The sequence below is a fragment of the Astatotilapia calliptera genome, chromosome 1 (assembly GCF_900246225.1).
Source record: "Astatotilapia calliptera chromosome 1, fAstCal1.2, whole genome shotgun sequence".
Lineage (NCBI taxonomy): Eukaryota > Metazoa > Chordata > Actinopteri > Cichliformes > Cichlidae > Astatotilapia > Astatotilapia calliptera.
In genome coordinates, this window is record NC_039302.1 from 34910221 (window position 1) to 35054399 (window position 144179).

The 144179-nt window shown below is 39.5% G+C and overlaps 1 protein-coding gene and 1 long non-coding RNA gene across 6 annotated transcripts; one reads left to right on the top strand and one right to left on the bottom strand.

Moving 5' to 3' along the window:
• The first annotated feature begins 23347 nt into the window (after nt 1–23347).
• Nucleotides 23348–102909, top strand: LOC113026716 (MTSS1-like protein). 5 transcript variants are annotated; one of them, XM_026175804.1, is made up of 16 exons: nt 23348–23899; nt 44247–44308; nt 45056–45129; nt 74975–75059; nt 75884–75975; nt 77012–77086; nt 79575–79583; nt 81553–81710; nt 82808–82915; nt 83005–83102; nt 85676–85952; nt 86269–86343; nt 89071–89226; nt 89679–89861; nt 92123–92288; nt 92826–102909. In XM_026175804.1, the coding sequence occupies exons 1-16, from the start codon at nt 23813–23815 to the stop codon at nt 93692–93694; spliced, it is 2574 nt and encodes an 857-aa protein (XP_026031589.1). In that variant the 5' UTR covers nt 23348–23812; the 3' UTR covers nt 93695–102909. The 5 variants fall into 5 exon arrangements, with proteins under 5 accessions (XP_026031589.1, XP_026031608.1, XP_026031599.1 ...); XM_026175823.1 differs by having other exon boundaries at nt 85805–85952; XM_026175814.1 differs by lacking the exon at nt 79575–79583.
• LOC113026738 (uncharacterized) lies at nt 67979–68886 on the bottom strand. The gene is made up of 2 exons (XR_003272947.1): nt 68268–68886; nt 67979–68118 (listed from the first exon to the last, which is right to left on the bottom strand). It is a non-coding gene; the product is annotated as an uncharacterized LOC113026738 (long non-coding RNA).
• Nucleotides 102910–144179: the final 41270 nt, after the last annotated feature.

Genomic DNA, 144179 nt, shown 5'->3' on the forward strand with positions numbered 1-144179 from the left:
ACTAACTAATTAACAAACAAACAAACAAACAAACAAACAACAGTATATAAAATCAAAACAGATAAAATCAGAACAGTAGATAAAATCAGTAGTTAAATGTAAGTTTTGAAATTTAAGCTTAAAGTGTGGATTTGGTGCTTTATTCAAATGCAGCTGAGAACAGGTGAGTCTTCAACCTGGATTTAAATAAACTGAGTGTTTCAGCTGATCTGAGGCTTTCTGGGAGTTTGTTCCAGATATAAGGAGCATAAAAGCTGAATGCAGCTTCTCCGTGTCTGGTTCTGACTCTGGGAACTGATAAAAGACCGGATCCAGATGACCTGAGGGATCTGGATGGTTCATACTGGGTCAGGAGGTCATTGATGTATTTTGTTCCTAAACCATTCAGAGCTTTATAGGCCAGCATCAGAACTTTAAAGTCTATCCTCTGACGGACAGGCAGCCAGTGTAAGGACCTCAGAGCTGGACTGATGTGGTCCACTTTTTTGGTCTTAGTGAGGACTCGAGCAGCAGAGTTCTGAATGAGCTGTAGTTGTCTGACTGATTTTTTAGGTAGACCTGTAAAGATGCTGTTACAGTAATCAAGCCTACTAAAGATGAATGCATGGACTAGTTTTTCCAGGTCCTGTTGAGACATCAGATCTTTTATCCTTGATATATTCTTGAGGTGATAGTAAGCTGACTTTGTTATTGTCTTAATGTGTTTTTCTAAGTTTAGGTCTGCATCCATCACTACACCCAAATTTCTCGCCTGGTTTGTGGTTTTTAGATGTATAGATTGAAGTTCTCTGGTGACCTGTAATCGTTTTTCTTTGGCGCCAAAGACTATTACCTCAGTTTTGTTTTTGTTTAGCTGGAGAAAATTGTGGCACAACCAGTCATTGATTTCCTCAATGCATTTACCAAGAGCCTGTACAGGGCCTCGGTCTCCTGGTGACATTGTGATATATATTTGTGTGTCATCTGCATAGCTGTGATAGTTTATTTTGTTGTTGTTTATAATCTGTGCCAGTGGGAGCATGTAGATGTTAAACAGAAGGGGTCCCAAGATGGAACCTTGGGGAACTCCACATGTGATACTTGTCTGCTCAGATGTGAAGTTACCTATTGATACAAAGTATTTCCTGTTTTCTACGTATGTTTTGAACCAGTTTAGTACAGTTCCTGAAAGACCTGTCCAGTTCTCCAGTCGTTTGAGTAATATGTTGTGGTCAACTGTATCAAATGCTGCACTGAGATCCAGTAAAACTAGGACTGACATTTTTCCACTGTCTGTATTCAGACATATGTCATTAAACACTTTGGTCAGAGCGGTTTCAGTGCTGTGGTTCTGTCTAAAACCTGACTGGAAGGCATCGTAGCAGTTATTCTGTTTTAAGAAGTAACTGAGCTGTTGAGAAACTGCTTTTTCAATGATCTTACTTAAAAACGGGAGATTTGAGATCGGCCTGTAGTTGTTCATTTGTGTCTTGTCAAGATTGTCCTTTTTCAGTATAGGTTTGATTACAGCAGTTTTTAGTGATTCTGGAAACACACCTGATAATAAAGAAAAGTTGACGATCTGTAACAGGTCTGACTCTAAAGTCTTTGAGACCTTTTTGAAAAAACTTGTTGGCAGGACATCTAAACAGCAGGAGGAGGAGTTCAGTTGACCTAAGATGTCCTCCAGGTCTTTGCTGTTAATAGGTTGAAACTGTTTCATGGTGTTTAAACAGTTTTTTGGTGGACACAGTACATATCCTGGATCTGCTGTTGATGTACCAATTGCTTGTCTAATTTTTTGGATTTTTTCAGTGAAGAATTTGGCAAAGTCATTGCAGGCCATGGTCGAATGAAGTTCAGCTGCCACTGGCACAGGAGGGTTTGTTAGCCTGTCAACTGTAGAAAATAAGACCCGAGCATTATGGCTGTTTTTAGTGATGATGTCAGAGAAGTAGGACCTCCTTGCATTCCTCAGTTGTAAATTATAATTGTGAAGTTTCTCTTTATAAATGTCATAATGAACCTGGAGGTTTGTTTTTCTCCATCTGCGCTCAGCTTTCCTACACTCTCTTTTTTCTTTTTTCACCAGTGTGGAGTTTCTCCATGGAGACTTTTTCCTTCCAGAGATAACCTTCACCTTAATGGGAGCAATAGTGTCCATTACATTTAACATGTTAGCATTGAAGCTATTGACGAGCTCATTGACTGACCCTCTGGGCAGGTCAGGTGTTAATGGGAAGACCTGGTTAAAAATTGCACTACTGTCTTCAGTTATGCACCGTTTTGTGATCACTGTTGTTGATATATTTGTGTGGGCTGAGATTTTACTTTCAAAGAAAACACAGTAATGATCAGACACAGTAACCTTTGAAATGCTCAGGCCTTTGGAGATCAGTAGGTCAAGAGTGTGTCCTCTATTATGTGTGGCCTCTGTTACATGCTGAGTCAGCCCAAAGTTGCCCAGAGTGTTACTCAGGTCTTTAGTCCCTTTGTCCTGAGGGTTGTCCACATGAATGTTAAAATCCCCAGCAATAATTACACAGTCAAAATCAACACAGATCACAGACAGCAGTTCACTGAGGTCATTAAAAAAGTCTGTGCAGTATTTGGGAGGCCTGTAAACATTAAGAAACACAACTTTGGATGGGGCCTTCAGCTGTAAAGCCACATATTCAAAAGACTGAAAACTTCCAGGAGATAGCTGCTTACATTGAAATGATTCATTAAATAAGACAGCAACCCCTCCTCCTCTCCTGCTCGCCCTGACCTCACTGATAAAACTGTAGTTAGGAGGGGTCGTCTCGATGAGAACAGCTCCACTGTTACTTTGGTCCAACCAAGTTTCAGTTAAAAACATAAAATCAAGGCTGTGCTCAGTGATTAAATCATTAATTAAAAATGTTTTCCCAGCTAGAGATCTAATGTTTAATAAAGCCAACTTAAGTGTTTTAGAGGTATTACTTGTCCCCTCGTGTTTGGGAGCAGTCTGTGGCACACAAGGTATGTTTACTATGTTTAAAGATCTTTTAGAGTGTAGCTCTCTGTGTTTTGACCAGGCCACATGTCTCCTGTCACCTAAAAGTACAGAAATTTTAAAACCTTCTAGTAAACAGGGTCCCAGCTTCTCCTGGGAAAAGTCATCACTGCCATAATCCTCACAGCCCGGACCCTTCACACATCACGCATCAGACTGCGGAGACAGGGCATGAAGAGGAACTAAGGGGGGCGAGGCTGGGCAATGTGACTTCGATTGCTCTGTTGAGGGTGGGGCTCGATGGCGAACCTTTGGCCGCTCTGGTGGGGGGTTTATGGGGGACAAAAAGGGATTGGGACGGGGGGTAGATCTGAGCCCAGCATTGACCCGCTCCATCATCTCCTCAGTGAATTTCAGGTGTGGGGAGGAGGGAGAAAGGGAGGGGGAGGAGGGTGATGGCCTGTCAGGGGTTTGGGGGACTGGGGAAGGTCGTGGTCCCTTGTCCTGGTCGTTGGTGTTGTTGAGAGAGTTGGAGGCAAATAGGGACCCCTCTTCTTGCCTTAGATGTCTCTCCTTTCTGAGGCTCTTCCTCAGATGCCATGGATGTCTCTCCTTTCTGAGGCTCTTCCCGGGTGGGGGCAAATGGAGCTCCTCCTCAAGGTTTCTGCTGGGCTTTGTCTGTTCTTGGAGTACTGTTTGTTCCTCTTTATGAGATAACTCCTTGTTTATCTCAGCCTTGGCACCAAGCACGGATGGATGACGTATGGAATAAAACAAGTTGGAGGTGAACAGTTTCACCCCTGACTTGTTAAAATTAAATCCATTTGCTTTGAACAGATGCCTGCGTTCCCAAAAAATATTAAAGTTGTCGATAAAGTGCACTGAGTGGTCAGCACATGCTGATATAAGCCATTTATTCAGTGTAAACAACCTGCTGAATCTCTCGTCTCCTCCTCTGACCGGCGGTACAGGTCCACTGATGAATACAGCTGCATTCAGAGAGTTTACAGTATTTAATAATCCAGTAAAGTCCCGTTTCAGAACCTCCGACTGTTGTTTGGACACATCGTTTGACCCTGTATGCAGAACAATGTTTGTCACAGTTGGATATTCATCTGCAATTTGAAGAATTCTCTCCTTCAGGTTGTTGACCATATCCTTAGAAAAGCAGAGGACTTTAGTGTTCTTACCGCACATCCTTTGTACATCCTTTACGGCAGAGTCACCCACAATCAGAGTTTCAGGCCTAGCCTTTAGCTTTTCCTGTGGCCTTTCACTTTTCAACAGATTTTCAGACCTTATTTCGCTGCTTTTAGATGGATGGTTGTCCGATATAGATCCAGGGTCCTTTGATAGTGGAGCAAATCTGTTCTGCAGTTTCACATTCAGTTGTTTTGGAGGTTTGTTGTTAACCTTCCTATTCACGGTTGTCCAGTCCTGTTTCCTCCCGTATACAGGGGTAGAAGAGCTTCTCTGTCTCGTAGGAAGTGAAGGCCAGTCGGTTTCAGAGATTTCAGCTCGCTGTGCCCTGCCTGTGATACGTCCTCCCCCTTCCAGGAGACATGATTTATGTCTTGGTTTTGCACCAAGACAGTCTAAGGGGGGATTATCACTTGAGGATTTATAATAATGCACAGAGTCTACTTTCTTGGTCATGTTATCTGTGCTCCTTAGCTGTGTACTAGCTTGCTCATCGCCATTGTTTTGAATCAAAGGCAAGGTTGTTTCATTTCCACACAGTCCATTTACCTCCACGTTTACTTCTAAGCGATGAATTTTTGTCTCCAGTACTGCAATCTTCTGCAGGAGGCTGTGGTAGTCATCTGTGGAGAGGGAAGGCATCTTGTTGCTAGTTAGCCTAGCGGTTAGCACCTTTCCAGGCTATTGAGGCTGCTCGGTGCCCAGACGCTGTAATCAGGCTTCAGCTGTGTCTAGGCCACAGACACACGGAGCGCTGAGGATAAGGTAACCATAAAATGTTGCTGTTTCTGTTAAGAACACTCTAGTCCTAATGATCTACAAGTGTCCAGAAGTTATCGCAGGTAAGCTCACATGGAAAAAAGGGAAAAAATCAGCGTAAAAATCAATAAAAATCAATATAAGAAGCAAAGCATTCAAGAGCAAAGAGATGAAGCGTGAGCAAAGAGATGAAGCATATATTAAACAAATATGTAAGACTGCTTTCTTCCATTTGTGCAACATCTCTGAAATTAGAAATATCCTGTTTCAGAGTGACGCTGAAAAACTAGTTCATGCATTTATTACGTCTAGGCTGGACTACTGTAATTCATTATTATCAGGAAGTCCTAAAAACTCAATTAAAAGCCTTTAGTTAATCCAAAATGTTGCAGCAAGAGTACTGACAGGGACTAGAAAGAGAGAGCATATTTCTCCTGTTTTGGCTTCCCTTCACTGGCTTCCTGTTAAATCCAGAATTGAATTCAAAATCCTGCTCCTCACATACAAGGTCTTAAATAATCAGGCCCCATCTTATCTTAATGACCTTGTAGTACCATATCACCCTATTAGAGTACTTCGCTCTCACACTGCAGGCTTACTTGTTGTTCCTAGAGTATTTAAAAGTAGGATGGGAGGCAGAGCCTTCAGTTTTCAGGCCCCTCTTCTATGGAACCAGCTTCCAGTTTGGATTCAGGATTCAACATTCATGTATGCATGTACATAACCCAGCCACTAGATGGCAGAACTCAGCTGTTACATACATAAATATTACAGAAAACATATACCAGTGCTATATAAACTCCAACTAAACACAGAGACACATCAGTCTGAGTTCAGAATGCATTCAGAACTGCCACCGAGTGTATTCATACATGCACCTTATTGTCAGTGCTGTGGAGGGGACTCTTAACAGGACTAAATCTTTGGGATATCTCAAAGAGCGTCTAACTTTCCCATATGAGTCTTTATTGCTAACATAAAATTCAGTGGTCTACCTCCCCCTATATGGCCAAGTGGTATTAGAGGTATGAGTTGTTGCTGTTCTTTTTCCCAGTCAGCCAGCTACAGCAGCTGTAACCTATATTAAACATCTGAGGTCTACTAACCTTCCAAAAAGCAGGCCCCATCTTCTGAATATCAAAATAGGTTTGTTTGTTTTTTTTGAATAACCGGTATGTCTCATGTAAGCCCCTAGATCTGATGTTTTTGCAACTAGAATCATAAGTGTTCCTCAGGGAAATAATGGGAAAAAACAATGATTTACTTTTAGATATTGTTGTATAAAGATGCTACATGATCGCATCATTTAACTGCCCACTGTTAACTGTTTGGATCATTTTTGAACAGGACTTAACACAATGTAAATCCTAGATCTGATTTCAGAATGTGAAAACTAATATAAGCAAACACAATGATAGTAACAGTAATTATTAAAAGCTGCAGAACAGGAGAGTCCTGGTTATTTGTCTATCTACTTTTGCAATCTGAACAGCTGATGAGGGGCATTTTCTGATCTGAACCCGAGCTGTGTTTTGTTATTGGACTTCTGTGCAAATCACAGTTTGTTCGAACACCTTGTTCGAACATAAGAGTGTCCCTAAGTGCACGTGGCACCAGGAAGCTCTAGGCCGCAGGTCGATGATTGATTTTGTAATCGTATCACCAGACCTGTGACCATATGTTCTGGACACTGGGGTAAAGAGAGGGGCTGAGCTGTCAACTGATCACCACCTGGTGGTGAGTTGGATCAGGTGGCGGGGGAGGACGCTGGACAGACCTGGTGCACCTAAACGTGTAGTGAGGGTGTGCTGGGAACGCCTAGCAGAGGCCCCAGTCCGCGAGATCTTCAATGCACACCTCTGGCAGAGCTTCAACAGCATTCCGAGGGAGACTGGGGACATTGAGTCTGAATGGACCATATTCAGCATCTCCATTGCCGAAGCTGCTGCATTGAGCGGCGGCCGCAAGGTGGTTGGTGCCTGTCGTGGTGGTAATCCCCGAACCAAATGGTGGACACCAGAGGTGAAAGGAGACACCAGGCTGAAGAAGGAGTCCTATCGGGCTTGGTTAGCCTGTGGGACTTTGGAGGAAGCTGACAGGTACCGACAGGCCAAGCGGAATGCGGCTCGGGCAGTGGCTGAAGCAAAAACTCAGGTGTGGGAGGAGTTTGGAGAGGCCATGGAAAAAGACTTTTGGACTGCCTCGAAGACATTCTGGCAAACCGTCAGGCGTCTCAGGAGGGGAAAGCGGTGCTCCACCTGTGTATAGTGCTGGCGGAGTGCTGCTGACTTCGACTGAGAAAATTGTCGGGCGGTGTAAGGAATACTTCGAGAACCTCCTTAATCTCACTGACATGTCTTCCGAGGAGGAAGCAGAGTCTGGGGATGAGGGGGATGACCTGCCAATTTCTGGGGGCGAGGTCACTGAGGCAGTTAAACAACTCCTTGGTGGCAGAGCCCCTGGTGTGGATGAGGTCCGCCCCGAGTTCCTGAAGGCTCTGAACGTTGTAGGGCTGTCCCTACAATGTTGCGTGGCGATCCGGAGCAGTACCCCTGGACTGGCAGACTGGGGTGGTGGTCCCCATCTTTAAGAAGGGGGACCGGAGGGTGTGTTCCAACAACTGGAAAGGAGAGTTCGTCCGCTAGTCGAACCTCGGATACACGAGGAACACTGCTGTTTTCGCCCTGGTCGCAGAACACTGGACCAGCTCTTTATCCTCTCAAGGATACTTGAGGGCGCATGGGAGTTTGCCCAATCAGTCCACATGTGTTTTGTGGACTTGGAGAAGGCATTCAACCGTGTCCCTTGTGGTGTCCTATGGGAGGTGCTGCTGGAGTATGGGGTGCCTGCCTGCTATGGGCCATTCGATCCCTATACAACCGTTGCAAGAGCTTGGTTCGCATTGCCGGCAATAAGTCGGACTCATTCCCGGTGGGTTATGGGCTCTGCCAGGGCTGCCCTTTGTCACCGATTCTGTTCATAATTTTTATGGACAGGATTTCTAGGCGCAGCCAAGTGGCGGAGGGCTTTCACTTGGCCTCAGAATCTCGTCTCTGCTTTTCGCAGATGATGTGGTTCTCTTGGCTTCATTGGGTGATGGCCTCCAGCTCGCACTGGAACGGTTCGCAGCCGAGTGTGAAGCAGCGGGAATGAGAATCAGCACCTCCAAATCTGAGGCCATGGTTCTCAGCCGGAAACGGGTAGAGTCCCCACTCCGGGTCAGGGATGAGTTCCTGCCCCAAGTGGAGGAGTTCAAGTATCTTGGGGTCTTGTTTGCGAGTTATGGTGAAAGGGAGCTGGAGATTGATAGATGGATTGGTGCTCCGGCCGCAGTGATGCAGACGCTGCACCGGTCCAAAGCTCTCAATTTACAGGTCGATCTACGTCCCTACCCTCACCTATGGCCACAAGCTGTGGGTAGTGACCGAAAGAACGAGATCGCCGATACAAGCGGCGGAAATGAGCTTCTTCCGAAGGGTGGCTGGCCTCTCCCTTAGCGATAGGGTGAGAAGTTCAGCCATCCGGGAGGGGCTCAGGGTAGAGCCGCTGCTCCTCCACATCGAAAGGAGCCAGCTGAGGTGGTTTGGACATCTGACAAGGATGTCTCCTGGGCGCTTCTTGGGTGAGGTGTTCCGGGCATGTCCCACCGGGTGGGGGGGGGGGGCAGACCCAGGACACACTGGAGCGATTATATCTCTCGGTTGGCCTGGGAACGCTTTGGTGTTCCCCCGGATAAGCTAGAGGAGGTGGATGGGGAGAGGGAGGTCTGGGATCCTCTGCTTAGGCTGCTGCCCCCTCGACCCGGCCCCTGATAAAGCGGAGGAAGATGGATGGATGTTAGAGATTCCAGCAGTGCATCACCCTGTCCATGCAATCAGCACCAAACACAGATCTTCTGAAGCTATTTAATAACAATAAATAGATGGGGCTGCCTGGGCATGAAGTCACTCTACACGTTCAAACACAAGGTTGTAAGTTTATTTTGCAGTGTTTGGAGGACTAGAAGATAAAAGAACTCAGTCCTGATTTTGACTCTTCTGCAAGTGCCTCCCTGATGAAAAGCTCTGTTTCTTGTGTTAACGTCTCAAATAACCCCCATCTTTCTCCTTTTCTTCAGTTTCGTTTAGTGGTCTCTAATACTTGCTTCCGTTTCATGTAATTCCTCCCTTATCTCCCTCTGCGATTTCCCACATGTTTGTTTTTCACCAGTTTTCTGTTTCTGTAGTCCTTATTCTCTTTCTGTCTTTCCTCTCCTCTCTTCTATACTCTTTGATCAGGTGCCTTGTTGCTATGCTGTATCCAGACAGTGTGATGTATCTGGGCCAAGCAGCAGTCAACAAAACTTCACAATGGCTGTCTCTGAGAGAAAGAAAAGGTTTTGTGCTGTTGGTACCTTTTGTTACCTTGTGAAAGGTGAAATTTGATGTAAAAATGTGTCAGTCTGCTCTCAGGGAGTTCAGTCATTGAATACTTTTGGTTTTCTGTTTTTGGATTCCTGTGGAAATTTCACATTGTTTCATAAGGAACAAGATATATTAGTAGGCCAGGATCACATATTAATGAAACCCAGTCAGTTAAAATTACAGCTGTTGTTCTTGTTATATCTTTTTTTCCTGCTTCTTTTTTTATTTTTCTTTATATTTGTTGTTCATGGCTGTTGTTTACTTTTCATTGACTTCTGCCTGCTCCACTCTGTGTGTAATGAGAGGCTCGCACATAAAGGCTTTGTGAGGACATTCACTGTCATTAATGTATTTCGAAACCTGTTAGGTGTCAAACCCTCATAACCTAAAATTGCCCATTATTGTATATCATTTGTTTTGTATTACTTTAATAACTGGGAATGTTTTAATCCATGTGTTAAATGGACCAGAGATGCATATGCACACACATTAATCTCCTCCTTCTGATTGCCTGGATGTGATGCAGGCTCATCAGCTGGGTAGACCATTAAGATGAAATGTGTGGCACATGTTTTTTAACAATGTCCTTATCTGGGTCTAGATTTTACTTTTGTGACATTCAAGCCTCTGTTCCCTTTATGATTCATGGATTATTCAAACTGAAAAGGTTAATATGAATATGAAAGTGCATGGAGGAAGGTCTGTGCTCTGTTTCTGCGTGTTTGCGTGATTATTATAAAAAGAACTACTGGCAGTGGTGGCGTGGCACATAAGGTGCATGGGTGCTGGGCCTGGGGGTGGGGTGGGGGTTTGTCTCATTGCCTGACATGTTTTACTCTAATCGGATCCCCTGGGAGAGTGCATGTGTGGGTCTATATGCCTGTATAATGTTCTGAATTTATGAATATTGTTTATACGTGTGCCACTCTCGATCGTGCATACTCTGTGTACAACTGTGTGCTCGCTGTGAGTGTGCCAGTGTCTTCTGCATGTGAGGCCCATGCTGCATCATAGACACAGTGCAACATAGCTCTTAAATTATTTACAAATAAATGAAAGTGAAAAATTAATGAGAGCAGATTCTTTCTTCTGTTTGTCCTCCTCCTTACCCCCACCCCTGTCCTGATATAAATATCCTCACGCCCTCCAATCTCCTGCTTAGTCTCACTATCATTGTCATTAGCACAAAAATTCAATACTCAGCTTATTCTTATTACTGTATATCTGCAAAAAATGTACATACAAATTAATTTCAGAATGACTTTAAGCTATGTGTCTCCATCCATTCATCCATTTTCTTATGAGTTAATCATATGAAAGTTCACAGGGACAGCCTGTCCCATTGTCTCAGTATTGCTCTTTGCTAATAATTTAAATAATATAATGTATCCACAATACATTGTCTCGTGTACTTTAGCTTAAATCTGTCGTATCGTATAGGAAAATTGATAAAGCCTGCATAGGTAAAAGCACTATCCTGATATATTTAGAGCCTCTGTTGGTAGTTTCAAGTAGTTTCATGATGTTCAATAGAAAACCAGTTAGAATAAAAAAGAAGGCTATGGCAGGGTATTCTTCACCATCTGATTAACAAGTTGCTAACCTATGAGTGTACAGGGTCCCTTAATTCCTTGGTTATATATCTAATCCTTGCTAGTGGAGACCAGTTACAAAAAATCAAGATGGCTGTGGTGAAAATGGACAGCTTGAGGTGACAAATGGACTATATCACGGTAGCTACATCTGTCTTTCATATACTTACAGATCAATTTTTGACCAGGTCAAGGTCACGGTTTGATTCAGAGATGGCAGTGTAAGCAGAGAAGCCCAGACCTTTTACATACATGCATTTTCAGCACTCAGAAGATGCTGCAGTGAGGATTTCCTTCATTCTCCTGTCCAGCTGACTACTAAAAGTCTAATGAATTTTAATAATTACAAGTCTTCTCTGGAAAAGCATAGTGGCCTGTTTCTCAGTGTAGTATTGTTGTCATTCTTATTTTTCACTTCTCTGACAAATGAACTTTTATTTATTTATTTATTTACTTATTTTTTTATTTATTTTTTTATTATTTAGACTAAAAGTTTGTTTAAGACCATTAATACAAGCTTTAATTCAAGGTTAGGCTTCATTTGTAACAGGAACAAAATCATGATGTGACCTGAAATTCACATATATTTGTGACAAATCAGTTTTACAAAACAATATAATTACTTGTAAATACCACTTTGCAATGAAGTAGAGAAAAACAGAGATTTAAGTAATTTTGTTAAATAAATGTTACTTTTGTATTTCATGCTAATGTACGTAACATGTCCGTATAATAAACATGTAGATGTAATGAAACAAACCCAAAGAGCATCCCATGGGGCCCGAAGAAAGCAGCCCAGATGGGCTTCGTGAGGAGTCACTTCACAATAATTTATTTACAGAAATTCCAACACTGATGACGTCTGATGACAGATTCTGATGTTTGTGAAAAAATAGGTCACATCAACACAGATGATTTGCTGTTTAAATTTATCAAATCACACCGGGAGCTTAATTTGTGTTGGGTTACTGAAGGGACATTCAGTGAGTGCAGCATGTTTTTTAACCTCAGCTGGCTCAGTAATGCAAGCAGAAAAGTCAAATGTTTAAGGAGACCATGCTGTCCATGCCCAAGAGATAATGTGGGAGCAGAGCTAAGTGCATTCCCTGGTTTGTCAAAAATACAACCCAAGAAGAATCAGCCTGTCCTTCATCCAAATTCTTAAACACGTTTTTTTAAGATAGCAATTAATTAGTCTATAACAAAGCCAAGACAGAGACGGACAGCCCAACACAGTCATATGCAAGATACCAACGACATTGAATATGCTGCCAATTTACTGTGTTGAGCAAACTGGAGTACGTGAGAAGAAGAAAAAAGGAAAGGTGATGGCCTCTTGAGGCTGACTCTAAAGGGAATGAATCCCCATAGAATCAGTGTAGCAGAAATAAACATGTTTACAGCCTGGTACAAAAAACTGTTTTGGTCTCTGGAGCTAACTGTCACCTTTGCAACAACAAGTCTTGCAAATGATAATGTAAGCTGTTTGTGCCTAGCCTAAAATATGACTTCGAGCCTTTCCATAACGAGCGCCCCCTACAGGTGACCGGAGACAATGCAACACAATATGAGGTGGTTTCACAAAGGCATGATAATTTATGATTAACATTTTATTAACAAAGTATCTTAAAATGAACATCACTCAGGCGCATCACTCAGCAGGTACAGATAAAGACAATGGCCATCTTGTTAAAAGGAAACGCCCCCAAATGCTGAGAGCAGTCATGGAACCAAACGTTGGATGTTCAGCTCGCCTCATCACCTGCAGCCAGCTGAAAATAAAAGTAAGTTTGTACCAATAAAAAGTAGTTGCCTACATGGAATTTTGAAGAATAAAGTAATTCTTGCAAAATATTATCAATCTTTTGAGCTCCACAGCCAGTAAAAGTGCACTCCTGCCTTCAGTGCATCTGAAGTAATGTGCTGATTGTATTTGAAACTGTGAGTCATCATGTTTGTGTCTAACTGTTAGCTCCACTGAGTAAAATCTTGAGGAACAAGTCACTACATTTTTAATGACTATACAGTTAACCGATTTAACAAAGAACTGAAACACAACAGTCACTTGCCAGGAAAAGGTATGGAGAGCGAAAGACGCCTGATTGTGTTGCTGCAGAAGTCTTGGCAGAAGAAAACACAAGGTGCATGGATTTTAATTATAACCCTCTATTTGGAGTTTGCAATGGTTTAAAATCAAGGAAGTGGCCACTCTGATAGCTGTGGAAGATAACTGCCAGCTCTGAACGTGACCTCTTTACTTAATATTTCTGTTTCTGTGTTTTATCCTGGTGATATTTGTGATCTTGAATTTTGGATCACGTCTCATTATTAGTGAGCCCAGTACTTTTTTTTCTTTTTCTGTTCATGCACCTCATGTTCATATTCTGTGAGCCTTTCCTTTAGAACATCTTGATTTTCAAAATTGCCAAAAATACTTCCAACTTCCTTCATGTCAACATAAACAACTGCAACATTAAAATACTTGGATTTGAACCTAAATTTATTGACTGTACGGTCAAATTCTGTGAATCCACTGAAAACATGAATTTACATTCTTTACATTTCCCCTCTCTTGATTAAATCTTTATGATGCTGAGCTCATGTGTGCCTGCATGATCGCACAATGTCGGCACCATGTTAATTTTGTAAATAGTAAAATCAGTGTTCAACCCTTCTTGTTGTTAAAATGTGAAAATGTGATCATGCTTAACTGTTTGCATACATCTGCACAGGCTTGTGGCAGATACTGCCTCTGTATGACAACATGTGTGTTCTTCAGAGACTGTTGTGTGTGTGTGTGTGTGTGTGTGTGTGTGTGTGTGTGTGTGTGTGTGTGTGTGTGTGTGTGTGTGTGTGTGTTTCTGCGAGCATATTGTTCATGTGTCTATGTGCATCTGTGTGCGTGTATTACTGCATATTGTGACGTATGCGTGTGTGTTTAGTCTGTGAGATGCGTCAGTAACTGGGGCAGAACTGATTGTTGCTGATGGCTGAAGGCAAGAGCAGACCTACATTCTGCTCTGCCATACAGAGGAGGAGGAGGAGGAGGAGGAGGGTGATAAAAATTGGGGTCTTTTCTGTGCTCCTCTCCCTCCATTATCCCCTCTCCTAATATATCTCCCATGCTTCTCCTTGCCCTCTCCTCTACATTCCCTACATTTTTTTTCCTTTTGCCTGGTGTGACACTTGACAGTCATATGGTCTTACTCAGCACACTGAGAGGAAGTGATAGAGGAGGGAATAGAAGCGAAAGAAGGTCATGAGATAAAGGGTACAACATCTGCAGATGGGTCCAGAAAGAAAACATCACGACATCGATTTGTTTTCCAATATATAAGGATTACAAGAAGAGACACAATGCTCTAAATGGAGATTCAGAAACACTTGATATGCAAAACTAAAAATTAAGCATTTCAAATAAATAATACGGTGCACACTCCCAGAAATAGGGGTGCAGTAAAAGTCAATAGTGTTTCTACAGAAATGTGCCTCCTAGGGCAAATTATTCAGCCTAAAGGCAGCTGTGTACTGATTTTAGAGCTAAAAAGAACTGGCAGCACATCTTCATGATTTCAAATAAAACTAAACAAAAATGAAAATTCCTTTTTATGAAATATAAACTATTTGATTTTTTTGTTTGAATGATTGGGTTTGAGGGGATTTGATGTCCTTGTGCCTAGTGGAATTTCTTTGTTTGCCAATGAAAACAAAAGGCAAAAGATCCAACTAAACAGTCACAAATACAAAATAAACTGACTCACTGACTCGAAGACAAACAGACAGAACTACTACCTACAATGTGGGAGAACACGACAGTGAACAGAGGGAAATGCAAACAATATACACACAAGGAGGATAACGAGGGAACAGCCCACAGATGGGAACACAGCTGACACTGATGAGACAGGAGAAGCAAAACTGAACACAGCACACAAACACAAGACTATCAAAATAAAACAGGAAGAACAAACACTGAGACCATGACTAAGACACATGGGCTTGACACTGAGACTGCGGGAGAAAACAGAAAGCAAACATACAACACAGAGGCATGGTAACCGAAACCTGAAGACTGGACAACAAAACTAAGACCAGAAAATACTAAACATAGCAGGAATACAACAACAACAACCAAAACCTGGAACACAAACTAAACGTTAGAATATTAAATGAATCAGAATCACAAAGGTCCAAATGCCACACATTACCCAAAGGCCTTCTGTATTTTATGAGGCTATTTTTGCCTTTGGGGAGCAGTTTACATTCTGCAGTTAAAGTTTATGTTTGGATGTAGGATTGTGGTATTTTTAGCTTGTTTATTCTTAGCTGGACTTTTATATGAGATGCTGGGGACTACAACAGTAAAACTTTACAGGCCTCTAACTATTACCTGGAAGTTTCTTGGAAACAGAGTTGTTTATATGCTAACCCGCAAGACATGTTTTATTTATTTGGGTTTAGTTAAGTTTATGAATTGTTTTTCCTCAAAACAAATGCTCTGTGTAAATTCAGTTTGCAGATAGAGTAACGAACCATGTGACGTAACCATCACAAATCTCCCCCATGTGGAAAGAACCTTGTGAATTTCCTGGGAAAGTAGAATGACAAAACACTGAGAGAGATGAGTGACAATGGCAATATTTGGAAGAAATTTGTGCAGGATTTTAAATAAAAGGGTTGAAAGACATGGCTTTTTACAGTGGAAGTTGGATGTCATTGATTCCCAGCCCATACCTAGAGTCTTCTGACACTGATGCTGAATCAGAGGCCAAACAGAAAGACAGTGACGTGCAGACTGGGATGAAACACTGTGGCATCGGCACAAAAAAAGAGGATTTGAGGTGGAAGCACAGTGACAAGGAGCAGTGACTGGACATCACTGCCAACTCCACAAAGTGGGACAGTGCTGTGGCTGAGGAACAAAGCCTCAACCTCAACAACAATCGCTAAATCTGTACTTGAGAACAGAATAACTCATTGTGACATCTTCAGTCAGTGTCTGATTACCAATTAACTTTGACAGCATTTTCTAACACAGAGACTAAAACCAACTAAACTCAGAAGATGAAATATCAGTTAAGAAAGCACTTGTGATGCTCTGAAAGGCAGTAACTAACAGCATATATCACGTTTTGGCACAGAGAACCTCCACCACATGGTGTACCAAAGGTCTTGTAGCTAATTCTGTTATTATATGTAGACTAATGTGAGTTTCCTCTATCAATATTAATATAGGAAGTCTTGATGCACGCTCAATCATCTAGCTAAATAAATCCCAAAAGGTTGATTCTGTTCAGCTACATCCAGATGAACAGAATCAACCTTTTGGGATTATTATAGAAAGGGGGAAAAAAACTAGAATACCATCAGCAAACAGATCAAATGTTTAAACTAAGACAATTAATTATTTCATCAAAAAATACTGCCTCATTTTGAACTTGACATATTTTATAAAAGATGGAACAGGGGCAACAAAAGGTTGGAGAAGTAAATGCTAAAAGAAACAACTGGATGGAATATTTGAAACTAATTAGATACATTAGCAACAAGTTAGTAACATGAACAGTGTGATCCAGAAGGGTCACGTATTCTCTGGAACAAAGCACACATAAAACGGACTGAGGCAAACTGAATGTCAAATGAGGCAAATTCTGGAATTCACACATCTGGAAAAGCACCATCAGTGCTGAAAGGTATATACAGATTTCAGGGCAATACATGCTCCCATCCAAACAGCATCTTTTTCAGGATCTTCAGTAAGGCAATGCTAAACTGTACAGTCAAAGGAGGTTGGAAAGAAAGAAACTGGACTTCAGAACTAAAGCTTTCTTTCCAAACTTCTTAGACTCCCATGCCCTGCACAGACATCTCTGTGTTTATATTGCATATATTACAACAGTATGGATTCATAGTAGAGGAGCCAGGGTACTAAACTGGCCTGCAGTCCAGAGCTTTCACCAACTAAAAACCTTTAGAGCATCATGAAAAGAAAAATATAAGTGTCCCGACTGCTGAGCAGATGAAACCTGTATCAGACACGAATGAGACAACATTCCTGTCCCCAGAATCCGACAACTACTATCCTCAGTTCCCAGACATTTATAGACTCCTGTTAAAAGAAGAGATGCTACACAGTCGTAAACATGCTTACTTTCTTGAGACGTGTTGCTGCAAATGTTTTCTATGTTTGAATGTGAATAAAATAAGCATTTATGAGATTTTCCAATCATTGCAATATGTTTCATTCACATTTTACATAGCACGACAACTTTTTTTTTGGAATGAATGAATGTTGGATAAATCATTAGGTTGCATATTCACTTCAAACGGAGTCACCAGATGCCAATCTTTAAACCTGTTGAGAACATTTTCTTGCAGTTGGTCAGTAGAAGTTGCTTATAGGAAATAACACCTGTGGGCTAGTGAAGATGTCTTATTTTGTATCAAAAATCTGCTTTCTGTCATTGTATATGTCATTGAAAAATGCTGCAGTGGCAATAATCACAGCTGCATTTCATTCATGTTGTACGAAAACAAAGCAGAAGGTTTCTGTTATCTGTCTTTGAAAGAAATTCCATCTGACAATAAATAACTTTCTTGAAAAGGCGAACAAACACCAGATGACACAAACATGAGTTCACATCTTGCAAGACACTCTTGTGCTGAAAACTCCTTACATCTGCTTTAAGCAGGGCGTGCCAGTTTTGCTCAATTTCTGGTGCTTCCTCACAAAAGAAATGCAGCATCATCTGCTTTTAAGGTCAGCTGACCCCTGACCTCTGACCCTACCCAGGGACATTGCAGATTTTGCTTTGCGTATGCGTGGAGGGGCATCAGTAAAATACATCACCACACAGAAATTCTCACTCCAGATTTCAGTAACAAATGGATCCTTCAATATAAAAATATATTAATCAACAGTAAACAAATCTGATATGCTGGTTTGGGTTTGCTTTGTTTTATTGTTTGATGTGCATCCACAATGGACTAATGTCAAAATGTAAATGTACATGCTTTTAATTAAAATGCTGTAATGTATTTATAAATAAATAAATAAAAAGTAAAATGATAAGTAAAACTATTGCTTCACTCATACATCATTATGAAAGGCCAGTGCTGTATAGCCGTAATCTCCCACATTTAATAGTAATTTAAATCTTTATGCCTATAGTGTTGTCTCATTTAACCTCCAAAAAATGTTTTGGCATGTGTGCCTTTATCAGGGAGTTAAAAAGCTTTCATAGAAACAGCAGCTCGTTTCTGGCAAACCTCCACCTGGGGTGAAAGTGGAAAATTATACAAGTGGGTAAAAATACGGAAATATGGATACCAAAGGGAATCCATATAACCCAGACCAGTGCTGGAGTCCAAAAAGGCCGTCAACAGCCCGCAATCAAAATTTCATAAGCATTCCAATCCATGTATTAGTCCATTCCACTTATTACAAATATTATTGATGTGTTTTCAAAACAACGACACAGTTAATAAAGATGTAAAAATTATTTTTTACGTTGAAACCACACCATTGTTTTTCTTGTGACATTACCAATAAGTTTGATGTGTCACATGGCCCTCTTCCTATTGAAAAAACAAAAGTTGTATCCAAGATGGCCGACTTCTAAATGGCCACCATGGTCACCGCCTATCTTGAGGAGTTTGCCATCTCACATATACTAATGTGCCACAAACAGGACTTTAATATCACCAACCATTCCTATGTTATTACGGTGTATCCATATAAATGGCCCACCCTGTATTTATATAGCACATCTCTTAGGGTAAGTATGGACATCTTGATTGTTTTTACTTCTGTTTTTGTGAATAATCATTTTTATTAATTCTTTTTTTCCCCAGATTATATAAGCTAACTGCCAATAGTTCAAAATGATAGTGCTGGGTGTTTTTCTGAACTGGATGTGACTCAGGCTCTTTTATTAGACATCCACGCCTTTAGTAACAAACATGATCATTATAAACAGCGCCGCTTCCATCACTGGCCCCATGCAGGCTTAGCTTTGTCATATGTGATTCACTGCAGTAACTGAATCATCATTCTCTTTTGAGATCATTGCAACATCCACTGACTAATCTTTTGATTTTAAACCATTTCAAGGACAATAAATATTTAAAACCCATAAATCTATATAAGCTTTACTTTTGAATCCATTGTGTTCTACCAAAAATGCTTAAAGCCCCTGACATGTCCGGTTTCTCTTCATTCTGTAAAAAAGTGTCAACAAGAGTAATAAGAGTAGAAAAAAAGTCTTAATTTCTTATATAGAGAGGGAGCACGTGTGCCCCATACACATTCGGTGAATGCAAGATTTTTTTTTACATGCAGGCTAAAATTCAAGAACCACAAACGTAGCTGAACTAGGATGGAGAATGACAAAACCCAATTAAAAATACAGCGTCCAGCCTGAGGATGAGGGCCCAATCAGTGAGAGGTTGTTGTTTGTGTAGATCAATCAAGCTCTCTCAAGGGAGACAAAGCAACTCCGGAGGGTTTTTGGTAACAATGAGAGGGAGAGTGTTACTGATGATTGTTTAGCTTCCATCAAAAGGAATTTGAAAAGGTAGAGTTAGCTCTAAAGCACCTGTACAGCCACCCCAAGGAACAGAAACAGGCCAGCAATTTAACTAACAGCAAAGTCCTAGAAGCATATTGTTTTGTCTCATTGTTAATGTCTCTACTAGCAGTCAAAGTATTAGTTTAAGGTAACCCTTTCAGTTACAAATGGAGGCTGCAGGCCATCAGAACCAGCACGGTGGAGATGTTTGATGACTGGATGTCAGGTTGATGCCGCGAGCTCTTTGTAGAGTTTGTCGAAACTGTCCTGTGGAGTCTTTGCAGTGTAATGAGGTGGATTCTCTTGGTGGGAGATGTCATTGCCCTCGAGTCAACATGATAGGTGTTTTTCATTTTACCCGTTAGTGGTTTTAATGTTGTGGGAGATTCATGTAGTCATCATCTCTGTTAGTGACCTCTGGCTGTCCTGGACTATTGTGTCCAAAGACATTCAAATACTCACAATGAGGAGCCTCTGCCAGCTGTTTTCCATGACGAGCAAAGAGCCAATAACAGCTACGTGATTTATTAGCAGGTGTTTTGAAAGAATTTTTACTTTTAATATATGAAATGCAGAGAAGATACACTAGTACGGGCTCTTTTTAGGCTTTAAATAAATAAAACTAAATATTATGTTACAACGTGTGTATGAAGCAACACTCCTATCATGAATCTGGTTGAAGGTCTCTAATGTCTTTAATAATATGTATTTTAAGACCTTTAAGCATGACAGTAACAAAAAATAAATAATAAAGCCAAAAACAGGATAAAAGGGGAAAGTGAATCATTGCTGTTATGTGTGCATCACTGTATACCATCAGGACCATCTGGGCCACTGTTAGCAGAGTGCAAGGAATCTTTAAATAGAAATCAGCTCCAGAGTTAGGAATGCAGTAAAACCTTGTCAAACTGTTTTAACCTGTCTGGAATCTGTCACTTTACCATACACAGCTGTTACTACACCCACACTGTTTTCATGACTCTTTGAAGTATGTTTACTTTCTACACTGAGCCGATCATTTTCAGGAAAGGCCTCATGAGAGATAATGAGAACCAAAGGAGAGTTTTTTGCTGCGCTTGAACACATGCTCTTCAGCTTTCGGCAGAGTCCAAGTGAGCGAGTAATGTGTGATGTGTGAAGGAAGACCAGACAGAAGAAGACGCATAAACACACGAGGGGTTACATTAAGACGTAGAAAGCATTGGCTATGTCATATGCATTACATCCTTCAGTCAAGGTCACCAGTGTAGCCATAGAAACACATAGATGCACATATACATAATACACAGGAGTTGCATGGGTGCATTTTCCCTGCACAAAAGGAGGTCTCTAGGAGGATGCTGAACATTTGGCACGAGCTTAGAGCTAAGTGTTTGTGTGTGTGTTCAGAAATTCATCCCTGTGTGCATACCAATGTGTATTACGTCGGCTATCGCTTCCTCTCTATTATTAAATCCCCCTTTTTTACAAGTAGTCTCATTTAAGAGTTGTACACAAAAACAACTGGAGCATACACAGACAGAAAGACAGATCACCTCTTTTCAGAGTTAAAAATACATGCTGTATGAGAAATATATCTACAAGGACTATGGGACAGTGTTACAGAATCATGAAGAGGGCATTTGTATATTCCACCTTAAATATTGTCCATCTGATGATCTGGAATTTTGAGAAGGTTTGTGGTTTCTCTGGTTGTTTAAACTCGACACACAAGGTGTTCCAATAAAAATGGAATATCTTTACACCGCACTCTGAAATCTTCAACTCGTAACAACATTTTTCTGCTTGAAACCAATTCCATCTAGCCTCTCCGTTGTTGTCCCAAGAATTCCTTTGACATGCTTCATCTATAGTCTCAGAATTACCACCCCACTGTGACCTTTGACCTTTAAAGCATCATTCTGGCTGCGTGGCGCATCATGTTACTGTTATGCTGCCTACATATACAGTAGATGGTGAATATGGCTTTCAGAAAGCACAGATTTTCTTTTTTTCTTTATCTGTCCTTTATCTTTACAAAAAAAAACCATTATCAAGAAATGCCTTTATTCAGGAGCTTTTTCCCCCATATCCAGCAAACAACAACCCCCCACTGAAAGGATTTCTGCTCATACTAGAACTGCCTCAGGAAACATTTTTGTAGTTAGTTATGGCTCTGAAAAAATGATGTAACTGTCTACATGAGAGGCACAGTGGTTTAACAGTAGCTACCAAGAACCTTATGACCGCAGTCATCTTTATGCATTTTCTGACTCAAAAAGCATAAATGTGACTCACAGTAATTTGACTACATTAATGAACACTGTCAGAGTTCATTTCATCACTGTAGAACCACACGACTCCTAAATCAGCTTTTATTTTCATACTCTCTCAGAGTTACTACTGCATTCTTTTAACTTTACACTCAGCAGCTTCTATGAAGATTAAAGTGTGAAATGGGGGCGTTTTTTTAAATGCATGCAGATGTGTCATTTGGGTGTTTTATTAAGTGTTTGTAATGTCATGTAACAGTAATCGGCTTTGTATCAAACTGAAATTTTAATATTAACAGCAGTGTAAGTATAAATATTAATCCCCAACTCCCCAACCTACTCGTTTTTCTTTTTTCTTTTTCTTTTTTGGATAGTGATATGGCCAAAAACAGAAAGACCAAAGTTTCAAATAATGAGATAATGATATGTATGTCCAAGTAATCTCCTTGAGCTACAGACTCAAGCTTTAGACTACTCTAAATGCTCATTCAGAGTTATTATTTTTACAGTCATGGATTTGTATGTCAATGAGAGTGAACACCCCTAATATGGTCATGTTAGGTACACAGCCCTGAGTGTGAGCACTGAGACTGAGCTTAACGGAAGGAGGCAAAACTGAAAACAGAAAAATAAAACTATGAAGCTGGAAATGAGAACAATTAAACCAGTTTATTTCAAAATAAAACACATATTATTTATTTATTTAAGTATGCAACACACAATGATGTGCATTATACCATATATAAATTCATCGTTCCCAGTTGTTTCCAGTTTGCTGCATGTCTTTAAACTGTTATTTTTTATGTTCAACAGAAACAGTACAGTCAGTGAAACAGTTGTTTAGTGAGGATATAAGCATAGTCAGGTAGCTTTAACCTCAGTCAAGAGGTTCTGTTTAGTCACTTGAATCATCACAGGTGTTTTCTACCAGTCATCTACATGTGCCCGTGCCAGCACACCTTCCAGACAGAGAGGACACACCACGAACTGTAACCTCTAACAGTTTCCAAACAGCTGTTATGAGAGGGGAAACCTATCCATAAAGATATTTTTGTACCGTAAACTGTAAACCATGGCATGGTATCTAAATAACTGCTTCTTCTTAAGGATCAAAATAAAACAGTGTCAACTTTTATTTTTAATTACTTATTTATGTATTTATTTATTACTCTGAGTAACTGGTATGGAAAATGAAGTGTGTTGGACCTGAAGATGTTTTGCCTCCTGGGTACACCAGTGAACTCATGTCACAAGAGGGTAGCAGGTGGAATTTCAGAAATAGCCACAATGTCAAAAATAACCACTCATACATGTCACTGAATGGTTAGTGGTTTAAACATAAATCAGGTGGTCAGTACGCATTCCTACACACATACACACACTCTGCTAGTATCTAACTCTATCTGACAGTAAGCCCCATGCTGTAGTGTGTGTGTGTGTGTCTACATGCATGTATATGTGCCTGCGTGCGGCCATGTGACACACCGTCCAGGATTGTCCAGCCTCCCCTTTTTGTGACTCGCTCGCACGGATCGTATTACTGGCTGCTCTCCCTGCACCGCTGAGCCCACCGCCTGTGCACCAATCACAGCCTGTCATTATTTTACCTACGAGCACATGCATGCACGAACGCACAGACACAGGCTCTGACACACCACATCCCTGTGCTTCTCCGCTGCGTTCACATGCGTCCCCGCGTTGCGCTGGCTGCGCCAAGATGAGCGTGGTCGCCCCGGTACCATCTCACCGCCTGAGTGGGAGGGAGTGAGAGAGCGCAAGAGAGAGAGAGAAAGAGAGAGAGAGAGAGAGAGAGAGAGAGAGAGATTGTGTGTCTTTCCTCTCTCAAACCCAATCTTACCTTCTCCTGGAAGAGACCGCAACGAAGCCGTTTGTTTCGGCATCGTTCTTTTTTTTCCCACCCCTCCTCCTCCTCCCGTTCTTCCTGCATCCCTCCCGTTATTGTCGGTCTCCCGGTTTTCAGAGACCGGTCGTGATTTTGTGGAAATAATTTTTTTGTATATTTTTCCCTGCTGGGTGTTGGTAGCGCGCAATTGGTGCGCGCTTCTAAAAATTCCGGCGAATGGTGGATTTGGCAAACATGGAGACGGTGGAGAAGGAATGCGGGGCCCTCGGTGGTCTGTTCCAGGCGATTGTCAACGACATGAAGGTAAATGAAAGTTTATTTATAAGAATTTGTTGCCACGGTTAAACACATGTGCTCCCTCTCTGAAAATAGCGGTGTCCTGCAGCCTATTCCCAGCTGGTGCTCTCAGATGGGCTACACGGTTAAAATACCTGAACACACGCCTCTCCTTGAAAGCTAATGCTGATTTGTCTTCTATTTAACAATGAGGTGAATGAATGGATGATGGCAGCCTTTTACTGACAGTGATGCGGCGGCCCGGTGGGTTATTGGTGCGATCCGACCCCCACCGCCTTCCTCACGCCCGGAATATTGGCTGCGCATGCAAACGTCAATCCATTCTTTTATTTTATTTTCATTTATTTTATTTTTTTAATGCAATCCTCAAATCTCAGTCCAACCACAACAACCAGGCACGATCACCGCTGTTTTCTCTCAGTCTGATCAGGTTTATGCATATGGATAATTTTGCAATCAATTTGTGCTAAATGTGAAGACCAGCTGGGTCTTATATCAAAGCCCTGTGGAAGTGCCCATATTAGCCTGGGACTCCATTCATCTCAACGGCTCCGTGGAGTGGCATGTATAATTGGCAAATATAATCAGATGTGTACCCCTGTCGTGACTGACACATTCCCTCACATGCACACGCCTGAATCTTCACCAGGCTGTCCTCAACCTAAGACCTGCAGCGACTGTGTAAGAATAGGTGCGCGCTCGACTGTTGCATGTTAAGCCTCCGTCGTCCTTGCTTTTCTGGTTACTCTGCGTCTCCGTGAGAGTGCAGCGTCATTGATTTTCTGTCAGGCTGATCCAGCGAGAAAACACAAAAGCACGAGAAGCCGCGCAGATACCTACCCCCTCTGTCCGCGTGTCTGTCTGCCCATACCGCGGCCTGCCTGTCAGTCAGTGATTCTGCAGCAACCGTGGAGTGGTTCGGTACCCACCCAAGCTGAATGTGCACCGGTGCTGCTGTAAGATGCTTTGGATGAAATGGTTGGAGATGCAGTCTCGGGTGTATGCCTGCTTGTCAGACGCCCATGCAGCTCTGCATGCTTTTCTGTCTGCCTGTCACCTAATGACACGCACCCTTCTCTGTATGTTCCACTAAAAACCAGTTTACATGCGTGAATGTAAAATACGTAAAGGTTTTTCTGTTGCACATTTCATTGCTATCTGTATGGCTTCACATGCTAGAGGTCACAGCCAATGCAGCACATTCATTGTGTTGTAAGCATAAATTATTGACTTTCTGTTGTGGGTGAGACATGTCGAAGTGACAGAAGGGGATATGATCCCGGATATCAATATCAACCCACGATCAGAGAGTACTTCCAATGGATCAGTTCTATTTAATGTAATTCAAATAATACAGGTGCATGGAGAAATGACATGACTGGCAAAATCCAGTCAATAGTGACTAGAACATTATGGACAATAAAAAAGGAGCATTCCTGTGATTTACTATTAATAGTGTTTAATGATAAAGCAGCAGAAAGAGTAGAATTTTCTGTTTGTAGTGTGCACATCTAAAAGTGATTGATGCCAAGAAGATTGAGAAGGGACTAGAATACCTAGATATCACTTTTTAAAAGTGAAATTCATATTGCAGTTGCACTTGCAGCAAATGCAATCCTCTTTTTTTATTTTGCTTTTAACATGGAGACTGGTCAATATGACTCAGACTAAGAGCAGACTACAGCGAGAGTACCACCATAAATCATGTCTCGTATTTACACTCAGCAATAAGCATGTGCAGAGATCTGTTTACAGTGATTGTAGATCCAGTGACTGAAATTTACACATGGCAGTAATGAAAATATTTAGCTTTGTGTGACGTATGATTAGAAGTTAGCAGTAGCAACAGTATGTATTTATACGTTGGTAATGGTTGAGGAATGTCTACTTAGAGTGTTGTAATTGGATACATATTCAGTGGTGATCATAAATCAGTATTTTCATGTGTCTTTACCAAGGATTTGTCATTTTTTTCTTTTAAGAGCTCATGCTCAAACATATGTGTACAGTACACATTGAGATGGGTTAATCATTGCTCAAAGAATAGGCTTCTCAGTGCATCAGTGTTTCATTTATTATTCATTTATTTTCTAATGCATCTCCCGTGGATGTTAACCGCCTAACTCAGAAAAATGTGGGTCACTAGAAATTGGGCTAAAGCACTCCTGACCTGATATAGTTTGTATGAATTCCTCAACCAGGCATTGAATGAACATTAGTGAAGGGATAAGAATCATTGAGTTATCAGCCCTCAAACTCTTTTTGATTCTACAGGAAACTCTGTCTTTAATCAGTGTTCATAGCTCACCAAGAAAGAAGCCGTTTGTCAAATGTAACAAATTAATAGTTTTTCTTGGAAACAAGCTGGTTTTGACAGCTTTGGTGATTAAATTGATGCATGACTTGTGCGACAAAATAAACACTTCTGAGGAAGCATTTTTAAAATGCCAGTACATGATTTGTGCATAGTACCACAAACATCCACGATTCATATTTAGATTAGATTTGAATTAGTAAAAGACTTGGATACATAATTATATAATAATGTACAGTCATTTGTGAGCTACAATAAAACTGATCGTTATGTTTTAGACATCATATTCTTTAAAATGAAATACAGCACATTTAAAAGAAAAATGTGCTGATTCCTGTACACACACTGTCAAATATTTAAGAATATTCACCATCCCATCTGCATCCATGAACATGTGCACTTTGATCCAAAGGATTTGTATAAATTCGATGTAGTCTACCCTTTCATCCATAGTATTCTAAAATGTTACAAAGCTGTACAACTCCAGGCTTCTATAAATGGTGTTAATTAAAATGCAAATGTAGTGCAAATTAGAAGCCATACTGACATAGCAGTCTGTTTGATTTTTAGATCCTTATCTTTTAATTTAGAAGAAGACTAAGACTAAATTCATCATTCAAGTATTCTCACAACTACTCATGAATTATGAAAACAATTAGAAGATGAAGTGAAAGTAACTGTAAATTGCATACATAAACTGTATATGAACGATGTGCACACCCACCCTGATGTCACTCATTGTTTAGAAACTCCCAGCGAGGTCAGTGTTTTTACTGTTGGTGTCGTGGTGGTTTAAACCTGACACTGTGCTCCATGGATCGCCTACAGCTACAGGTAATGGTCTGCACCAGATCGTCCAAAAATGGTCATGTCACACGCTTGCTGATCAATGCATTTCATGCCTAGAAGAGGCAAACCATGGCAACTACACAATGGAACAGCAGGTCTTTTGCTGTGATACTGGGTTGGCTGATTTTACTGCACTGGCTCCCTATCAGACTTCGAATGTTCACATTAGGTCTCTGCACAGTTAAGCATTATATTAACAAACATTTGCAGCCATATGTCACCAGCAGGCCTTTCAGGTCTTCTGATCAGGGATCGTTATCCATCCCCAAATTTAGACAAAAAACTGAAGGTGACATTTGCAATCACTCTAGAATTCACTTCTCTCCCGTCTATGACCTGTGATCTTCAAAAAGCAGCTTAAGACTCATCTTTTTAAACTGGTATTAGGGTAACATTTCATTCTATTTTATTGGTTATTCTTTTTTATTGGTTTCCTTGTTGGCTTTAAATTGATCTGAAACACCTTATATATATTATCCCACTAATGGATTCCAACTGCACATGACACATGGTAGTCCTTGCTCTGCTCTTTGGGCTCAGTGAGCTTGGAGCAACCTAGAGCAGGTAGAGGATTTCTGAGTGGCTCTCAGCAAATCTCCTGAGCAGAACAAGGATTATCACTGCCAGCTACAGTCCAAGACAGACAAGGGAATCTGAGGCTGAATGTTATGACAGCGACCTTGCCAGTAAGCCAGCTGGTAGAAAAACAACAGGCTCAGGAATGGACCACGGGTAGCTGTGAACAGAGACTGAAACCTCAAAATGTGAATTAGGAGTTTGTGCATCAGTATATCAACTACAAGTGTCATTGTTGTTTTGCATGAATGAAAAATAAAAACTGAAACAAAAGTTAGTGCTTATGTTTAAGAAACACTGAGGTGGTAAATGTCAAGCTCCTAGATATATTTTTATGTATTTATGGGATATTTAGCTATTGAGATTTCTGTTGAGTTGATAAAAAATGAGTTGATAACTTATTTATATCTACAAATCTAAAACACTTGGACATCTGGATTTACGTGTGATATCAGGGTTGATCAGTATACTATACTGCCTCACAAGGTTTCAAGGTTAGTACATCAGATGAGAGAATGTTTGGTCAGGGCTTCTCCCCAAAGTTTGTGCACTCTCTCAAGATGCTGTGTCCTGCCAGTTCACGTTTTTTGTATAATTTTGTTTTCTGCAAGTGGATCTATAAGCCAGTGCCCTTAGGTGTCATTGATGGTTTTCGGTTTGCAAGATTCAACCCCAGCATTCACTGTTTGCCAGCGTCAGCAGAGTGGATTCACGCAGTTTAGAAAGCACTTTTTCTTCCTCATTTCCATCATCTTCCTCTTTCTCCTCTTGCTTCGCCCTTCCTCTTCCAGTACTCAGCAGGTTCTCCACCCGAGGCAGTCAGTCACCCCTCATGCATGTGCACATGTGCAATCTGTATGTGCATCGTATATGTAAGCTGCCTTTGATCTGATGTAGAATTATTGAGGATAACTGTAAATTAATAATGGTGCACAGTGGGAGTTGCAAAGTAGCTCATAATAATAAAACAGCCACAAAGTAATAATGTTCTTATTACTGTGTACAAAAAATATACATGGGAAACGTTCCCATATACTCATACAGCTAATTCTGTGCATATCTCTGTGTGTGTGTGTGTGTGTGTGTGTGTGTGTGTGTGTGTGTGTGTGTGTGTGTGTGTGTGTGTGTGTGTGTTTAAGGGCATTGTGTAGTTGTCAGCAAATGTATATCCCTTGAGGGCCATGTCTCGCCATTTTCAAGTGAATTGTTCACACAGGTTACAGAGGGTCAATCTGATGAGATGAAGACGTCATGTTCATGGTCATCTGATTAAATCAGCCAGTGGATAATGTTTTCTTGACAGTGGCGGGAGGATAGAGTAAAGGAGAATATAATTTTATTGTCAAACTTGCTGTATTTCTGGTATCTGGATACTGCGCTGTGTCGTGCATGTTCAGTTCTTAACATTTTTTCTCCTTTTTATCAGACTTTAAAAATCCTGTGTTGTGCTTTTGTGATTTTTTTTCCCCAGTTAAAATTGGTTTCATTAAATAGTTTTTTTTTCCTTTCCCCCACTGCTGGAAAGACCTTGCTGGCAATCCGGGCATTTATTCCAAGAGTCATCTATGTAACACATTTATGTGATGTTTCAAACAAGTGTTTCTTCAGCTAATAATAATGTTCTAATAATCTTAGCAAGCATAGCACACTGAATATTTGCAAATGCAAAAATGCAGTTGAGTCTTCATGTATTGCCTGCGACGACGTTGTTGGCATTATGGGATGCACATCAAAAATACAAAGTTATGATGCAAGTCATTTATGATCCACTTGCATGTGTGGCAGCAGTGCTTTCATGTAAATGACTGCCCTATAGCTTCACTTATCCTAAATGCTGGCTTTACAGTGACTCTGAACGGCAAGTTAAATTCCACAAAGGAATTGAAAAAGGAGAAAGAGCTATTACTGCCATTAAAATGTTGCTGCTGGGTTGTATCAGAGGATAAGTGGTTAAGACACCATATGCCTACAAAGACCCTCGTTTGATTCAAACAGGGGACCTTTGTTGTATGTCACAGTCTGCCTCAATCAGTGTTTATGTCCTGTTTTTTTCTGTTTAAAGAGAATCCTAAAAATACCAGATGAATTGAGAGTGTTAAATGGACATAGTGCTTGCCTGAGTCCTCATTAACGTGTTGAGCAGGAAAAACAACAACCCCACCAAACCAGCAGATTTGGAAGTAAACTGGTCAGTAGCCTCACAGAGACAGTTCATTGTTGTCCATCCCTTTAAAAGCTGGTGACAATTATGCCCCATGACCCTTGGCCATGCCACAGAACTGAAGACGCTCTGTGGAAGCAAATCATTAGTCCAGTCTGTGGTGCGCTTGTGTTCATGTGGTCCAGGACACTTCCAAATGCAAGGCCTGTTGTTTAGAACAGAGGCCCGGGTTCAACCCAAAGATGGAGGAAAATCGACGGGCAGATTTCTCCACGTAGCTCGTGTATGTCCATGCAGCCTCTGCTACTCACACCAATGAGCTTTTTGCAGCACAGACATCAGCACCAGCATGTTAGCTCATGCTGCAGATGTTTGATGTTATGTTTGATTGTATTGCCTTTCAGTGAATTTCTCACAGATCTTTTGACAATGGGCATCAGTATGACATATGGGTTATCCCATGTCTTAATGACAGACCTGCAACACTAATAAGTCTGTTAACTTGCACAATTAGCAGTTCTGTCCTGGAACAAACAGGCTAAACCTTTTTTTTGTTGTCAGTTCTGGAGGGATACTGCTGGATACTCCAGAAGTGAATTCACATAACTTGCAAATCTACTTTCTTTATGGAAATACATGAAATGCAAATCGAATGATTTATTAGAAGGATTGCTGTATTTCTGTAATCTATCCAAGCTGAGTAAGTTTAGCAGAATTAAGGCAAATAGATACAAATAGATACTTTGTCGTGATACTAGTTTTTCTGTTCTTCCTGTTCTTCACTTTGCTGTGATATTGAGTGTTTAATTCCTGTTTTCATTATGTTAACATTCTTATGCTGAGTTTCAGTTTGGCAATTCTGGTTATGGTTCATGTGTTTATTTTTATTTTTATAATAGTTTTACTTCCCTCAGTGTTTATGAGTTTTATGTTCAATTTAAGTTATTCACAAAAATGTAAATCACATTGTATCTTATTCACATTTTCACATTGATTTAAAATTTTCTTTTCTTTTTTCCTCTGGAATGATTTTATAACAATGGTTTTGAAAAGTTCTATACAAATAAAATATCATTATCATTATTATTATTATTATTATTATTATTATTATTATTATTATTAGTAGTAGTAGTAGTAGTAGTATGTTTTCTTCTCTCTCTCTTTAGTATTTTCTCTTTTCCCTGCGTACTGTTTCTGTTGTTTGCCACACCTTAGTTTGCCCCACCACCTGCATGGTTGCCTTCTGCCCTCTGTGTACATGTAATGTTGCCTTTTTTCAAGGTTCATGTTTGCTTTTTTACTGCTATATGTTGTTCTTTTCATCTTTTCATTCCCTGGCTCCCTCTGTTTATCTTTATTGATTCCTGTTTGTTCCTTGTGTTTTTGGATTTCTGTTTTCAGTTGGAACTTTGTTTACACTGAACCTTTTTGGCTGTAAGTCTTGCTTTTTGATGAAATATTATGCCTCACTTGAAGAGTTTATGACAAACTTGGTTGATTAATGGAAATTTTGATTTTTTTTTTTCTTTCATTGTCCTCATCTGGCAGTTGAGATTGGTTATTATTGCTAACTGACACAGTTCAGGTTTCTGCTAATAACAGTAATAGTAAGAGCACTGTTTAAAAACAGAGAGCATAATTCCAATCCTAATTGCATCTAAAGTTAATAACTTTGGACTTTAATACTGAATCTTAATGGTGTTCAGAGCAACTGCTTTGAATTTGTCAAATTCCATCAACACTGAAGCTGAGAGGCACCAGCAATATCAGTTGTAGTAACTTTTCAGGGGCATCTATTAAATTTTTAAGAGTTGGCTAGGAATTTACTATATACTTTTTGCTATATCCAATAAAATGAAATGACTGTACTCTTACTAAAGCTGCAGTTTTAGAATGTATTGACTTTGATATTCCTAAAATATGTACTTTAGAGAGAATCAGATTTTTAAAGTCGCAAGAAGAAGCAAAAGTTGAGAGCGAGGCTTTGTGTTTCTTTCATTAAAAATAACAAAGAATGAAAACAAGAAAAAAAAACTTACAGTCCATCATATACTTATGTACAAGATGCCAATATTCCAATAGGACACGCAAAGGAGCATCTCCCTCGTTAGAGCTTGTTAAAATCTCAGAGGTCGTTAGGGCCCCGAGGCTCATTAGAGTCGGTAGAGATGAATGGGGAGGACTGGTCTTGGGAGGCGTGGAGGCTACTTGGGAGCCCGCCAAGACAGCTTCACTCAGTGAACCCTTTGTCAGGCCTGTCAAAACCTTTTCATCACAACTCAGCTGTTTACTGTAAAACACGCTGATCATTATGAACAGGCCAGAGGCTGACACAGAGAATAACAATGAACATGGCAAATCAATATTCTCCTGTTCATTTCAAAAAGAAAGTTTTCTTCATGCTCTATATGTCATCATTTCATTTCATAATCACATGTATTTGACAAGCATTTGATTTATACCGGCATTAGTGTGAAGGGCATTAGTGAGCAGGGGCTTTCACACTCACAGTTGCTCTCATCATTTTTTAATATGAAGGGTTACTGTTATGAACGGATAGATTTTAACGGCAACTGCAATCTTTTTCTAAACCTGAACATTTTTAGTGCCTAAACTTAACCAGCAAGTGGAAGATAGAAACGAATCAGGGACATCAGTCAGGAACTCCTGCTGACAAACCTGCAAGCACGTGCCACTATCTGAAACCTCTTTATGCAGACTTTGTATGTGGGATGTCACAACACCAGAAATCTGGTCGAAGGCTCTAAATACCTGAAGAATTACACGATGCTCATTACCCAGCTCAACAGCTAAACAAAATGATCATCAAAACAAAAATAAACTCCTATATTGAAAATACATTTTAAAACATTGATATAGTGGAAGATCAAAATGTTAAATCATATTTTTCAAGGCTACTGCTGATACAGTGCCAAGACTTTAGCATAAGCATTTAATGTTAGCAGGTGTGGCAGCTATCGAATGGTACCATAACTGTGTGTCCCGGTGACATCCCTGCTATCTATGCCGTAGGATGAAAAGGGGTTGGCTTTGCACAGCTTCACTCTATTCACATCTTAGCTAGCCTGAGGTTGTCACTTGGGATAATATTCCAAGGTAGGTTTTCCATCCACCCATCCATCCATCCATCTTCCTCCACTATTAAATTCAGGGTCCTTTCACAACAAGACATATGTGGTATTTCTTGAAAACAGTTAATTGGTAGAATCTATTGTGTTTCGTATCATCAGCTGATATATAGCATTAGCAATATTGAACTGCAATAGTATTACAGTAATGCATTAAAACAAGAATAGCTCAACTAAGTAAAAGGAAACTGAAGTCATAATTTCTTTAATATGTGAAGGTCAGCCAGTCCTTAACTTTTAAGAACATTTAAGTGCAGTTTTGTATTTTGCTCTATTTTGATCTCCACACAGTGGCAATATGGCCCACTAATATAATTAACCATTGATACTGCCATGTGATACAGTGGTAATACATAATATTATGAGGCATTACAATCAAGTTCCACCTCTCATCTCTGTACATGAGGGGAGTGACGATAACAGCTGCACTTAGTCTTAGAAGCCTGATGGGCACACCTTCAGCATCCAGTGACAACCCTTTGACAAGAGCGGAGCAGTGCAGAAAATAATAACCTTCAGCCCAGTAAAGGAAAAGGGAAAAAAAGCCACGAGTTTGGATGATTGATGGCTCCTTGTGAACATGCCATCCAGTGAATGATAATGCACCTCAGTCTCATCTTTTATCACTGTGCAGGGTGTAAAATGTGTGCATCTCTGTGTGCCTTTTATGATTCAGGACTGAATATTTATGCTTAAAGTGTGTGTGAATCATTACTTGGCCTGGAAATTAAGGCTGAAATCCACATCATAAGTCAGTTTTCTTGTTTACTGGCTAGCTGATGATTTTCTCTTTCTTTGATTGGACTTTTTCCCAAATTAATGGACGTGTGGTTCTGACTTGCTGGACTCTTTCCCATAACCTCCTCTGCTTAACTGCATCAACCACCCCAGCTCCACTTTGTATGTCATATAGATTAGTATATACTGTTATTTTTATTTTTAAAAAACTGATTTTGTCATTTTAAGTCATTATAGTGTTGCTACCATAACTAGCAGCAGAAATATATATTAATCAGTGTCATCAATGTAAAACGTCACTTCACTTTTAGATTACCACCTTTCAAAATATGGAGCTGCTGTCCTTGACAAGTGCCAACAGCAGATGTTCTGAACAAGCAAGATGGAAAATAGGACAGGTGACACATCAAATAAATGCAGTCAGACAACATCATGATCTGAAGTATATGTTTGCATATAGCATATAGGTGCTGGTGCAATTGCTGCTACGCTCGGAGTAGTTTTTGCTATTATACTTGTTAATTAGTGCAAATCTAAATTTCCAATTTGACCGTAAATTTCCAATCCCCACCCTAACCAGTCACAACTGAGCCTGGTTCCGCTGGAGATTTCTTCCTGTTAAAGGGGAGTTTTTCCTTCCCACGTTTGCCAGAATCCTTGCTCATAGGCTCTCATCTATTTGTCGGTGTTTCTCTATATTATTGTAACGTCTAGCTTACAATATAAAGCACCTCAAGCAAGCTCTCGTTGTGATATTGGGCTATATAAATAAATGGAATTAAACTGAACTGAACCCTATCTTCTTCTGTAGATTATTGTTAGAGCACTTGATGACACTTCAATAGATACTGACACAGACTGAACACAGATAAGGGCACATTGGCAAGTCTCAACAATCTCAACTAGTAAATCTAAACTTTGGGTTTCAGCATCTTACCAGCTAAACTTTTCTTACTTCTCACAGTTACAATGATTTACTACTAAATGAGGTCAGTTGAGTGTTTTCTATAGTGGTATTTTTGTGTAGTGCAGCATCTCTGCTGTCTAGGGCTAAACCTTGATTACTTGACACTCACAACTGAAAACAGTCATTGATGTGATACTTCTTCGAATGCACAGTTGATGCATTTTAATGTAAATTCCCCAGGGAAGTGTCTGTATGGTCATAAAACACTGGCAGGTATTTGGACGTCCAAACGGAAACCTCTTGCTCAACTTATTATGATGATATCAATGTTACTCAGTCCCATAATAAAGAGACACGTGTGTAGAAATTTAGCATAATATCTTAAATTTGAAATTAATTTTTTTGTGTTTCCTGTTGGGTTGCTTCATGTAGGTGGAAATTCTGTACTGAGGGTTGGACATTGCTAAACTGACACTCAATGCTGAACCAGCGATGGCTTTCTAGTGATTTGGTGGATGTTAGTCAGTTAAAGGAAAAAGATTTATCTGTAGTCACAAATAATACCATGTAACGGTCCTGAAATAGTGTAATGTCATGATCCTGCTAAAGCACCGGTTAAATATTTTTAGCTGTATCCTATTGTAATAATGCTAATATTCTTTGATTCTCGGCTTTCATTCCTATTATGATACACTTGATTGATTATGTGTGTATGTTCATATCTACCCCTGTTTGGCATATTACATGACATTCATCAGTGCAGTGTATGATGCAGACATCCCAGATGTTTCACTCGTAGGGAGTCTGTGATCTCTGGCCTAACAGCAGAGTGACACAACAACACACAGATGGTTTCCTCTTTCCTTCATCACTGTGTTTAGATTGGAATTAGCTGCTGCACTTCATCAATTATGCAGTGAGGCAGCTTCATCATTGCTGCGCTGATTCTTTTTTCTCCAAAACCAACTGCCAGGTGATGTGGTGGAGGATGTGCGTAGTACCGGTTTATTCAGAATGTTTAAAACTGATATTACATACGTGACATTTTCCCCTGTTTAGTTTATCGATTTTTAGTTCAACTACTAGCTTCTCTAACTGAAACCACAAAATGCATATGTCCAGTGCAAATGCACTTCATAGGCAGAGGTGGAAAAAGTACAGACATTCTGTACTTAAATAGAAGTACAGATACTTGTGTTAAAAAATACTTTAAGTACTAAGTAGTAAGTATGTTTTTTTCAGTCGAGTAAGAAAGTAAGAAAGAGTAAGAAAGTAGCTTGTTGAAGGAAAATTCCACCATTCCACCATGCAAAGGTAACTGAACCTTGTACTATATTACTATATTAATAAAATAATATTAGTACACGAGAATAAAAATATGATTCCAATCTTAATTCTAATTCTAATGGATGTGCAGCTGTGAAGGCCTCCACACATGAACAGTAAAATGAGTACAGTCAGGGGTTAAAGTGGAATCTGGCATGTGGAAGAACCCCAAGACTGCAGTCTAGTGAATTCAACAAGATGTCAACAGTTTCACGAGCCATCATGGCTGATTTCCATTTCATACACTAACAGTATGAGGTCTTTATACTAGACAGTACTGTTGATACGTTGAGTGAATTAATCTAAGCATCATCATCTTAAATCTAAATGAGTTTACTTCACTGATGTAAACCCAGACTGGCCATAAGGAACCGCAGCCACTGTGCACGAATAAAAATAAAATAAATTCACATTCAATTCACAACAAGCTAACTTTGTTATGTCCCATACAAACTAACCAGTAATTTAACGCAACATTTAAATAAAAATAAAATAATTAAATAATTAAATGGTTGCACAAAAGCAACCATTGATTTACGCTAAGTATTTATTCATTTAGGCAGCCATTAATTTACTTTACTTTTTACTTTACTTGACTGAACCCTTGAAATTCCTTATAAAGACTGTTCAGCATTTTGAACATCAACTAGCGGTTGTGTCTGTCTGCAGTGGTGTGGCGTGAAGTTGTGTGTTGACTGAAGGATATTGATACTGTTGCAAATGAGTACGTAATCTGATTGTTTTTAGCGCTCATTGGTATCTGAGAAAACCCTAGCAGCAGCTCTACTCTGGAGTCTACTTACTTCTCGTCACTGAGTATTTCCTCTAACAATTGTTTGGAGAAAGCTTTGTCATGATGTCTGGTATCTTATTCTTTTAGTCAGTGCCCACACCTCGTGGTCTTAGGTGACGGTAGATCAACCATTTAATTGATTCTATTGTCTCAGTACTTTTGTTACTCTCCAGCTTCATTCCCAAACTTCAGACTTGGGAGCTAATTCTGAGCCACTTTGTACTCAGGTGCAGTCTAGACTGAGCGGGACATCATCATAACCAGAGGAGTAATCTTCTCAACATGAAAATTTAAATTCTAAAAAGCAAAGTCAGCCACCATCAAATTCAAAGAGTGACTGATATTTTATTGATGATACAATAAACCAAATCTCTGTGAGTTAAAATAATGAAACAGGAAAATATTGTAGTTTTACAGGAATATACAAGGTCTAATTTGCTGGTAAAATTAATATATTAGAAAGGCCCAAATTGGAAAAGACTGTAATGTAACATAATTGAATTCACTGGCCACTAAACTCTATCTAGCCACACTGAGCAGGAACGTGAAGCTTTACCTATGTAACTAAATCCCAGTTAATGCACTGGTACTGTTGACTAAAAGGAGACTAAACACATCACCATTCTTTCTGGAAGAGATATGATATATAACACTCTTTCTGTGGGTTATACATCCATCCCCAACCTTGATAATAGTGAGTTTGATCCTCGTTATGAAAGCAGATGATTATGCATATGGAGCACTGTGAAATTAGCTTCTATTGTTTGATTCTTGCATTTCTCTTTTAAAGTGTGAACTGGCTCAGTGATACGACCAAAAAAAAAAAAAAAAACTCATGCTAATCCTTACATCCCTCTCTGCCTGCCTCCACCCGTTCCCTTTCTCCCTCCGTCTCTCTTGCTGGATTTCCTCTGTTTTTTTGTCTTGCTGTGGGGGAGACAAAGGGAACAAAAGAATGAGAGGAGACAGTAAGCTTCCCGTCCACTATAGTGGAGTGGTGGAGTGGAGCTCTCAATAGAATGCTGGGCAGACTGGATGGACTGGTGCTATGAGAACTAGGCCAGAGGACTGTTGATAGTACCCCAGAGTCTAGAATCAGAACTGGATTAAATGAAGGATTACTAGAAAAAAAAGAGTGAAAAGAAATATATATATTGCTGAAAGATTAAAGCACAGTTTGTCTACCTTTTGATATTTGCACAACTATCAAAAAGTAAGTTTTAATTCAGCTAAAAAAAATAAACAGGAAACTGTATCCATCAAATGTACACCTGAGAATCATATAATCATTCTATGGGTTCATGTCACTTATTGTTCTTGTCCACATTAATGAAATTCAAACCAAATGGCCTTCTTAATGTATCCTGATCATACTGAATTACCAATATGTTTGTTTTGTAGGAACTTCTGTAGCTGGCCACAAATGTCTTTTTCTGCAGCAGGAGTTGTACTTTCAACATCCCCAAGCATACAAGGGTCCACTAGAGTCCAAGTAACATAAATATTGTCATCAGAGAGTGTTCATAAGGCTCTCTGAAGATATACATTCTCCAAGTGGAATAAAAAGTAGTAGCATGTGTGTGTAGTGCCCACAGTTGTCCACAAGGATGATATTATTCTGTTTGTTTGTTTGTTTTTTAAATAAATACAGCTCACCATTTTGATATTTTAGTTATTTAACGTATAGACTCATGCAAAGTCTTGTCAGTCTCGTGCATTTTTTAGAACTTGTCTGTAGATGACACCACGGTCTAAATCCTACTTAACTTGGATTTTTTTTGAGTGATTTTCCAGCATGCAAAGAAAAAGAAGTCAATGGAGGAATCATCAGATTGATGATAAAAAAATAAAGCTCAAACTCTACAGCCCTGAACTTAAAATGTCCAAGAAGGCAAATGTCTACTTTAATTGCATTGAAGATTAAACAGTTTTTATGCTTGGTGATTTCACTATGAGTAAGTGCAGTGTAGCTGACTCCCTGCATGCTCTATCCAGGCAGCACTGTCGCCAAACTGAGTATTTCCAGTAGCCAGAATGCATTTGAACTGGAATGCACTGCGTGTAAGGACGGGAAATTCGGATCATGACCCCAGACGTTGACTTCTAACTCACTGTTTCAATTGCAGCAATTTACTCTGTGTTTAGAAACTCAAAAAGTGATGAGTCCTTGCAAAGATCAGGAGAACTGGCATTATCTCTCCATCCATTTTCCTCCACTAATCCAATCGACGGCCATGAATCTTGCCCTATCAGCTTGGCTAGGCTCTAGTTAAAAAGTGGGTTTCACCATGGACAGGCTAATTAAAAGTATTTCACTTCATAGTATCAATCCACTAAGGCTTTTCTTTTTTGTGTTTTCATGTTCTACCTATGCCTGCGTGGATATTTTCTAGGTGCACTGGCTTTCCTGAGCAGTCCAAATTAAGCAGGTTAAGTTGACAGATGATCCTAAATTAGTTTTGTTGTTTGTTTGGACTGTTGAGCAGCTACAACCCTTTATGTGACAAGAACCGGACAACTTTCCTGTCCCAAAACTTCAGCAACTGGTCCCTTCAGTACTCAAATTTCTACAGACTGTTGTTAAAAGAAGAAAGAATGCTATGCTGTGGTAAACATGGCCATGTACGCACTTTTGGGAAACACTGAAAACATTTGTTTTCTGTGTTCTATTGTGAATAAAATGTTGGTTTATGAGGTTTGCAAACTTGTTTTTACATTTTACACAGTGTCCCAACTTCTTGTAATTTGTATTGTATTAAGAACATACACTTTTGAAGCTCAGACTGGATACTTATATATATGCTTTCGCAACACACATTTACTGTAAAAAGGATTTTTTTAACAAAGGAAAAACACCCAAAACAACTGCTTACCCTGTCCACCACTAACAGTGCTTTCTGATAACTACTAGATGTTCCATGACAATCAGTATAACATGGAAACAGGGATACCGCTAATTAATTAATTGTCACCACTAATTAACTCAAAGCAGATGAACCTTGTTATTCAAAACTGCTAAGGATGGAGAAAAAGGAAAGAAAATAAAACCAATCAATTAAAAAAACATGCAGTTGTTCTTTGAACGTTAATCACCATTAATTTAAAGAAAGCTACACTTTTGTGATTTGGCTTCAACATTTTGCGGTCACATTCATCATCCTGTTCTGTAAGTCCAAAAACAACTGATTGTTTAGCTTCATGAGCAAAATAGACAGATGCAGAAACTGTTGTATGACAGTGATTAGTTAGTTATCACTAAGCTATTTTCAAAGGGTTTCTATTATAATGAATGGTTTTGCTTAGAGTGCAAGTCCACTCTCGATAGAACATGAAATCCAGGCAGCAGCTCAGCAGTCTAACCACATTCGGTTTTGCTACATCCACAAAAAAAGAAGCAATAAAGGAAAAAGGAAGGAAGGGAGGCTATAAAGGAAGAGAGAAAGACAAAGTGTCGAGGTGAAGTGGAGCTTGAAATTTCTGTTATGATATTCTATAAAAGGAACACAAAACCATTCTAATTACATGATTATGCACACGCTCAGCTGATACATGGCCGATCCAATGTCTTTAGAATTTGACCCATTTTTAAACAACTGACTAACATGAGAGGAAGACGGCTGGGATAAAGTTTAGTGGTGCTATGTTTACAATAAATGGATGGCTGTTGTGTCTGTGTATGTGAGCAAGAGGTAATCGTGCATGCCCTGTTGATGTTTTTGTGACACAGGAAGTGGTGATGTAACAGTATACAATCCCAGAGCTTTTTCGCACACTCACTGTCTCCCACTGTCTGTGTCTCCCACACTCTGATGTATTTGCCCCTCGGCCACAGTGATGTTCCAAGTCCCACAATCATCTGAGAGCAGTGGTTATGGTCGCGGTCTTTTAGCTCTCTGGTTGAGACAAACATACACGCAACGACATATTTAGCGAGCAAGAAGCTGTGCAGGCCCAGGGAATTTTAATCTCCTTAAATGCAAAAGTCCACACATGTGTCACTGACCCTGTTTTTGTAAGAATATTTTAAATCTTAGCCTCATAGGTTTTAAGTGTCAACTAAAGAAAAGTACCAATTGTGTAATCACTGGTTTTGTGTGTGTGCAGGCAGCACGGTGGCACGGTGGTTGGCACTGTTGCCGCACAGCAAAAAGGTCCTGAGTTCAATTCCACCATCAGGGGTCTTTCTGTGTGGAGTTTGTGTGGGTTCCTCCGGGTACTCCGGCTGTCTTTGGACAGCATTCCTCCCGCTGTCCAAAGACATGCAGCTTGTGGGTTAATTGGATAATCCAAATTGCCACTAGGTGTGAATGGCTTTCTGTCCCTGTGTGTTGGCCCTGCCACAGACTGGCGACCTGTCCAGGGTGTACCCCACCTCTCGCCCTATGACAGCTGGGTTAGGCTGACCCTGAAAAGGATAAGCGGAAGCGAATGGATGGATGGTTTTGTGTGCTTTTTTTCAAGAAAGATGCCTATTATGCAAAATCTTGATGCTATTTTTGAGTATCCAGTAAATCCAGATTACTTTAGCTGTTGGCTCACCTGATACCTTTCTATGAATTCAATCGTTTTTATTTGTTATTTAGCTAGACTAGCTGTTTAGCCTGTTGTGTCTGACTTAATCAATGTCATATCTTTTGTCACTGATGCCTTCTGGCTCGGTCCTGAAAGTCTGGGTCCCGCTCTCCCCACGTTTCACATGGAAGGGCAGACACATCCCAGAACAAACCAGCAAATATAAAGCTCTACACCTTGAAATAACAATCTTTTCTTAATTTTTTTAAAATAAAAGATGAAATCTCTGTGGCAGTTTCTTTGATCTTTTGTTCTGAGAAAGAGATTTACTATCCATGCTGTTTGATGCTAGCACAAGCTATATTTTGTGGAAATTAATACAAATGAAACAGTTGAATTTTAAATCAGTGGAAAAATGATCAGTGCTAGTCCGACTCTTTTCCCAGTTATTATTACTATTTTTTTTTCTTTCTTTTGGTTTACAAATGTTCAAAGGCCCATAAGGTCCGTTGAACACATTATAAATAATGTAAAATGTTATGGTATGCAAATATAATATTAAAAGGAACTTGTGTTTACTTTACAGGAACACCCAATAGAAATGGACTGGTACTTGTATAAAAAAATGGTAAATGGCCTGTATTTGTATAGCGCTTTTCTAGTCCCTAAGGACCCCAAAGCGCTTTACACAACCTGTCATCCACCCATTCACACACACATTCACACACTGTATAAAAAAGCAATTTAGACTACGATTCATGTTTAGCCATATATTTGTATAGCATTTAATTCCATGCACCTTAAATCCATAGCAAAATTAGAATCAACAATTAAAACAGCATGCATGTCTTTGGATTGCGGGAAGAAGCTGGAGTACCCAAAGAGAACCAACACAGGAATGCTGAAAACATGTAAATGCCACACAGAATGGCCTCGAGACCAAACCCAAAGCCTCCATGCTGCCATCTGAATATTCAGTGCCACTATCCCACAGAGACAGTCTTCATTTAATCTGGAAGCTACTGATCATACCTCATACCTCACAGCAGCATACAGTGTGTGTCCTGCATTTTAAGAAGCTGAAAGCAATCACACGCATCCTTACTCAGTCTTCATACAGTAACTTACCACCAAATTTTTATTGGATTGAAATTGCACAAATATGCTAATAAAGTGAAGGATTCCCCTCGTGTGTATGTATGAGTGTGTGTGCGAGGAGGGGGGCATCGCTTTGGTTTATCTTCCAGCCACACTATTTAAGCTCCTGCAAAGGGAGGGTGCAGGGTTACTGTGTGTGTGTGTGTGTGTGTGTGTGTGTGTGTGTGTGTGTGTGTGTGTGTGTGTGTGTGTGTGTGTGTGTGTATAGAGGGTAGAGGGAGTAGCTTTCAGTACCAAGGGGAAATGGTACTGTGATTTCAGACCAAATTAAGCCACATCAAACAGGCCAGATCAAAGAGTATACAGGCCTTACTGTCTGTGCCAGGCTGACATCACGACAGGATACCCCACCCCCCAGAAACACACAAAAACATCCACTTCCTCCTTCTTTCCTTCACTTTCATTTTTTCATTATACCCTCCATTTCCTCGAGTTTCTATTTTACACTGGCAGATTTCTCATATTTCACTGTTCCTGTAAAGACATTTTTGACCTCATGCTGATATAAATACACCCGCCAACCCCCGGCACGCACAATTTGCAAGCATTTAACAGGGTTATAGGTTAACCTGGATCAAGTATAATGTAATATGTGCTGGGGGTGTGTGATAGAGGAATCATCGAGTCTTAAGAAGTGCTAGGAGGATGGGGGAGTAGCATCCATTAAGACACCGTTTCAGCTTTGAATTGTGTTAACGATCTTGGCTGTTCTAGTCAGACCCTTTGATGCTGCCTGATGCCAGTGGCTGTCAAGTCTTCTCTATATGTGTGTGTGCGCATTTGTGTGTGTCTGTGTGTTGGATAGATGGATTAGATGGCTGCATGAGGAGGAGAGGGGGTTGATGATGAAGGACGGGGTGAAGCGGGGGTGAAAAAGGGATTGGGAGATGCAGAGTACCAATGGAGGAGAGAATGGAATTGGTGTGTGTGTGTGTACATGTTTAGATATCTTTGTGAGGACAGAAAAATGTCATGCTACTATACTTGTGGGGCCTAACAGTCACTTATGGGGACAAAATGCCGTCTGCACGAGTTTGAAGGCATTTTTCAGGCTCAAAATGCAGTTTTAGTATCAAGGTTACAATTAGGTTATGGTTAGGTTTAGGCTGAGGGTTAGGATTCAGATTAGGCATTCATTTTTGATGGCAAGGGTTAAGGTAAACAGCCAGCGAAAGCATTATGTCAATGAGATGTCCTCACTAAGATATGAAAACGTATGTGTGTGTGTCTGTATGGTTTTAACTTGAAAAATGTAGAGCTAAAGGACATCAAAGCATATGAAATGAAAAAGTCTGTAGTGAATTTACAACAAAGACACTTTTCTGTTATCAGAATATTTGTTTATTTTTAATTCATATTGAACATTATTGGTATCAATTTAAACACACGCATGCACAGAAACATATATAAGCAAAATGCAATGCAAAGTCTCAAAAGTACAACTTTTTTTATTCTTCAAAAGCAACTCTTCATGTTAGAATATTATTACTACATCATTATCTTCCCACCCCATATGGAAAAGAAATAGTAAAAACTTATATGTGATTACTCATGAAAGTGGCCACTTTCTCATTACTTTCATATATTGTTTTAGTAAGTATCCAAAACATACAAGTTTCATTATATAATTTTTCAAGGGCTCTTATATCTGTTTTCACTCTTGTATGCTTTTCATACAAGTTTCACACAAGACAGATACAAACTAAGATTTATATTAAATCTTTTCCATATGGGACTTCATGTATCTTTTTTCTTCTGGCATCCTTTTTAACACGTGTATTTTGGTTTGGTAACACATATATGCAGTAAACTTTTGTCATTAAATGATATTTTTCCATTTTAATGTGGATCCCTTTCTTTGTGTTGTCAGTGCTCCTATCCTGTGTGGGAGGACTTCAGCGCCAAGGCCACCAAGCTGCATTCCCAACTCCGGTATGCTCCACTGCACAACACACCACTGCACAGTCGACAGCTTTTGAATTATGAAAATATTAAGAGAATATTTAATGCCAGTTTCAAAACAAGACAGATTAAAGTCGAGAGAATTTGGGATTTTTTTTTTTACCTTCAGTATTTAGGCCTTTAGACTTCATTTAAAGGCATAGACTAAATATGAGAATGCAGTAGCCTGAAAAGTGGGCCTAATATAGGGCATTAAACCAGTTAATATGGGAGTGGATAACTGGGTGTTACAGTTTTAACACACTCTGAGATTTCTTGTAGGACAGTCCTAGCAAAAACTGTGGAAAGGTATATGAGTCCCACATCACAGACATGACTTTTCCACTTGCTTTTGTTCGCAACGCTGTTTCCTTCAAAATATTCACATTCTGTTTTTTCAGACATGCCCACTGTCGCATCCAAAAGATGAATCAGAAATGACAATGAATGAAATTAAAGTGTTCATCTATTTGATATTTTAGTTGTTAAAATGTTTTTATTAGTGAGAGGCCTTAGAGAAATCTTGTACCCTTTTCACTTAAATCTAAACCTCACTTAAAATGAGTTGAGGAAGTTAAGGCTTTAAAACTGACACAGCAGCAGGTATTGTTGGTACAGCTCCATTTTTATATACAGTTTTAAATATAGTCTATGTATAAATTCCATAATACCATAATATCCTAATATCATGTGAAGTCAGGCTGAAGTTTTGTCAAAATGCTTTTTTTCTGTCCATAGAACCACTGTGTTGGCTGCCGTGGCCTTCCTTGATGCCTTTCAGAAGGTGGCAGACATGGCTACCAACACCAGAGGTAGGATAACAACGTGTGTCTGCGGGTTTGTAAGAAAGAAACAGCGACTTGCTTAGAGAACTGTAGGCTCTGTGTCTTCTGTTGTTGCTTTTCTGAAATGCCCTCCACATTGCAGAACTATCAAGAGTATTATTATGTTGTTGAGATATTATCAACCAGCCTTCTAAAGAGCCATCTTACTCATGAAAGTGTTTCCAGTGTCCTCGAGGTAAACTTTGTCCCAAACTTCAAAACAAGTTTACTGCTGTTTACAGAGACAAAAACATGATGGAAGTACCTCAGAGAGGTCAATCAAATCTATTTTTGTAGCAGGATGCATTTTATCAGGCATCCCAATGCAATGGGAAACACCTTTTAAACACTGAGGCAACAGGGGACAAAAAATACGTGCATCAGGATTTTATTGCTGGGAAAGAAAAGAAATGGAAAGTATTGATTATTATTTTTATTCCATGGAGTCTTTTTGAGACACACAAAAATAGTCCTTCATTCTTTCTTGTCAAAGTACTGTAAGAGTTTTTGAGTTATTGAGAAAGTTCTCACAGAGGTAATGTTTGAACATCAGCAACCTGCAGAATAGTTACAGTCCCCAGTACTCCAACTACTGTACCGGAGGAATAACTAAGATTTTTTCCGTATTTTCATATTGGTCATGGTGAATACACATAAAAGCCAGCATCAAGCGTCAGCATCAGTAAACCAACATGTTAATGCTGATTGGTGAGTGAGTAAAGTGTGAGTAATGCCAAATGCAGGGTGCAGAAAAACAGACCAAAATGACTAAAACTCATATCTATAAATGAAAGTGATAAGTTGTTTTTGCGTCAAATGAATCAAGTCGGTCATGTAATAGGTGTGAAATCTTCATAATTCATGAATGACACAACAGTAAGCTCAGTGTGAAGTAGGAAGTAGCTCCAGAAGTATAGCCTCAGATTGTTTTTGTACCCAATGATTTTGGAAGGTGTAGCAAAAAAATTTATTTTAGGGTGAGAAATGCTTGTAAAGCTCACTGGGTGATTGTTGCTGACAGAGGTGCAGAATGATAGTGAAGTTCTCACTTTATGTAGCAAATAAACAGCTTGAATTGTGTGCAATGCGACTACTGCACTTTAAACTTTGTCTAATTGTCATTTTTGCTACAATTCCATGGATCATGTTTCCTAAGAAGAGCTTACAAAAAATGTGCACATTATACACAGCCGGTAAAACCTGTGGGTAATGTGCCAAACAATTGTAACTTTAAACAGCTGTTTGGTTGCTTTCTAGCAAGTTGATTCACATCTTAAATTCCTAAAATGCCCATGATTAATGTTGTTACATTTTTTTTTTCTGCATGGTACTCAGCCAAAAATTCAACTGAGTTTATAGACTTATGGGCTATGGATTGTTTTCTTGTGTGTTTGGCTTGACACTCTTGACACACTTGATATTCTGTGCGTAGGCTTAAAGCTTGGCACAAGTTTTAAGAGAGTGTGGGATGAGAGCTAAGAAGGTCAGACAAACATTCATCGCCCACCGGCAACCACGTGAATAGTACGGTACCACTGAGGAAAGTGAGGAAGATGACCGAGACCGTAATACAGGGAATTTCTCCATCCATGTAGCTTATTAGGTGCAGCTGCCAGACAGTGTATGTGGTGTGTGTCTGCAGCCCCAGGTGGGCTCCTATAGCAGAGGATACAGGAAGATCATGCTGCTTTTACAGGCCAGACAGGAAGTCACCATGCTTTGTCAGCTCATTATATGTGCCACACACACACACACACACACACACACACACACACACGCTGAAATATAACATAAATGGTCCTGTCACAAAGATCCAGACTGTTCATCAGAGGCTCTTTCTACTTTCTATACTGATGAGTCATTCCTGTTAGAGTCCATTTGTCAGACTGCGATACAGATGCGTCTCTTTCTCAGTGTGTGATGTTCTATAATAGATTTGTTAAATGGATGCAGGCAGGAGACGGCACCAATAATGATGCTCTCTGTCTCCCTGCCACTTGCTATATCAATGTGCTACTTATTACAGTGTGTATGAATCAAGCCCAAAGGGTACTGATGATCCTGTGCTCTGCTCTAGTACTGACAGTCCCATTTGGAAGGCTGGATTGGGAATGTTTTCATTATGGCTGTCAAACAAATTTTAAGTGAACTGAAACGCTGCAAAATGTTATCAAGTGAAAAAAAAACAGGCTCCTATTATTCATGGAATATTTCTCAAAGTCTTGACAGCTAATGATTCATGTTATCGTTCACCATCTTGTGAAACTTGCCGTGAACTATTTTAGTTCTTAGAAACAGAAGAAAGAAAAGCCTTATGTGGCAGTTCATTTCGAAAACAAGTTGAAATTTTCATGCGACAGCGTGCAGGACTCCCTACCCAGACCAGCACAATGCGGCTGTTACATTTACAGCTTAATGAAGCCTCCAGTTGAGGACTTGTGAGATGTCAAACCAGGAACTCTCAAGATTTGTTCCTGGGTTTTTTTCTATTCAGATCAAATTTACTTTTGATTTTTCTGTGACTGGAGTTGTACACACAGTTGTTCACTGGCCGTTTCTGCCTGTAGTTGAAGGCTGATGTTTCAGAGACTCAGCAGCCTTATTTAATTAACAAAAGGGTTTTCTGCTGAGTCAGCACGATTTAAAAAGTTTTCTAATGATGAATTAGCCTTTAAATATTCCATCAGGGAACACGTTGTGCCGCTGAAACACACAACTCTGTACATTTTTCTACGCAGTCCCTCATAAAAGATTTCTGATTAATGATCAATTTATTCTCATCTTTCTTCCAAAAACAGGGACGTTTCAAAATGTCCCCAAACCCTTCACCGCTGCTGTACATGCCCCTCAGAGAAGGATCCCCAACTTATCTAACTAATGAAGCTGACATGTATTATTCAAAAGTATTTTATTATTTGTACTGACATGATATTTGATGTATGTTTCTCTCAAGATTAACCCTTTACAGACAAGTCATTTCTAGTGTTATTAGAGGATATTTTTATATACTTTTTATTTAATTTTACATTTTTTATGTTGAAAATCAAGTTCGGTCAAGGTGATCCACTATCAAGTGTCCACTATCGTTTGCGTTCAGTGTGTATAGCTAATGTTAGCATGCTAACACTAGAAGGGGATAGCTATCAGCTATCTGATATCTGTGTGCTACAGAGTCTGCTCACACTAGCATCTAGCTGAAACCTCTATGAGTAAATAATATGTCTGGACACAGTCTGCTGTTAATACCTGATAAACACAAATAACTAAAAAGTATGTGTTTTGGTAGATAGTCTATATTTTCTTTCTTATTAGGGGTTAGATGAGGATTTGGAGAGGAAGACTAACACAGAAATGTGTGCATCTGTAAATGCTAACAGGGTGGCTTTAAAACAAAGCCACGCTCTATTTTTATATGTAAGTGGGAAAAGTCACAAACGCCAGGTAATGAATTTTTCAGTCTCGATCTATGTTTTCTCCTGGGGTCATCTATATTCATTATTTTCTCCTAACAAAATTAAAAGTGGCCACATTAGGTAAGATAAACAGTTTTCTTAGTTTTTGTCATTGTGTGTGTGTGTGTGTGTGTGTGTGTGTGTGTGTGTGTGTGTGTGTGTGTGTGAGAAAGACATTTAACAAGTGGGTGAAATCCAGCAGTAGGAAGTGAACAATTATTTGTGAATTCCCTGGTGTGGGATGAATGGGAGTGCACTTTCAGATGTGCTCTCCACCCCTGTCTTATGGCCCAAACATTCACTTTCCGCAGCGCCCCTGAGGGAAAACTGTGTTTTACATGCGAGTGTGTTTGTGTGTGTGTTTATACAAAGAGATTAAGTGAAGGTTTTCCCAGCAAAACCTATTCCTTTTGTTGTTTTGGCTTTTGTTTAAGTTACAGAGTGGGCTTTTGTAGTTTTTTTTCTTAGTTCACTGGCAAACTCAAAACTTTGAGTGGGTAACATGGGCTCAAAGTTTTAATGCTGGAAAATATATAAAGATATTTTTCAGATGATGGAAATTATCTACAGTAACAGTTTCTACTGTCAATAAAATCTGTATAAAATTGTTGATATGCAGATTCACACCCGTTTGTTTGAATTCTTTTACTGATAATATCTGCCCACTTCTGTCACCACCCTCATATAAAGATGCAAATACAGCGATAATATTTCATGTTTCTTTTTGCAGCATGACATGAGAATTTGACGACTTGTAGAATATTTGTATTATATATTTGTTTATTTTATTTAACCTGTTGTTCTTGAAGAGATCTGGGCTGTGGCTGGAATATTCTATTTATATCATGTGTGGCAAACTTAATATTTTGTTCCATAGCGTTTATTACAGCCATTACAGCCACCTCTTTCATTTCCTGACAGAGGTGGCTGTAAATGAGACAGGATGTCATGATAATCGTAAGTCCCAAAAAAGCCTTTTGTGACTTGTCATCATGTATGAGATTTGTTGTTTTACTCATGTGTTTTATTCATGCAATATTGATGATGATGAAGATGATGATGTTAATGATGCTGAGGCATCTGTATCCACACACACCCTCCCTCATATCTGTCCTCTCTCTGCAATCACAGCAGTAAAACCTGGGTCAGTCCCAGGACTCTCACTATGCATATTTGGCACTGTGTGCAGCAATAAAGAGCCCTGTGTGTGTGTGTGTGTGTGTGTGTGTGTGTGTGTGTGTGTGTGTGTGTGTGTGTGTGTGTGTGTGTGTGTGTGTGTGTGTGTGTGTGTGTGTGTGTGTGTGACAGAGAGAGAAAGGGAAAAAGAGAGGAAGATGATTATCTGATGGTACAGAATGCCTGGTGGTTCTGTTGCCAGGCTCCCTGCCTGCACCCAGATACGTAATGAATATCATAAATCTTTTTAATGCACACCAACACTTGTGTGCACACAATCATGCATATGCCAAGAGCCAAATTTCTCTGTTATTCTTCCGACTTGTACAGTTGCAGTTGGTGGATAAATGAAGAGATTGTGATTTAGAATATATATGATTGGATTTAGAAATACAATATGCCCACAGAACGCAAAAAGTTTTGCACTCTTTATATAGAATATGAACAACAGTGTGTGCAAACAGCAATTTTCATTGTGTTTTTATTGAGCAGTAGCATGTGTCCTACCTCCTGCATATCCATCCAGCACTCGGGTGATACCCTCGCCTAAACCACATAGAATTATTCCAAAAGTGAGAACATGGTTAATGGAGTGTGAGAAAGGACACCTTCAAACAATGTCCTGATATCATCAACTTGTGTTCTGGGAATACAAACACACCGAGAAAATCCAAATAAGCTTACGGTTCTCCTGAAGTTTGTGCACTTTGATGTCTATTATATCGCTGTTCAGTGACTAAAGTCATCAGACAAACCTAAGCACTGTAAACTAGATGGAAACAGAAGAACCTCGGTTGCATGTGTTGGCTCTCAGTTGGTGTAAAACATCATCCAGTGTGGATTGAATGCATACAGTGGCATTACACTGGAACTTTATAGTTTCATGATTTTCTAAAATAAATACGAAAGGAGAAACAAAAGTCAGGTTTATCACAACTGCAGATGGTCGAGAGGAGAGAAAACATGCTGGAAAACTAATTTCTAATGTGTTTATCTGTGTCAGTAAATCCAGAGGAAGTGAGCTGGAGGTCAGGAAGTAATGAAGTTTATGGGAAATGTGGCCTTGATTTTCAGAAAGACTAGCACTATATACCAACAATATGACATGGAGGCTGCCAATTATCCTGGCTGTGGTCTTACATGTTTACAGTAATTTTAACAAGGTAAGGTTTTTAATTGGAGCAGGGTTTATTGGTGCTTAAAAAGTGCTACACAGCACATTTAAAAGGAGACAAAAAGAAGAAGAATGCATGTGCTGCAAATAAAGAATCTTAGATTCAAAGCACAGTGATGCAGTGTGAAGAAATGAAAGATAATTGGTTAAGGAAATGATAGAAACAGTAAAGGATTGTTCTGACCTCAGAGCAATGGAGTTATCACTGCATGAAAACACAGAGGTCCATGCTTGAGAGAGTCGAGTATAGAAAGCAATAAAGGCAGAGAATGGACAGAGGGCTGCTCTGGAGAAATGTGAGGCGGTCTTCAGTGACAGGCCTGTGCTGTCATTATAAATATGACCAAGCTCAGCTAAGACAGTGGCTGAACTTCAGCTTTACCCAGCACTGGTTTTATGTACGTGCGCATCACGTGCTGGGCACAGGCCACAAAGTGCCAGAGTGGCACCAAAACAATATCAGAGCCTGCTGGCGAGTGCAAGAGAACAGTTTTACATTTTGTTACACGGCTGCCATCTTTGAGCTCTGAATCCTGGACTCCATCACCCTCACAGTCTTTATTGTACTCGTGCAAAATCTTATCTTTTACTATAATCATTATTGTGTATATATTTCATATAAATACATACATGATATAACTTCTGTTATTCTTAAATATGGCAACATGTTGCCATTCAGCAATTAAAGATGACGACTTTCTCCAACACCCTTTACACACAATGTCTAACTATTCAGTGGTGCTCGTTTGTAAAGTAGGCTGCTGGAGATGGGCAGGTAAAAATCATATCATATTGTTTCCTTTGGCACCAATGCAGCTAAAATGTAAACATTACGTGAGGATATCTTAACAATAATTTACATGCAGATGCGATGTTACCACAGTAATTAATCAGGCATTTCATCTGCTAATGAGTAACTTTTACTGATATGGAGTCAATTTGTTGTTTTAAGTTGACTATTTACGTTTTTTGTTCTTTACTCTCCTGATGGGATTTACTGAGCTGACTGTCTAAAGAGTCATTCATGTGTGAGGGGGTGGAGATTCATATGTAAGAAACTGGCCTACTGAGACATTTTATTGCAGAAGCGCTATGAATGAAAAACTATGTGCTGCATAATAAAGGAACAGTGTTTATGTCTGTGGGTGTGTGTGGTGGTGGTGATGGTTTTATTGCGGGGGTTAATATTTTTTTATTAATCTCTTAGTAAAAGTATTCAGCACATTCTAGCTGGCAGGGTTCTCCATGCTGGCGTCAGTGACACTCCCTGTGTGTGGGGGGGAGACGTAACCTGCAGATGTGGGGCCACTTAAGTTAATACAGCTACTCAAACGCACACATGCAACTCAGCAAGAGCGGTTTCCCTTATTCAGCTTGGAGCATGGCACCTCCTCCAAGGACCACCTGCTGTTTAATACAAGTGCACAGAGATAAATCCTCTCCTCACACACACACACACACACACACACACTTTTACCTCTACATATGCAGTTCTGACATGCATATATATTAGCTCCTGGGCATGAGTGTAAACATATGTATATTATACCAGTCATGAGCACACAGACATACACAGTGGAAAGAGTATGTTAGTTGTACTCTGCGCTCCAGATACTTTTGATTTTTCATTTCAGTTGCTCGATATTTTTACATTTATAACTCCGGTGCGTGATGCATTCGTGTCTACCCATTTTCTGTCTCTGACTCTAACGTGGATCTACCCTCTCTCTTGAGCCAATCGCAGACAAGTGGGATCACATTTATGAGCTTGGTTGCCAGGCAACAAGGAGGGAGAAAGCAAGCGAGAGAGTGAGTGTGTGAGAAAAAGAGGGACGTGGTGGCAGAGAAAAAATAGCCATGTTGTTGCCAAGAGGAGAGGAGAAATCTGAGAAAGATGGTTTAATTGCCTTTCACAGACAGCATGCCATTCACGGTCAACTGGAGACGCACTGGAGCTGGAAGAGTTCATCATGCAACCAAAATGTTTGAAGCGAGATTTTGTCCTATACATAACCAGGTTAGCATCAGGTTAAGTCAGCTCTTGTCCTTACCTAAACCCCAGAGTGGTACTTAAAAACGGTGTGACATAAAAGCTAGGTGCAATTTAAGTTTGGCTAAATTAGGATAAATTAGTGCCATTGCTGGGATTTAAAGTATTACTGTGTAAAAGGCAGCATGTAGCTTCTTCATGAAGGCACGGCGAGTAAGGAATAAAAGGAGGAAGGTACAGAGAAATAACTGCAATACCTGGAGTTTCTAAAGACACGAGTTTTTACACACGCACAAACACAAAACTAAGCGGGCGTCTAACTAGCATAAAGGTAACATTTAGCTAATACACTTTCTGTTTAGTGTACGCAAACTGTGCAAAAGCGTACTTATCTAAAAGCACAACTTTAAATTTGTCTTGTTTTCCTTTGCTTACGAGGATAATCCTCACGTGTTATGCTAATGTGTATTTTGTATTTGACAAATTTGTGAGATTACCACATGGAGATAGTTTGATACCTTTGATTTATGGTCTCAAAAAAAAAAAAAAAAAAAAGCTATGACACAACGTCACCAAACCTATGTGTTTTTTTAGAATTCAATGATTCGCTTTTACATTGTTATTTTGTAACATGCTATGTCAGCCCTGATCTTACTGTAGGTTTGTTAATGTGTATTGTGTATTTTGTTGTACAGTTATTTTATTTTCAACTTTAATTTATATATTTTATCTTATTCTTCCCAGTTAAATTTACCCTTCATTCTAATTTGTGTTGTACAGTTATTTCATTTTTAACCTTAATTTATATTTTATTCCTTCCTAGTTAAATTTACCCTTTTTAATTTTTCATATTTATTTCCTATCTTATTCATAGCCTTTTCCTTTTTTGTTTTCTTTAGGTCACGAGCAGTTGTCCAAGCATTTCACTACATATCGTACTGTGTATGACTGTGTACGTGACAAATAAAATTTGAATTTGAAATTTGAATTTATGAAATGCTGAACAGAACAAATTTTGGTTGTAGGTAGGGTAAGCCGTTTGCTAGATTGAGGGTCAGTTCATACATCCAAATAAGTGTCTAATTCTGTGCCTAACTACACCGAGATGTTGTAATGATAATTTCTTTCTTTCTTGTTTTCTTTCTTGCTTTCTTTCTTTCTTACCCTCCCCTCCCCCTCTCTCTAAGTAGGCCATGGCTGAGGGGTCTGTTGTTGTGGAGGGCAACAAAACAACATTATTGTTTTTAATTAAGCCTCGGCCACTGTGAATCTATTTCCCTCCCTGCAGCCCCTCCATCGCTCTTCTCTCCCTCCTCACTTAATCCAAATATTGCGTTCCTCCTCACGTTTTCTCTTTTTCCCCCCTTTGCCATCTCTTTCTTCACAACATGTTTCTCCTATCAAATTTTTGTGTTTCTCACAATTCCTGTTCCTCGATTGGCCTTTTCCTTCCCTCCATCGCTCTGTCTGTCTCTGGCAGCTCTCTGTGGACATTTCCTCATGTCACAGTGCAGTATTGTCCCAGAGGTCAACAACACAGGACATGCTCTATTGGACACACAAACACACACACACACACACTGAGACACACATGCAATGTCCTCGCTCAGTAAGCATGGGAAGCTGAGCTCAGTGAGTCTCACTGCTCCAGGGGCCAATCCTGTTTAATCAGTAAAGAGGCTGGGCGGAGGAGCAGTGTGAGTGTGCTTATGTATCTTTGTGTTTTAGGAGTTTTGTCAGGAACAATTTGAAGCACAAGGTTTTCTTTTACATTTACATGCTTCTATTTTCACTTTTAGCATTTAATAACTTTTTTACTAAGTTTCTCAAAATACTGATGCAACTCTTGCAGCAGTTAGAGAAAAGCTAGTATAATGGTGTGTACATGTGTTTGCTGACAGCTATGTGAGAGTTAGGTGTTAATCCTCAGCATTAACGACCATCAGCCAGGCGTGATAACTGGTGTGGCTGGTGCTGGCTCAGCTGCATGCGCGCGCGCGCACACACACACACACACACACACACACACACACACACACACAGAATTACATGTCCAATCTCGACCTGTTATGATCTTAAAGGGATTCTCCCTGATTTTAGCATCACTCATAGTCTGATACAAAGTGAATGTTGCTGTGCAATATGTATTACATGCTGAACAACTTCTTTGTGTTCTGTAATGTTAGGAGGAAGGACTTTATATCTGTGGAATGTTAAACATGCAGCAATCGTTCTATCTTTCACTACAAGAGTTACCAATAAAATTGTGATTTTCTGGGACATAAAATACAAACCCAGACCAGCTTTGCGTCTCCATACTTCCTGCAAACGTCTGGACTGCTGTCAGTGTTGCTTCAATTCTTTTCACTTGCACACCTGCAATTTCACACCATACCTTCTGCAACTAGCAAATTTCAAATTGAGAAACTGGCTTGACTTTTGAGTAGTAATGAAATCTGTATTCAACATTAAATACTTTAGTACAGTTAAACAATTCAATTGATTTTATTTCTGTTCAATGAATCTGCTTTTCTTTACATTATTTTATTTGTCATGTGAGTAACATCTCGTGCCATAATGTTCCCTCATAATGGACGCAGTACCTGTACAGATGCAGGGATATCTACGCCGACTCCTCTCCCATTCATATTTTTTGCATCCCCTTCATCCCCTCTCTCTCTCAGGTCTGCAGCTAGCCCAATGATTGTGTTGCCATGGCAACAGTGGCACACAGATGCCAGTGTGTTATCTTTTGGGGAAAAATCGAACCCCTTATTCTTCTGCATGTTTTCTTTTTATTTTATGAGCAAATGTATTAAAAAAGAACAATAAAAGTAGAAAAAGAAAATAATATGAAGGAGTTATGGCTCGAGGCTCCATGTATAACATGCCATCACTCACTCCCACTTACTGTGACAGTCATGGACCATCATTCTTTTGTTTGTCTCATGTTCTCAGAGCCAGTTCTATACATTATTTTGCTCCTTGGGGGATCAATAATGTGCAGAACAGCAGACGTGCATACATGATGCTCAGACTACATTACCCACAATGCTATATTTAGATCACTGCAGTGCATGACTCAGCAGAGACAAGCCTAACTCTGGTTGTGATGGCATAGCCCTGACTGGTGATTCCACGGTGTCATATGTGCATTTATTATTCATAAATTATAACCATATCTTAGATCCTGTCCTTTGAGGCAATTTTATTAGCTTCAAAGGACATTTCATGGCATGTAAATATAACACACTTTATCCTTTAACTTTTGCTTTACATAATGGAAAACTACTATCTGATGTTATGAAACCCAATGCATAGAAAAGCATAAAATAATAAATGATTTTTATGTTCCTCTTCACATGTGTTTTGGTTTTTCAGGGACAAAGTCAAGAATTAATCAAAAGTTTGCCAAACATTTATAATGATAACAACAGTTAATATGCAATTATAGGCAGTTGCCACACAACTGCACAGCAACCTTTATATTCACGTGTAATTTTTTTGTTTTGTGAGAGAATGTGTTCACTGCATACCAATTAACTCTAAGCACTTCTCCCTGTTGTAAGCCCTGTGTGTCCTCGGCGTGCAAACCAACATGCCAGGAAACCACACTGAGCAGTTTTGTGGAAAATTTGTGAGTTTATCTAAAAATGTGTTTTAAGAGAAAGCAGCCAAAATGGCACAAACACAAACACTGACGCTAAAAGAAAATATGATTTATTTAAGAGTACCAGCAAGTAGCCTTGAAGGATGTTGGTCTTGCACAACTTCCAGATTTGACCTCCTGACCTTATTTGGAAGGAAAATTTCTTGCACTCCATAAAGCATCTCTTGTAAAGAACATGTAACAACAGATTGCAGTATTTAACATGTAGAAGTTCTGGTTTATCCCAGTTTTTTGTAATTCACCAGATTACTAAAATATGTGCATTATTCTTGGGAATAACACATTTTATTGTTTCATTTAGTGACTTTAGACCATATATATATATATACTGTAGCAATATCAGAGTGGCATCAACTTTATTACGGCCAGTTTGTTTTCAAAAATGTTAAAATGTTCCTTTAAAAATACATCACATCACTGAGATAAATATAGAGTGCAGTCCCTTGTTTCAGGGCCATTTTTGGAAATTTTCTGTGTTAAAATTGTAAAAGACAGAAAGGCAGATTAGCTCACCCCACTGGCAACAAATTTCTGTTATTATAAGGGAAAAAACATAACTCTGGACTGGATCCCATGACTCAGTCAAATGCTATTTTAACAATGTATGGATTAGAATACTTGACAGTGACTTCAAGTATGTGGAGAGCACTGTAGTGTTAACCCTCTGTTCTTTGTGTGTGCTCCTTTTTGAACTTTTGTAAATGCGTTGTGAGAAGTTTGAAGAGCAGTGGCCACAGAAATGTTCAGCTGGCCATTTCAATGCATGATACAGGAGAATGCACATATGCACAGACAGCAACAGGGTGAATTTGTGACGGAGATAAGCTTTCCCTTGAACCCAATACTGAGTGGCTTTCTAAGTATTTGCCAGAGCAGTGAGAGCACTTTAAGATCATGTGTCATGTAGCCTCAAGAGGTTAGGAACTGCAGACAGCTTAGAAAACCAGCCACTCAACAGCCGGTGCTGAGGGAAGCACCTCCGCCTACTCTGGCATCAGACAACAGCTTTGTTTAAACTGTTCTTACCAGTGGGTGAGGTGTTCCGATCTGGATTCAGAGTTTTCCTTGTGAAAACCATGTGCTGTAGGATTGATACTCCACCTAAACTGAAACTCAGGTTTGAACATTTACGGTAACAGTAAAAGATATCAGATCAATATCAGGTTGTTAAGATGCACAAATGTACTTTCCATTGATTTTCCTTTTTATTGATCCTAATTAGGTGTCATGTTTCTGTATTCGAGTAAAGTGAATGTGAAACAGCAGTGCTACTGCGTGATTATGTTCTGTTTTTCCCTGACAAGGGACAGGATGGTTTCCAGTGAGGTCATCAACCTTGTAGGTGGAAGGGATCCAAGGTTTTGTGTATAACCGAGTGGGATGGCTGTTTGAATAAACCCGACCACAGACCTGATTTATAGTATTTTTCTGTATGCCAAGTTTTTATTAATGCTGACTTAATGTTGAGGACATTCTTATTTTTCTACATAAGCTATTTAAAGAGTTACATACGTGCATTATGTGTAGTCAAGGATGTAAATGAACTTATCATACAAATAAATAATGCTTAATTATTAGCTTAATTGTTATATTTTATATATTAGTACTCTATATACAGAAAGGATTAATTAACACCAGAGCAAGACTACATCATTTGGCACTGTGCTGAAATAAAGTGCCTAATCCAGTGTTTCTCAAACTCTTTACATCGTTCCCCACATGGCGGGAAGAAATATTTTCACGCCCCATCTAAACAAAACAATGACAGAAAGGCCTAGCTGCAGCTTTATTTAGATCATAAACTCATTCACAATCAATCCTTCAGTAGTTTTTGTTTTAAACAAACAACTTTCATTTCAAACAACTATTTGTAACTTTTGTCACTAGACTGCTTCATTAGTCTGCACCACTTCTTCAAAAAAGCAACAAGTTAAACAGAATGTGAACATTGGAAAAATACATTTCAGTCTTAGTTTTATTTAAAAAAAAAAAGAAATCCAGAAACTTGTGAACAGAGGTGAAAAATATATATTTATTGAGAGTTTAATACTAATTACTCTTAGTGGCTGCAGTGAGCCTGTTTTTGACTGCAGAGCTGTGGTGGGGCGTGGTCTGTGGCGCGGCCGTCGGGTAGGCGGACGCACCTAAACGGCATCCCCATTCATGCCTCGGCGGCTTAAAGCAGAATGAATCAGGTCCTGTTGTTGTTGATGATGTGTGTAGGCTGTAGCCGAAAAGCTGCACCCGCATGTGTATGTCAACTGCCGCAATAAAGAAGTGTACTGAAAAGTGCGGACATGTGCCTAATCAAACAACTTGTTTTTATGGAAATTGTTTAGACGGATATCAAAGAGAAAATCAGCAGAAGACTTGATGATTATTTTTTTTCCCTCTGAATAATTTATCAGGCTTTTTTGCTGTTTAACCTCACTCCATTTAGGAATGTATCAAATCTAATAATGTGCAACTTAACTCAAAGGTGAAAGGCACACGCAGTCACTTTGCTTCCTTCGTCTTTTTGCTGTGTTGGTCTGAAAAGTGAATCGAGTGTCGAAGTGCAGTCTCAATATTCAACTTCATCCATCCATTTGCTTAGCTTCTTATTCATTTTAGAGTTGCAGCTTGCCCAGCTTTTAATCAAGAGGCGGGGTCCACCCTGGAGAGGTCGCCATCACATGTACTGCATACTGTTTATTCAAATACAGAATAATAGCTAAAGCATTCTAGCACACTAGCTAAAAAAGCACCAAGCTTATTCACATCTTCAGTGATATTTCACTTCTGAAAAAATATTAAATTTTTCTACATCTGTGAGAAGAAGGAACCCATGGAGCAGTTCAGATGCTAGAAGGAAGGTCATGGAGGGTATGCTTAAAGCCTGTATTACTTTGAACTTTGCTTTTCTCTTCTTACTGATTGGTAGAGACAGCAGAAAGCCTTTTAAGTTGCATTTTCTTCTTCTTTTCTCGTTGCATTTTTTTCCACTGATTATTGTGTAATGTAGGTTCAAGCTAGCTAACTTGGCCAGTTTCCCTTTCTCTGTTGGTATTTTTAGCATCAGAAACTGTCCTTTGGCAGCATCCCCCCATTTCTGTGTAAAAAAGGCCTATACCCTGTCTGGAGGCCTTTAGTTCAACCCTGTCTTTGTCTCTGGGGAGCGAGTGTGTATCTGTATTTTAGTTCGTATGCTCATGTGTGTCCTTGTGGATATGTGTGTAAGAGAGATTTAAAGCCTCTGTAATCAAAGCCAGAGAATGTGCATGCTTTCCCAGGCCCAGCTGACTCCTCTCTAAACCATTGCACCAGTACACTGGTCTACTGTGCCCTGCATTTTATTGGGTCCAAGGTTGTGGGCTGCGAATTACTGTATACATTTGTGCATGTCTGTTTGTTGAGTAAGGAAGTTGGACTTCCTCTGTGATCATGAAGTGAGCTCTTTGATGCTAAGGTTCTTTGCCAAGTAGTGTCTAATCCTGGAGCAGGGTTGCTTTCTTGCAGGCTGTTCTGAACTCAGGTCAGTTTTTCAAGTTCTCAGGGTCAGTTAATGGAACTTAATTATGCTTCATATTTGACATTTTTTTTCGCATAGAAAGGAGATCAAATGGCAGGGATGGAAACAGATAAAAGAAACTGCAGTTTCAGGTGATGCATGTTAATATATTTCTTTGATAGAAGGGAATTAATGTGCAGCTGGACTACACAGAAATCGCCTATTATTTTGTTTACTTGCTTCTGCACATTCAAACCTGTGTTTTGACCTGTCACGTTGTTTGAATGTGTATTCCCACATGTTAGGAAGCAAGAACTCTGAAAGAGGGGGTTTAATGTGTATTACTGAAAAATTTAGAGGAAGACTAAGACAGAGAGCTGAGATATAGAGATGGAAAAATGTAACCTTTTATTTCTGCAGCAATAATGCACATAGACACATGAGCTGTCTCCTATTCCTTTTAAGCTAAGCTTCTGGCTCTAACCTGTGACCTGTCTTTGTTGAACACAGATGCACTTTGGCTTTGACTTTTATTTATGGCACAGTACATTACTCCCCAGCTGTAGCTGCATTTCTGCAGTTGTGATGCCCTTAAGATTAGTGACATGGATAGCTTTTTCAGCGTATGCATTTCATGCTCCAAGGCAACTATTTTTTGAAGTATAAGTTGATAAACTCTATATGGTTCAACAACTATCCATCCAGGGACAGACAACCATTCACACTCACTCGCACATTCACACCTAGTGACAATTTGGATTATCCAATTAACCTATCCCCACAAGCTGCATGTCTTTGGACGGTGGGAGGAAGCCGGAGTACCCGGAGAGAACCCCCGCAAACACGGGGAGAACATGCAAACTCCACACAGAAAGACCCCGGCCTGATGGTGGAATTGAACTCAGGGCCTTCTTGCTGTGAGGCAACAGTGCTAACCACTGTGCCACCGTGGTTCAACAACTAGATAAGAAAAACCAAAAAGGTACAAATCACATGTACATTTTGTATCTGAACTCTTACATTACACAGTTTGTCTACAGCCTCCACGATCTCGTCGCATGTTAGAAACTGCTGCATTTGTCATTTTTCCTGGCACCACCAGTCATCAGTACGGTTTGCACAGTTTCGCCACTGATGATGGGAGAAGTGACTTTTATTCCATAAATTCCATCTACGTAATGCAGAAGAGTTGCTTGTGTTGCCAGGGGTTCGTCAATCAAGTAGGTCAGCCACTATCACAGGCAGACTGCCATACCCTATTTCATTTTTCAAAATTAACAACAGCATGACTGATGCAGGACATGTGGAAAGCGCTTAATTATAGATCACATACAGAAAAAGGTGAATGTGCTAATTATAGTAAAGGCTATTTGAGTGCATAAGGCATTAATTCTACCTAATCAGGCCTGAATAAGCTAAATTCATCAGAACTGTGTTGACATGTGAGTTTTTTTGTTTTTGTTTTTTTTTTTTTGCTTTTTCTGTGAAACAGAACAACAACAGTTAATCCCAGCTGACTGGACAATTAGTGCTCTTACTCATTTCGGGACATAAAACCAAGTTAATAGAAATTCCTTGAACAGAAAAGGAGCTCTGCGGCCATCGCTTCATGATGATTTCTTAATCTCGTGCAACTGGGGAGGACAATGACTGCTGTAAAAATCAGCTAGACTCAAGCAGAACATTGATTGCTTGGGTTCGTCTCAGCTGACACTCATCTGGGTCCTGATTGATGCGTCTCTGGGGACGGCGTCTGATAAGCAGCTGCAGCATTAAACTGCACCCGGTTTGAGCATGATACCGTTTCTAAAACTGTTTTTTTTATTTTGTTAACATTTGATAATCTGTATTTATTAATACTTTTAAAACCAAACTACTATAGCAAAAAGACACCAAAAAATGAGCAGTTTACAGTTTAACACATCAGCCATGAACCATTTAAATGAAAACAAACACAAAAATGAAACAATAAAAAATTATAAAAATAAATGAGGCAGGAAAGACTCTGTGGGGAAAAAGTATGTCTTGAAAAAGATTTAGAAGAGAGTATTGATCTTATTTTCTCAGACTGTTCATTTTATAACTTAAGAGGTTAGACAGCAAATATCGTCAAGGAACAGATAAAAGATCTTCGCTCAGGAGACACAGTCTTCCACTAGGCTCATTAAGGAAATTAAAAGTTCGGATGTAAAACACAAAGGAAATAAAACATTTGTTGGAAATCATTAATAAGTAACCAGTCAACAGATATAAGGAAACTAAGCTAATGTCTGAGTTTGTGCATCAGTTCATCAGCGATCGCCTATCTTAGTCTTCCGTCATCATAGCTATTGCAGTTAGGGTGGAAAGATGTGTTTTGACAGGAAGTGACCTTGTCATGACCGTCTGACTGATGTCATAAATCCAGAGTGGGTCAGAGGTCAAAGCTAGAATGTACGTGTCACAGTTTCTGTCAAGTCAAAACATTTCTGACTGACAGCACGACTTGCAGTTCCAGGCTGAGCTTGACTTTATCTGACACGTAATTTGAGTTTGACCAAACCACGTGGAGCTTGAATCAGGTAACAATGCTCATAAGCTGGGCACTTTAATTACTTATTAAATATCCAGTCTTACAAATTGAAATCATGTCATAACATGACAGAAGGGCTGTCCCAAGGGGCACCTCCAGAATTTTTTCATAAGGATGGCCATATGGGGGCCAGTAAAAGTACTGGAGTGGCACATCCCGGGGGTGACGACGGGAAATCGTGAGGGACATACAAAGAGACACTATACGAATGACAAAGATTGTATATGCAGGAATAAATAAGAACTTTATGTTTCAACTCGTTGGCAGTTGTTTTCCTCTGTCTTGTGCTCACATTTATTAAAATCATTACCATATTAAACAGTCTTGCCAAGGGGGACCACTGGGGGGGAAATGAAGTGAAGAAAAAGAGACCTCTATCTCTGTGTGGCGAGCAGGACCTTCTACAGTGAACCAATACCATCCTTAAAATTAACATTTTATTTACACAATTAATAAAAGTAACTCATTCAATGATTTTCTGCTGCTTATCCAGTTCAGGTTTCACGGTGGGGCTGGAAACTATCTCAGCTGTCACCGGACATGAGCCGGGATACACTCTGGAAAGGTCACCAGTCTGTCACAGGGCTAACACATAGAGACAACTCATTCACACTCACATTCACACCTATGGCCAATTTAGAATCGCCAGTTAACCTAGTTATGTCTTTGTGGGAGGAAGCCAGAGTACCCAGTGACCACCCACGCAGGCACATGGAGAACTTGCTAATTTCACACAGAAAGACAACAGATTCAAACCCAGGGTCCTCTCGTTGTGAGGTAATCATACCATGCAAGCATGTTGTTGGTGTAGTATCCTATCACATAAATGCTAATGTGTCCTTATTTGAATCAGACTGCGGCGTAACAAAAAGATGAGGTCAAATTTTGGATAGATGATGGGATCCCAATCTTGGTGTAAGGGTAAACAGATTCATATTCTACCATCATTGTGTCTTTTGTCATTTCTCCCTCTGCTTTCTTCTCTTTCACCACAGCGCCAGCTGCTCATGGCTGCCCTTTCCTGAGTTTGCTTCTGTTAGAGATTTTTATCTTGTTAAAAGGGTTTTTTATTCTTTCCCACTGTTGCCAAGTAGTTGCTCATAGAGGGTGTTTAATGTTTGGGTTTCTCTATAAACAGTGTTGGGAAGGTTACTTTTAAAATGTATTCCACCACAGATTACAAAATACATGCCCCAAAATGTAGTTTGTAACATATTCCATTAAGTTACTCAATTTGAGTAATGTATTCTGAATACTTTGGATTACTAATTATATTGTCATACTTTTTAACAACATAAATCGCTGTGTACTGCACTATTGCTGTGTGATTTATTACTATTACTGAAGGCTACTTGCCATCGAGCTAACATTGTTAGCTGGCGTTAGCTGAGGTTAGTTCATAGACTTTCAGAACTGCACATGGTTATTTGCAGCTAGCAGGTTGTTAATACTATCCATCAAGTCTACGAGCCTATGAACTAACCTCAGGTAACCCTAGCTAACAATGTTAGCTCGGAGGGAAGTATCCTTCAGTAATAGCAATAGTACATCAAAGATACTGAAGTTGCACATAACCCAGGTAGTTGCCACAACTAAAACAAGGTAGTTGCAGCAGGCTAACATTAGTTTTTAAAAAAGAACTTGTTTCCAGATGTTTCTTTAGGTTGCAGGTGGAGTCTTTTGACGCTGAGAGCAGCTTGATTGGTGGCAAACAGAGTTTGCACTACACTGTTAGATTTCACCCATCCCTTTCTTCTTTAAATGTGAAGTGGTGTCAGAATTTCCAAGTAAGAAATGCATTCCTGCCCGATAGAGAGGGGATAGCCTAACATATGAAACAGGAAAAGACTGTATTCTAATGATCACCTTTTTAAATGGTAACTGTAACGGAAAACAGTTACTCATATTTAGTATTTAAAATAAGGAACACTGGCACATAAAGCACCTTGATGCACTTGCTGTGATTTGGCTGTTAATGGTACTGAATAAAGAGAAACTTGAAGCAACCCCAGAAAATAAAACACCCAAAGCAGCTTGATGTATGCAGAGTTAAATGTGTTTTAAAGTTTTTTATGGCCACATAAAGATAAAAAACACGGAGAGCAGTCATTAAGACATTTCAAGATCTTTGTACGGCTTGTTGACTTGTTCCCAAAGGAGCTCAGCAGAAGTAACAGCTTAAATCACTGAACTACTGTATTTCAAACATGTGAGACATTTCTTTGTTTCTACTGAAGTGCTTGGCTCTAATTCTTGTGACCTTAACTGCTCCTGCCTTTGATCTACACAAAAAGCACAGGTAAACACAGCCACTGTGACTTCATTTAAAATTGATCCACTGGCTGTAAAAACACGCAGTTATAGTGTCGTGATACTGTGCAACATTAGCTGAGTGTGTGAAGTGGATATAGTTGGTTTCCATCATATTTACGCGTTCCCAACAAACCACCACATTATTATCTATGTTAATAATATGGGGCAGGGATAGCTCAGTAGGGTAGAGTGGTGACCCCATGATCGGAAGGTTGAGGGTTCAAATCCATTCAACGGCTACCCTGAGGTACTCCTGCTTCACTGAGTGAATGGATTAAATGCATTCACTCAGTGAAGAACATCATCACATCTTCATGTTATTGACCAGTAAGGCAAATGAGCCTTAACACCGTTACCACCAGTGTTCTTCTCAGTCAGGATCTTTCCAAACCACGGCCTCTTGTGGTTTATTGCTTAAGTATAATGTTTCATGCTGTAATGCATTCCTTCAGCATGCTGTATTGGAGATTTGCGGCACAGGATTTACACTGGAACATAATGTAGATGCTGTTGTCTCAGAGGTGGTTTGTTTTGGCCAGGGCTGTCTAGTTGTCTGGAAAGCACAATCTCTGTCTTGGTTTCATGGTGAGAGGAGAATCTAGGCCTCATGAATAATTCTGCTTTATCAGCCGGTGCTACTACTGCAGACTCTCTTCCCATCTTCCTCTCTTTAATCTGTCTCCATCTATCTTTGTCTCCTCCTTCCTTTCTGCCTTTGAGTTTATCTCTTTCACCTCTCCCTCTTATTGTTGCTGTGTCACTGAAGAGATGCTGCTGTCAGGGGAACAGATGGGCGGATGCTGCAGACGTCTGTAACCCTGGCAACCACAGCCTCACCTGCTCTAGCATTAACCCTGCCTCTGTGTTTTGCCACCTGAGACACAAACGCATCGTCATCCTGCACATTCCTTTTCGTCTGTATATCACCTATTGCATTGCTTTTTTATTGTCTTTCTTCTTCAGTCCTTGTTGTCATATTTATGTGTTTATGTGTTTCATCTTCATGTGTGGCTGACCCTTTGAGCTAAGTCAGGGTTACTGACAGTGTCTTTGGATGTGCAATCTGCTAATGGACTGTGGCCTTTAGTGGATTTACAGCATAACTAACAACACTTGGCCGGGTTAAATTTAACAGACTATAAGTGTGTCAGCTTTCCTCGCTTTACACGTCTTATTATGTCTTTTTATTCCCTTATCATGATAAGGGAATAAAAAGTTAGGAAATAATTATAAAAACTGCAATGATCTCTAATCAAATACAACCTTTCTCTCAGATTACATTATGTGAAATGTGAACTAAATGGGGGTTTTTTTCTCATTCTGACTGGTTTTCATTTGTACAACCTAGCTAAGGTTAAGGGATTGCGTATAGTTTATGAGAGTCCCTAAAAGTTTCAGTGATGCAGTTGCCTTTTTAAGTGTTTTCAAACCAAACGGCTCACATAATAGATGATGTATTAGTGAATGGGAGCAGCAGGCAGTTGTTTGTTTTGGATGTGGGCTGCTTGTGACTAAATGTGGAGGATTCGTTCTTCATTAAAGTACCAGAAGCAGCTAAAAAGTCTTTAGCTGCTTGTGTAATATTTGACAGTCTGCGTCTCTTAACAGCAGAGCCAGAAAACAAAGTCTGCAATGTTGAAACATATTATCATATTGCAGGTATGCGTGGCATAATTACTGGTGCCAGCTGGTGCGTTTCCGAAACTGCTGGACTAGACTCAGATAAAAATGAATGTTTGGTCCAAATGTGTCCCACATCTGCAGGTTTCTTGTGGGCAACATTTGGTCTTTACTGATGGTACTGACTCAGAGTGAGTCTGGCTGCCTCAGCCCAGTGACAGGTCTACCATATATGGGCTGGTGTGTCTTGGGCCACATCTGGCCAGCACACCAGTTACCAAACCTATAACTGAGCCTTTATTCCCAAAAGCAGCCCAGATTAGGCTCAACTTTATCTGCTATCTGGAAGCCAGATAATAAAGACAACAAGCTGTGTATTATGTTACACAGCATGTCCAGCCTTGAAGTAAATGGCCTTAAACTGGAGAAGTCAGCTCACGGTCCTATCAGGACAGGGCAGAAATTGTAAAGCTGCAGTGGCCTCAGACTCACAAAAACCAAAAACAAGAAAGCGTGAGCTGATGAGCTATTAAGGAACTTTGATGGTATGCTCAGAATATGATATGGCATTGACAATTCATGGGTCTAACGTGACTTTTGTTCACTGTGTAATGGCGCCAGAGACTTTTTCTTCCCACATCTTTGACCCCTTCATACCAATCAGCTGTAGTCAAGGTGGAGATGTCACCATAATATGAAGAACTATTTTGCTTAGCAGTTGTATTTTTCCATCCATTAAATCTGCGCCATACTCGGCCCAAGAAACACAGTGTTGATGAGAACAGAGTACGATGTACTGATAGCATTAAGAAAAGTTTAAATACCAAATACTAATCATAACTCATGTTCTTATTTTTCTTTGCAAGTTTGTGTGTCACCAGCTGTTTTTAGGTGAAAACGACACTAAACAAAACAATAATGTGCGTGTGTAAGCTGTGACTTAGAGTGGCAACTTTTAGTAATGACCGGTGAGATAATTATAGTCGTTCTAAGTCATTAAACTAATTGGACCTGAAACACAAGCAATTGAAGCAGATACCAGTGGGAGCAAAAGATACCAGTGACTGACATGTGGCAGGATGTTAATTTAAGAGTAATTATGCAACCATAACCTCAGCTCACTAAGAACTAATTGTGAGTAATGAACAACTAATAAACCATTTGCTTCATATATAGTTGTGTCTCTGTGTGTATGCATCTGTGTGTCTTTATGTGTGTGTTTCCATTTGACTGTGAAGAATCCAAACACAGTTGTCATTTAGTCCTGTCACCTGATATGAAACTGAAAAAAGGCCTACACCCAGTGCATACACACATAACATGAAAGATGTGCATACGCCTGCTGGATGCATTTATCCAAGTAAAACAGATACATAGCAATCACTACCATTCACTTTATTACAGTTGCAGGTTTGCTTGCATTGCACAGCAAATGAAAACCCAGAGACTGATGAATCCCTCTGCAAAAGTACAGATAATAGTTGCCATGGAGATGCACTGGTGGGAAGGCCAGAGATGCCCTAGGCAAAGAACCAGAGAAAAGGGAAGCAGAGAGAGAGAGATGCTATCATTACAGAGCAGAAGAAGTGATTTTCCTGGGAAGGAAACAGTGTACAGCAGCATGTACAGTGTGTGTGTGTGCACGTGCAAGTGAATTAGTTGCAATTACTCCAAGATGGGGCTTAGTGGCCAAGAGGAAGAGTGTGTTTCTACAGTGGGGAGGTTGGGGGTTTCAGTTCCCATCTCTGCCAGACTGGAAGTGTCCTTCCACCTGCCTTTTGTGTGAATACAATAAAGTGTTGTATGACTTGTGCGTGAATGGCTAAATGGCACATACAGTTCAAAGCTTTATGAAGGATCAAGAAGACTAGAAAGCACCTTATAACTGCCGGTATATTTACCATCTTATGCAATGAATGGAGTTAGAAAATATACCCACACTTTGAAAGAAAGTACCTCATTGTACCTGCAGAGGTAAAATGGCTTATAAGTAATAATGTTATACTTTTAAAGGGTTTGCATTTTATAAAGACCTTTCTTTAACGTCTCTGGAAAATTTTATGTGTTTATAGCGGTAAGCATTGATATATTTCTATAGTTTCATTATTTGTTTGTTGCTATAGTCTTTATCAAGCCTTGCTGAATTTCTTTTTCTTCCAGTTGATATAAATCTAGAATGACAGTATTATTGTCAAAAAAAAAAAAACTGTAGCTACAGGGATATTAACCCTTTAAACCCCAACCTAATTTACCCTTTAAACCAGGGGTGGGCAACTCCAGGCCTCAAGGGCCGGTGTCCTGCAGGTTTTAGATGTATCCTTCATCTAACACAGCTGATTTAAATGGCTAAATTACCTCCTGAACATGTCTTGAAGTTCTCCAGAGGCCTGGTAATGAACTAATCATTTGATTCAGGTGTGTTGACCCAGGGTGAGATGGGTGAGAGAGGCCTGGAGTTGCCCATCCTTGCTATAAATGCTAACCATCACCAGTGACGGGTTAAGGTTATTTGATTGTGAAAATAAACTCTTATATTTGAAAACTAAAACAGTTGTGATACAATTTCTGTTCCACTCTGTACAGACACATTCCTTAACAAAACAGGGGTAACCCTAATAACGAGTTAATGTAATAACGATGTTTGTGCTGGTGTGTCGCTTCCCGTTCCCACCGCTTTGAGCGCTTTTCCGGTGTTCACAGTGATGTTACTGTGTGCCAGTGAGTGACTGCAGTCTGTGTGTCTGTTTGGTATTCCCACTCTGTTCTCCTGTCTCTCTCTCTTGCAGTGCAGTTCAGACAATCGCTTCCGTAGCAGCAGACAGTTTGACCTTAGCAACAGGCCAAGATCTGTGCTGTCATGGAAACCGTAGCAACCCTGTCAGTTAAGTCAGTTGCTAGGTGATAAAGATCAGTTACTTTGCCATTTACAAGGGAGGCGCTCACTTTGCCTCAAGTGTGAATACATATCATCAGCTCCATTCAAGGTTTTGAGCACAAAAATATAGGAGTTATATAAAGAACATTAATTGTCATTCAACACTCATTTACATTACACACACACACACACACACACACACACACACACACACACACACACACACACACACACACACACATATATATATGTGTGTGTGTGTGTGTGTGTGTGTGTGTGTGTGTGTATATATATATATATATATATGTGTGTGTGTATATTGTTAATTATTACTTTTTGTAATGATTAACAATCAGGCGGCAGGATATCACCGCTCTCTATAAATAGTTAGCTGTATATGAATAAACTAAATCTGTATGCAAAGAGCAATATTTTGCTCCTGGGAGCAATCGTGTATGAACAGGATTTGGTTGCATTCAGGGAAAATGCACTGAGATAAAAGAGAGAAGCTCGTCCAAATGCAATCTTGAAACTATTACTTTTTTATCTGCATTTGTAACTGAACAGGAAGTCCGGCCCCATTTATCATTTGGTTACTCTGGAACTCTGAACCCCAGAGGCCATATCAGCAGACTAGTCAGTTCTTTAGTTTGACTGGTTACTGTACTAACAAACCAAATGTAAGTAACCTGCTTGCTGTGGATAGTAATAAAATAATAAAATAACAGGTTTCTAATTTTTAATTGTATAAAAGTTAAATTATTTTTAGATCTGAGAAAGTACAAGGTTAAATTCAAATTCAAATTTTATTTGTCACGTACACAGTCATACACAGTACGATATGTAGTGAAATGCTTGGACAACTGCTCGTGACCTAAAGAAAACAAAAAAGGAAAGGCTATGAATAAGATAGGAAATAAATATGAAAAATTAAAAAGGGTAAATTTAACTAGGAAGGAATAAAATATAAATTAAGGTTAAAAATGAAATAACTGTACAACACAAATTAGAATGAAGGGTAAATTTAACTGGGAAGAATAAGATAAAATATATAAATTAAAGTTGAAAATAAAATAACTGTACAACAAAATACACAATACACAATATAGAACTATATAAGAATGTATGAAGAAATCTAAATATAAATAAATATATACACAATAACAGCAGCTACCAGAAGTTACCATTCATTAGCCTCTCTCTGTGGGTTTCTCCAGTTCTTCTGACCTCAGGGTCATTCTTTCAAAGTCGCAAGTCTCTTACTTCCAATTAATCACATATAAATACTTGTAAGGAACCTCTTCATGTCACATTTAGGAAGTACTCATCGTAGGTCTGGATACCTCGTACTGCATTCAAGCATGACTGCTGATTTGAAATGATTTTTTTCATTTATTTTTCCATTTTTATTGTCATTTTGTGGCTTAATTAGTGAAGCAGTGACACACTGTCCCTACAGATTTGTGAATTCCTTAACAGAAACATAATTACAGAGGCATCCGTGGTTGAGGAAGCACTTGGGTGCTGATAGTCATCACTTGCATACTGCATGCTTACATGCATACTGAGCCTGAGTCCAAATGAACCAAGTGGGCAATGGCACAGCTCTCTTAACTTTGCCCTGGCTAGTTTTTCCTAATCAGTCAAGTTTGTTTGACACTAGCAAACAAACTTAACTTTGGGAGTCACACAAACTTGGTTTGTGTATGGAATGGAAAGCCCACCCTTAATCTTACTAGGTGAACATCTTTTTTGCAGCATGTAGGGTCAGTGTTGTAAAGGGGCAGATTTTAACCTACTGCATGATTTTTTTCCTCAATATAGTACTTTTAGTACAATATTTAGTTTTATAGTACTTTCCTAAATGAAATAAGTTTTGGTTACTGACCCTAACCAGCAAGTAAAAAAGAGAACAAAAAAGTGAGTTTAAATAAATCTCCTCAGCGAGCAAAAACTCCTAAACAGACTCCCGGCGCACACACACACACACACACACACACACACACACACAGTCTCTTGGCTGACAAACATGTGACTTTCACCTCATCCCTCCAAATTCCAAAAGTGGATTTGTTACTCTTTTATCCTTTTTTTATCCCTCTGTACAGTATATTCACAGAGCACTTTGCAGCCAGGAAGCATATCAAAAGCAGGAAAGGGAGAGTGACTGAAGGGAACATGAAGGAAAACAAGTAAGGTCGCATGTCCCAGGAGGCGGTCCCACCCCGCTGCAGGACAGACATACAGAGAGGGGGGGGGTTATCTCTGAAAACTGGTGCACTCCAATTATGTGAAAATAACAAACATAAAAAAACTGTAATTCTGAAAAATATATTCTCAGGCTGTAAAGTAAAAAAAAATTTCATGGGCTGTGGCTTTTTCCTTAAAAACTTTTGTTCTTGTTCACATATTATTAAAAGCAGACTATAGATACACTATTATTATTATTATTATTTTTTGCTTTTTGCCTTTAATGATCACAGCTGAACACACCTACAGTGTGTGTACAATTATGTAATCCTCATTCACATACAGCAATCCATAAACGGTGAAGCAAATCAAAAGATAAGTATGTTCAGTGTGGTTTGAGTCTTGTTAGTTCCTCTTTTGGTTCAAGTTAACATGGTGATTTGGCTTCGGAGAAAACGAAAACTGACTTGGATGTGGACAGACACAGTAGCTGGATTCCAGATGTGAGTAGTTACAGTTTTTTTGTCTAGTTGTTGATCTCCTATGGAGTCTGAGAGGCCTGGTAATAACAGACAAACAGGAAGAGCACCATCATAAATGTAGAGATCAAACACACACACACACACACACACACTTGGCTGTAACTCCAGTCCCGTGGTTCTCACTCCAGCAGTGAGCTCATTAAAATGTGCAAAGCGACCCTTTTAGTCTTCATTCCCTCTCCTCCACCTCGTCCTCTCTCATTTCTTTCCCAAATCTTCATTTTTCCTTCGACACGAACTATCACACACCGACACTCTTCATTAGTTTCACTTGAGATCCACTCACTGATCTGGGGTAAGATCACATTCTCGGCAGGCACAGTTCAAACTACTCCTTCAGTTGTATAACTGCTCAACGTGCACATTGTACACTTTTATATTCTTAGTATGTGTGTATGTGTCTATGAATGTGTGTGTGTTTGGGGGTGGGTGTCGCTGCTTTAATGAATGGTTGCCGGGTAGAACAGGAGGCGTGAGGGAGGAATTTGCTAATTATGAATGGCGCACTTCTCTCTGGTTGTGAACAACACAGTGTGTGTGTGTGTGTGTGTGTGTGTGTGTGTGTGTGTGTGTGTGTGTGTGTGTGTGTGTGTGTGTGTGAGAGAGAGAGAGGGAGAGAGTCCATGTGTGTGGTTTGGCGTTTGTGAGTGTGTGGTTGTGTGGTAGGCACAAGGCATATGCTCAGATGTATGCCTGATACATCTGAGTATATGCCTTGTGGTTGTTTTAATCAAGGGGTTGCTGATTTGAATCTGCTGACTATCTGGTGAGGAAATTAAATGAACAATACTAATTACCACTGTACTGCTCATGAGCAAGGCATTAGATTGATCAGACGAGAATAGCACCAAATCATTGTTTCATATTAGAACAGAAGGGAACCCACATAACACTGATTTTGTGAAATCAAATGTAGTAGGTAATGCAGATTTAACTGACTGCAAAGGAGGTCTCCACACTCCCTGGTAATTATGGGGTACTCTAGACTAGTTTGTGTGTCAAAGGTTTAAAGCTGCTGAGGCCACTGTGGTGGAAGTGGTGACGTGGATGTCTGCCTTTGAGCAGGAAACAGCAGGAATTTTATTCCTTAAAATATACATTTCACTTTTTAAAAACTCTAACCCAACTTCCCAAAGCTTAACTGCCTCATCATCACCCTAAGCTGTTTTCACACATGAACTTCAGAGGGTATCAGGAGATTAGGTTGGAGACTGTCCAAAGTTCACATTTCTCACATCTAGGAAGCAACAGGAGAGAGTTCATTTAAGTGTACCAGAAGCACTCAGATTTAGATGAGACAGCTGCCTGGATGGAGTGTGCGGGAGGCAGGACACATGACTTACTCACTGCAAATTCAGTGGACCATCAGTCTGACAAACCATAAACTATCGACTGAGCCAGCTAAACTCTGGGGCATCTAGTGAAACCAGTTTTCACTTCGGGCCACTCATCACTGCATTCAGAGTGCATTCAGTTTTTTTAAAAGCTCTTCACAGTTGATCTGCATGCAGCTCAAGTCTGTTCAAACATGATCAAACTGACTCCAAAAAGTTTGCTGTACCAACGTTTTTGTGTCTTGCTAACAAATTCTGCACTGCATAAGAACACGCCCGCTTTGAGAGACTGCTGCATGGTCCTGATGAATGTTCAGTTCAACTCTGTTAGACATATCCTGACACGCAGTTCCTTTAGGTAAGGTCTAGAAAAGTTCAGGGCTGTTAAATAACTAATATTTAACAATATTAACTAATATATATTTAACTAATAAGTAATTTCAATCATTTTGTCATGTGGAGTGTGCATAGGTGAGCACCCAAATGCAGGACACAGACAGGCAGAGTGCAAATGAAGAATATTTCTACAATTACAAAATTATGTGTTTTATATGGTGAAATTAAAGCTAAGTGGAAGTAAAGTTCCAGTAAACGTGTGCATTGGTTGAAAATTTCCTTTTTATTTGGAAATTATAATTCCAGTTTTGGATGAAAATGTTAAAAAGAACATATTAGATTAATGCCCTTCCTCCTGCTGTACTCCCCCTGCACATTGCTTTGTAAGCCAGCCTAAGCCCGTATGATAAACAGGAGGAAATCCCATTTGGTTGCTGTTTAATCTGAATTTTCTGCTATATACATTTCACTGGCAGTAGAGATTATGGTCTCTCTAGGTAAGGTATACTATATAAGCCTGACTTCTGTTTAAAAGTCTTTAAATGCGTAGCATTTAAAGCATTGAGAATAAAGCTTTAATCACTTTTCTTGTGCAGGCTTTCCACCTGTAGCGCAGCGGCAACAGATCTGAGCACCTTGTTTGGAAGTTAGCAGTCTCTGCCATCACTTAAATTGACTTAAACTCTGAGGTCAACTTTTTCCACATGGATCTACTGCCTTAAAATAGGCTGCTGTTTACAGCTGCAGGTTAGCTACTCACGAAACTGGGTCCCTGCACAGGATACACACACACTCACAAGACACTGCTTTATTTGGATGAAGCCGGGGTGTGCGCGTAGTGTCTACACGAGGCAGATCGGTGTCTTGTGTAAACACTGGCTGGAGGTAAAATAATACAAAGTCTGTGTAGCTGTTCGTGTGTTTGAAAGATGCAGCGCTTTTAACTGCATTACATTACACAGCACACAGCGAGCTGTAACGTAAATATTGATCACAGCTTTGTGATCTATGTTTTTGTGGAACAGAAAAAAGAGGTCTTTGTGGTAAATTTACTAGGAGATTTTATGCTTCACAATAAGATCCTGGTTTGTTTTTCCAGGGGCAACCAGAGATATCGGATCAGCTCTGACCAGGATGTGCATGAGGCATCGCAGCATTGAGGCCAAACTTCGTCAGTTCACCAAGTAAGAAATTATCCTTCAAGCTCCCTTATTTCAAGTAGGAATTTGTTCCCTTCTGTAACTTTTTCCTCTGATCCTAAACTGCAGCCCATCAGGATCTTTCAGAAGTCAGAAAATGCTCAACTATGTGTGTATTTCCAAGTAAAGCTGACTTTGTTTTATGATGGGGCACATGTTTGGTGAGGTTTTCTTGACAGCAATATGGACTCCATTAGGAACATTGGTCTGTCTATCCATATTGAAGTGGCTGTAAATAAATATAGCTATGGCACACAATGCAAACCGCTCTGGAAACCTCACCAGAGTCTGCTTTCAACCATTGTTTGCCTTTATCTTCATTTTTTCTACTTTCTAATGACTTTTCCACAGCAAAAGCTATTACGCTGATGATGATGGTAATGGCGATAATGATCTATGACTGTGGTAATGACGGGGTTTTTGATGAATGATTCATCTTCAAGCTCTTGTGTGGCTTTACATAAAAGATGTACACATGTCGTAATAGTCATGCATTTATCTTAATATTTGAGCATGTGTATCACATGTGTATGCATGTGTGGACATGTTGTGGGAAAATGTCCAGTTACTAAAATTCTGAAGTAGAACAATAGGTGGAGGTGATGTATACATTAACATGTTTTCAGAAATATGTTTTGTACTTTTTGCACTGTTCTGTGGAGATCTGAATATTGCAGGTTTACATTAAACCAGTCATTTGTCACAATGTCACACTTAGGAACTATTTAATGAATCCCTGCTCACTGTCTCTAATACTGCCAGTGCATCTAACTTGCATTCAAATATCTACTTCTTTGTCTCTCCCACAGTGCTTTGATGGAGAGTCTTATCACTCCTCTTCAGGACAAGATTGAGGACTGGAAAAAGACAGCCAACCAGCTGGATAAGGATCACGCCAAAGGTACACAGACATCCCAGATTTGCTTATTCATTCAACTTCAACATCACTAAATTCTAACCCCATATCCTCACCGCTGAAGTAGCTTTAAGTGTACTGCTTATGTACGGCTCTAACAGAAGGGCAAATGTTTGATCAGCTGGGCTGCACCATTGCTATGCTAGCACAGGCTAGCAGTGAACAGAAAATGCAAACTCTGCACACCATTTTAAAATGAGGTTTCAGCAGCGCTGCATGTGGCGTGTATGCCTACCTTGATCACATTGCAGCTTCTTAGAGCTACGCTCCTCTTTACCTGCTCATCGTCACTCCTTGTAAGCTTGTACCCCAGCAGCTGGAAAAGTAATGCCTGCAGATGTCCTAACTGTCAAACAGCCAAAGAATCATGTCTGAAAATGCCAAGGAAGTATTCTCATCAAGTTATCTGTTCCATTATCTGTCCCACTGCCAGGGTGTCAGATAGTTGACCTAAACTTTGAGGCAAAGCATGTTTTGGGGCTTCTGACGTAGCCGGGACACTTCCTGCTCTGTGCGCTGGTCATTCTTTACAAATGCTTTAAAAAAGACAAAGCCAGTGTTGTTAGGATATCATTGTGCCAAATACATGTTGTCTTTTCCTCATTCCATAAACCATACTACTCAGACTATGATCAGACTGAAACCTGACACCATGAAAATTTTTTCCAAACCAAACTGTATGTTCATATGCAGGAGTAGAACTAGCCTTTGTCAATATAAACAGGATATTTACCTGTTAATATGTGTTTCCGCAGTAAACAGGTAATCTTACTTAAACATTTGCTTCCACATCATTCGGTTCTAAAACTATACCTTTGCATACAACAGTGTCTAAACGGGAGCGGGTACATCTGAAACCAAACATAATAATCAGTGTTTCGCTGACCTCTTGGTGGTTTCGGTTCCTGAAAGTTAATATTGTTTCTATTTGAGTTATTATTGGAAATGCAAGACAGTATGAGTTTGCTCAGCAGCTTTTGCATTCGTTTTTCTAAAACATCTCTCTTTATTCTCTGTCAAGAGTACAAGAGGTCACGTCACGAGATCAAGAAGAAATCATCTGACACCATGAAACTGCAGAAGAAGGCTCGTAAAGGTAACGATCAGCTGTCTAACAGTCAAGCTCAGGCTCATGGTTGTCACTCAGACAGTTCTTGTAAAGTGCTGTTTGTGTGTTTTATGTATTGCAGCTGTAAATATATTTAGATATCCAGTTCATTGTTCCTACTGTTATTTATCTAAACACAACATCGTAAGTGTAAGGCTGCAGTTAATCACAAAAAATGAGCCATTTTGTATCTGACTGGCACTCTTGATAACAGACTACGTGAGCATCATCCAAACAGTAACTTGAGTCGTTATAAGTTTATATTGCCATCTGGTGGCGTTCTGAAAAATTACAGATCTTTTCTCATTTGTCCTGAATCGCTTTACCCAGTGAGGCAGCAGCCAATAATTGTTGGTTTCTTTCTGCTGCTGCTTCCGTTCAGTTGCCAGGCAGATTAATTTACACATGCAAGTTGTCTAAAATATATTTCAAGATAATTATTTATCATTATTGAAATTGTTGTTTTATATTTTATATAAAACATATACCCTTGAATGAGTATATAACACTCATTCAAGGGTTTGTCAGAATTTAAATGTATATTTATGTAGAAAGAGAGGGGGGAAAGCAAAATGCACTTTCAATTTGAAGTATCTTTAAAGTAGCCACATTTTGCTTTGATGAATACTTTGCACGCTCATTACAGTCTCTCAGCCTGCATCATGAGGACAACTTCCAAAATGTTTTCCTACAGCTATGATGGAGCTTTTCCTTCTATATGCACAGTAACTCATGCCTGACTGTGTCAGGTGGGTTTACATTACCATATTGTAGAGGTCAGGTCCTCTGGTGTAGTATTCCACACTCTGGTAGCCTTTACGTAGCCTACAGTTGCATTGCCTCATGGGAAAAATAAGAAAACAAATTGTCGTCCAAAGCACAGGTAACTCTTGGACTTAGTTTCCTGGGGCAGTCTTTGTGAGAGTCCATCATTTTTGTCTTTACAATTATTAAACAGAAAAGCAAGTCAATATGTTAATATGTCATTCCTCTTTACTTAGTTAGGTGGGGTTTGCATTAGCATTTATTACTGCAGTAGTTGGATGAGGCTAGCTGTGTTTGTTGTGCTGTGCTGGCACAAACACAACTAATGGACTGAAACAGAAAAAGAAAAAAGTTAACATTTTACAGGAAACAGCTATTTAATCTTTAAATTCTGTTTAGGGAGAATGGCTTGTAAGCACATTAGTATGTTGGAAACAGAGTAAACAGTATTTGTAAGGCGAAAAATGCGCCCCTATGGAAAGCAAAAAAAAATTAAAAATTGAGAGGTTTGCTGTGAACAAACGCTTAGAATGTTGGTAATGTGATAACAATAATAATAATGATAATGTTGATACTGGTACCTCAAAAAAGTTTGCACCATTTAAATTGGTAAGTTTTTTTTTTTGCTTCAAATCATATATGATCAAAATCAGTGAAAAAAGAAGAAGAATTTAAATTCAGCCTGTCTTCAGAGGTTTCCTGTGAAGCAATAATGTATATTAGAGAGGCTACTATTTAATATAAATTATGAATCTTAGTTTTCAGTTTGTTTCTCACTAAAGATTTCGTTTGTATTGATAAAAAGTCCCGTCATGATCATGTCAGTTTTTTCTAGCCTGATTTCTTTAGGAAGTCCACACCTTCAAAAGCAACCCAGTGACTGTGAATCTGAATGCAAGTTATATGCTTAGAGATGTCATTTTCTCACATAAAACAAGGGTAATATAAGAAATTATCTTAAAACGATAGTCTGATATCTTTGACGGGGGTTTGTATGAGGCGCTTCACAGTAGTCAGTGCGTTACCTATTGTAGAAGTTATCACACACCTACTGTATGTACTGTAACTGAAAAGTTACCAGTGTAACAGATAAGCAAAGTCCTGCTTTCAAGGGTCAGCAGCAAAATGTGTTTTTTAAAAAAGTACAAAAGCATACCGCGACGTCACACTGCCCTTTCTCCTTAGTCCTCAGTCTGAACTTCTATCCATGCAATGTTTAAAGCCATCAGACATTCTAGTTCACATGTCATGAGAGTTCATGTGGCTAAAATACGTTTTGATGCTGATCTCTTCCACACTGGCACAATGTTTCCACAATGTTGCATACCTGGGTGCATCTCCAAAATGAGACAGCTCCACTTTTGAAAACCTAAACTATCCTTTAACAGGACTAGATTAACAGTTAAACTGTGCAATGTCTGTTCCTGTGTCTGATAAGCCCCATCGCAGCTGATGCTTGAGGATATTATTGTTTCTGGATTGAACTTTTGGTTGCAGCTGTGTTATTTTGCTCTAACATTTGGCACTGTGGCTGTCTTGTGATGGCTTCCTTGTACTAACCCTAACAATGAGTTCTGCTATTTCTGCTCTCCCCGCCCCTGTCACTCTCTCTCTATTTCCTTTCTCTTTCCTTACTTTGCTTCCTTTTTTTCTGTCTCCCCCTCTCACTGCTACGTCTTTCTGTCTCTCCTCCCCTCTGGTATTTCTATAGAGATGCAGGGTAAGTATCAGCCTGCCGCTCGCTGCTCTACCGCATCACATCCTTTTCTTTTTAAATTTCCAGCATTTGCCTGCAGGCAGTGATTATTACTAAATTTGAGGTCATGGAAAAGTTTTGGGGGTATATCAGGAAATTGTCTTTCATAATGAAATAGTCATGTAAGCAGACTTAAGGGGAATAGAGAGAACCTTATCAGGGCTGGATTAACCCACCACAGGGACTCCCATAATAAGCTGTAGGCTTTTGTTTAATTTAACTTGCTCTCGGTGCATAAATTGTTATTAATTAGTTATGAGTTTATGGTAATGTAATTAGCATACAATTATTTTGTCAAGTACACCATATAAGCACATTGCAAGCTGAAATAATAAAGCCTTAAAGCCAAATTTCTATCTGAGGCCCCATTACAACACAGGTGCTTTTAGGCTGGTGCCACTCTAGTTTAAACATGAAACACGTGCTGTGTGTGTCCTGAACTGCATCACTCTCAGTCTGTTTTCTTCATTTTAATCAGCTAAGTCCTCCATTCTAGTCTGTGTGCAGAAAATGTGCAGAAAACAGTTTGCCCAGTGGCCAACGGAAAAACTGACGTTTGTATTTGTGTTGTATTTCCCATATTTTATTCCTCCTTTGGTGCCAGAGAAACCAGACAATGTTCAAAAGTCTGCATGACCAGATTTGAAGATTTAAAGCTTTAAATCAACACAGAAAAAATGATAAAAAAAACTTTCATTATCTTCTACAGAGCAGACGTGTTAGGGTCATTGTAGAAGATCATGCATTTTGATGTTGGAAGGTTTCAGTCAGAAAATTTTAATTTGCCTGAAACAACTGATATTGAGATTTTTTTGTGACCGGTGATTCATGAGGTGGGGTAGCAATGTTGTTAAGTGATGTTAATTTATAGGTTAAAATATACTTCTGACTTTTCTGCACAAACATAATTATTTGTAGTCTTTTTACCACAAATTGAATGTCACATTTTGAACCTCAACCTTTCGGATCACCTGAATAGTTACATACTGTGCCCAGTGGGCAATCCAGCCTTGCTTGTAATGGGCATCATTCTACTGAGCCAACAACAACATGACAGTTTATTTATTGCACCTAAATGGTCAACTGGGGTTTAGCTTTTAATTCTCCATTGAAACTAATGAAACTTGTAACCATGACCTTTTTAAAAACTACATGAACTAGCTCCAATGCTTCCTAAACAAGTTTTGCCCCTCGTGACAGATTAGAGCTCAGCGTCTGTAGTTAGCTGTCGTGTAGTGTCACTTTTAACAATGCATGATGTAACTGAACTTCTTCCTTGACTCCTGCATGACTTGTAGCTGTTACTATCAGCTTTGTAGTGACACTGCAGGCTTCAGTCTGACTCTCATGCTACCCCTCCTCGTCTGTTATCTCTGTCATTTTGTTCCTCATTCTGCTCTTACATGCTGTAAAACTACAAAGAAATTTTCATGTCTTGCTTTCCATTTACTGCATTTGATGTCTTTTTAGAGATAGCAGATAGAATTTCTTTTTTCAGATTACATATGCACTTATATTTAAGCTTTTATTATCAAGGTATTGCAGTATAGTTACAACAGATATGATAACATTACATTTTTAGCAAAACTTTTAGCAAAAAGTCTTAGTTCATTAAAAAACAACATAGGAAACTGACTACTGCACATTAACATTAGAACAAATACAGAGCTAAAATAGCTTAAAAACAAACACTTAAACAAGTTGCTGCTTTTTTTGTCTTGGTCAAAATTTTATAATCTGTACTAGCGGTTGGATGAACTCCTGCATTATGAGAGATATCCACATTTAGTTACATTAACACTTTTCCACACCTCCATCTTTCTTTCCTTTTTCATTTTCACCCTCTGATGAAAACCTCTACCTTCCTGTGTCAGTCTCTGCTCTCTCGTTTGATAAACGTCTCTCACCCACTGCTGCGCCTTCTCCCACCCAGGGCGAGGGGACCTGCAGCCACAGCTCGACAGTGCCATGCAGGATGTGACCGACATGTGCCTGCTGATGGAGGAGACTGAGAAGCAGGCGGTGCGCCGTGCCCTGGTGGAGGAGAGGGGTCGCTTCTGCACCTTCATTGGTTTCCTTCAGCCAGTTGTGGTGAGGACACATATGGAGGAAATGTGATAGACTTTAACAGCAGGAGGAAAGATGGACAGATGAGGGCAAGCACTGTCTAAAGTAACTTTTGAAGTGCCGTACAGAGAAGCATGTTCACTGAACAGCTCCACTGATAATTGTTTTAAATATTTTTATTACTTTTTCAACAACATTCAAAGGTAATTTCCCATAATATGCTGTTGTAATAGAAACCCTTTTCCCCCACCCTCACCTCCCGCTCTGCTCTCTTCCGACCAAAGGAAAAAAAAAAAAAAAAAAAAAAAAAAAAAAAAAAACACAAGCTCAAATGAAATATATATACAATTGTACCATATGTGGCATTTATACATAATTCAAGAAAAAAAGAAAAAAAAAAAAGGGAAAGAAGAAAATATATCCAATAGGAACAAACAAAAATAGCATGCACAATGCTAACAATTTCCTCCTACTCCACTCTCCTACATAAGTTGTTCTATATTTACTACTTTTAAAAAATGTTTAAATGGCTTCCAAATTTCATCAAAATATATTAACTTATTTTTCAGAAAGTACGTAATCCTATCCATTTCCATACACTGTGTCAAGGAGTTTATCCAAGCGCCAATAGCAGGAGGAACTGATGTAGCTCCACTGATAATTACTGTATTTGAACCCTTATGCCAGAGGCCATTGTTTGATATTGCCCCATTAAAAAAAAAAACACATGTATTTAGCTACAAAACTATAAGGCTAAAATGAACAACCTTGGGCTGTACTGATGGGAGACACTTTAAAGAATAGCATCAGTATAACATTTATCTTGCAGAAAACCATTAATTAATAAACAATGTAAAGCAAAAACGTGTAAAATGAGTTGTTACTTTGTGTCGTACTGACACGTCAACCACATTATCTTTATAAAGACAAGAAACTAAACTGCTTTGCTTACAGTACCTAATTTACAGTTTAATTATATCACGAAAAATAATCATACATAAAAATAACTAGAGCTTTGAGTATAATTAACTGTGTTATGGTTGTTGTGGAAACTGTACACTGAGAATTTTTGGACTTTAGTGTAAAAGAAAAAGTAAAAATGTTTTCTATCTTGTTTTAAGAATGGAGAGATTGCTATGCTGGGCGAGATCACCCATCTCCAGGCCATCATTGATGACCTGACTGTGCTGACAACTGATCCGCACAAACTGCCCCCTGCCAGTGAACAGGTGAAAAGCATACGCAAACATGACATCCAGAATACACAAAGACAGAAACAAATAGAAGACAAACCTCTGACTCCTACACGTTCTCTCAGGTGATTAAAGATCTAAAGGGGTCCGATTACAGCTGGTCCTATCAGACCCCTCCGTCATCCCCAAGCAGCTCTGGCTCACGCAAGAGCAGCATGTGCAGGTACTCACACACAAATACACTCTTATCCATACACACATAGGCAGTGTTCTGAGTATCAGAAAGAGGAGCCATCCTTGATGTTTATATGTCAGTGTGATTGTCAGTCGTTTTGTCTACATGTCAGTCTGTCATTACATTCTGTGCAGTCCCCGAAAAACAAGTGTCTATGGGTGATAGAGCTACTCATTTAACCCCAGAAATGTTCCTTCATAATCAGGCTGTGGTGATTCTGCATAACTATTGGACTGATCAAACTGGACCACATATAGCTTTAACATGGCCATTAAAACATGATGACTGCCAAAAACTGACTGAAAAATATTAAAAAGTAAACTTAGCCAGCAAATTAGAAAATGCTGAGTGAAAGGTTGCCTGTTCAGGTAGTTGAAAGGGCATCAGAAAAAAGGATGTTTCTCTTTAAATCCAAATGTCTGTTGAAATGAAAGGTCATTTATACATCTCCAAAAGTTGATTCTGTTCATCTGGACGTAGCGTTTTGTGGGAGAAACGTTTTGTCACTCATCCAAGTGACTTCTTCAGTCTCAGCTGACTGCAGGTTTCAATCTTATAAACAGTACATTTGCATAATGACTGAAACCAGCCCACTGAAGGAACAATGGGCTAGGAGGTCAGTTCCTTAATCTTAATTATGCAAATTCTCATGACCATTGATCAACAACCACTGATCAAAGCCCACTGATCAATGGCCATGAGTACCATTCACAGAGAGTTGGGGAATGGCTGCAATCACAGCATTCTAAGATGGCGAAAGATGTATCCTTAGGCCCCCTCCTCGATTCATAGACGGTCTTTCCCTTTTCACTTAAATGGCCTCCTTGACTCCACGCTCAAACCAGTATTCTTCCCTGTCCAGGATGTTACATCCTCATCATTGAAAGAGTGTCCACTGGCCTGTAGATGTAAATAGACTGCAGAGTCCTGGCCTGACGAGGTAGCTCTTCTGTGTTGTGCCATCTGCTTCGCCAGAGGTTGTTTGGTTTCCCCGATGTATAAATCCTGCCAATCCTCCTGGCACTTAACAGCGTACACTATGTTACTCGGGGGACCCGATCCTTGGGGTGGACCAATTTTTGGCGCAGCGTGTTTTGGGGTTTAAAAGCCACAGAAACCCGGTGTTAAAAAAAAATGTGTCTCAACTGTTCTGATACTCCTGACACATATGGGATCACTACAGGTTTTCGCTTATGGAGCGGTTGTCCTTCTCTCCTGGATCGGCTGGAGCTTTCTTTAGGTGCCTTTCCAGCTTTGACAAAAGTCCAGCTGGGATAACCACATTTACTCAGGGCCTTCTTGATGTGCTGTTCTTCTGCCTCCCTGGCTGCTGTGTCAGTGGGGATGGTGTTCGCTCTGTGTTGTAGTGTCCTGATGACACCCAGTTTGTGCTCCAGTGGATGATGAGAGTCAGATGTTCATCCTCCAGTGAGGTCACTCAGATGTTTTAGTCAGTGGTTGTTGATCAATGGTCATGAGAATTTGCATGATTAAGATTAAGGAACTGACCTCCCAGCCCATTGTTCCTTCAGTGGGCTGGTTTCAGTCATTATGCAAATGTACTGTTTATAAGATTGGGGAAACCTGCAGTCAGCTGAGACTGAAGACGTCACTTGGATGAGTGACGAAACGTTTCTCCCACAAAACGCTACGTCCAGATGAACAGAATCAACTTTTGGAGATTTACTTTCCTGGATGATTGAGAATGCATCAAGACGTCATTTATACATCTGATGAAGTTGGTGCTTCAACAAGCTTTTGATGATTGGGTCATCCTCAGCAGAAGCACTGCCTTCAGACAGAAAAGCATTATAAATAAATGATAATAAAGAATCTAGGACTTTGGCCTCAAGATAAGTTATGACAGCCTCTCTTTTATAAGCCAAATGCATAAACAAAACTAAATACTTTCAAAAGACTACAAACTGATTTCTATGGTTCTGTGAAGCAAACTGTATGAGTGTCAGTGCATGTGAAGCGGATTCACAGCATTTTGCCTTCAGTGTTTACTGTGTGTATAGATGTGTGTGTGCTGGATCCTTCTAAGTTTACACACCCTCTGTCTACCCCCTCCTGTCCTTTTCTTTCCCACTTTTCCACTCAAAACAACTGCCATTCTGTGTACTCTTTTTCACTTATCTTCTATTACTTGTGTCTTGTTTGTGTGCATTCATGTGATTTGCCCTCTTTCTCTCCTGCTGGATCTTTGCTTACCTGATTTTGTTGCGGGTCTCTACTTTTAACTGTTCCTGGTGTGTGGCTTTACTGCGCATCGCACTGCGGGTTTTCACTGACCTGATGAACCAACGATTTGCTGTAAACTCCTCTTGGTCCTTCAACCCATCATACGAACTTCCAACACTTCCTTTAATTGTCAATCTATCACTTTCTACAACAACCAACCCCACTTCTTCTCTCTGAATTCCACCATTACTTCTCTAATCATGCTGTCTCTCTCTGATACTGCCTTCGCTCTACGCTGGGAATCATCACCTCCACATTCCTCACACCTCCATCGCTCTGCCCCCTCCCTTCTCCTCTACACCTTCCTCCCCCAACAGCAGTGTAAACAGCACCCACAGTAGTGCCTCCCGTTCGTCAGGGGGAGGTGGTAGTGGTGGTGTTGGTGGCGGAGGCTCCTTGCCCCACTCGCCCACCTCATCATCCTCCTCCTCCTGTCGCTACCGCAGCAGCCTGCCGCACCAGCCTCCACCACCGGGGGGCATTGCTGCCCACCGCCTCAGCAGTGTCTCCTCACATGATTCGGGCTTCGTGTCCCAGGATGCCAACATCTACTCCAAGCCACCCTCACCTATGCCCTCAGACATCACTAGTCAGGTACAAATGCCTCATGGACAAATTTACATTATTTATGTGACCCGTTCAGAGTTACTGTGGCTTAAATTGCTGGCTTCCAATGACACACGCACAGCCTGAAAAAGACAATGACACAAAATTTTTGGTCTCTATTTTAAGGACAGCCAGCAGGTAAACTAAACATTTCAGTGTAACTTTAAAATAACAAAGGACAAATATTTGAATAGAATTTAATTACTGGATATCTAATGAAAAACATTAAGTTTCACACATGTGTTTTGGTTCTTGGTCTAAACTCTTATCGGTTTGTGTCACTCTTATTTCTTTCCTGGTGTAGAAATCATCCAGCTCAGCATCATCAGAGGCCTCAGAAACATGCCAGTCAGTCAGTGAATGCAGCTCCCCCACCACTGTAAGTATTCTTATTCATAATATATAACATGGACAGTCTGAAATGCAGCATAAAAAAAATTAAAGCAATAAAAGTGTGGTCCTAAAAAGTTAACAAATAAAGGTCAGTGTGTGTACAAGTAGTCCTTATGAGCCAAAAGCTCAGGCTTCAGACTTTCCTAACACTCTGTTTCTGAGAGCTTCCTCCTCTGTATCATGTCAGAGCGAGAGGATATCACTAATATGCACAGCTGTCATTGTAAACACAGACGACCCATCCTTGTGTGAAAATTAGCTTTAAGCAGTGGCTCCCAAACCTTCTCTGGCATGCTCCAATTAAAGAGCCGAAAAAATGAATAAAAAATTAGATGATTTTTATAGTGTCAAAAGACTCTTGTTTGTTTTTACCCTCAAAAATTATTCTTAGTTATGATTGTTAGACATAACTATTCTTCTGTTAGTTTCACTTGATACTTATTCATACTTATTCATATTCACGCTATGTATGCATGGTGCATACATGTAGTATTGAGTATATAGTGGGTCTATGTCCCAGTAGCGGGGCCCAACTTAAAGAGAGGGGGGCTATAATGATTTGCTTCACATGGAGGATGGAATGAAGGCCCAGTATAAGAGAAACAGGAATTATTGTGAGCTGTGGATCATACAAAATTATTCTAGTTAGCATAATGTGTGTCCTTTAAGATTTTTACACAGTAATCATACAATCATACATCATACTTGTGGTCAGTCTGTGACATCACTGTCGAGAGATTAGTTTTCCCTGACAGTGCTGGTTTATTCTTAAGTTAAACTCTCAGTTTAGGATATATTTACAAATACAGCTTAATGATTGGTGGGGGGGGGAAAGATAAATGAATTACTTGAAATTAAAAATTAAGCTCTGCTTCATTTAAGTTTACTTCAAGTTTCCTCATCTTGTCCAAATCAACCAGATTTCCACTGAACACCCGTCAGATTCACACCTATATTATCTGTAGTGTTTTCCAGAGACATCAGGCAAGAACAACAAAATGTAATTTCATATAAGATTGAGCAATTTTTTAAACAGCTGTGATAATTGTGGTAGTATAAAGTCATTGTTGATACAGAATTACAAGGTAGCGCACAACACATGCTGTTTAAAATGAGACGTTACACTCATCAAGGTAGCAGGACGTTCATAAGATTTTCAGGGATTTCCGAGAACAGAAGGAGACTTTGATTTCTGAATGGTAAGTCAAACTTGGTGTAGAGCTGACAGTATTAAATCTCTGGGGCCTTGATGTGTTCTCCAGCAGAGAAAGCTTTGTGGTACCATTAAGCAACATCATATCAAACACTGCCCACTTACTCACAAGAGAATAGTGAGGCAAATGTATTTGAGACACGAGGGTTTGGTTGAATTTATGCATTTTCTCCAATTTAAAAAAATGTTCATTGCAGCAATTAGCATTGGAGAGCTCTGTTTTCATAGGCACATGGGGCAAAGTTGTATCTTCCTCAGCATAAACCACCTACACATTGGTGCCAGTTGCAAAGTTGGCTTTAAGATTTACAGCCATTTGCATCTTCCCCTGCTTACCAACTGAAAATAGGAGCATGTAACGCCGGTCTTCTGTGCTTTTAATTGATGGAGACATACCCAAATAAAGCTCTACAAAATCAGAGACTTGTTTTATTTATGTTTGGGAACTTGTCTCCTCCTCTTCCATTATACATTCTTTAGCCAGTTTGCACACCATTATATAAATCATGCTTGCAAGGCAAAATAAATATTCATTTCTGATCTTAAGCAGCATCTGTCCTCCGTACCAGCTTGCATATACTGCTTCTCTTTCCCTTGACGTGTTCACAACCATCTGTGATCCATCTCTAATTTGACTGATACACATTGTCAAGCTGGACCGTGTGCCCCACTTTCACTGGTTATCTTGACAAGATTTAGCATAAGCATCACGAGGCAGACTTGCAGTCTCTCCTGTGCATTGCATGTATTGGTTATTTCTGGATGTTCTTAATTAAATCATCATGGAATCTGAGGCAGACACACTAGACACATGACACGTTCCATTAAAAACTCACGAGACAATTAAAATTTGCCTGCTCCCCTAAAACTGATCTAAAACCCTTTAGATCAGTTTCATCAGCTCATCTCACTGTATCCACATCCAGCACCTTTGGGAAAATGGTGCAACAGCTCCATGTACATGCAACAAAAGCAGAGTTACTGTGATTTCTACCTGAGCTCCTTTACTTTAAGCCTTTCCTTGATCACTGTACAAATCCCACAAATACAATTCATCAATCTGAATTTTTGCTACAAATACATCAACATAAACGTGTTAAACATACAGTATCTGACTAAAAATTAGAAGTAGGCTTTGTTGATGTAGAGGCTTAGTCCCACTCTAATCACACTTAACTTGCATATAGAGTCATTTTGATGCATGGCAGCAGTAACTAATTGTGTTTCAAGAGGCCCATTTTGGTTTCAGCTGTATTGTCTATCTGTTTCTTAGAATTTGGTGTGTGTGTGTACACATGTTTGGCTTTTGTTGTCGTGTGTGGCCCAGTAGCTGGCTCTCTCTCTCTCTGTGTATATATATATATATATATATATATATATATATATATATATATATATATATATATATATATGTCTGTCTGCCTGTCTCCCGCTCACTCTTGCTTCATGTCTGTGGCTTTTCCATTCTCTGATGACATGACTGTGTCTCTCGTCCCGCAGTTTGGCTCGTCCTTCGCTACCTTCCGCCCCGCTCTTTTTCACTCTGGCTCCACCCGGCCTCTCTCTGTCATTCTTCCTGTTCCTGCGTCCCCACCCTATAACCGCCCCCCTGGATCCAGCTCCTCCTCTCCCACATCAAAGGTTCCTATGTGGAAGGTTTGTTCTCCATTCGCTTCCATTTCTTCAGTTGCACATTTTCTTCTGTTTCTGTTTAACAAGTTAATGCATAGAATTTATTTTCTTTTACTTTTTATCACCTGATTAACTCATTCATAACCACATTGCACTGCTTCATTGCAAGTGTTCATCCCCACTTGCTTTGTGTGCATTTTATTTGGCTTCATCTGCCTCATTGGTTTTACAGTCTGCCAACTGGTAACTGACCAAAACCAAGCAGGGTCAAAGGTCATCAACATATACATGCTCTCTAACACTCGAAAAGGCCTCTGTTCCACACATTCTGACCTGCACACAGTCCTTGATGTACCCATAAAGGCCCCCTCTTTCTGCACTCAGATGAAGGGCATCAAACTGCTGGATAGTGGACAAGTCGTGTGTGCTAATGTTACCACCTACTTCCTGTTTATTAATTCCGCTCACCTCTTCAGGACTGGTCCAAAGCAGGTCAGTATGAGCAGCCTGTGGCTGCAGCGGCAGTCCAGCGAAGAAGGGAACCTCTTGATAGGCTGAGGGAGAGTGAGGCATCACCGGGCTCCCAGGGATATGCTGGGCCATCACATCCTGATGATGGGCAGAGAGCCAGGATGACGCCAGCTAACATCGCTGCCAAGGTAATAGTGAAGTTGATGATACTGAAACACGGGCTGAAGATAGCAATTTGTGTGTACGTCTGTACAAATGCATGAATATGTATAAAGTATGGCCTATAGTACAGGGTGGGCCATTTATATGGATAAAACCGTAATAAAATGGGAATGGTTGGTGATATTAAAGTCCTGTTTTTGGCACATTAGTATATGTGAGGGGGCAAACTCCTCAAGATAGGTGGTGACCATGGTGGCCATTTAGAAGTCGGCCATCTTGGATACAACTTTTGTTTTTTCAATAGGAAGAGGGCCATGTGACACATCAAACTTATTGGTAATGTCACAAGAAAAACAATGGTGTCCTTGGTTTCAATGTAACTTTATTCTTTCATGAGTTATTTACAAGTTTCTGACCACTTATAAAATGTGTTCAATGTGCTGCCCATTGTGTTGGATTGTCAATGCAACCCTCTTCTCCCACTCTTCACACACTGATAGCAACGCCACAGGAGAAATGCCAGCACAGGCATCCAGTATCCGTAGTTTCAGGTGCTGCACATCTCGTATCTTCACACAATAGACAATTGCCTTCAGATGACCCCAAAAATAAAAGTCTAAGCAGGTCAGATCGGGAGACCTTGGGGGCCATTCAACTGGCCCACGACGACCAATCCACTTTCCAGGAAACTGTTCATCTAGGAATGCTCGGACCTGGCACCCATAATGTGGTGGTGCACCATCTTGCTGGAAAAACTCAAGAAACGTGCCAGCTTCAGTGCATAAAGAGGGAAACACATCATCATGTAGCAATTTCAAATATCCCGTGGCCTTGAGGTTTCCATTGATGAAGAATGGACCCACCCTATCTCTCCCTTAGAGATAGGGTGAGAAGTTCGGCCATCCGGGAGGGGCTCAGAGTAGAGCAGCTGCTGCTCCACATCGAAAGGAGCCAGCTGAGGTGGTTCGGGCATCTGACAAGGATGCCCCCTGGGCGCCTCCTGGGTGAGGTGTTCCAGGCATGTCCCACCAGGAGGAGGCCCCGGGGCAGACCCAGGACACGCTGGAGAGATTATATCTCTCGGCTGGCCTGGGAACTCCTTGGTGTTCCCCCGGATAAGCTGGAGGAGGTGGCTGGGGAGAGGGAGGTCTGGGCCTCTTTGCTTAGGCTGCTGCCCCCGCGACCCGGTCTCGGATAAAGCGGATGAAGATGGATGGATGGAAGAATGGACCCACTATCGTCGTACCCCATATACCACACTAAACCATCACTTTTGTTGGTCCAACAGTCTTGGAGGGATCCATCCAATGTGGGTTAGTGTCAGACCAATAGCGGTGGTTTTGTTTGTTAACTTCACCACTCACATAAAAGTTTGCCTCATCACTGAACAAAATCTTCAGCGTGAACTGAGGGTCCTGTTCCAATTTTTGTTTTGCCCATTCTGCAAATTCTGTGCGCCGATCTGGGTCATCCTCGCTGAGATGCTGCAGTAGCTGGAGTTTGTAAGGGTGCCATTTGTGAGTAGCTAATATCCGCCGAAGGGATGTTCGACTGTGCTACGCTGTGGGCTCCTGCTGAATGAAGCTAGGACAGCCACTGATGTTTCTTCATTAGTGACAGTTTTCTTGCGTCCACATTTTGGCAAATCCAACACTGAACCAGTTTCACGAAACTTAGCAAGCAGTTTGCTAACTGTAGCATGGGAGATGGGTGGTCTCGTAAGGTGTCTTGCATTGAAATCTGCTGCAATGACCCGGTTACTGCGTTCCCCAGATATCAACGCAATTTCGATCTCCTCCTCACGTGTTAACCTCTTCGACATGTCAATGGCTGTGAACAAAGAGAAACTTGTAAATAACTCATGAAAGAATAAAGTTACGTTGAAACCAAGCACACCATTGCTTTTCTTGTGACATTACCAATAAGTTTGATGTGTCACATGGCCCTCAGCAGCTCATATATCATTCACTGTGGAATACATCTGAGACAGTCAGCTAAAGACTTGACTTAGTTGTCAATTTAGAAAAAGCATACAAAGCCTATATATGTCTACAAAAGGCTGTGAACACAAGTGTCCTTGTCAACACAAGGTACGGCACAGGCAAAACACTTCCAGGTTCTCAGGTGGATGTTTACAAATGAAACAAAAAACAAAACTCTTTTCTTTTTGCTACTGCATTTTAGGACCAGAAACCTTTTTTATTCTATTCAATTTGTAGATTAGGGTTTAGTTTTCAAACAGCGGGTTGCTCAAACTCCAGTGCAGTGTTTCATTGTATGTTCTCAGCATGGAGAGGAGGTTTCTCCAGCAGCCAGTGACCTGGCCATGGTGCTTACCAGGGGACTCAGCATGGAGCAGCAGAAGAGCAACAGAGACTCCCTGCAGTACTCCAGTGGATATAGCACAGAGACCACAACCCCATCCTGCTCAGAGGACACAATTCCTTCACAAGGTGAAACTAATCTACCACACTCTTTATGGCAGCATTTAATCTCATTCGGTGCCCACATATATTACATTTCACCTGGCCACATTCATCATCTTATTTTTGTAACATTCCAGGAAAAGCAACCTGTTAAGGGAAGGTGTTTTTTTAGGGGAAATATCAATATTTAAAACTTCTGCAGAAGTTTATTGTATTCCTCCCACTAGCACTCCTACCATTGAGTGTAGTTTTACCAAAATCAGATTAAGTGAATCCATTTAATCATCCAGGCAGCAGCTAAAGTGTATGATGGATGTATTCTGACAGTTTCTCTGACAGCAGTTGGAAAATGACAATATAAAGATAAAATTGAAAAATATTAAATGTGCTCACTTGCTGGCTTGCTCTACCAAAATGATGTAGCTATCCCTGTGTTAATCTAATAAAGCGACCACAGAACATTGTCTTTCCTCTGTCTCTGTTTCTGGCACTTATAGTTCAATCATTTCTCTAAAATCTCATGAATACCTTTTTTTGTTTTACCCTCTGCTCTCCTCATATTAGGTTCAGATTATGACTGCTACTCAGTGAATGGTGATGCCGAAGGTCCAGATGGACAGACAGAGTTTGACAAGTCCTCCACAATTCCTCGCCACTCTAATATTGCCCAGAACTACAGGCGAATGATCCAGACCAAGAGGCCAGCCAGCACAGCTGGCCTGCCCACTGGCGTTCTTGGTCCAGGGGCTCATGGGATACCAGGGCAGCCCGGTGGAGCTGGTGGAGGTGGAGCAGGGACTCCAGGGACTGCCACCATCCGCCGAACCCCCTCTACCAAACCTGGCGTGAGGCGCACGTTATCCAGTGCGGGGCCCATCCCCATTCGACCACCCATCGTGCCTGTCAAAACACCCACTGTCCCTGGAGACTCACATTCACCTGGTGCAGGTGGAGGGCACGCTGGTGGCGTACCTGTCCGTGTGGGGAGTGAGGAATGTGTGTTCTTCACTGGAGCTGAGGATTCACAGGGAGCGCTTGATTATGTGAAGGCATCACCAAAGCGCCTCAGCCTGCCTAACACCGCCTGGGGATCAGGGGCTGCGTTAGAGGTCTATGCTCAGCAGCATGGGGGCCTTGCAATAGGAACAGGCTCGGGCACTGGATCAGAGGAAGATCAGATGATCGCAGCCAATCGGCACAGCCTAGTGGAGAAGATTGGCGAGCTGGTAGCTAGTGCACACGCCCTTGGTGAGGGCCAGTTTCCCTTCCCTGCCCTCCCTGATGACCCAGCCCCACCACCAACTGGCCCCACTGACACTCAGACAGGGACCGAAGGGGCAGAAGGGTCTGGTGACATGCTGACCACCATCAGGAGAGGAGTCCGTCTTCGCAAAACCGTCTCCAATGACCGCTCAGCTCCCCGTATATTGTGATCGGAGGAACAGCAGAAAGAGGATGATGCTTGTCAACCGAGAGGGAGTCAGGTGTTGGTGTGATGCAACCCAACCACCTAGTACATACACAAAACTTAACCATGTAGGGAAAGCTATAATATAACAGAAGACGAATGAAAGCAGAAACATACACAAAAAAAAGTTTAAAGACACCATTAGAGTAATGATATATAATATAATGATAATAATAACAATAATAATGTTAACCCATGCTGACAGTTAAAAGTTAAATGCTGAACATTGACAGGCTCCTAGCAGGCCACTATAACTAGTGTGTGTTGGACGCATGTTTGTCTTCTATACACCTTCACCCAGGGAAGGAAAGACTCACAGGACAAAAAAAAAAAAACAGATATGATTTTTTAAAAAAGAGGCAAAGAAAGAGAGAAACGCTGGGTTCTGTTCTGTTTTGCCAACTTACACCTTTCCCTATCCTCTTCTCCAACTAACCCGACTGTCTGATCCCAGATGAAAGACTGATGACTGAACGAGGGGCTGGTGTGGACGAGAGAGAGAGGGGACTCAGAGTGCCATGTGAGCAGCTGGGTTTGAACCCAAGCTGTCTCAGCAGCAACACACTGTACTTATTAGCCCATTGAACTGAAGCTTTGGTATTAGTACGGGGAGCTAACAAGCCAGAGGGCCTCTCTGGTTCATCCTAATGAAAAGAATCTTGGAAAAAAGGAAATATCCACTGTTGGCATTGAACCGTGCTAGTGCCCCCTTCCCCCCTCTCTCGCTCTCTGCGTAGTGAATGCGTGCATTCATGGGTGTGCATGTGGGCAAATGTAAAACATGAGTGTGTGTCTACGTGTGACTAATTGTGTGTATGTGTGCGAGGAGGGTGGGTAGAGCTCTGCTGCAGGACAGCTGGTTACCCAATGAGGGCAGGGCTTTTTCTCCTGTGTGTTGTGCGTGTATTTTCTTGTTTATATTGTGACGTCATTTACCTTGTTACCGCTGTACGAGAAGTTACAAGACGTACTCCAGGCGTATAGATATATTCATATATATTTTCTAGAACCAGAGAGAAAATGTTAAATCAGAAATGGAGCAATAAATGTGTTTTATTTTCTTGTTTCGAAGAAGCGGCTCGATGGAGGATTGTAGATTCTCCTTTGTCACATTCAGGCAATCATCAGGAATGCTAAATTACACATCGACTGTGAATTCATGCCTAGCCGGTTTTGGCGTGTGTCTCTCTCTGTCCCTGTCTCTTTCTGGTGAATGAAATGGATTACAAAAGTCTGGGGGGGGGGAAGGAAAACTGTAAGCACTTTGATAGGGGATAGGTAATATGTACAATAGCCAGTAGGTGTTGTTTTAGTCATACTGTATGATAGGGAGTGTGAAAGTGAGCGAGATGGTATCCAGGGGGGAATTATTTAATTTGTGAAAGAAGAAGCAGAAGAAGACAGGGAGGGACAAAGAGCAAGTGAGAAAGACTGGTTGATTTGGGAGATTGGTCGAATGAGATGGGATAAGAAAGTGTCAGGGCCATACAAGCTATTGCTTGTTGTGGATCGTGAAGAGCACTGAAGTTTTTAATGCTGTGGCTGCACTGGCATTTAAAGGACTGGTCACATAATGAAAAAAAAAGCACAGTATAGACAGGTCAGACTGTATAAAGCAGATCCATACTTTCCTGCCAGTTTTATTTTTCTGTCACTGAAACTTCTGCCTCATAGCATCAGAGGGGAATGTAGGTTTGATTGAGTTTCTACTGTGGACACAGACCTTTAAAAAACCTAATAAAAACAGCTTTTCAGAATAAAACTTTTTCCACTGTGAGTTTAACAGTTGAAATTCGGTTTTCCTGTATTATGTTATTGTAGAGAGGCGAAAATGTCAAAAATTGGGCCAATACTATCAAAACTATAAACACACCTGTGGTCGAGAACAAAATCAAACACTTTTACTTGGATATTTGCCTCTTAATACTTAACCAGTATCAAAAATTAGGGCTGTATTTTTCACTGTCCAAATCTTCAATGACAGCTGCTTATCTAAAAAATATCGTCTCACCTGTAAATATTGTGTCTTTTTTTACATTGTGGCCACACAAAGTAAAGCCTTGAACAAAGCTGAACAATACTCTTTTGCCTTAGATTTACTCTGTATGTTGTCCTTTCTAAATAAAACAAAGATTTTAATCAAACAGCATAGCACACATAGCACAGATGTAATAAAACACTCGGAGACATGTCCAGCTTGTAGCTGACAATTTTTGACATTAGTTCTTAGTTCTTTATTTTGGTAGAGAGTGAGGGATTATTGTTTGAAACTAAACAATAGCATTAAAATTGCTATTCAACAATTTGGAGGTCTACATGTTTATAGTCTTGACAGATCAAGAGACTTGAGATCATTTTCAACTCTTCAAATAAGAGACAGGATGAAGTTGCCTAGTGCAGGGGGAGTAAATTTGTCAAAGTGGTTATTATGCGTAAAAGTTTTCTTAGCTGCCCGCAAGTTCCTGAAAGTTTTGCTGTTGCCCAAGTCTTCGATTGAAAGTTGGACTTCTGCACAGGGTGTAAGGTGAGACTGCCTTTGAAGCTATTGAAAGCCACCATTCTCAAATCCAGTACAAGTACTGGAGGACTGTAACAAGTAATGTAATCTAACCTAAATTTTTCAGATTCTTTGGCCAGCTGGTTTTAAATTGGCTCAATCACATGCAACATAATTATTTAGCCCCACATTTATTCAGTCACATAAAATGAATGTATTCCCAGCAGTGAGACACAACACTGGTGTCTGAACACAAAAAGGCCGCCCCAGTTCAGCTCAGGATATGGCTGTGTGAAAGAAACTTTTATGAACATTAAGATGCAAGAAATGGTGAAGCCGGCTCGCTGATGACAAAGACGTGGGAATATTTAACTTTGCAAGTTGACAGAGAGGAAAAGATGTGTGAAATGAGCATTTCACTGCCTGTTCATACAATATGTACTGTATGTGCTGTACTTGTTAAAGAGAATCAGGCGCACAGATTTGGTATAAAGGTTTGTTAGAAAATATTACATGGAATATTTAGTTGTTTTTTTTTCTTCTACAGTACTGTTTGAATGTTTTGTCTTAACTTTAATTAATGTAAAAAAAGAAAAAAAGAAAAAACTCCAGTTGTAACACAAACTACTAAGCTGTGTAACATACGGATGCAGGACGTGTGGGCCGAGAGTGAGTGTGTCCTTGTTTGGCTGTTGATCTTTAGGCTAGTGAACTCTTCATCAACATGTCTGTATGCTCTTTTAGCAGTGACCTGAACATAGCCTGCGACATCCACTCTCCTATATACTCTTTTTGTCAACTTATTTTATTTATTTTTTTTGCCTTGAATAGAAAATTGTTCCAGGCACATTTGTGGCTTCTTTAGAATTATTTAATATAAAGAGTTGGAGAACAGATGTTTTTAACATAGGCACCCTCTGCAAGCACACCATTTTTTTTTGTTGAAGTTTGCAACAGTGCATCAAATAGGGGATGTTTTAATGTTCTGTCAACAGCAAACTGTGCATTTGTTGTTACATGTGGATGCTGTGTGATAAATCTGACTCTGAATCTTAGAAGTTGAAAGGGGGGAAAAAAAACATGTTCTGAGTGAGAAAAGTGAAAAAGAGTTTCTCCTAAACCACCTGTCAAGGTCACCATGTCCATGAATCTGTATACCTGAATGTATGACATGGTGAAGGATGGCATCCAACTGTGTCTGATTTGCTTAAACTATTGCAATGTCAGAGCATTGTTCCTGTACAACTGGGTGATATTTCCTCTTTAAACAACAGGAAAGCAATACAGGGGTAGTGCATGTATGTGCATTCACAATCATGATCCACTGTGGGTATGATAAAGGAGAATACCATTGTTTTGTAGACTAGGATACTTGTTTTGTCCACCTTAAAGTTATTTCACACTACACAGCTCTAATGGTGTTATTTGGAGTTCAGATATCTTTAAAGAGACAGAATAAATAATACACACTGGAGAAGAAAATGGTGTATCATCCTCACTGACTTTGAAAATTTACCTTGCCTAAAAGCTGCTGTGAGGTGTCATGCACCACCAAATGGTTTAATAAGCTGCCAAACCAAAACACTGAGCCATTCAAATGGTAAAACTGGGTGTTAGTGTTGGGTAGTATGTTTAATTTTTCAGGTGGTTACGATGAGTCCAACAACTGGGTACTGTAGATATATTTGCAGAATTTTGCAGCAGAACCCATATCGCCTAACTCCAAAATGGAGATCGGAACCAAGACTTCCATATTAAGATTTATTTATTGTCAGTATATTTGTCTAATTATCCAACCCTGCTAGATAAAAGTAATAAAATGTGAGGCGTTAGGAAGAATGGGAAAACTCTGGGATCCTGAAACTCAGTGTGCAGCATGACGTTACTGTAGGCATTAACCTAATAAAGCTATGCAAGGCTTGGTCACTCAGTAGGAAAATTTACAATTTCATTAGGATTATTAATTCAGCTATCTCGAGGCACTTTATATTACATGCTATATATAATGTAAAGATTCTATTATAGGGGGAAAAAAACTAGCAATCCAAAGATTCCTTACGAGGAGGCACTTGGCAGCAGTAGGACATTTAAAAACTCCCTTTTAAAAGAAGAAAACTCCAACAGAACCAGGCTCCTTTTGTTTAGTGTTTGACAAGATACTACTTCCTGTAATGTTCTAAAAGTTTCCCAGAGTTGTGAGAAGCCTAGCCAAGATTCAAGAAGGTTTATTCTGTAATACCATGTTTTTACATGGTGTTTACAGACATACACAGGCTGAAACAAAATGTTGTTGTGTTGTGCAATAATCAGCAAACAATAAAAATACAGTATAACAACCAAGCTGCAGCTTGATGCGACACTCAGCAAACTCAGGCATAAACAATCACACTCATCCAACTAGCAGCAGTCCTCTCACGGAGAGGGATTGAATAAGATCAGCTAAGTGTGTGTAAAGTCCCAGATTAATAGAAAACTTTGCCACTGAAAAAGGTTCTAGTCTAGCACCAGACTTAATCGCTTTCTGAGAAACGGAGCCCTAGAGCCATGAAATATTCTAAAGTCCTGCAAAAGTTGCATGTTGAGGCTATGATTGTTTTCTTCTCCAGTGGGTGTGATTTTCTGAGTATGAGAAGCTGACTTCAGTCTTCATAGCTACACATGTCTCCCTGAGTCTGAAGATTTAAGTGCTGCATATTTATTGAATGAAATGAAAACTAAGGAATAAACTGCCAGTTATCTACAGGAAGTTATTCCTTTAATAAAGTTTTAATAATGCCCTGGAGAACAAGCACTCAAATTATAAATAACAACTTGGGATCAGACCAGTATTCTAAAACCTCTGAGTTTTTCAAATTGAATGAGATCACGGCAGCCTAAAGGCACACAGTAAAAGGTTGAATGGTTAAGATGACTAAAAGACACAACACTGCTATTTTCCTTTAAAATACCCAGTTTACAGCACAAGAAATATCATACTAAATAATAATGTTTTTAAAATTCTAAATTAACTGTGTAACTAACTGAACAAGCTGGAATAACTGTGCTACAGTGTAAGTTTACGAGTGTATGTGTTGTTCAGTGTGGGCCCACCTTCAAACGGAGTGGCTGCTGCAGAAACATACTAAGGCACATAGACACACATGCATGCAGGCATGCGCGCATAGATGGAAACACTTGTGGACATATTAGAAACAGGACTAACATATAGAACAATCTCCTCTTATGTTAATTTCATAATTTGGCTCAGTCAATGATATTACCACAGTTTACTTTATATTAGCTTTCTTGTTTTCCATCAAGGTTAATGTGCAAGCTTCTTTAGTAATGCACACACTTAAAAACATGCACAGTACTTAAAAATACTGTGTATACTTTAAATACTGCACAACAAGCCCTAAAAACTAGAAAGCTATATACTTTTCAATGATTATCACGAGGCTGCATAGAGCATGTGAAAGGACTAGTTTAACATTTTGGAAAATACTTACTTTCACTTTTGGTGAGTGTGTGCATTAAAGAATAATTCATAGCCAACAGATGGTAATTTTAGCATGGCAAGGTTTGGAAGATGTAGGAAACCCAACCCCTCCAAACTGAAACATTCCACCTACCTTTATACCTGTAGTTTACTTAGTAATACACTTTTGTGTTTAATCTGAAAATGTAAATTATACAAAGTAAGAGGTTAACTGGCAAGTGTTGTTCCCACAGTGAATGGCTCACACTGACAAGAGAATAAAGAAATAAGCTCGAAAATTTCCAAAATGTTAAGCGGTTGCTTTAACTTTTAATGAAAACATGATTTTTTTTTATTTTTTTTTTGGATTATGTAACTGGAGATGGACTGAGCTGAAAATTCCTAATACCATAATTGTCTGAACAGCCTGGAGGTATATGAAAGCTACCAGTTAGCCATGCTAATCGTATTTCGCCAAGTGGAAAAAGCAAAAGAGAACTGAATTTAAATGTTCCTTTATTCCCAGACATTTAAACTTGTGTATCCCCATCTTCTCTCCCTTTCCCCTATTGCCATTCAACTTTAATCCACTTTCCTCAATCAGTACACACAGGGATAATGTGTGGCTGACAAATCAGAAAACAACACTTGTCAAGATGGGAGCCCCGTTGGCATTACTCTGTCTCTCTGTGCCTCGCAGCCCATCAAAGCTAATGAAAAATAATTTTGATGACCATAGTCCACAGTGAATACACACTACGCTCAGTTTATTATCTTTCTGTCTTTCCCTTCACCCTCTTCCCTCCCCCTCCTTCTGTGTCTGATTACTGTATGTCAGGATGCATGTGTGGATCCAGTGTGTCATAATGGCTAATGGATGCTATCATTTTGGGACCTGGGTGTTTTGTTCAAAATGCTGGAATCATTAGGTAGGTTAAACTTTTCCCTAGCGTGCACATTAATATCTGCTGGTCTCAAGGCAAGCAGATGGATCTCTAACACCGTCTCAGTGCTAGATTACATTTTAATTAATTTTGATCAGGCTTTTTACGGCATCTTCCTGACATCACCTCAAAGGCGTTCATGTTACTTGGTTTCTCAGTGAGCTTTTGTCAAAGACACCATGTGAGCATTTTAAACTAACAGTACAAGGTCAGTTAGGGAGACCACCAAAATACCATATGTAAATAAATAAAATATATTGCAGTTCAATTGTGAATTGATTTCCATTGTGGCAAGGAGTGACAAAGCATAAGAGTAAAAAAGGGTAGAATATAAAAACCTGAACAACATACAGGAAAAGGTTAAAACACTAACTGACCTTAGGAGCAAGAAAAGCCACACCAACTACAGCTGTAACACCAATTTGTTAAGCGTGGTCTTGTAACCCAAATTTAACTGAAGGTTGATTTCAAGAGGAAACAGTTCTTCTCTGATTTACTTTAAGTAGATGATACATGTTAGCTAGCTGCCTAGCAATTTGTCTTTTGCAAGCTATCATTAGCTGATGTCATCCAGACAAAAGATGGCTTAAAGCAGGTTTGGCTTTTTTAACCCGAGTCGTTCGAACAGAAATCTGTCCACAGGCTGAGAGTCTCATTTCTAGGGAAGGATTGTTTACATCATTTAATACATGAAAAACAACAACATTGTCTACTTTTAACTAAGCATTCGGTATCGCCAATTTCACATGTTCTGTTTTTGATTGGCATGGCTCAGGAGACAACACTACTAAATTGATATCTTGCATAAAAGTCATTTTTCTATCAAAATTGCTGCACATGTAATCAGATTTTTTCCAACTGCTGTCTGAATTATTTCTTCTGAAGCCATTTTACATCACTGTTATAGAGACTGGAGAAGATGCAGCAGTCAGCATCCTGTCATTTTACTGTTAGTGCAACATAATCAAATTAAAATTAGAGCAGAACAGAAGTTCAAACTGCATGTTGACGACTGATGATGAAACTTAAGGCACGGCCAACTTCTCTCAGCCGGTAAACTTCATGACCCGATACATATCCCTTTCCCTAGTTACGGAGATTTATAGGCGGTTGGAAGACTTCCACTGTGAGCATTTGCTCGCAGCATGAAAACAATGTTAGAAATCTGTATGGAAATAACTTCCCTTTAAATGTTGTATACTTACATAATATGCTACACAAGATTTAAAAATGTCTTCATTAGAAATACCCCAGTCAAAATGAACATAATGTTCTTGATTGTTGACTTGATCTAAGTAAGGAAACCACAATGCTGGCCATTGAAGAACAGATTGTTTTATATTTTTGATCAGACAAAAAAAAGTTTTGAGTTGCTCTATATACAACCCACTCGTTTAGCCATCTGCCCAAGTTATATTGAACTATGTACTTGTGTATGTGTGTCTGTATGAGTGTGATTATGTGTGTGGTACAAGGAGAGATGGTTAAAACCCCTACTGTTCCTCCCTTCAACCTCCCACACACAATCTGTCAGTCTTTCCTGCTGTCTAATACGGAAGGTATCCACATTACTACACACACACACACACACACACACACACACACACACACACACACACACACACACACGCACATATACACACTGGTCTGAAGCAAACATGACTAAGGTTGATTCTCAGAAGCCACATGAGGGTACCTTGAAGTCCTCTATGAGATCCTGATGTAACACATTGCAACCTCTTGTCATACAGCCATGCAGAACAGAGTGGCCGAAGTGGCCTCCCGGTGCCACTGTCACTGCAACTAAATTGAATGTCTTGGTGTCTATACTCCAGTTCCAGTAGTGTCTCTTGCTCGCTTGCTCTCTCTCTCGACAGCCGACATCTGAACTCTCAATGAAATCTCTACAAAATTCACAGCTGAGGCATTTTCTGAGAGGCTTTTTTTTTTCCCAAATAATAACATTGTGAGAGAGTCAACACCTGCTTCTTCTTTCTGTACAAACCAGTCTTTTAGCTCCTCTTTTTCCTCCCGAGTAGCCCTGCAGGCACTGTGGTCTTGTCTTTCTCTCTTCTCACGCCCCCTCACTTCCGCTTTTTTCCCTTTAATTTATTGTGAATTGATTTCTAAGTTTGGTTCGCCTCTGTCGCTGAAGGTGAAGATTTCTTTTCTGTCTTCCTTTTTGTAAGATTGACCCTTTTTTTGTTAACTTTAGTCACTGCTAATGTAACAAAACGCACTGTGATGATTCCAGTATTAATAAAAGTTGTACTTAAACTGTGTGCTGCTGTGTAAAACGAATCTTTTTATTCAAGAAATATGGTCAGAATCCTAAACCATCTACAGAGTTTAGTATGCACTGTAAGAAGCGATTCAGTATGGGTCAGTGAATAGTCTGTGTGGCATCTATAGGCCAGTCAGCGGTAGAAAGGCTAACTGTAGTCACTGAACCAAAGAAAGACACTTGCACTTTCAGTGCATAATAACAGTGGTTAGGAAAAGATTCCATATCCCATTGGTACATATTTTCCACAACAATAACTTTAGGCAGATAATGTAAATAAAAAGTCGAATGTCTAGGTTAAGTTAGAGTTAAAATGAATTACACTCTCTCTCAGATGTATATAGAAACATTAAATAGGAGTCTGCAGATGAGAAAAGAGTAATATGTACAGGTCAGCACAGCTCACATTTATATAAAAACATGGTCTTTATGTGTATTGCACATTCCTCTCCATATGCAGAATACAAGGCCTTATGTATGTGGCACACCTTCAAAAAGGAAGAAGGCATGCCAATTATTCAAGGTCTTTCTCTCTTCTAAGCTAGAAAAGAAGTGCTCTAAAGGGCTGTCTCCAGATGAGTCTATATTCTTACAAATAAGGTTCCTCTGTTATCGTTTTTTTTTGTTAACTCTGTTTTCCTGGGTCTTTTCACGTGTGTCATGAATAAAGCTTCTTTTTTTCGGTACTGGCACTAGTTTTATTTTGTTGTATTTATCTGCGACACCTTAAAGGCCGGTCTGTGAAAATATTGTCGGGCACAAACCGGCGCAAAAAAGGTTGGGGACCGCTGAGGTAGGGCATTAACAGGGAAAGGGGGGCACAAAGAAATACTTCTTTCTTATTCTCATTTAAAATGTCTAGCTTTTTATAAATAATCTTACAACCAAAGTGGTCAAACGCATAGAAATCATACATATATACCAAAAAGAAACTGTACATCACTGTCACAACAGTGTTTGTTTTCTTTCAAAGGCTTTATGGCTTTTCCTACAATACCTGGTGGGCCGGTCTCTAGCCAAAATGCCCGGGCCGATTATTTGTCCCAGTCCAGCCCTGAGTACCATTATGCACAGCTACTTTCTATAACGTTGATATTTATTTAAACTATTTTTCTCCAAGTGATCTTTCTGAGTTAACTTCAGTAATAACTTCCTCCAAACCATCAACGTGTCTTTTAGGCCCCATTCCTACAAGACTGCTTAAACAAATCCAACCATTAATTAATCCTTCAATCTTAAATATGACCAATTTGTCTCTATTAATCGGCTACAGCTTAATCCATTGTTTAAAAAGCCATCCCTTGACCCAACTGTTTTAGCTAACGTCATAAATTCTGGAAAGAGCCACCTACATGTTCATTCTTTTTCTCTGAATTTAAACCAGTTTCATTATCCCATCTTACTGATATAATAATGCACATGAAACCAACTACGTGCCCCTTGGATGTGTCACCTATACGCCATTTTTCAGAGATGTGCTGAAGACAGTCGGCCCTAACATCCCCACTATTGTAAATGGCAGTATCTCAAATGGAACTGTTCCTCATTTGTTTAAACAAGCTGTTGTCCAGCCACTTCTAAAAAAAAACCTGGTTTGGAGACATCAGTTCTCTAAGCTGTCTATTGTTCTTGTCTAAGGTTCTCGAGAAAGTTGTCCTCCACCAATTATCCTCATAATTGGTAACACACATAATATTCCGGATAAATATGAGTGTAGTTTCAGAGCCTTCCACAGCACAGAGTCTGCTCTACTGAATGTGTTCAATGATGTGCTTTTAGCTGCTGACTCTGGAAAAAGTACAGTTTTAATTCTTTTAGACCTGAGTGCAGCATTTAACATTGTCAACCACACAATCCTATTAAACCGTCTAAGACATGTGTCGGCATTCAAGGCTCTGCTCTAAAATGGTTTGCCTCTTACCTAGAGAGCAGATCATACTCTGTGATGCTGGGTAACAAATACTCTTCCCCAGCTACACTCACTTGTGGAATACCTCAGGGCTCTATTCAGGGCACTGTCTTATTCTCCTTATACATGCTCCCATTAGGCTCCATTTTTCAGAAACACCAAATTTCCTATCACTCTTATGCAGATGATACACAGTTCTACCTCTCTCTAAAACCAGGTGCTGATAGCACATTGCAGAAAGTCTCAGATTGTCTTAGCGACATACATTGCTGGATGTCTCTGAACTTTCTCAAATTAAATCACAACAAAACCGACATTATAATTTTGGGTAAGCAGGACTCTGTTAGTCTTATAAGAAACGACTTGGGCCCATTATCAGCTAATGAACATCCCCATGTAAAAAAAAAATCTTGGTTTCATTTTTGATTCTACCCTTAAGCTGGACAAACAAATAAATTCAGTTGTTCATGGCAGTTTTTTCCAACTCAGGAGCATTTCTAAACTAAAAAAATCCTGTCATCTAAAGACCTGGAAACTGTTATCCATGCTTTCATATCATCACATCTTGACTACTGAATTCTCTCTATTTAGGCATCTTTCACTTAAGCCTGTCCCGCCTGCAACTTGTTCAAAATGCACCTGCAAGGCTCCTGACGGGTACCGGAAAGAGAGAGAGAGAGTGTATTACTCTGATACTCGCGTCTCTACATTGGCTGCCAGTTAAATACAGAATTGATTTTAAGGTTTTATTATTTGTTTTTAAAGCCCTCCGTGGTTTGGCTCCAGGTTACATTTGAGATCTTCTTAGCCGGCACCTACCCACTCAAACTCTGCGCTCCTCCAGTCAGATGCTTTTATTAGTTCCAAGCTCCAAGTTCAAATCTAGGGGTGACAGGGCTTTCTCCATTGCCGCCCCGAGACTCTGGAACAGTCTTCCCTCTTTTATAAAATCCTCTTCATCCTTGGAAGTCTTCAAATCGAATCTGAAGACCTACCTATTTTCCAAGGATTTCAGAGCTCTCTGACACCTCTTTTATTCTGTTTTAGCTACTCTGGTCTTTTATCTCATTGGATGATGTTTGCATGTGTACACGTATACATGTATTTTATGTTCACGTATGGTAAATGGCCTGTATTTGTATAGCGCTTTACTAGTCCCTAAGGACCCCAAAACGCTTTACATATCCAGTCATCCACCCATTCACACACACATTCACACACTAGTGATGGCAAGCTACATTGCAGCCACAGCCACCCTGGGGCGCACTTTCAGAGGCGTATGCACACGTATGTGTGCTTGTGTGTGAATGTGTACATTTTTGTATATGTATGTGCATATTTGCATGTACACATACATATTTACAAACATATATGGATGTCTTACAATGTTTTCTATTATGTTTTCATAATATCTATTTTTTTTGTTTTTATTTATTATCCCTCTGTTTAAATAAAGATGACTTGACCTGAAAGAGTAAAACAACTAACTGATCATCTGGAGAGGAATGTTTCAGTCAGGTTTCAGAGCTCGTCACATTTAGTGAAGGTTACAAATGATCTTCTTGTGTCTTCTGACAGTCGACTCATCTGTAGTCCCCTGTCTGTAGGTGTAACTGTAGGTATTAAATGTATTGACGGTGGTTTGAATCATATCTATCTAATAGACTCCAATTTTTACCTCTATTCAAATGATACCAAACTTTATCTGTCCATTAAGACAGATAGCATATTCCAGTTAGTTAAACTACAGGAATGTCTTAAAGACATAAAGACCTGGATGATCTCTAATTTCCAACTTGCAAATTCAATTTATAGAGGGCTAATATATAAAATATTAACCAACTATGTAGGACTGGTTCCATTGTGCAATATCTCTAAGATTGCAAACATCCTGTCTCAGAGTGACACTAAAAAACTAGTTCATGCATTCATTACTTCAAGGCTTGACTACTGTAATTAGTTATTATCAGGATGTCCTAAAACCTCCATGAAAAGCCTTCAGTTGATGCAAAATCCTGTACTGATAGAAACACCCCTCTCATTTTAATGACCTTATAGTATCATGTCACCCCATTAGAGCTTTCAGACTTACTTGTTGGTCCTAGAGTATTTAAAAGTTGAATGGGAGCCAGAGCCATCATCTTTCAGGCCTCTCTTCTGAGGAACCAGCTCAAAGCTCTACCTTTAAGATGAGGTTTTTAAACTTTACTTCCTTAGATCCTTCTAAGGAATTCAATGGGGATGTGGCAAACAACTCTAGAGGCCAACTTCAAGCCAATAGCGCAAGTCACCATCAAGCGTGGGATCTACCAAGGAGAAGCTTTGTCCCCACTGCTGTTCTGCCCAGGCCTGAACCACCTCAGTGAGATAACTGACTGGCTGCAGATACTGACTACAGAATGGATAAATCGTCAGCAGCCTCCTCTGGATTACAGCAAGCTGTACGCCAGGAGTGAATGAAGCATCAATTCACACCACTAGGATCTACAGCAACAACATTTGAATGTCATTCAAACTGGAGAACTGTAGTCAGATAGCAACACAGAGAGGGAAGGTAGTCCGAGCTGAGGGGATCACACTACTAAAAGGCAGCATTGCAGATATTGAGGTACCTGTGAATCCTACAGCTAAATGGGAACCACCAAGAGGCTGAAACGAAGCTGAAACCAAATACAGAACCTGCAGAGACTAAGACAAGTCTTCAGGAATCAGCTGAATGAAAAGGAACAAAATCTGAGCAACCTATGTCCTCTCGGTTATCAGATAGCCTACTTGGACAATGAACAGAGCCAAGATCCTGTGGGACTTGCAGACATTTCTGGTGATGGCTAACCAACTGGACATAACAGTGGTGAACAAGCAGAATAAGAAGATGGTCATAGTGATAGATGTTGCCATACTGAGCGATAACAACTTCAGGAACATGGAACACGAGAAGCTCGAGAAATACAAGGGCTGAGAGAAGAGGTTGAAAAGATCTGGAGAGTGAAGGCAAGAGTGGTCTCAGTGGTAATTGGAGCACATGGAGCCTCTGGTGGAGGACCCAAACTTGAACGATAAAGACTGTGTGCAGGCGGAGAGGGGAATTGAATATATTATATAATTATGAATGAGATATTGTCTATGAATTAGAGCATATAGCACACTGAGGCAGAAATGAAAAATGAAAACAAGAATTTTAAAATCTAATTGGACGGCTAAAGAATTTCTCAAAACCCACATACACCTTGCAAAGCTTAGCCTTCAGCTGCTCTTAAGCTGGATACTTTGAAAATCTTTTGTTTGTCGAGAATCAAAAGGGCTTCAGCTGAGAAACTATACTGTGAAATACCCAATCATAACCTTTGTGGTTATGAACAAATCATGAACGCTTCCCTATGCCTTAAAGATCCTTACCATTCTTTAATTAACAACACATCTCCCCCGTCCCTCTTCTCAGTTGTTTCTCTTTCCCTCTTTCTTTCTCCCCTTCTTTCCCCCAGTCAAGTCTGTCCCGTATTCAGTAAGTGAAAATAAAATAAACAATAAAAGGTGAATCAAATGGACCATTATGGCAAGGCTGGGATGGTCAGTTTGGTAAAGTAAATCCGTTGGGCATCTTTCTTTGCCTTTAGACAACAATTCTGATGGCAAAAGAGCCAAACGGGACAGGCGAAAAAAAAAAAAAAATTAACAACACATTTTGAAGTAGCCAGTATCTAGTCATTCAGTAACTAACAAAGGTTGAAACTCAAAGGATAGTGAAACTTCTAAATGGCATGAATGTTGGACAAGAAAAATTTGTATGATTAACAGTGAAAATAAATAATGATTAAAACCATGGCTAAGAGTGTTGGAAATGCCTGTAGAGTTTTATTCTGAAGCACAGACATTGATTTCTTGGCCAGAGAAACTAAACCCCATCCTGATTACACCTTAGTGAACATTGCAGTTGCTAATGCTGAGTTTGCAGTTTCCACTTCAATTCAGATTTTTCCAGGTCATTGCTCCTGACAAAGAGTTATAGATCACTCATGAGGCTGGAAATGAAGTGAAAGAAATTAGGTGTATTCTACTGCGTGCTGGTAGGGGGCAGCCAAGACCTTTAACTCTCAAATGCAGAAATGGGTCTGAAGCAGACAGAGCAGTGATAGTGCATGCTTACTGTACACACATGTAAATATGTTAAACAACACGAGTTGTTCAGGAATATGTCACACAGACATAGGGACATCATCAGATGGCTTACATTTCTGAGGCAAACTGTGGCAAGGTACTCTAAAATGAATCTAATTTATTTTCCTGTGAATACAGTTAAAGCATCAATAACTTCTTTCTTTCTTTTCAAGCTTGAAACAGCCGAAAACACTTTTCATTAGCCTTCATTATCGTTTCTGGAGATTTATGTTCCATTTCTAACAATAGCTGCCGGTGGTGGCCATCATCTGCTGAGAATTAGTGAATGGTCTGCTGGTTAACTGAGCTAAATCTTGTCAGCTGGTTTTGATTAAAGCACTTGATAGGGCAAGGACAGACTTCTTTTACTTAACACCTACTCCCCATTGCCAGCATGGAACCACACATAGAACTTTAATTAAAAATAAGTGGGGCACAATTAATCTGAGGGAGGCAAGCTTCATTCAAACGCACAGCAGCTTGAGACTGTAAGCCCGTTATACTGCCTTTTGTGTGTGTGTGTGTGTGTGTGTGTGTCCATGCGCTCTTAGCTGAAGTGAAGTGAATGTGTCTCTACTCTGCTCTTCTCTTCTCATACTGGGACTCTAATTAAATGTTTAAATCGTGTGGCTCAGTGTTAGCAGCACTAATAGCGAATTGCTGCATGACATATTGAAAAGACTCACGTATTGTTGTGATTTTATTCATAGAGAAGTAGCACAGACACTGCAGGATAGGTATATTAGCAACTAATTTTACTATTACTTTTAAACTTTGCTTTTTAAATTAGTTTTCCTGCACTGTCAAACAATCCACCCAGTGAGTGCACATTTCTGTTGACCTAAGAATGTGTGTGCTTTTGCCTTCGTATCCAAATAAACTGAAGTAACATTCAAAGCATGCCATGCTTTTTATCTTTTTTATTTTGTGCAAGGTTTATGGAGAGAGTTTCACATTCAGGGTAACCTGACCCATACTGTGCAAAAATATCCCAAAGGTAACAATAACCTGAACTGATTGTTATGAGTAGAAAAAAGAGGGTACAACATTATATAGTGTATGTATGCATTCTTATATATTAACTGTGCTTGGAAAGCATGGTTTATGCACATGCATAGAAGTCTACAAGACTTGTTTTTTTACAATTAGTCTACATAACCCACAGTGACAAAGTGAAAAACATTTTTTCAAAATCTGAAATCTTTAATTTACAAATGTATCAGATCCTTTTCTGTGGCTCCAAATTGTGGTCAGGTGCGGTCTATTTGCTTTAATAAGATGTGCCTAGATCTTGATTGGAACCCACCTGTGGTGAACTGAACAGACAGGACATTGTTTAGAAAGGCACAAATTAGTTTATATAAGGCCAGACATCTGAAACTGCATGTCAGGGCATAAGAACCCAAAACGTCCAAAGTAAAATTGATGATGTAAAGTGTAAAATCTTTCAAACTGAGTTAACAGAATTGTGGTACCTTGGTCATTTTAGTGACTGGGACCAAAGAGTCACTTTAACAGGGCTTGAAAAATTATTTTAGGGATAAGGACAAAAGTAAAACCACCTCAGCAGTGCTCCATCATTGAGGCTTTTGGGTAAGTGATGAGGGAAAAGTTTTTCTGTCAAAAAGAGAAATATTTAGGCTCAACTCCAAAAGCCAGGCACTTTCACTAGTTTGTTGCCCAGTAATCTGATCCCTAACACAAACCAGTGGTAATGGACAGTGTCGTGCTATGGAGTTTCTTTCTTAGCTGTTGGAAAAGTAGGCAAAATTGAAGGGGGAATGACTATAGGCAAACACAGGGAGTTATTGGGCTGTCAAAAGAATGTTTGTTTCAGTATGACATACTGGAAGTATCTGACTAGCATTGAGTGGTCTAACCAAAACACAGACATAAAGCCTATAGAATGTCTCTGGAGGGACCTAAAAATGTCAGTTCACAGATGTTCCACATCCAATCTATGGAAGCTTCACTGGATCTGCCAGGAAAGAGATAAAGTATTCAGGTGTGCAAAGTTGTACAGTGGAAACATACAGAACAAGACCAAGCAAAGTACTGAGTCTAAGGTCTTGATATACTTTTATACATGTTAGCATTTGATTGAACAGGTATTCAGAAAACTGCCCTAATTACTTCATTACAGAAGGAGAACAAGAAAGCCAAGAACAACATGGAGCCTTCTTACAGAGGCACTTGACGAATCCGTGTCTGACGAAGTGCGTGAAAAACAACCATGCCTTTAACTCCAGCAAGTCATCTCCTCAGGTCTATTGAAAAGTCTGTTAGACAGCTGCAGCTCATGAACAAAAGCTCTGCTAGAGTTGTGACATAGACCACAAAGGCTAAAAACAAGCCTCCAGTTGTGCTCTCGGTGTCAGTGAACTGGTTTTAAAATAGTCCTGCTCATTTACACACTGGTTTAGAGTAAAAATACATCCCATATTTTCTTTCCCATATTTTCAAACCCAAAATTGTTGAGAATGTTTTGTTTTCCTCTCAGACAAAACACGGTGAATAAGAAAATATTGACTCTTGCTATTTTTAAACTGAGACAGAAATATATTATGTCGGCTGCAATATTTCCTACTGTGGGCACATGAATGTCATGGATTAATGAAAGGAGTGTGTGAAATATGTATATAGTGGTTAAGGAAGTGTGAATGTGATGGCCATTTTATCTTGAAGAAAGAAATCCCTCCATTTAACAAAACACACAATGACATTGTGGGTGAAACTGAAGACAACCATTCTTTCTTCTTGAATGATTATAGTGCTGTAGTGGTTTTCTGCAGCATAAGAAACTTGTAACATGAAGCCTTTGAATCAGAGTCAGCTCAGTTAACATGATTGTTCTATTTACGGTTTAAAATTTCAAGCATTTGGGATTTACTGCACATGTCTGGTTTCCAGGTCAAATAGAAACTAATTTTATAAATTAAACAAACAATTCCACTTTGACAATCTGGGAAAAAATGGAAATGGTAGGGTATATGTTTATAGATTTAGGGTCACATTTTATTACCTATTGTCATTTAATAAAGTGGCACCTCTTTCCACTCTTGTTGAACCAAAGTACATGCACATCTCACAATAAACTACAATTACTGAAGACAGAAACACAGATTAGTCTTTTTCTGAAAATATGCGGAAATATAAATAACATATGCAGTCCACTCAAACTCATAGCAGGTTGTTAAACATGAGAGAGAGATATAGAGAGATCTCACAAACAGCTTTTTTCCTCTGGGCCATTTGGACTGTCAACAAACACTATCATGTATAAACATGGCAAAGGAAATTAAAAAGGGAAAGGTGAAAGCACTAGTTTTACTTTTGATAAAATCCTAATCATAGAGCAACAAGGCCAAAGATGGCATGTTTTTATTATTACACTGATCAGTGGCCTGCTGTGACACCTCACAAGGAATCGCAAAGATCTCATGTTTAATATAAGTATATATTATTGACTATAGATGGAGGGAGATGGGGAAGAATTAGTGGAGAGAATAACAAAGCAATGTTGCTTGAGATGAAAGGGATCTGGAGCTTGGGTGTCTTACACAATGACAGAAAAATGCCAGTCTTCTCATTTTGCGACTGTCATCATATCCTCGACATAGCTGTCAGGCCTGAGGGATAACGGCGGCTCCTTGGTCTGAAGCTGTTGAAAGCTGCATCAGAAATCACAAAATACTTCAGCTTACAGCAACAAACCATTGCATGTCTCTTCTGCATACATAGTGGCCTTGAGTACTGGCGACAGAGAGAGAAGGAAGAAAGAGGAGCGACTTGGCGGTAGAAAGAAAGGCTGTCTCAGTAAATGATGTGCTATATGCTCTTGCAGCATGTCCACAGCAGAGGGAACAACAAAGGGGAAAAAAACAATATAACAAGTAAGTATGTTTGTACTGACAACGCACCGAAATGTGCACAAATTACAGCAGAACATGAAGAGTGTTCACAGACATGTTGAAATGTTTGACAGAATCTTTCAAATTACGAATTCCATCGTAATGGTCTTGGTGGGACATCCAAGGTCAGCTTATCAAACTCAGCTCCACGCTCACCAGTTTGAGCTGGACTTCAACATCTTCAACATGTTTGCTTTTTTTGTATTTTAAGATGAAAAAGAACAGATTCTTGCAATATTTGAACTGTGCTTATGTGTTCATTACCCTTCCATTCGATACGCTACTTCTAGATGAGCAACTTAGACAAATATGTGCCTGCCTACATACTTACTTTCAAACAGGGCATGTATGTACCACAGGGAGACCTATCCCACTAAACATTGGACTTCTGATAGATATGCAGTTCATGTCTACACTGGATCCGTTGGTCCATGACCAACTCTGTATGACATATGCACTGGACTATCTGCTCCACAGTCTTTGTCATTGCGCATATTTCGGAAACTGCCTGCGAGAAGCTGGGGAACATTTCTGCGCGAAATCCACCCTGCAGCTACTTTTTTTTTTTTTAAAGCATCAAGAGCCCGTGCCATCTTGGAGATGTCCGCTGATCACTTTGCTTTACTGCACACAACTGTTCATACAGGTCCCACGAGCATCAACGCTAGAAGTTCAGTAGAAGTCGAAAAAAAAGACGTCGCCTAGCGTTACAAAACAACCCCTTCAGCAGACCAAAATTGTACGTCCCAAAATGCCATATAAAAGACGTCACTCTGACGTCAGTTTGCTCCGTGGGATTTAAGGCACTCGCCTACCTCAAACAGCATTTTTGAGATAGATAGTAGTTGTAGTATAGTGTGTCAGTAGTATTGTTTCTAGCATGAAATCAGGTAGTGGTTGTAACAAGAAAACACTTTTGTTTGAGTTTTTAATGATTTTTTGGGGGGGCTGAACTCCTTACTTTTAGGTTGTTATTTTATTTAATTTTATTTTTTTCCAGGAAAGTCTGCTTTCAAAGTGTTTGCTTCAGTATTAAATTCCTGTACCACAACAAAAACAATACTTTTTGCTCTCATAGATATTTTCAGTCTAACAAGTAAACACAAACTAATATGCCTACCACAATTTAAGCCAGACAGCTGCACGTAGTATCAAGTTTTGCAGTTATTAGCACAATGAATTAAAATGAACAATTAAGATATAATGGGAAGAGGGTTGGAGAAGTTTATGTTTAACTCAGGTTAGACAGGAGTGGTTGATTTTTGTCTGTGTATTTATTTAAGAGCTGCACACAAAATATAGAGAGGGAGAACAAAATTGTATGCCCCTGAAAACCCAGCGTTCATGTTTTGCCTTGCAGCCCCTGGTATTCCATCAGTTATACCTGAAATTAACACCAAACTAGCCAAATATTTGGTCATGAGATGATTTCCATTCAGCTTCCCAACCAGCTGAATCCCACAAGGCTGTGAGCTTTCACACCCGTCAATCACCACTAATGATTTCCTGTCTGTTTATTAGTTGCCTTATGAATGTTTTTGACAACAAGTTAGACTGTGCCCCAAAGATACGCCCTGGTTAATATGCAAAAACCCAGATGACTCATATTTTAGTCTATACTGATTATTCACTTTGATTAATATCTCCTCCTCATTCTTTCCATTTTTCCAATATCTCTGTCCTTCTCCCAAAATATACCCTTGTCCCACCCAACACAGACACACACAGACTTTTCTCTTTCTTTCTCTCAGGCTGTTTGGGAATGGTGTGTTTCTCCTGTCTGTTGATGACTGGTCTGGCATTGATGGCTGCAGTTAGCCAGAAGCCCACAGCAGCACACTCACTAATTAAAGACAGCTAATGAACGACAGCATTAGCATTTCAATAAAGGCTCCCGCTCTCTCTTCACAGCTGCCTGGCTGCTGAGTTGTTCATGATGCTGAGTCTATGGCCAACCACATAGAGCTATGATGCTCAAAGGAGGTGATAGGAAAGAATCACCTACATAGTTAGATTTGTGAAAATAAAACTAAAATCCTGATGTGGCTCTTAAAGGTGCGTCAAATCTGAAAACGGATAAAATACTTAAATTTCATGATCCAGACAAATATCCATTATGTTGCTGGCTCATTCATAAGCTGATCGGGGGGACTATTATCTCAAGAGCTGATAATTTTCAGGCTTCATTCACCATAGGAAATAACTATTGCTATGCTAAAATTTCAGGCAACAGTCCATATAGGATGGATAAAATCACAAAGGATTTGTTAGCTCAGCTGTAATGATTTCAGTTTTATTTACTGATAAGACCCAATCAGGTAATGAACATGAATATCAAGATGACTCTTTCTAAAAGCACGTTTCTGCTCATCTAGACTGAAATAGTTTTCAGACCAGCTGTTTCATCGTCCTTTACCAAGTGCCAGTTTTAGATGTTCTTAAATGGCAGAGTCATTTTGGCACTGAAGTAATGATGCACAATTTCTATGTATCAATGTTTAAAATATTATATAAAGATTGTGGCTATACCTGCCTCAAAGGATGTCTATGCTTTAGGAGGTGCAGCTGCATTTTTCCACTATGTCAGCTGCACGGACACAGATTTAAGTGCAATGGCCAATCTTCTATTGATGCATACTAAAATTCCTGTAATTTACAATATCAGCACTGTATGTGTAAGCTTTTCCTGGATATGGTTTAATACATGCATATACTTAGTGGATGCTTTATTAGGTACACCTTGCTAATACTGGGGAGACCCGCGTTTGCCTTCAGAACTACCTTAATTCTTTGCGGCATGATAGCATCACACAGTTGCTCCAGATTTGTTAGGTGCAAATTCATGATGCAAATCTCCTGTTCCACCACATCTGAAAGGTGCTCAATTGAATTGAGACTAAGATGCTATTTGAGCTGTAATGTTCCACATCCATCCTTTATATTACTGGCATCTTGAAACTGCAATCATCTATTATGGCAGAAAGCTTAGCTTGTTTCATGCTCATAGAAAACTGTAGCTGTCTCCATTTAACAATGTATCCATCTCCCATTAACAATGACACGAGCTGGTTGCACATTACATGTGCACATTATGGATAAACCTCTGGTTTTTAGAGAGAAAGTGATGGGTGCCAGGCTGGCTCTAATTTTAGTGCTCCGAGATCAGTTACATTCTGTGTTTTGTGTGGAAACATAACTAGTATTAGCAAGTAAACGAGCTTCAGTGAATTATCATCGTACCAGGTGAGTTTCATCTTGTTAACCACCGGCACCGGTCTAGAAAGGTGGCATGGAGTTGCACCCACCCTAGTTGAATTCTGATTGGCTTCTAAACTGATCACTCAACTTCCTGCGGTATAGTGAAGAGTGGAAAAAACAACAACAAAAAAAAAAAACACCTCTGCTAATCACTTTAGCCAACCTGTTGAGAAAATGGAGTGTGAAAAAGTTGTTAAGAACTTCTTTAGTACATTGGCAAGTAAAGCTTTGATGATGAGGGGAAAAGGAGATGACAGCTCTGACCAATAACAGTACATTCAACTCAGCAGCACTTTTGGAAATGGCATCTTTTAGAATGTCTCAATGTAATATGTTTACCTGCTGTTTTGCCAATATTGCACCTTCATCTTGCTAAATATGTTTAGTGCCCCCACAGATATTAACAGTTAACCATTTCACACACAGCTGAAGCCTTTTAATTGGGCTTAGTTCTTTTTCTTTGTTTTTAATAAATGTTCCTCCTTTTAAAATCAAGATGCAGGTCTGCGTTTTTGAGTTCATGAACAAAAGTTTGTTTTTTCCCAGTGATATGTGGTCCTCACAGCACAGCCACTACAAAGCATAGAAAGGCAATTGTTTGTGTGAATGTAGTAGTAGAAAAGTGCTTAATAAGAACCAGAGCTATTTACCATTTACAAATATGACAGAATATAAAGCTTTTAAAATGTGCTCACCTGAACGATATAAAGCTATTTTAATATTAATCAATTTAATGTTGATTGGGAAACACACAGATGAGGGTTGTTGTCTGTGTTTCTTTTTTGTTTGTTTGTTTGGTTTTTTGTTCTTGGGGATGGGAGGAAATTGCCTTTCTGTAAAGGTCACCACACACCGCTGTAGTCGAGCACAGTTAAGTCATTGTCATGTTCAGGTAGCCAATTTGAGATCATCTGAGGTTTTTGACATGGTGCCTTCTCCTGCTAGAAGCAGCCTTCAGAAGATCTGTACACTGTGGTCATAAAGGATGAATGGTCAACCTGAGCAAATTGCAGAAGTGGCAGGATTGGCACCTAGTTGTTTTCTGCTGCTTCAGCCCATCTGCTTAAGGGTTCAGTGTGTTGTGTATTCAGGGATACTTTTCTGGATACCTTGGTTGCAGTGAGTGGTTATTTTAGTTACAATCTGGCCATTCTGGTCTGTTCTCTGGGATCAACAAGTCATTTCTAACCACTCAGAACTGCCACTCAGTGGATATTTTCTCTTTTTGGGACCATTCTCTGTAAACCCTGGAGATAGATGTGTGGGAAAATCGGCAGTGAGGTCATAAATATTGTTCTAAAAGAAAATATGTAGCTTAGTGCCTTTCCATGTGATTTTTCAAATTCTACAGTTTTAAAGTTGGTCTTTTATAGGAACTGTTTGTATGTAATCTGATATGGTCTGATTTTTTTTTTAAAGACAGTTTTTTAAGAAATTAGCACAAAGTAATCTGGATTCAGATGTCCTCCCAGGGACTGAGATTATTATGCATGGTGTGGAGAACATTTTCCACCTTGGCAGAGGTATGTAGTCAAGGGGCTAAACTTGCTAACCAGGGCAGCTGATGGGAGTGGAAAGTTTTGTGGGTGATCTATTAAAAACTTACATATAGAAGTCTTTCAAGAATCACTATTATCAAAATAAACTGTCTTTTAGAAATGTTTGGTAATGGTGAATTAAGTGGAAGCATTCGTTTTTCTTTTGTGCTTCCTTGCATTGTTGCTTGAAATGGAATAATGCAAGAGCTTGCATCACCGAGAGAGTTTAGAGTCACTCTGATGCAAGCTTTTCTCCTATGCTATTTCACAAAGCCACGGAGACTCATTGACTGACTATGTGATCCACTTTCCTTCACAACATAATGTCGGGAGCAGAGCTGACACTCTGGGGACCGACACTTTGAACCTGCATTTGTACTGTGCTGGTTGAGCCAGGGCCCGTGGTGAATTGTGTATCTGATCTGATGTAAGCCTATTCAGACATTTGTAGTTAAAGATGACAACAGAGACTCTCCTATAGTCATGCTGTTATTGTCTCTCTATGCTCATTTCTTGTATAACGTATCTCATATGTGCATGACAGGTTTTGTTTACCGTACTGAGCAGTTACAAATGAGAAAATTCAAGATGGTTAGCTTCTAAAGTGACTTAATTAAAACATATTCTTGATCAGAGAAGGGAAGTAATGAAGTAAAATTACATCATTAGTGTACTTAAGTAGACTTCCCAGATATATTACTTTTACATCCTTTTGGTACAAAGATCTCTACTTTATATTCCTTACTTTACAAACATTTTACTGTAGATTTCGATTTCAGACATTGTAGGTCAGTTATTAGTTCCCATCACTGTGTACCTTCAAATCAATTTAGAGGCAACAATGCTACATAAAAACCATATCAAACGCAGTGCTTATCACTCATGGAGGGATGAAAGACATGGGGGGAAAAAAACATTTCTGTATCATTTATAGGTCTGTATTGAAGGGTTAAAGTGGATTGGACCAATCTAGGTGGTTTTGTTTTGTTTGTGCAGATGGTTGTGGTCATTTAACTAACATTTCTATAAGTGGCAAATACATTGAAATGCAATATTTCCAATGTATTGATGCATTCTCAATCATCCAGGTAAGTAAATCTCCAAAAGTTGATTCTGTTCATCTGGACGTAGCGTTTTGTAGGAGAAATGTTTCGTCACTCATCCAAGTGACGTCTTCAGTCTCAGCTGACTGCAGGTTTCCCCAAGCTTATAAACAGTACATTTGCACAATGACTGAAACCAGCCCACTGAAGGAACAATGGGCTGGGAGGTCAGTTCCTTAATCGTAATTATGCAAATTCTCATGACCATTGATCAACAACCACTGACTAAAACCCACTGATCAAAGACCACTGATCAATGGCCATGAGTACCATTGACAGAGAGTTGGGGAATGGCTGTTTATAAGATTGGGGAAACCTGCAGTCAGCTGAGACTGAAGAAGTCACTTGGATGAGTGATGAAACGTTTCTCCCACAAAACGCTACGTCCAGATGAACAGAATCAACTTTTGGAGAAGATTTCCAACAGCTCAACAAATACCAGCAAACACACAAACCTTCTGTATTTTGCAGGTAGAGAAAAGAGTATGGGAGTGTGGAATGATGTAAGAATGTTCCCTTGTATTAATATTATTTTCATTATTATACCATTATGACATGACACTATGGTTGTACAGTCTTTAGCACACAGCAAGAAGGTCCAAGCGGGTTCGAATCCACCAACAGTTTGCATGTTCGAACGTCAAACCAATTCATGCATCAGTCGGGCACTCCAGCATCTTCCCACAGTCTGAAGAAATGCATGGGGTTAGGTTTCCTATGGAAATTCTAAATTGGTGTAAATTATTGTCGGTCTTTGTTTATGAGTCCTGTGATTGACTAATGACCTCTCCCACATGTACCCCCACCTTTGCCCTGTGACAGCTGTGATTGGCTCTGTAAGCTCGAAGCCAATAAAAACATGAACACAGTATATAAAGAGCTGTTGAAAAAACAGAAGACAAAAGCTGTAAGCTTAAACTCAAAGAAAGGCTTTGTCAAGTTTGAGAGAATTTGGGGTAGACAGCAGGTCTGGTGGACCATAGAAGCCAATAGGCCTGATTGGTCTGGTTAGCACAGTGAAACTCAGTGAGATTGGCACTTTCTCCCAGTTTTTTTTTCTCCTTTTTCACTGTTCCCCTTTTCTTCAGTCCATAGAGGCAAACGGGCTGCCAGGACAAAAACTATAAAGGCTGACCCAAAGTCGCGTGAAGAGGACGAACAGTTTATTAATCTTTTAGTTGCATGATTGTGGCCAAAGCAAGACAGGGTAAGGACAAAAAAAGGAAAAACTATCATGATAAAACACTGAATTAATTAGCCACTTTAATTGTGTGTTCTCCATCCTATTCTCTGCGGGCATAATTAAGATGTGTTTATTTGGACACAGTTTGCTCTTCAAGGAGGTAACACAGCTAATTGGTATTATACTCAAGTCACGCATACATTGCAATTATATCAGCTAGCTGCTGTTGCAGGAGCCACTGTGTAGAGCTGGCAACTCCAATTACTGATTTAAAAGATAAAAATTAGGACATATTTAATGGATTTGTAAATGCAATAACATTTAAAGGGGGGAAGTTGTGGGTAATGAAAGTTGGAGCAGAGTCTCCTGGGAGGAGGGAGGGGGTGGAAAATTCAATTGGCTGCTGCACCCACAATGTGCTCTCCCAATCAGTTCCACTGAATCTTTCAGTGAGGAATTTTGGGTGGGTGGGATTAGGAACAAGTTCATTTTCTACCTGATGATGTTGTATAATTACACCCTTCATTAGCAGATTAAGATCAGAACACCACAAGGCAGTTTTTTTTTCTTTGATGTTTCACAATGCTAAACCTTGGCCACATTGTAATTATTTAAGCCCAGAGTGGGACCACTTTCTGCAGATAATAAATCAACTTTTTCATTTGTTTTCTCTCTAGTTTCCTGAAATCATAATCATTTTATGATCTTCTTGTGTATTAATTAACCTGGAGTCATTATGGGTGGACACAATGTGTTGCTTATCTTTTTTTTTCACTACAGACGAGGAGGAGGGGTTTGTTGTGTATGACTAAACTGAAATAAGTAAACCACGAGACTTGCAGTCTCAATAATGCTGCAGCCCAGTTTGAAATCTGAAAATGTTTTGCATCACTTGAACTTTTAGTCACAACTGTGACTGACAGATACATCCCACTCCAGGAATAAACCAGGTGTTTATTTTCAGTTTTGTTACGTCCGTCACAATAAATCACACCAGTGTCTGAAGTGCAATGCTTATTCTGCACGGGGCCTATTCTTGACAATTAATTGGATTCTCTATGTTGTTCCTGTGTCTGACCTTCTCTCACCTGCACTCTGCAGTTTGAAATGGCTTAAAAAAACAAACAAACTGGGATTGCTGCCCAAATGCACTGCAGCACATTTGGTGGAATCACAATGTGTGCATGAGCTTCAATAATATATCCATTTTCTTCGACTTACACTGACCTGATCCTGCAGGCAGCAGTCTAAGCAGAGGTGCCCAGATCTCCCTATTCACCACCAGCTCCTCCAGTTCTTCTGAAGTGATGCTGAGGCATTTTCAAGTTAGCCAAAAGTTATAACCTCTTTCCAGACCATGTAGCAGCGGACACTGTACCAATCCTTCAGTCATTCCCTTTACTTTTTGTGCCCTGGGACGCCTCTGCTTGCTCTTTTCTGGCTGAGAAACATAGCCTTAGACTTGGAGACTCTGGGGCTACCTCTCATTTTTGCCACTTCACACTCAGGTGCATTTACAAGAATACATGAGTACATAAAAACATAAAACAGAGAGTACCTCCTACCACTTGGCTGTTCCTAGAAATTATACCCATAAATTATACCCATAATAACATAAACATTTTTTTTTCTATACAGGACAGCCTCGGTGAAGTCTGACACTCACTGGGAATAAGTCTTACTTAACAGACCCTATATTCCAGCTCCAAACACCATAAATCACTCCAAAAGTCCTGGTCAGAAATCCACACCCACCAAAGTATCCTTGAGAGGAAAATAAGCTGGTGTTTTGTTCCACAACAGTGAAAAAACATAGATCTATGCCTCCCTGAATCTGAGGCATAGATCTTTCCAGGGCAGCTGATCTCAGTGAAAGTACACCCTCTGGTACCTGGTACCCTGTTTGGGGGGGGGGGGAATCAACCACTGGTCCAGTCTGCAAATTCACAGGCAGTTTCCCCAACTTTCATGCAGTGGACACGTCAGTGGGATTCAGGTGATTCTCAAAGTATTCCTCCTCCCATCCTACTATATTCCCAGTTGACAGCAGTACTCAAACCCCAGTATATACATGTAGTCAGAAAATGGCTTCATCCTCCTGAGGCACCTGGAAGTTTGACAGAATTGTCTCATCATCAGCTGAATATCTTGTTCAACGGCTTCACTGAGGTTTTTCTTTGGCCACTGACAGAACTGAACTTGGCTTGGCTCTTGGTAGCACTTCAGTCCAGTCCACTAAGCAGAGGTGAGGAATAGCAGGCAGTGATGGGCACCAGTGTCCTGTAACAGGATACCTGTTAATCATAGCAGTCTCTAACTCCATTAGCCATATGGCTAGGGTTTGTTTTTCTTTTTTTTTGCAGCCACCAAAAATATTTATGCATGTCAGGTGTTCATCCATTTAGTTTCTTTCTTTGCCACGTTCTTTGTGCTTTGCTGGATTCTAGTTTTAATGCCATTACACTGAAGGCTTTGAGTTATTTGCTTATATTTTAATCTGCTTTCATTAAAGTTTGATTGTAACTGACAGAGATAAGAAAAAGCATAACACTTCTCTTTTACCACAGAGACACAAGATCAAAACATTTTTTTTATCATCGTGTCTATTTTCTCTGTGTAAACAAATAAATTTGCAAATAAGTTTGAACTTTTCTCAGTGACCATTCTTTTCTCTTCAAACCGCTGCCATAACTGACATCTATAATACAGTCACAACCTCACAATTGTACAAATAAAACTAGTAACGAGAGGACTAATCTCAGTGAAATATCTGCTACGGAGATCATTTGTCACATTGTAAAAATACTAAATGCTAAATTTGCCTTGAAAACAATTTTTTCCCTTCCTCTTGACAACTGGTCTTCAATCACCGAGCAGTTAAAAACACGCTCACTGGAGGAAATGGAAGTAGACATTCTCAAGCACAGATAGACCTTGCTTCAAAACTGATTACTGGTTGTCAATTTTGATTTTTGAAAACCATAAATCTTAGCATCCACCTGCATAATGACTGAGCTGTTCGTATTTATAGCAAATATTTGAGGAAGTCTGCAAAGATTTTATCATGTTCCAAAAAAATCTCCTGAATCGCAGCATGAAGACAGACTGAAGGGATTTAGCAGCCTTCTCAGATTTTTGTGAGAGTCAAATGAGAGCTATAATTTGCTTGGTAGAGGTATTCATGTTCACACATTAAGGTCATTTTCTGAGAGAGTTAAAAAAGCAACACGAATTAATCATGATAATTCAGTGAACTCTCTAGACTCCAACTCTTTGGTCTGTAATATATTGACAAAAATCACAAGGTTTCTTTTTGAAGAAGGAATATTTTTTCCTTAGATTTAAAATGACCGAACCTGCTTCAAGTATATGTTTTCTCATTGCTCTCTGAAGGCTCTGCCATGTAATTTTCAGAAAGAAAAAGAAGATATAAAGAAGAAATAATTATTAAAACATGTTGGAATGGAATGTCCTTCTAAACTGATGGCAAGTTCATGAATAAATATACAGTAATAAGCCCACAGAGGTCAGCTGAACAGCAGCAAGCTTGGAAGATGCATGTCTGTGTTGTGAGCATGACTGGGGGATTGCAGCATCACAGTGAAACAGTGATTCTTTCACTTTAAAAATTTATCTAGCGCTCCTCTTGAGACTGTTTTTAATATTTAATGCAAATTTAATATCAGAGACTTGTTAAAGGAGGAAAAAAAACTTTTTCATATGGTTACAAAAAATCCTCAGTGCAGACATTTAAAAACATGCTGAAAATATTTTAAATGAAATGCTGCAATGACTTCTGGATAGCAATACCATCTGTTTAAAGCTTTGAACAATCCACTCTGAACATTATAGACTCTCTCTTTTGTTACATATCTTCTGCTTCATCTTCCCACAGCCTTTTGTCTCGCCTCATATCCTCAGTTCTTCAGTCGACCCTCCTCCTGCCCTCCCCGCTACATCCAAACCCCCACCACTCAGTTTTTTGGGGAAAAAGATGAGCTATCATTCTCGCCGATCTGTCTTTGTGATAACGACTGCAATGTTTATTACCATGTTAATGAGGAGCCACATTTAGAGAAGATGGGGATGGATTTCATTAATTGTCACCATGGCAACTTATCAACTGTACTAGTTAGATATAGGTATCCGTCATCGCTCCTTTGGTCAGGAAATTTCTGTCAAAAACAAAACAATGGAAGAGCAGGAATTAACTCGCTCGTACGATGATTTATTTAGCAGACTTAAAAAAAAAAAATTTCGCCTACTTGTTTGTTTTTTATCTACGATCGGCAGCATGAGATTAATTGTACTTAACTGTGGCAGCAGATTGAACCAGTGTGTGCAGAGGCAGAGATGTGGTTGAAGTTTGAAGACGCCCAAGTGAAGGACAATAGAGAAGATTAGATCAGGATCAGTTTTTGTGCCTGGCCCACTCTGCTCTTTAAAAAAGTGCTTTGCAGCTCTATTCTTGCACATAATACTCTTACTCCTCTCCGCAGATAACACCTCTGCTCTTATTTATCTCCTCCTTTTGTCCTGGTTTAACACCATTCACCCATCCTTGTCCGATCCCAGTCCTTCCTCAAACACTCCTACTTTGTCTCCTTTCCTCAGATTCCACCCCTGCTTCAATCGCTCATAATCTCTCCTATCTCTTCTCCCTTTCTCTGCTTTCTTTTTCCCTCTTCTCTCATCATTCACTTCTTCTACCCTCACTCTTTCACTCATTCTCTTCCTGTCCTCCCCACTACCCTCCCCATTATTGTGGCGCCTTGCCATGCCACATATACACCCCTACTTTTTGCTGATCTTTTTAATCTTCTTAACCCATTTGCATATTCACGCTGTAATTTTCCTCCCAGGTTGCATTTAAATAATACAAATCCAGTCTATATTTGTCAGCTATGAGACGATCCTATATTTATGAATATAATTGAACACATTCCAGCCGTCTGAAGATGATGCCAAGGGGGGCGTAAGAACAAGGAGTCACATCTGGAGGCCCACTTTTCTCAACCTCGTTTATTCTCCTCTGAAACCAGAGCATCACAGTTCGATGTCTCACTGCACAGGCCTCATTCATGTCTTTTCTGGCATTTTGTTGTATTTAATGTTTTTTCTTTGAGTAGCTTCACATGTCCATCCCCGACAGAAGTAAACAACCTTTTTCTCCATGCTTTTGAATTTGAGGTGTGACGCTGTCTTCTCTTAAACAAGTTTCATTGTTTGGTTTCAAGACTGCCTCAGCATCGCAGCATCGTCTCGCTCCCTGTTTCCTTCTCTTTCTTCTATGTAAGTGGGTCAGATTCACAAAGTAATGAACCAATTTCAATTCTTCATCCTCACTTATTAAGGCAGTCTCATCAGTGTGATTAATCAGTCAAATAAGTCCCCCTGATCTGATGACATTAATGATATCAAATGCAAGGATGTAAAAACTAAATGTTTTTACAACTCACATGTGTGTTGTAAAAACTAAATGTTTTTACAACTCACATGTGTGCGTATTCCTTGCGTACTCTCTCTCCCTGTGTATTTGTGTTTGTGAAATCTGAGAGGAGGTGGAGAAAGCACAACCCTCAGAGATTATGATCTGATATGTATCCTTTGAAGCTGTGTTCTTGTAGTAACTGTGGATAATTGATCCATGCCTTTGATTCCAGCACTATGTCTCTCGACGGGTGAAACGCCATTTCATGAGATTTTTGTGAATTCACAAACTGAAGTGAGAGGACCTTTTAGAAGCTTTGAAGTCGACATGATGATTCCCCTCAAATTGAGCTTTTTGAGATCGTGAATTTTATTTTTAGCAGAGGAGATCCTTAAAATTTGGGTTCACATGCTCAGCGGTATGCACAAGCATCCTAAAAAGTGAGCACACACACAAACATGGCAAAGACAAATGTACAAAGACAAGAAAAAAACAACATTCACTTCATTCAATAGCATAGTGTGCTACCTGATGATCCAACACTATCAGCAGAAGCATATCCCATTTTGCCCAGTAGTGCTAGAATTTCCACCAGCCTTATACCAAATCATACTCTTGCTAATGGAATCTAATAAACTGATAGATTGATTAGAATATCTCTCAATACATATACATAAATTCACAGCATCTGCATCTAGGGGCATCCCACGATGCACTTGTCCTCTTACGTATGATTTTTAGTTATAGCTGTGCCTCATTTCCCTTTAGCTGTTTCATGTTCCTCTCCTTGTGTATCGTTCCATCTCCCCAGTCTGTTATGTGTTTCATGTCTGTGTTTTCCATGTCATATTTTCAAGCTCGTGTTGTCACAGTCTTCATCTCATCATGTTTCCTGTTTTATTTTGACAAGCTTGTGTTTCCATGTTCAGTGTGTTTAGTGTTGCTTCCCTGTGGCGTCATGTTCATTTGTGTCAGCTGTGTTCCCCCGTGTGTTTCCATTTCCCTCATTACCCTTGTGTGTATTTAAGTCCTCTGTCTTCCTTTCTTCAGTGTCCGGTCGTCTGTTGAGTTCTGTCATGTCTCCAGGTTTTTTCCATGTTCAGGTTTTTATCATGTTCAAGGTTTTGTTCTTGGTCAGCGTTTAGTTTAGTTCTAGTTAGTTTTGCCTCAGTGTTTATCTGCGTTTTGTTTTGTACCTTTTTCCAGCCACAAATAAACAGCTTGCCTTTTATTAAATTATAATTTCGTTCCGAGTGTCTGCATTGGGTCCTCTTCCTCTCTCCACACGGTCTGCCAGTGAAAACCGAGACACCTACATCACACATACTGGCCCTTTCCTTCCATCAGTCAGTCCATCTCACATTTCAGTTACTGTAATGATTTTTGCCATAAGCACAATACACACTGTTATGCAGAATATGAATTGAATTGATTCACCAAAGTATGTGGCACGGTGCATATTTGGATGACCCTACCAAGTCAGTAATTTATTCTAGGTGGAACATTTTATGACTTCAGAATTTCTGGAATTCAGTAAAAAAGCTTCAGCAGAGTTGGAAGTTTTCTGATTTTAATTAGTGGCCACAGAGAGACATGGGGTAAAACTGAGAGAAACTGAATGGAAGCTACTGCGCGCACAGTCACACTCCAGTACCTCTAACAGCTGTATAGCTGGTAAATTGGCTGTTTGTGGCAAACAAATGAGGAGTGCAAAATCATTTCACAGACCAACACTTTGCATTCAGCATGAATTTGGTCTGAATATGTCATTGTCTTTAATTATGGTTCCGTAGAAAAGACAGTATGCATTACTGCACAGTTCCCAAATCTCATCTATGCATCAAGAAAACTGGCAGGATATGAAAATCTGTTGGTTGATTTAGCTTATGTCTCTGCCTTTAGCCGTGACATTAAAACAATAGTCCCTCTCCTTACGTGACAGCCACGGCACATGCAATAAAGACTATAGAAGATGGTACTCTGCATATATGTGTTATATGTTCATTAAGAGAATGCATAGAAGACAAAGTGCAATCGTATGTGAAGATTTCAACATTCTTGCAGGGAAATAAAAACAATAAAATAAGAAGAGATACAAGCGTGCGCGCTCAAATACAAATGTGCGGCTGTTTTCACGTGTACTGACACACACAAATGCAAATACATTGGTGCTAACACACACACCTACAATGCACATTGATGCAGTGGGCAAAGTGGAGTAGCCCCTTGACACTGATCTATAGTCAGCGATTTATTACTCTCTCTAATGAGTCAGGTGAGATGGCTGCTCTCAGAGCAACTCCCCACCACACTACTGCAATGCTGCAGCAAATTACATCCAGAGCTCCCCTCACAACACACCTACAAACAGACAGAGATCTCTCTCCTTCTATCATCTCACTGTGTGTTCGCTTGTTACCCCTAAATTTTAGTCTCCTTTTCCCCCCACATGTTTTCTGTGTGTTAAACCATGTGTGATGGTGCAGCACTCATTCCTGATCAATATTGAGAATGCAGTTATGGGGCGATTAAGCGGCCAATTGTCTTCGGAGAAGGTTGCTGTTGAACCACATTAATGTGCTTGTAATCACTCGCTAGGGAAATTAACAGATGAAGACAAAGAAGGAAAGAGAACACATTGATATATATATATATATATATATATATTTTTTTTTTAGAGTTAAGTGGACACAGACATACTTTGTCTCTGTCTCTCTCTCTCATGCACATACAGACAAGGTTAAGACTGCTTCATAGTTACACTGATTGTGAGCTCCATTCAGAGCCAACAGAACTGCAAAGTAAAGATGAGCGTTATGTCAGTTATGTACTTGTAAAATAAGGGATTTAAATTTTTATGAGAAATTTATAAATAAAAAATTAAGGGTGTTTATGTTTGTTGTTGGCTTAGTATTCGAATATGCTAAATACATAAATCAGGGCTGTCATGCTTCTGATTACATGCAACACCCCCATGTAAAACAATTGGATGATGCACACCAACCACTGGCAGTAGATGGAGATTGCACAGCAGGAACATTGCACGTGTGCTAATCATGCATTGGTAATTATGTGTAAACTAGGATTTGGCAGGAAAAAACAACAACAAAAAAACAAAACTGGCAGCTATATTAACGACCTGTGGGCTCAGCTTTGAATAAGGAAGTAGCATGTGCAACACTGACAATTCACAAAATTTGATACAGGGACAGCAGCAGTCTAATTGTTTCTAATGGGTATTATTTTTTACTGTGATGAAGTGAAATGGGCTTACATGTTGCACAATAATCTATCCTCACATTAGGTGGGCAGTGAATTGATTGTGGAAAGTCACTGTGAAAAAAAAAGTGTGAAGCATTCTTTCAAAGGGACAATGGGCACATTGTGTAATTTTGAAAAGAAAAAGATGAACTAAAATAGAAAAATGACTTTACCACCTAATCCGAAGCTCTGCCATGTTTTCTTTCTGTGTTTTATAAACAGATTTTGTGAATATAGTTTATGAAACAGTGGTTTCATATCTCTGAACAATCCCAAGACAAGCATCACTTAAAAGCTTGATATGTCTTATATCCAACTTTGTATGCAAGTTGTATCCCTGTGAGAGCCTGGCAGCTTGTCCAGGGTGTACCCCCACAGCTGGAATGGGGTCAGCACCCCTGCAGACCTGAACTGGTTAGTAGGATGGATCTACTTTCGACTGATATGGGGGATTCCAGCATTTGTAGCTCAACGTATCAGCTGCTGGCTGGCTCTGAAAACAAATGAATCCCTATAGACTTCCATTTTAAAATGCTTAACTTCAGACATAAAAGTGAAAATGTTATCGTTCTTCTCATAAAACCATTTTAAACTCATACCTAATTTCTTCTTTCATAATAACCCCATGGGGAGTTAAATGGATAAGTCATGTATTTTGAAACTGCTAAGGCTTAAAAAAAAGTTGTGTACACCTTGATTAACAGCTGTGCCTACATCTGCTGATTTTGATCTCCACTTATTATAGACACTGGAGTGGCACTAAATTATCACTAATTAGCAGATATGTGTACCTGAGCATTAAATCTCTATATAGTGTATGGGTGCAGCTTTTTTAGCCAAGCTTGCTAGTGGTAGCTGGTACACCCTCTCATCCAAAACCAAAATGGTGATGGCCAAAGTACTAAAACTGGGGTTTCACATTTTTTTATTAAATTAGTTAACAATAGTTAACAACAACCGTGTCCTTTCATGGTGGGTAGATTCATCTGAAAAGAAGCAGGAGAATACCTACTCCTACCTACTCCCACTCCGCCACTTCACTCTGAGTGATTCTTAACATGAGCCTCGCAGTGAGTTTAGCCTCTTGGTTATCTCGATACATATTCCTATAGTGATATTTTAGCTAAAGACAAAAAAGTAATATAACACATTGGGTATGAAACCAGACATTCTTAAAGTTACCACAAAGTGGACTGAACATATTTTTTAAACTATTTATATGATAATATTACTTTATAAAACTAAACGTCTGTCTGGGTCAACTATAGCTGAGGACGTACATCGTTTAATAATCAACAAGTCAGTGCCCTGATCCCAGCCCAAGCCTCCCTCCTCTACATGTAACAGTGTATTGAACCCTAAAAACTGCCCGTGTGTGTGTCAGGAAAATCCCACTAATAATGGATGAATGTAGCTTGTAGTGTAAAGCATTTTGAGTGGTCAATAAGGCTAGGAAAGCACTATATAAATGCTCTCAATTAAAACAGCCTTTTTATGATGCATGTATGGCCTCCAGGTCTGATTTGATTGGGGAGTTGGCTTGCACTTGATTTTTAGACTGGACGGACACATCCGTCACTACTAACTTGTTAAAGAGAGCAGTTTCACCATTTACCCGATACAAACCATTTAAATACATTTGGATGAACTCCAATACAGATTTTTTTGTTTTGTTTTTTTTTAGATCTTATCAAGACATATTGATTAACACGGTGACAGAACAACAAAAGGACAAACACAGTGTTAAACAGAACATGCACAATCAATTTGATAATTCTTTCTAGTGTTAAAAGGCACAACAGATGAAAGTATGCAGTACATTCTGCAACTGGTGTGAGAAAATATCAATTTGTTGCTCCTCATTTAATAAAACACTCTAGCTTTTGTCTCTTAATGAAGTTAAATAGTGAAGCTGCATGTTTCCAAGTGTATAGCCTCAGGATAAAAATCTTTGCATTTACAAAACTGATTGAAGTAAGATTACAGAAAGAAAAGAAGAGCTCACGTAGATTTTTGCCTGAAGGGCTTCAAAAACTACAGAAAGGTATATTTCTTAAATAGGCAGAATCATTACATGAGATAAGAAGAGAACACGGTTTGTGCCATTTACCGAAGTTAGAGGTGCGCTGGGATTTGATAAGAAATACTGTTTAAACTCAATAATTCGATTCTATAGTAAATTTAACTGCAAGCAAACGATCTATTGCAGAGACATCTTTTTTTTCTTGACCCTTGTACACAAGGTCAAAGGTACCTTTACACAGCGTTTTTGTTTCTGTATGAGTTTCCTTATGCATGAATCATTGTGTTGTAAGTTATTTGTTATCATCATTGAAAAGATTTACTCAGCAGTTATGGTTGGTTTAGCATGGAACTAAACTTGAGATCTTAATTGGTTCTCATTAATAAGTCAGCAAAGTAATTAGGACACAGGGGTGGAGGCTATATTTGTGTTTGATTACATGGTCAGTGTGTTATGAATACTGAGTGTTCCATATTTCACTGTTTCAGTACAGATTTCATCACATTGCAGTTGTTATTTTGGAGTTGGTACTTGCCCAGTAATACATTACTGATCAAAGAAAGTGCATCAGTCCTAAACTGTAATTGTGGTTTAAATAACCCAAACACATGGCAATATTTCTCACAAAGACTATAGACCCTTTGTATAATTCAGAAAAGCTGACTTTGGAACCACAAATTGGAGTCTCTTCAGATACTGAGCTTTTTAATTTCCCTATTATATATCGAGGGCCTAAGTATTTTTTCCCACCTGATAAACTCCATTGAATATTCAGCAAACCAGTTGCAGATAAAGACAAAAATGTGTGCACAAAGACTGACATTTTCCTAGAAATTTCTGAAAGCAGATATCCGTCAGTCTGATTTACAAATTAATACTGCAGCAGGGAGGTCTGACATCCATTCCACTTGCATCTACGACCAGAACTGGATTTAGACACAACCTTTATGACCTGTTTGCATATCAATACTTTTGTGTGCTCTGTCAGTCTTTTTAATGAACAGGAAAGGAGGTAGTGGACTTTCATCTGTCATTATGCGCATCTATTACGCATGGCTTAGGTTATTTATAGTGCCCATAATATTATTAATTCAGCACATGCTTCAGCAAAATCATCATCAGTAGTCATATTTCCCTCTTCAATAGGGATAGGACTTTATGAGTGCCCTTTATTTAAACCAGTGACTGACACCATTAGTGAAGATAATACTGTTTTACATTTGTTTCAAAGGTAATATTATTGTTATTAACAGCAATTTAAAGGTTCATCTCTGGAAAATGTACATGAATTTTGACGTGTGTTTTTGATATGTCCCCTCTTTCTCTTAAAGGACAGCAGCTCAGCAATTTTGTCCCAGCGTGATTTATCTGTTACCCAGAGACTCTCACAGTGTCATAATTTGGTTTCCTAAGCCTTTAACTGCCCCCCTATACATGCTCAGTAGGTTTGTGATCAAGTGTCTATGAAGTCCATGTCAACTACAGTGAGCACTTCCTGGTCTTTTTTGGTTTTCAAGTAATTTTTGCAAAGCTTTAAGGTATGTTTGGGCTCATTATCCTGCAGGAGCATGAATCCTTTCTCCACAGAGATGAAGGTTAAGCATGTGTCTGAAGAGGAGTGCTGCTTCCACTTGGTCAGAGTAGAAATCAGTACAGGTGCCTAACTCAAGCTAAGCAAATCCACACAGAAAATTCCAACCACCGTGTTTCATTGTAAGTTTGATCTCTTGTTTATCTCCTTATAACTTCCACTGACTGCCTGAAATCTGAAACTTTGATTCATCGGGTAACAGGATCTTTTTGTTTTCTTTTAGGTGACTGGATTTTTAAAAAAATGTATTTTTAGAAATTTCTGCTTCTTGGTTCATTTTAATGTGAAAAGAAGAAAGGGGCCACTTTAATTGAGGTGGTTTGGGCATCTGACTCCTGCGTGCCTCCTGGGTGAGGTGTCTCAGGCATGCCGCCTTAATAGGAGGAGGGCTCAAGGCAAACCCAAAACACCCTGAGACGCAGCAGTGGATGGATAGATGTTACTGGGATTATTTTCTATAGCATTGTATTTAGGGAAAAAAAGTCTTCCTCACCCGACTGGCAGTGGTTTGTGTGTGTTCTTCGGTTTTTAGGTGTTCCAATTGGTTGTAGTCGAAGCTTTCGTCTTACAGCCTGCAAAGTGTGTCCCTTCTTTAGACTGAAAACTGTATGAATTGTGCATCTAAAACAATCATGTTCTCTGCATCATTTGACAGCTCAAAAGTCTGTGTTTCAACCCCAGCTGCTTCTGCATCTCCCTGATGACTTCCCAGCTGCTTCTCAGGGCTGATTGTAATAATTTGTTACTTAGTAAGAGGTTTTTGTTTTTAATTTGTTTTGGGGTTGTTGTTGTTTTTGAGCATTTCAAAGAATTGTTTTGATCTTTCAGTTACTCAATTTACTACTAATTGTTATCAACTTTCTTGCAGTGAGTTTCTGGCACTTTCTTTGGGGGGGGGGGGATCTGGGTTCTCAGCTCCAGTTCTGAAATTTATCAGTACCTTTTTGCAAGGTAGAGAACTGTCTCTACTTCTTGTCAGTTCTGTTTAGCTGCTAAATCTGCAAGAATTTCATTCACAAGTTGATGGATACCAAAAATGGGGCTAAAAGAGAATAAATGAATATTCAGAGAATGTAACTGAAATATCTCAAATGACTACAATAGCACTCTAAAATGTGTTGTAAAATGATTCTATGTGTGTGTATGTGTTCCTGAGGCCAGTGATTTTCATGACAAAGTCATGCCTGTTTGCCTGTGTTTTTTTAATGCAGTGATGCCTGAGGGTCCAAAGTTCCTGGGCATTCAAAATGAATTTTCAGCCTTATTACTTGCAGACCTTTAAAGATATTGTGGCGTGTTGGGGGAGCAGTTAGTTCTCTCCCGACATGTGCTGCTGTTTAGATGTTCTTGTTTTATTGTTTATGGTTACATTACTTTTAACTGTTATCTTAACTGTTGTGTATATACTGCGGTACAAAGTCACTGACAGTTTTTATTCGATAGAAAGAATGTAGTACCATAAGTGAGTTAGGGCTGTTCGATATAACGATATATATCGGATGATGATATGAAAACGTTTATCGCTGCACATTACGCTATCGTTTGTTTCGTGGTGTCGCAAAAGAAACTGTTTACGGCAATTTTTTTTCATTGTTTTGATGGCCACTACGTGGATGCAGACACACTAGCATGGCTGATGAAGACGAGGCAACACCAGGTAGCTCCACACAGAAGGACCTTGTTCCTAAACGAGGGGCTACCTCTGTAATATGGAGATGGTTTGGATTTGAAGAGTCTGACACGGACCAGAAAACGGTACTGTGCAAATTATGCTGCAAACCGATCGCTACAACAGACTCCAACACGACAAACCTCTTCTACCACCTCCGCAAAAAGCACGTGAGCGAGCATGCAGAGAGTTTACAACTGAGAGGCAAAAAAGAGCCGTCAGGTGCTCAAAATACACCACCTTAGAACAGGCTTTTGCCCGTGGGACGGCTTAGACTCGTGAAGATGGAAGGACATAACAGTGGCCATTACAACCTACATGTGCAAAGATATGGTCCCCTTTTACACCGTTGAGAAAGAGGGGTTTCGTGCATTAATAAAACTGCTCGACTCCAGGTACATAATTCCCGGCCGAAAACATTTCACACAAGTGGAGTTGCCTCGTTTATATTTCGCGTGTAGGGCCAAAGTAGAGGGTGAAGTCCGCAACATTGCATACTACGCTGTCATACAGGAGAAATGATAGCCAGAGGCCTCAGGGAAGCTCTTGAGTCGTGGGGACTGCATGAGGATCGTCTAGTGTGTGTCACTACGGATAATGCTGCAAACAACATCCTTGCACTTCAGCTGAATGAGTGGACGCTTACAGTGTTTTGGTCACCGTCTCCACCTAGCCATTGGTGAGTGTCTAAATACAAAATTATATTTCAGTAATAATAAACAATAGCAGGCCACGTAGGATATTACAGTTCTAAAGGTACTATTTAAACGAGCATGTTAAAAGCTTGGAAGATTAATTGTTACCCAAACAATTTGCTTAAGGCATAATTTTCCCTGCAGCGTTTGCTGTCAGCGTTAATCTTGTTAGCCTAAAAAATTTTTTACTTCTGCCTTAAAGTGTAACCGATAAATATATGTATCTTACATTTTTTTTACACAGAGAGGAATTTGAAACTACTTCAGGTGGAACGAGCAGTTGGTGTCTGCAAGCGATTGGTGAGTGCCTTCTCCAATTCATGGAAAAGACAGCGTGAACTGGCCAAGGTTCAAGCAGAATTGGGCTTACCTGCTCACCAGCTTATCAGACACCCCTACCAGGTGGGGCTCCCTGCAACATATGATTAACGGAGTTATAGAGCAAGAGAAAGCGCTCTCACAGGTTCTCCGTGCAGACAAAAAAACAAGACATCTAGTCCTAACATTGCAGGACATGGATGTTCTTGAATCCTTGAATAAAGCACTGAGTCCTCTCACGGAATTTACGGATGCTGTATCTGGGGAGCATTATACCAGTGTGTCATACTTGAAAGCAGTCCTCCATCTTTTTAACACTCAAGTGCTTAAGCCTCAGGATGACGACACACAGCTGACCACCACCATCAAAGAGGGCATCCTGAATTATTTAAATGACAAATATGAGGACCAAACCACAGAGGAGCTGCTTGACATGGCCTCCTTTGTTGACCCTCGTTTCAAAACAAAATTTATATTAAAGAGGAGAAGGTTGCGAGCATCAAGACCAGAGTTATGTCAGAACTGGAGAACCTGGTGGCTGAACAGACAGCATCAGCAGAGGCAGCCACCCTTCCATCAGCTGGAGCTTCTAAAGATGATCCAGAGGTTTGTGCTAAGAGACAAAGGAAGAGTTTGAGCAGCTACTTTAAAAAAAACAACACAATGCCAAACAGCCCCTCTGTCAACTAGACAGTCAGTTGAAAAGGAGCTCAATCAATATCTCCGAACCTTGGAAGCTTGCCCACAAACAAACCCTCTGGATTGGTGGAAGCAGCATGAGGCACATTTCCCACTATTGGCTAAGCTGGCTAAAAAAATACCTGTGTATTCCTGCCACAAGTGCACCCTCAGAGCAGGCATTCAGTACAAGTGGAAACACTGTAATATGTCAAAGGTCTGCACTTAAACCAGAAAGAGTTGACCAACTTGTATTCCTGGCTCTCAACCTTTAAAGGCAATTCCCTGAGAATCAGCAAGATGGGGCAAACATTTTAAAGCACTGTTTTGCCAAGTTAGTTTTTGTATGCTGTAATTCCTTCTTGCAATGTATTGTTTGCTTGTTATAGGTTTTATATATTTGTTTTGTCAACCTCAGTTTGCTGCTATAGTTTAAGCGTGAAAAAAAATCATGTTTACATTTTGGGTTTTATACACTAATGTATATGACAGGCCTGCGTTTATTTTTGTTTGAATTGTCTTCACTGTTATTTTCATATAATGCTAAAATTCAAACCTGGAAATTTCTTTTATTTATATATTTAATATATTTTTGTCGTAAGCCTTATAGTTGCTACAGTTTGAAGTACAATGTTTACATTTGGTTTTAATGTTAATGTTAGACTTATATTTATTTTGTTTAAAGGGTTTATTGGCCTTATATAGTTTAGTTGTTAGTGCTTTGATTCTTTTATATTTAATATATGTTGTGAGAGTTATTGCTGCTACAGTTCACATTTTGTTTATGTCAGGCATTTTATATAGCAGTATTTCATATTGGGCCTTTAGTAAATTGTTTTTCAAAAGTGTTTTATATTTGATACATTAACATTTTATGCTTACATTCTAAGTCAAACATTTGCTCAAATGTTCTAAATAAAAGAACAGAAATAATTACAAATTGTTTGTACGTGTTTTGGAGTTTGTATGTGCTTTGTCTCTAGCGGCCACCGTAAATATACTTTTATTCATTCACTCCACATAAAATGTAATAAATCATATAATGCAAAAACCAACTATTTACATTTCAACTTTAACTATTTACATTTTCAGCTTTTTCCTTTTGAACAAATTTAAAGTGAAACAACACAAAACACTGCAAACCACAACACAATTAAATATAAATATGAAAAATATGAAAACTAAAAGAACATACATATTCTCTGTCATATGGACCTGCATGAATAAACTTTCTGAATCCTTCATCATCCGCAACTAAAAATAGTTGTGGATGATTACTATACCTTTCTAATGTGACCTTGTTGTCCCTGGCTCTCTTTCCCTCCTACTCTGTTCCTGTGCTACTGCGAGTGTAACTACCGCCCCTCCCCCCTCATTCCCCCCTCATCCCAGCGCAAAGCACAAGGCTCAAGGCAAGAGGCTTACGTCGTTCATTTCAAAGAGTCGGCTCTAAGGCTACGTTCACACTGCAGGCGAAAGCGCATCAAATCCGACTTTTTTGACCCTATGCGACCCATATCCGATCATGGTATGACAGTGTGAACGGCGCAAATCCGATATTTTCAAATCCGATCTGGGTCACTTTCGTATGTGGTACTGAATCCGATACATATCCGATGCTTTAGAAAGCGACTGCTGTTTGAACGGTCAAGTCGCATTAAATCCGCCTTTTACGTCACCGACACAAGACTGAAGCCAATTATCAGCGCCCGAGAAGACATCGCGAACGCTTCCTAGCCATCCAGTGTAGATGTCAGTGAAACTGTTGGGAAGACAACGTAAACATTTTATTTGTACTGTATAATCTGCAGATTCTGACAGAAATCTGCAGCTATCCTTTGAAGCACCGCTCCTCTCTTAAACAGCAATAAGGATCATTATTAGGTTATTTACATTATTATGTAAATAACAAAATAACTTAAAGCAAAAATTGGGAAACGTAAAGTCCGAAGTCTTTATATTAACGGCCATCAGTCAAACAATACTGTTTGTTCTTGGTCTAAACAGAGCGCGTTGTGTGTGACATCTTCTTTTGCGCATGCGGGCCGCTTTGAGCGTTCACACTAGAGCACGTTTGCTGTCGCATTTTATTTGTAGTGTGAACGAGGAGACAAAAAAATCGGATTTGATCAAAAAATCGGAATTGAGCATTAAGACCTGCAGTGTGAACGTAGCCTAAGAGCGACCGACACATCACTAGTACAAGCAAGTGTTTAATAAAGAGCTCCCCCTACCAGTTTGGGGTCAAACAACAAGCTCAGTCTCTGTGTGGAGCTTTCTTGTTAAGATTTCTCTGCTTGTCACAATATTGTGTCCTGTAGATAATGAATGCTTTAGTCTTTGAAACTTTATATTTAGGAACACTATTCTGAAATGTTTTCTATGGTTTGAACTGCATTTCGTTGCCCTGTACCTGTGCATGTGCAATGACAATAAAGTTGAATTCTATTCTATTTAAAAAAAGAAAAAGATGCAGTATTGTGATGATTGGTGAACTCTCTAAGATGTTCTTTTTACATACTGACCTGTTGCTATTTAACTTAATCACTTTCAAATTGTACAAAAACTGTTTCTTTTTTAGATTTTTAACTATATTTCCACCCTGCATAAGTTAAGAAATACACTATAAACGTAGTTATTAGTTTCCTGGAGACTATTCCCATATGGAAAAGAAATAGAAAAAACTCATAAAAGACTTGCATAAGATGTGGCCTACTTCATATAGTGAATCATATAAGGCTTATATGATTTACTCATATGATTTACTCATGAAAGTGGCCACTTTCTCATTACTTCCATATATTGTTTTAGTAAGTATCCAAAACATACAAGTTTCATTTATACAATTTTTCAAGGGATCTTATATCTGTTTTCACTCTTGTATGCTTTTCATACAAGTTTCACACAAGACAGATACAAACTTCATAAGGTTTATATATATCTTTTCCATATGGGTTTACACCATTATTCAAAGTCACCCTCCAGTTGCCTTCCATCTTTCCAATTCACTTGCATCTTTAGATCTCCAGTCTGTTCTCTCCTGCTGCTGGCAGAATTTCTCCTGTTGAGCTTCAGGCCCTTCACTCCCCCTTCATTAAAACCTCTTTAACCTCACCATCTGTGTCATCTTCACTGTATCTGCTAGTGTCCAGTTCCAAAATTAAAATCCTTGTCCAAGAAATACAAAGGATTTAGAAATTAGAAATTTCTGCACATAGAGAAGCCTTAAAGACCAGGACACAGCAACAGTTAAGAAAATGTTTTCGTGTCTAGAAGTGAGAGAAGGACCAGAAACTTAAAGTCTTCCTTCTGTAGCCACAATAGACTATGGGAAATGTAAAAAATCATAAGCCTAAGTAACCAAGGCTGACTGTTCTTGCAAGCCACTGAGAAAATAATGTACAGAATTTTACTGTACAAGAATCGAGTAAAGAATAACCCTACCTTGCTTAAAGAACACAAGTGATGCACTGGTTTACAGTTAGAAAAAATAACAAAAAACTATTTGTTAACGCTGCTTTCAAAAAGTAATAATTACAAACAAGTCTTTAACTACATCCCTGTTCTTACTTTATGAAGCAGAAGGGACAAAGCTGGTGTGCAATATATGTAGAAAATGTACACACAAGTGACAAATTAAAGTAAAAACTTGCCCTCTTCAGTGAAGCAATGACAGCGATCGAGTCCTTTTAACAAAGGACCATCATACGATTAAACATTCCCCTTTCCCACAAGATGTAACTGTATGATTTCAATGAATTTTGATCATATAAATCAAACTGGCCTTCACCAGATCTTAGCAGTCAAACATCTAGGGCATTTTGTAATTGTAAGATAGGAGCCTCGAACACCATTATTTAACTATATAATGGCAAAGCTCACTGAAGCATATGCTCACCAAAGGTTTTTTTAATATAAATTTGTCACCTGTATGCAACAATTTAATATTTACAAGCTCAAGGGGTCGCTAGAAGTACGATAGTAAATTTCTCTTAAACTAGAAAAGCTGTCTTAAGGTTACATAGAAACACTCAAGGGTACACTATTTTGTACTTAAGTACAGCATAATATCATCAGCATAAAGTTTTATTTGGCATCAACATACAGAAAAGGAACTATGGCAAAAAGACTTGTATATAGAAACTGTTAATTTCCCATCTCTACACTTAACCAACAACATTTGAGCAAAAAGTCCAATAAACTCTGCTTTTCTATGTGTGCATTTTCTTCTTAACACATTTTCATGGTGTCTATGTGTATTAGTTCTACTAGAACTTGGGGCCTTTTGTAACCACATTTGTTCAGCATAATAATGTTTTGTGGCTAATTGGTCCAACTGTGGGCCAAACTGACTCCCAGAAGGCCAAAGCCTGAGCTACCAATACCATCTGTTGATGGAACACCCTCTCAATTTGGATCGGCTTGTCAGTCTGCCTGGGGAAAACATACAGTATATTCATGCATGCAAGCGCACACAAGGCAAAACATTATCTTGAAACATTTATCAGTGTAATAATTATGTGTTTAAGTCATTCTTTCCCCACAGTGGGTAAAAAAACAACACTATCTCATTTCAGTGTAAATGAGGAATGTGCTGTGTTTGACCAAATGTGACTGAACTTATACGTGACACTTGGCTGTGAGTTGTGAATACCTTGATTTTTTACATTTATTTTAAATCAAAACATTTCTGGATGTCTGTGTACACACAGAGTATTTAATGAAGGGGTCATAAATTTACAGTTGTTGTTTTGTTTTTGTTTTTTTTGTTTTTTTTACCTAAATAGACACCAGTGGACATGTATAAATAGCAGAAATAGAGTCTGATATCAGTTTTATGAAACAGTCATGAAATCTTGTTTTTGCACTTGTGTTCTTGGACATGAATTGTAGAGCCTTGGTTGGAAGGAGATGGTCATGGAGTATATGGGTGGAGTACATTTAGGAGACTGCAGAGTGAATCCCACACAGTCTTTCTGTCACGGTTCTGAGCTTCTGTTTCTTGTCACTTAATACTAAATACTATATAACTTTCCTGTTCATCTAATCTAGCTCTTTTTTTCTGTTTTCCTGCCACCTTTCTGTCACACATTTGTCTAATTATTTGCTTTAATATACAATATTAAAAAAAAACCTTGCAGACCTTCTGCTGGATCTCCTTTAATTCTTTGCTCTTACCTCATTTTTCTGGAAGCATTATTTAAAATTTGGCAAAAAATATAAGGAGCAAAAAGTGAATCATATTGTTCCAAAAGACATGCCTGAGATGTATGATAGGGAAATGTTGCCAAAATGCTTTCTGTGTAAGAAGCCATAGAAGTAATTTTGTCACAATGTCAACTACCCACAAGTACCCACTTAAACCCAAAGCTGTTTGGCTCAACTCCGTGTGCCACTGATCAAAGATTCAGAGTAATCCAACTTGCTTTCATTTTCAGAGTGTCAAATGCCGCTTTGTCAATGTTGCTGGCATCTCTGTAGTACACAGAAAGTATCTTTAAGCATTCCTACTTTAACACAATCAGTGGCGATATTGCATGCTGAGTGCAATGAAGGAATCAGGAGTGGGTGCCAGTGACGTAAATTACAGCTGTCACCCAGGAGCCTGCAGTTTGGCTCAATTTTTGTTTGTGTTTGCGCTTGAAAAAAATCACGCTTTGGGTTAAATACAGCTCCTCACAATAACAACTCAGCATGATGAAAAAAGGTGCCAAATGTATCAGGGGCACTGACTCAGCTTCCATATTAAAACGTTTTTTCTGCGAATTGGATTTCTTTTGGTGTCCCACAAAGAGATTTTAGCTTGAGCTGAGGATAATCAGGAGTATTGCATTTTTATTTTTATTTTTTTTTACATAATCATAATAGATTTTTTTTTTTGTTCTTTTTGCCGAATACACCAATAGACTCTACTTTACATCTGCAGAGTAGGGACAGTCTGTAAAATAAAAAATAAATCTCCTAAAAACATATTTTATTCACAAAAGAAAATGCATCAAATCTTTAAACTGAGAAATTTTACAATTTCTTTTTTTTTTTTTTTTGTCCCGTTTGGATCTTTAGCCACCAGAATTGTTGTCTTAAGGCCAAGAAAGATGCCAAGCGGATTTATTTTACCAAGTGGATCATCATGGCCTTGCCATATTGGTCCATTTGATTGACCTTTATTATAATTTTGTATTTATTTTATTTTCGGTTGCTACAAACGGGACAGACATGACTGGGGGATAGGACAGGGAGAAAGAAGGAAGGAAAGAAAGAGAGGGAGAGAAAGAAAAACAGAGGGGAGAAGAGACTGTGAGAAAGGGGGAAAGAAAGAAAGAAAAACAAAACACCTGGATCACCTGTATGGATATAAAAAATAAAAAAAAAACAGAAGAGAAGAGAAAGCAAACAAAAAAAGAGCAACATAATAAAAACAGCACCATCACAATAAACTAGCTAACAGTAGATAACAGTAGATACTAAATACTGTAAGACTACATTGAGTGTTTTATAAAATGGCCTGCATTTTGTATAGCGCTTTACTCAGTCCCTATGGACCCCAAAGCGCTTTACACTACATTCAGTCATTCACCCATTCACACACACATTCACACACTGTAAATAACCACTAGTAAAAAAAAAAAGAAAAAGGGAAAAACTCTCAAATATCTCTGAATATTACTTGTATGGACTTTACTGGACCTGCTCTGTTCTAAGTAGTTTTCAAAGCTCTGTCACTTGATTTTTGTTTCAGGATTCATATTGGTGTCAAAATGTGTTTTGTTGTGATTGCAAACAGGCCATGTGTTTGTTTCCAGACTGCAACGGGTAAGAACCTAATCTACATATTTATAACTCTGTTTGATATTATTAATTTTATCTTTGATATATGCATTGGTGTGTGTGTGTGTGTTTCTGATTGATGTGCATTATGCTTCATCTCAGCATAAACTGCAAGTGAAGATTAAAGGAAAATGGGGATTCAGCAGAACGCTCTTCGAGTTGGCTTGCACGTAAGCAAGATAAGTGAAAACAAAAATGCACACACATAAGACCCTCCTCCACCCTCCACACACACACACACACACACACACACACACACACACACACACACACACACACACACACACACACACACTGACTGAATCTTTTTCACATTTGTTTCATCTGGCTGATCTGTTGATCTGTGTTTATTTAAAAACCAGAGACACTGCATATGTCGGATAACCCTTGGCTCCTTTCGCTCTCTGTTTCTCAAATTTAAATGAGCTTCATCAGCACAAAATATTTTAGCATCTGTTCGCCAAAGTACACAGTGACAATCCTGAAGAATGATAAATCATTCAGCAAAATGCCATCACGAAATTACAATCAATTAATCAACAAGCTTTTTATTATTATTTGTCTTTCCTGTCTCCGTTTAGAAAGGAAGCCATTTGTCTCTGTTCCACTTCCACCTTTCCCCCTCCCCCACTTCATCACTTGTCATCTTATTGAAATCTGCATGCAACAATATCCATCATGTGTAATCATACTACAGAATCCTGACTCGGGCACAACGTTATGAGCATTATTTAGACAGAGACACAAATTACATTTTAAATCAGAATCCTAACACAGTGTGCTTGCTAATAATAGGATATGATGCACTTTTAGCCAGCAGTCTGCTTGTTTAACCCAGCAGGCTTCTGTGATGTTCATTTTAATTATGTGGCCTATAATCTGTGTTGAACATGTCATTCCAGTATTTAGGAAGAGAAGGAAATTTGGCTATTAGTGCTCTGTCATTGTCAATGAAAAGAACAATAAAATCACAATACAATCCCACATTAGAAGGAGCATGGACTTACCATTGCACTAATGCCAATGTACAAAGGAAGTGGCAGTTTATGTAAATCATTTCATGTGTTACCAGTGTGCATTTTTTATTTTATTTTTATTTTTTTTGCATGGTATTCCAACTAACTTTGTTGATCTATTCCAGTTCAACCACTGCGTTGACAGCAGGTTGCAGGGGGTTGCAGTAGATAAAGACGACAGCTAGTCTAATATGAAGAGAGACATTTGTTGATATTTGGTGCATGAGTGCAGGTGTATTTTCTTGGGAAGGCCAGGGTTATACCATGCATGGGAGTCAATAAATAATGAATGTGCTGACTCATAAAAACACAAAGTAACAAACTGTACAATTTGAGAAGTAGAAATGCACTAAATACTAAGTATATATACAAATTGAAATGTTTTCTCATAAGCCTACAATTGTTTTGTTTGTGTCTGATGTTATTTCCCCAAAAATGTGTTCAAATGGATCAATTTTATTTCCTTTGGCAAAATGGAATAGGGGTGAAATGTAGCTGCAATAACAAAAAAAACCAAAAACATACATCAATACTTTTGTCAGTCCTGTAAAAATGAGCCAGAAATCTAGAAAATAACAGAAAATAATAATCAGTAAGAGACTGGGCAGATGAAAAAAATTAATTGCATTCAGGAAAATGAAAAAAATAAAATAAAATTTGTGTGCAAAAGAACAAATTAATAGATTAGTGGTTGTGACTGT

Coding starts and splice junctions, on each gene's coding strand:
- LOC113026716 (XM_026175804.1), top strand. CDS start 23,813: ATGGTGGATTTGGCAAACATGGAGACGGTGGAGAAGGAATGCGGGGCC. Junction 85,953..86,268: donor CCTCAGACATCACTAGTCAG/GTACAAATGCCT, acceptor TTCCTGGTGTAG/AAATCATCCAGCTCAGCATC. Junction 86,344..89,070: donor AATGCAGCTCCCCCACCACT/GTAAGTATTCTT, acceptor CTCGTCCCGCAG/TTTGGCTCGTCCTTCGCTAC.